The 143,464-nt window shown below is 45.3% G+C and overlaps 4 protein-coding genes across 15 annotated transcripts in view; 3 read left to right on the top strand and 1 right to left on the bottom strand.

Moving 5' to 3' along the window:
• Window positions 1-36,594: 36,594 nt before the first annotated feature.
• Window positions 36,595-39,398, top strand: HYI (hydroxypyruvate isomerase (putative)). 2 transcript variants are annotated; one of them, XM_003415348.4, is made up of 8 exons: window positions 36,595-36,807; window positions 36,896-37,007; window positions 38,168-38,282; window positions 38,474-38,552; window positions 38,640-38,689; window positions 38,800-38,869; window positions 38,974-39,108; window positions 39,243-39,398. In XM_003415348.4, the coding sequence occupies exons 1-8, from the start codon at window positions 36,618-36,620 to the stop codon at window positions 39,314-39,316; spliced, it is 825 nt and encodes a 274-aa protein (XP_003415396.2). In that variant the 5' UTR covers window positions 36,595-36,617; the 3' UTR covers window positions 39,317-39,398. The 2 variants fall into 2 exon arrangements, with proteins under 2 accessions (XP_003415396.2, XP_010593588.2); XM_010595286.3 differs by having other exon boundaries at window positions 38,974-39,398.
• Window positions 39,385-117,120, bottom strand: SZT2 (SZT2 subunit of KICSTOR complex). 11 transcript variants are annotated; one of them, XM_064281833.1, is made up of 74 exons: window positions 117,001-117,071; window positions 116,123-116,301; window positions 114,687-114,781; window positions 96,964-97,089; window positions 96,503-96,676; window positions 96,033-96,203; window positions 91,689-91,820; window positions 90,784-90,925; window positions 90,282-90,388; window positions 85,748-85,958; window positions 85,369-85,539; window positions 84,695-84,929; window positions 84,360-84,489; window positions 80,098-80,240; window positions 79,680-79,832; window positions 79,425-79,539; window positions 79,001-79,218; window positions 78,687-78,902; window positions 78,211-78,289; window positions 77,884-77,978; window positions 77,439-77,607; window positions 77,117-77,231; window positions 76,899-77,012; window positions 76,514-76,684; window positions 76,268-76,362; window positions 75,939-76,062; window positions 75,667-75,831; window positions 75,369-75,573; window positions 74,961-75,076; window positions 74,579-74,825; window positions 73,509-73,650; window positions 73,268-73,360; window positions 73,031-73,109; window positions 72,635-72,928; window positions 72,326-72,467; window positions 72,029-72,136; window positions 71,878-71,941; window positions 71,475-71,660; window positions 70,948-71,115; window positions 70,770-70,857; window positions 70,608-70,679; window positions 70,219-70,420; window positions 58,566-58,665; window positions 57,696-57,825; window positions 55,782-55,934; window positions 55,588-55,690; window positions 55,389-55,494; window positions 55,192-55,303; window positions 54,360-54,478; window positions 54,085-54,249; window positions 53,711-53,795; window positions 53,380-53,544; window positions 53,098-53,265; window positions 51,289-51,422; window positions 50,677-50,843; window positions 50,444-50,541; window positions 50,229-50,361; window positions 49,935-50,068; window positions 49,705-49,805; window positions 49,456-49,632; window positions 48,990-49,257; window positions 48,810-48,889; window positions 48,588-48,713; window positions 48,264-48,463; window positions 46,827-46,917; window positions 46,521-46,601; window positions 46,363-46,437; window positions 43,624-43,837; window positions 42,884-43,037; window positions 42,618-42,740; window positions 42,097-42,502; window positions 41,857-41,973; window positions 40,422-40,490; window positions 39,385-40,276 (listed from the first exon to the last, which is right to left on the bottom strand). In XM_064281833.1, the coding sequence occupies exons 2-74, from the start codon at window positions 116,136-116,138 to the stop codon at window positions 40,133-40,135; spliced, it is 10,386 nt and encodes a 3,461-aa protein (XP_064137903.1). In that variant the 5' UTR covers window positions 116,139-116,301; window positions 117,001-117,071; the 3' UTR covers window positions 39,385-40,132. The 11 variants fall into 11 exon arrangements, 9 of the variants coding, with proteins under 9 accessions (XP_064137903.1, XP_064137904.1, XP_064137906.1 ...); XM_064281834.1 differs by having other exon boundaries at window positions 49,935-50,065; XM_064281836.1 differs by lacking the exon at window positions 96,503-96,676 and having other exon boundaries at window positions 117,001-117,072.
• Window position 117,121: 1 nt separating this feature from the next.
• Window positions 117,122-124,075, top strand: MED8 (mediator complex subunit 8). The gene is made up of 7 exons (XM_064281842.1): window positions 117,122-117,235; window positions 119,134-119,252; window positions 119,919-120,063; window positions 120,552-120,692; window positions 121,259-121,340; window positions 121,716-121,964; window positions 122,865-124,075. Exons 1-7 carry the CDS (start codon window positions 117,230-117,232, stop codon window positions 122,927-122,929), a joined length of 807 nt encoding a protein of 268 aa, XP_064137912.1. The 5' UTR covers window positions 117,122-117,229; the 3' UTR covers window positions 122,930-124,075.
• Window positions 124,076-142,203: 18,128 nt separating this feature from the next.
• ELOVL1 (ELOVL fatty acid elongase 1) overlaps window positions 142,204-143,464 on the top strand; it is a 4,968-nt gene continuing 3,707 nt past the window's right edge. The window contains exon 1 of the mRNA XM_010595282.2: window positions 142,204-142,313. The gene's annotated coding sequence lies outside the window, so the exon portion shown is untranslated. The remainder of the gene's footprint in view (window positions 142,314-143,464) is intronic.

Below are 143,464 nucleotides of genomic sequence, written 5' to 3'. Positions count from 1 at the left end.
TGACTGGAAATGAGCATGAGTGTTCTTTTTGGGATGATAAAAATGTTTTAAAATTAGATTGTGACAGTAGGTGTACAACTCTGTAAGTTCACTAAAAATCACTGAACTGTACACTAAAAAAAAAAAAAAAGACAGTAAGTTAGGAAAGAGTTAAATGGAACTGAAGTGATATTAGTATCCAAGGGTATACATGGTAGACCAAACCAAAACCAAACCCATTGCCGCCAGGTCGGTTCCAACTCATAGCGACCCTATAGGACAGAGTAGAACTGCCCTATAGGGTTTCCAAGGAGTGCCTGGTGGATTCGAACTGCCAACCTTTTTGGTTAGCAGTGGTAGCTCTTAACCACTACACCACCAGGGTTTCCACACATGACAGAGGTAGCCTGTAAATTTACTGAGCTTCCTTACAGCCAAAATAAAAAAGGAAGCATAACTGATTATGTAATTTGTAGTGTCCTTAAGGCTAAAAACAAATTAAAACTAAACTAACTAGTTGTTCAGGAACAGTCTTGCCTTTTCAGCTCCTTTGATGTGAGAAAAATTTTCTTGATGAGAAGACAATATATGAACTAGTGAACATCCTGGACACTATCCCTACCAAACCAAAAAAAACAAACCTGTTGCCGTCGAGTTGATTCTGACTCATAGCAACCCTGTAGGACAGAGTAGAACTGCCCCATAGAGTTTCCAAGGGGTGCCTGGTGGATTCGAACTACCGACCTTTTGGTTAGCAGTTGTAGCACCTAACTACTATGCAACCAGTGTTTCCGGACACTATCCCTATAAAAATAGCCAATATAATTTTGAACTTTCTTTGAGTTTCTTACAATGTCCCTCATGATCATTGGTGGAATTAGGCTGGAGTTGTACTGCCTAATAGGGTAGCCACTAGCTATATGTGACTATTTAAATTAAAATTAATTTGAGTTAAATAAAATCAGAAATTTAGTTCTTCATTCACCTTAGCTGCATTACGAGTGCTCAATAAACACCTGTGGCTAGTGGCTGCCATACTGGACAGTGCAGATAGAGAACATTTCCATCATTGCCGAAATTTCTACTGGGCAGCAATGGGATATAAGGTAGTTAAGTAAAAACAAACGAAAGTTTGGAGTTTGGGATGTCGGTGAAAGAGTGATGTTGTCCCAACCTTGGCAGGGGCAGAGTCTTTTACTCTTTTACAACTTTATACTTTGAGGACTGGGACAGAAAGGTGGGTTGGGAGCAGGGGTAGAATTTTAATTTAAAAAGCAGAAAAAGGTTTCCCATAGATATGCTTCAGCTTTTTCAAACTTCTGGTTGAAAGTGGTGGAATAAACTGAGACCCACCAGGGCACACTTGTGGAAAAATATTTGGTTAGCTTAGTTATTTAGCTAATGACTGGGTTTTTGTTCTGCAAAGTGCAATTTGGCTGGCTCCTGTTTTGCTGAGTGGTATATTCAGGCTGGCAGGAGTTTGATATTCAAAACAGAGAGGGCCTAGAGCCAGGCTGGCTGGGAGAGGCTGGTGGTGGGGAGTGAGGAGAGAAGCAGGAGGGTGTGGCAGCTGACTTGGGAAAAGTGTGGAAAGAGCAGGGGGTTCTGCTGTGCAAAGGATGATGTCACTGTTTTCTCCAGCTCTCCAAGAAACCTTCCATCATTTTGGCAGCAGGGTTTTATTTGGGGGGATTTCCTGGTGTGTAGAGATTGACTGCATGCTAAGCAAATAATCCGTGAAGCTGGACTACATGAAGACAACAGCATCAGGATTGAAGGAAGACTCTTTAACAACTTGCAATGGACAGATGACTCCAACTTGTTTGCTGAAAGCAAAGAGGACTTGAAGCACTTACTGATGAAGATCAAAGACCACAGCCTTCAGTATGGATTACACCTCAACATAAAGATAACAAAAGTCTTCACAACTGGGCCAATAAGCAACATCATGATGAACAAAGAAAAAATTGAAGTTGTCAAGGATTTCATTTTACTTGGATCCACAATCAACACCTATGGAAGCAGCAGTCAAGAAATCAAAAGACTCATTGCATTGGATAAATCTGCTGCAAAGGACCTCTTTAAAGTGTTAAAAAGCAAAGATGTCACTTGAGAACTAAGGTGTGCCTGGCCCAAGCCATGATATTTTCAATTGCCTCGTATGCATGTGAAAGCTGGGCAATGAATAAAGAAGACCGAAGAAGAATTGGTGCCTTTGAATTATGGTGTTGGTGAAGAATATTGAATATACTGTGGACTGCCAGAAGAACGAACAAGTCTGTCTTGGAAGAAGTACAGCCAGAGTTCTCCTTGGAAGCCAGGATGATGAGACTTCCTCTCACTTACTTTGGACATGTTGTCAGGAGGGAACAGTCCCTGGAGAAGGATATCATACTTGGTAAGGTAGAGGGTCAGCGAAAAAGAGGAAAACCCTCAAAGGGATGGATTGACACAGTGGCTGCAACAATGGGCTCAAACACAGCAGATTGTGAGGATGGTATGGGACCGGGCAGTGTTTCATTCTGTTGTACATAGTGTCACTATGAGTCAGAAACAACTCAATGGCACCTAACAACAACATTAGAGATTGACTTCAAGCCCTGCGTAGGATGCCTGAATCAGTGGCTCAAGAAGATCCAGTCACGTGGGTTAAAAGCTGGGCCTCGTCTAGATTTTCTTTTTAAGGTGTGGCACCCAGCTGCATTTTGGATTAAATTGTTCTTCTCCAACTCCAGAGTACACCCTTACAATGACTGCCAACTTTCGTAGATTTATGGCACAAAGAAATGAATATTGAACAGGTCTGAGATGTGATGGAATTTGGAATACTATCTCAAAGTCAGGAGAAATTGTGGCAATCACCATGAGATAGAAATGATGACTGTGGTAGTACAAGGTCCCTCTAAGCCATATCTGCCTTCCTGAAGCATGGGGCATACAAAGGCCAGAGTGACAAAAGGGCAAAAGGGCATGTGGCCAAGTGACTACTTAGTCACGTGAGGTGCACTAGCTGGAAATCAAACCCGGTTCTCCTGCATGGAAGATGAGAATTCTACCACTGAGCTACCAATGCCTTAGGACTCATACTAGGTCCTTCTATGAAAAAAACTCCTTATCAACACATTTCTGGATCTTGTGTGGGAATTCTATGAACTACACCTTCCAAAACTTGGGGAATGACTTCAGGATAGGTTTGTGTCCTCATTGGGCCTTCCGTGAGGTGGATTCAGGCTAGGATCTCCATTCATCCCTGGTCCCATACACTTCCACTCTAATCAGTGGACCACGGTGGCATCTTGGAGCTCTAGGAATCAGCATTAGCGGACAGCCAGTGTCCAAGGATCTCTAGAATGTCTGGGGTAGCCACAGTTCCTGAAAAAGTGGTGGCGTGGTGGTTAAGAGCTATGGCAGCTAATCAAAAGGTTGGCAGTTCAAATCTCCTTGGAAACTCTATGGGGCAGTTCTATTCTGTCCTATAGGGTCGCTATGAGTCAGAATTGACTCGAGGGCAATGGGTTTGGGTTTTTTATTCAGAACAAGGGGATCAGTTAATCTGTGCTCCTGTACTGCCTCTGCTCTGCACCAAGCCTTCCACTCCCTCAGCACTCCCCCTTAGAAGGTATGTTAGTCAGACTTCTTTCCATTGTGCCTGGCAGAAAAAGGGCAATGTGTTGATTTACATAAATGAAAAGTCCATGGTGTAGAAGATTTTTAATTCTGCATTGTGTTTTTAATGTGAATCTACTATAACCAATATTTGTTTTTCTTGTGTAGTTTATGCAAGGAGGAAAAACTTACAAATACTTTTCCCTAGTCCCGAGAAACTATACCATTCTTATATTGCTGACTGGGTTAAATAAAACAAGAAAACCGAAGTCATACTCAGTGAGTTAAATATTACAAGGTTGATGTAAAGTTCAATTTCCTATAATGAACATACAATAGTAAATACAATTTTCTACAATAAACAAGCATCATAGTCTCAAGGTTAAGGGTTATAAAACAATAAGCCATTATAGTTAGAGTAGAATGTTATAGAGGAGCTTCTTGCATACAAACTACTCAATATCATAATGACAAGACATAAAACAAGAATACATTTAATTTGAAATAAAATCTTAACTCCATATGGCTGGTATTCTGTCTTTCTCTCTTTCCCTCTCTTCTTTTGTATCTTTCAACTTGTTTCTAACAGTTGTCACAAAAAAATCCTGTCCAGCCTAATGCTTTGCATTCTTAAAAAGTTGTGTGTCCATGACTGCTCATTCTCTCAAGATCCTTTATTTATTGCTATTGAAACTTCTGGTTTCCACTATAATTTTAAACAAAGATAAAATGAAGGGTTGGGGACTTACATTATTTTATTTCCTCAAAGGGTAGATATTCAGAAATGGCTGGTCCAAGGGCTCAAAAGATGGTCATTAAAGTTGACTCTTTCCTCCTCAAAGTTATCTTTCTCTGTCTCATTTCAGCTTATTCTCTGGTTCACATTGCATCCTGGCCTCATTCTCTTCTATTATAGAAGTATTTCTATATGAAAATGGCCATGGGCAATTCCAGCTTGCAATCCCAGAATAAGAGAACATTTTCTGATATAAAAGTCCCAGAAAAGATTCTGATTGCCCCAACTTGGTCATGTGCCTATCCATGAACCAATCATTATGGCTAGAGAAATGAAATAGTCTGATTTGCAGCCTGTGTCACATACCTGGAAACCCTGGTGGCATAGTGGTTAAGAGCTACGGCTGCTAACCAAAAGGTCAGCAGTTCAGTTCTACCAGGCTCTCCTTGGAAACTCTATGGGGGAATTCTACTCTGTCCTATAGGGTCGCTATGAGTCAGAATCAACTTGACAACAACAGGTTTGGTGTTTTTTTGGTTTTGGTCACATACCTCTACCTTTGGGTACAGAGGTGGGAGTGACTGGGGATCAGTGCTACCTAAACCACATGGAATGAGGAGGTATGGTTCCCTAATGGAAGAGACGCAAGGCAGACAAACAACCTTGGTTAGGAGAATGTGAAAGGTAATGTTATAATGGGTCAATGGAGATAATAAAATTGTGACATTTGTTCATCAAAGCCCATCTAGAGTTTTTAATACTGAAGTAGATTATCGAGAATACATTTAAGGTTAGTGAAGTATACGTGTAGGTGTAGAGATTGTTGAGACACCACATACTTTGTTATGTATATTTTCACCACAATAAATTTTTTCAAAAAGAATGTATTTAAGGAATGTGAGTGTGGAGAACCCTCACTTATGTTCTTACCAGCGCTGAGTTCGTTATTATGAAGTATGCTGGCTAGAGGCTTCAATGGACTGTAATTCCTGCGTTACTATCTTTTTCTCTGAAGGTACAGATGCTATGTTACAAAGCTCTCGTTCTCAGGTCACCAAGACTATCTTTAATGAGGGCATGTAGGCCATTTGGAATGGCAAAGGAGCCTGGAAAAGAGACTTGGCTGACAGCCTGGGGGAACCTTCAGAAGTTGTCCTTACAACCTTAAATTATATAACCCCAATCTACCTCCCCTGCCCCAGATGGAGTGGGGAGTTGGCAAAGAGCTTTTCTAGGAAAGTGTCAAGCTCTGGTTGATGGTGAAGGGGAAGAAATGGGTCTTCATGGCAGGGAAGGTATGAAACTTCTTTTATAGCATGAATGTCCTGCTCTAGAAATGACAGAATCACCACTAATTATTGGGTATTGCACAGGATTCTGTGTGCTTTATAAATGGACCGTGGGAGCAGTTGGTACTATTCCAAAAAGACTGCCCCCTCCGCCGGCACTGAGGTTCATGCATGATGATTTCCAGCCTTGGGGAGTGAACAGATGCTGGGGCTAATTAGGGCCTGGTTCCTCTGGCCCAAGATGGCAGAGGACGTCCAAATAAAATGTAACACCTGCGCCCAGTGCATTCCATGGACAACGTAGCTCTCCAACCAGCCTCACTGAGATGACTCAGCGTGGCGTGCTCTTAGGAATGCCATGCCTTGTTTGCTGTCTTCTGAAGCTGGACAGTCAAAATCCGGATGGCATGCTTCCTTCCCATGTCCAAGGATAAACCACCAGGGACCAAGCAGCGTCTTCTAGGGAGAAGTTCTACCCAGTTTATGAGTTTTCTGTCTGTATGTTCTCACCAAGAAAGAGATTTTGAGAATCATTTTACCAGGAGAATTTCCACTGACAAAGCTAGAACCAGTCTCCAAAGGGGCACCCAACTCAAGGATTGAACAGAACTTTATTAAACATGCTTGGAATGCTCTGTGGAGATCAGAGAGGACAGTGGGGCTGGTACAAGGATGCTTAATGCATGCAATACCCTGGGAACAATGCTGCTGACTGCACTCTCTCATCTTGCTGGTTGGGCTTTAGCCATGGCCGCTTGTTGATCTCTGTTTTGGCTTGACAACAAGGGATGATCTTACACAGTATGCTACCAAGCTGAAGAATAAATTCCAGGTGGCTTGTAGGTTGGTCACCGTGGCGGCTTGATATAACAGTGCACAGAAAACGAAAGCAGAGCTTGTGAAGCAGACATGCGTTGTTTTGGCCTGCAGAAGCCATTTATCCTTCTGGTGATCACACTCCAATTTGCACTTGGAGATCCACAACTCAGCCACTCTCAGTCTATGCAGTGTAGGGGGCAGGGCTGTAGGGTACTGGCAACAATTGTTAAGCAAGAGAGAAAGATAGATTCCTGATGATCCTGTTTAATGCCAGGGGTTGGCAAACTTTTTCTGTAAAGGCCACATAGTATTTTCAGCTTTGTGGGTCATATGGTCTCTGTCACAACTACTCAAATCTCCTGTTGTAGAGTGGAAGCAGTCATAGACAATTTGAAAATGAATGAGCATGGTTGGTTTCCAATAAAGCTTTATTTACAAAAAGAGGTGGTGGGCCAACCTCTTGTTTAAGCAGCTGGATCCAGATGAGCCTGAAGCTAACTGCTCTTGTGACTTTTTTTTCTTTTTTTAATTAGTAAGGTTTTATTATACATTATGTATTAACTTCTCTGCATCATTATTGCCTCTGTATTTTAATTTCAAAAATAGGGGGAAAAACCCTCTTGTAGAGATTAAGGACAATGTTAAGACATCCTCTTCAGAGCATGGTGTTATGCTCAACTATATGAAAATCTTATATTCTTGAGGAAATATAGATCCTTCTTCCCCTGCCCTTCTGCCTTTTCAGTTAATGAACCAATAAATTCCCTGTTTTACTTAAAGCAGCTAGAACTGGTATCCTTTTCAATGCAACTGAAAGATTTCTCACTAATTCACCCAGGTACAGAGCCAGGGCTGCAGACTGGAGACTGGGTTTTACAATGGATTTGGTTGTCCCAGGTAGGCAGGTGATAGATTAGCACTGATAAGGGCCATGTCCGATAAGGACCTGTTCAGGATCCCTGACAGTTTATAACTTGCAGGTGGAGGCCAGGACAGTTAAGATGGTGTATCCAAACAATCTTCCACCCAAAGGAGAGCCAGAGGGGTAGGAATCCACCTGTCTGAAGACACTGACCATAACTCCCATGACCAACTGAACAGGAAATGCCCCAAGTGAGGCCAAAGATAAGCCAGTCCTTTCTGTTGGTGAGGAGTAGGTAGGAGGTGGATGGTGAGGAGGAGGATGGGGGTGGGGTTGACTGGTGATTTTTTGGAGTAGGAGCCCAGTGATCACTGGACCCTAGGTCAGAGTAAGACACCCACACCTGTCCATGGGGCCAACCTTGGAGACATGGGGACATGAGAGGCCCCCCTCACAACACTTAACATGTGGATAGAAGAGTCCCGTTCCCCGCTCCATGGCATCCAGATGTGCTGGTCCATTTGCCTTCAGGTCCATTTCTGATCTTCTCCTGCTCATTGTATCTCAGGGGATGGCCCTTCAGATTACATTTCCCAGCCTCCCTTGCAAACTGCTTTCTAGGTAGGTTTGGTCAATGGGAGGCACTTGTAGAATACTGAGGGCCAGAAGAAAGAGAAGCTTCCCTGCTTTGGGCAGTGTCCCTGACAGTGTCTATGTCCCATACTTGGTTCCAGCTCCCACTGGCACCACTCCCCTTGGGGTCTCAACTCCCCCCAGGCAGCCAGCTCCTGCGCTCTGGGAACATCCTCTCAACCATTTGTCTTTCCAGCCCTGGAAGTGGCAGTTACTTCCTGCTATTCCTAATCTCTGGGTTGCCTCAAATTCTGCTGTTTGCTCTTTTGCCTCTTCTAAAACCTGTATAACTAGTTCCCTGTATTGAACTACCTGGCATGGGTCTGCTTTCCTGATTGGATTCTGACTGATATACTGGACAATGTGTCGGAAGGCAAGAAGGAAGAAAAGAGTACCATGAAGGGAGGGGTGAGTACCTCCTAACATGGGGGTGGTGGGTGGAAAGCATGGGTGCTAAAGCCTAGGGACAAGTTTCAGCGCCCCATGTGGACACAGGGAAATCTACCAGTCACTCAGTTGAAGGATTATGGGATGGTCCTGCCCAGGACAGACACTCCCACCTGTTAGAGACTGCCTGCTCTGTGGGGCATACAGGCCCTTGCTACTTTCCATGTAGAAGGAATTCTATGGCTCTTTATGAGGAAAAAGAAAAACTGCAGCCTCAAAGACATACAATTTCTTAAGAGGTTGAACCTTTTCATGGAGAGGAGAGCAGTTGGGAGTAGGTCTGGGGCCCAGTTCTGTTTTACCTGCTGATTGAGTAGGTGCCAGGGGATGGGCTATAGAGCAAGCAAGGGCTAGAACGTGCCAGAGAAGTGTGACAGAGTGGCAGGCCTCAGGTATTCAGAGTTTACATTAAGGAATGATTGTACAGAGACTCTAGCTGACCAGGCCTTGCTCTGCTCATATCCCCTTGGCTCATATTTGTACACCAGCTCCCCGAGTACCTTCACTCCCAACAGCCTGCACTCACGTCTCTTTGTCAGAGACCGAATCAGACTCCTGGAACCCATTTTAAGTAAATGTGTGGAAGGTGCCAGTGCCTGGGAATTTACATAGGGTGGGGACAGCTTTAACCAGTGTCTGAGGTGGGGTGGGGTCCTGATCAGGACAATTCTGAGGGGTCACCTATACCATCCTGAAGCCTCCTGCGGAATGGAGGCAAAGTTACCCTCCATGGGGCTCTGCTCAATATCCCACCTTGCTTGGCCCCCTTCTTTCCTGTCCCCCTTCCCCACTTCCCTCCTAGTTTTTCCTGGGAACACTTCTTTTTTTTATTCCTTTTTTTTTTTGTTAATTGTTGTTGAAAATACACACAGCAAAACATACACCAATTTGACAAATTCTACATGTACAACTCAGTGATGTCCATTATGTTCTTCAAGTTGTGCGACTGTTCTCATCCTCCTTTTCCCAATGGTTCCTTCCCCATTAACATAAACTCATTGCCTCCTAAGCTTACTATCTGACTTTTCCAGTTGCTGTTGTCAATTTGATCCTGGGAACACTTCTTAAATCACTGGCACTCAAATCCTCCTTTCAAGGTTTGCTTCTGAGGAACGAGCCCAAGTCAGACTCCCACCTGTCAAAGCTATTGCTTCTCCAGCTCTGTGGGATCACAGCTCTGGGACAAGGGTAGACAAGGAGACAAGGCGCAGCTTCCTGCATTTGAGTTTGTGACCCCAGATCACTAGGAGCAGGGGAGGTGTTCTCAGCGTATGTGTGGCTCCGGAAGCTGTTGGGGTGAAACATTTGAACCTGAAATGGCTGAAGCCAGTCGGTGTAAGAAATATTTAGCCAGGTTTTCCTGAACAATCTTAGGCCCTCCGGAATCTAGAAGGGCCACCTGCCTTCCAGTTCTTAGTAAAGGGGGAAAGAGAGAGGCAACCAGTCACCCCAAATCAGGGTTGGAACCAGAGGCCGCAGGACAAACTTGGAGGACTAAAGTAAATCATATTGTTAACAGGCAAGGCCCCAGGAAAGGTAGAGCCCTAATCAGAAGACCCTTCAGTCTGCCCCAGCCAGATGCACTCCCTAGTTTGTCTGTGGGGTGACAAGTTTGGCCCATTGGGATAGCTGAGTCTCCTGGCATTCCTAGGCTCCAGCAAGGGCCAGTCTCCAAAACAACCCGGAGCAGCCCAGAGTTCTGTAGCATGAAACTCTCCCTCTCTCCTGCCATGCAAACGTGTATGGATCATGGCAATGAAGAGCATCTTATGGTAGACTCTACCTGTGGAGAAGAGCTTGGTGAGCCCCACCTTTCTCCTGGAAAGACTGAAGCAGGCAAAGCAGCCACCTCAGGGGGCATCCTTTTAAGGAGAAGGAGTAGAGACATGGAATAGTAGGCTTGGAAGGAGCACTAGGAGCCCAGGCAGACGGTTCAGCCTGCTGGCTTCGTTCCTGGTGAGTCCCTCCATAGCAGTCAGACTTCCCATTGTGGCCCTGAGAGTTGTAGCCTCTACACTGAACCAGCAAATTCTGACGGCATTGCACACACAGCAAAGGGGGCTTCAGTCTGTGCCTGACCTCTCAACACAGCCAGATGTCCAGCTCCCACTCCAGATGCATAGCTAGCTTCTCAAAACACGAAACTGGCCTGGGGGCTCTCCGCACTAACCTGATCTTCAGGTGCAGATTACAAAGGGGCAAGTTGGTTTAATTGAGTCTGTAGCACCTCTCCACTGGAGCATTACTGTGGGGCAGAGTCCCCCAAAGTATGAAAAGTCATCTGAGGTCATCTTCTTCAAAAGGTAGCTTGGGGTATAACCAAAGATTTTGATGACTACTGAGGATCCCTGTGGGCTGGGCTGGGGTCAAGGAGAGGCCCTGTGGGGAGAGAGTACCTGAAAAGCTAGGGTGGGGCTGGAAAGAATATTCGTAAGCAAAGTCCCTGGGTGGTACAAATAGCTAATGCCCTTGGCTGCTAACTAAAAGGCTGGAGGTTCTAGTCTACCCAGAGGCACCTTGGAAGAAAAGGCTAGTGATCTAATACTGAAAAACCAGCCATTGAAACTCTATGAGGCACAGTCCTACTCTGACACACATAGGGTTGCCTGAGTCAGAACCAACACAAAGGCAACTTTTTTTTTTTTTTTTTTTTAAGCAAAGCTTTAGAGATGAAGGCAAGGATGGGAGAGAGGGTGGGGGGCACGGTGGGGGTTGGGCCAGAAGAAACTCCAGAACACAAGCAAATAGCACACCCATTTCTCTTTGCTGAAGACCACAAGTATTTCCCAAGCAGGAGAAGGTGGTAAGATGAACCAAGGCCTCCCAGGGAATGTTGGATGAGTCTTTGGTGGCTTCAGTTTGGCTAAGATGATGAGATTTTACACTGATTTTGAGAGAGTGTAGGGGAGGAGCCTGCAGCCCCCATGAAAAGAGAGGACAAGGAAGAAACGTTGGAGAGAGAGAGGGAGGATGTGGCAACTGCAATGGCAGGAGGAACTTGGAGCAAGGAGCTTGCAGGGAGCATTACAGCAGCTCTGTCATCTCACAAAACCCTCAGTAAAATTCACATTATCCATCACTGGTTTTGGAGTTGGAATTCTGTTTATTTGGGATGCAGCAACATGCAGAGACTGGCCTCAAGGCTGTCAGAGGGGGAGCAGGCGCAGCCCGGTGTGGCCCACTTACACACAGGCAACACGATAAGCCAGGGAAATTCAGAGAAGGTTCAAGTGGTGACGTGAGAGAGGCCACCTGTGCTCGGAATCCAAATGAAGACCTCCTCTGTTTCTGCTCCTCTGTTTTCCAGGACAAACATGACCCCATGCAGTCTAAGAGAGGATAGTTAGTATGGAAGACTGTCTTTGAGAGTCAGGGAGGCTCCCAGTTCTCATCTAGCAGTGGTGGAGAGTGAGGCTGTGTTGCTTTGGTGGCCAACTTCAGCCAGCCAGGTCCTGGCTGCAGCCTAGGCTGGAACAAGACCTGCCCAGCCTGGGGGATGTCCTAGAGGCACATGCCCGGAAAAAAGGGGGTTGGGGAGCCCACAGTGCCTGTCTTGAACTTCATCTTAGGCCCATAAGTGCCAGCCCTTCAGAGCTACAGGGGCTTCAGGAGAGGGAAAAAAAAGGACTCAGTGAGGCCCCGGGAAAAGCAGTAGCCTTGAGCAAGTGACAAGGAATCCTGGGTGGTGCAAATGGCTAAGTATTTGACTACTAACCGAAAGGTTGGTGGTTCTAACCTGCCTAGAGGTGCCTCAGAAGAAAGAGCTGGTGATTTACTTCTGAAAGGCCCCAGCCTTGAAAACCCTATGGAGCACAACTCTACTCTGCAAAACATGGGCTCACCATGTGTTAAAATCAACTCAACTGCAGCTGTTCGTTTTTACTGTTTTTTTTTTTTTTAATGGTTGAGCAAGTGACAATGGACATTGTTGAGTGGAGTGGAGGAGAGGCCCTCTCTCCAAGTCTATGTGAGCCTGTCACTGCTAGGGCTGTCCATCTCCGGGGCTCACATTTTGGGGAGAAGAAATGTCTAGGTGTGGTACTTGCGAGGGGAGCAGGTAGAGAATCCAAATTACAGCCGCTGTTCGGACCCCAGGGTCCGTGGGTAGCACATACGATTGGCTCTTGACTGCTAACCTAAAGGCTGGTGGTTCAAACCCACCCGGCAGCTCTGTGGAAGAAAGGCTTGGCAATCTGCTTCCATAAAGATTATAGCCAAGAAAACCCTATGGAGTTCAGTTCTACTCCCGTAACACATGGGCTTTCCATGAGTTGGAATTGACTCGATGGGGACAGTTTTTTTTTTTTTTTCTTTTAATTGGGACCCCAGCAGTATCAAAGGCTGATAAGCCTGGCAAAACTTAGGTCATACATCTCTACTGTGGGTCTGTTAATAAGGCGAGTAAAATAGCTCTGAACAGAAAGATAGTCCCTCTTGTTGCTGACTTCTACAGAACTCCTAGACCCGTGGTTCTCAACTCTATCACACCCAACACATATTTCTAACAAATATATTGCAGCATCTCCTTTACTATCCTGAAATATGTGCATAGATGGTTTTACCTATTATATACCTAAGGTCCCTGGGTGATGCAAACAATTCGTTCTTGGCTACTAAACGAGAGGTTGGTGGTTCGAGTCCACCCAGCAGCACCACAGAAGAAAGACCTGGCATCCTAGTTCTATAATATTATAGCTATTGAGAACCCTATGGAGTGTAGATCTACTCTGAAACACATGCAGTGCCATGAGTTGGAATCAACTTGGTTGCAATAGGTTTTATTATATAGGTAGTTTCAAATGACCAAAGTGTTCAAACGTCCAAAATGTTCAAATAAGGCCCTAACAGTAATATAAAGGGGAAATAAAGGGTAAGTGACATAGGCTAATGCATTGGTATGTTGTTGTTAGGTGCTGCTGAGTTGGTTTCGACTCGTAGTGACCCTATATACAACAGAACGAAACACTGCCTGGTCCTGCCCCATCCTCACAATTGCTATGTTTGAGCCCATTATTGCAGCCACTGTGTTATTTCATCTCTTTGAAGGTCTTCCTTTCTTTCGATACCCCCTCTACTTTACCAAGCCTGATGTCTTTTTCCAGGGATTGGCCCTCCCGATAACATGTCCAAAGTAAGTGGGATGAAGTTTTGTCATCCTTGCTTCTAAGGAACATTCTGGCTGTACTTCTTCCAAGACAGATTTGTTCGCTCTTCTGGCAGTTCATGATATATTCAATATTCTTTGCTAGTATGTAAATGCTCTGGCATGACTGCACTGCAGACATAGTGAGAGGTCAGATGCTTGTATGTGAATGTAGAATCACTGTGAACACCGCAGCAACAAACACAGACCGAGACACTGTTGTGCTGGCATCTTGGTACCTCAAGAGGCTTTGCTGTCAGGGGTTTTCCAAAAGGGTAACAACTCTTGAAAAAGTTCTAAGCAAAACAAAATCCATCTTCCCTGGATTTACACTGTATTTGTAATCTTCTGGAGGGGTTGTTCATAAGGGCAGTGAAGTCAGTCAGGAAACTGGCAGAACTCGGGGCTAGGGGAGTATTGAGCACAGATTCATGTTTAGAAATTTTGTGGGAGCATTTTTTGGTTGTCACAATGATTTAGGGGTGTCATTGGCAGTTGGCGAGCAGGGGCCAGGGATGCTGGTTGCTCTGCATCCTCAGGACAGTCTCCCACAGCAAAGAATTATCCTATGTCCTGCCTGACTTGGTGGTGCCCCATCGGACTCTCATGAAAGCTAATAATCTAATTATAATTATTGGAACCTAAACTTTAGGTTTTATATCCAAACAGTGTGCACTGCCCTCAGAACAAGGTGACCCTGGGAGATGTAGCCTCTCCACTGAGCCAGCAAATGCTGACGGCATTGCACGTACAACAAGGGGGGCCTCAGCCTGTGCCTGATCTTTCAACACAGCCAGGGAGCTGAACATCTGGGCAGCCCCACTCCAGGTACATAGCTAGCTCCTCAACACACAAAACTGAACTGGGGGCTCTACCTACCAACCCGATCTTCAGGCACGGACTAGAAAGGGGCAGGATGATCTAATTGAGTCTACAGCACCTCTCCATCGGAGCATTACTGTGAAGCAGAGTCCCCCAAAGTAGGAAAAACTATCTGAGGTCATCTTCCTCAAAAAGTAGATTTGTGAAAAGCAGGCGTGAGGTTCCCTGGAGTCCTCTATTGCCTAGCCTCAGCATGAGGACAGCCCCTCCAGGGAAGAACTACTGATGCGGAGACAAGAAAGAGAGACAGAGAGGAAGCAAGAGATGCAAAAAGCTTTGGCTGCAGAAAGTAAAGAATGCAAGAAAGCCCATCATGCAATAATGGGGCAGGTATTGCATATGTGTCCTAGTAGCACATTTCATATGCTGTTCTTTTGGGAAATACCTTCTAAACTCCTGGCCAATCATAGCGCCCCATTCTCTCAGGTGCAATGATGGGGCCAGGGGAAGCAGGCGACCTGAGCTGAACCAGTCACTAGTTGTCTGGGCCCTGCATGCAGATGCTGAGAGAAAGCAATGTTCTTTTCTTGGTGTTGCTAAGCTGAGACATGTGAATCTGGAACTGTCAGCACCCATCTCCCCCGCAACATGGGGGAAGCCCATCCAGAGCTGGGAAGGATAAGATCAGCACACAGAGGGAAGCAGAGGGAACCCTGCTGGCAGTGAGCTAGACTCTGGACCTAGCCGAGGATGATGCTGGAGCCACCCATGGACTTCTCAGTTAAGTGAGCTGATAAATCTACCCCCCTTCTGTTTTCTGCTTTAGCTAGTTTGAGATGGATTGACTTTTACAAATATCATTAATTCATTCATCAAATACCTATTGAGTATCTATTATATACCAGGCATTGTCTTACATCCTAGAGCTACAAGAGAAAACTAGTGAATTTCATCCCTGTCCTCAGAGCTCACCATTTTGTGGTGGGAGACAGAATAAAAACAATTCCACAATTAATTAGTTTAAGTAGTAGTTCTAAGACCTGCTATGGCAAGACTTTGTCTCACATACCTTGGCCATGTTATCAGGAGAGACCAGTTCCTGGAGAAGGACATCATGCTTGGTAAAGTAGAGGGTCAGCGAAAAAGAGGAAGACTCTCAATGAAATGGATTGACACAGTGGCTGCAACTATGGGCTCGAGCATAACAACGATTGTGAGGATGGCGCAGGGACGGGCAGTGTTTCTTCCGTTGTACATAAGGTTGCTAGGAGTTGGAACTGACTCAGTGGCACCTAAGAACAACAACAACGAGACATGTTTTGGAGGAATACTCTAGAATTAAGCTCCATGATGGCAGGGGGCCTTGGTCTCTTCTGTTCCCTGACGTATCCCCAGTGCCTAGAACAGTGCCAAGCATATAGTAGACACTCAATACATGCTTGTTGAAAAAATAAAAGACCAAGTCCAGGAGGCTATTACTGTTGTGCGCTGTTGAGTCGATTCCAGCTCATAGAGACCCTGTAGGACAGAATAGAACCATCCCATAGGATTTCCAAGGCTGTGATGTTTATGGAAGCAGATTGTCACATCTGTCTCCTATGGAGCAGCTGATGGGCTTGAACTACCAATCTGTCAGTTAGCAGCCGAGTGCTTAACCACCGCACCACGAGGGCTCCTTCCAGGGGCTATAATAGGATGTAAAAAGGGTGGGAATGGGGGAGTCAGGGAAAGTTTCCCTGAGGATACAATATTTAAGCTGAAAATACAGACGAGTTGGACAGGAGAAGGCAGAGGGAGCATGAAGTGTGAAGTTCCAAGAGGGCAGGAGGAAGCATGGTCTATATGAATGGGTAAGAGGAGGCCAGTGGGGCAGAAGCTTAGGGAGCAAGGGGTGGGGGCACTCACCAAAGGCCGCAATGGCTACGCCAAGGATTTTGCATTATATTCTGAGAACAGTGGGAAGCTAATCTTCATGGTAGTGAACAAAACAGTCAGTGTCGTTGCCCTTAGGGGTCATAAATGGAGGTAGAGAATGAAAAGGGCAGGTGTGAGGGAAGCACTGAGTGCAAGCAGAGACTAGTTTGAAGGCTGCTGCATTCACCCTGGTGAGAGATGATGGAATGGAGGGGCATAGCCAAGAGATATTTATCATCATTACAATTCAAAGAACAGCAGTAATATTTAACTACTCAATAGAAAATGATTTCCTGAGCTGAAAAATTATTGGGTAACTATGCCAATGAATTCTAGGAAAAATTAATAAAGAACTATATACTAGGATAAAAAAAAATATATCCCGGTAATTAAAAATTTTTTTCTAAGACAAATGAAAAATGTTACCTGAATCCATACATCCAATCAGGTTAAGCCTAAAACCAGATGCCATCAGTCCTGACTCATGGCAGCCCCACGTATTGCAGAGTAGAACTGTGATCCACTGAGCTTTCAAGTTGTGACCTTTCAGAAGCAGATGTGTAGGGCCTTTCTTCCAAGGCACCCCTCAAAAAACCCACCTCTAATCAGGTTCAAATCTCCAACCTTTCAGTTAGTAGTTGAGCACATAACCATTTGTGCCACCTAGGGAGCTTTTAAATTGGGATAACAAGGGGAAATAATTTTAGGCTGGTCTTAGGCTTTGCCTTGGCATTTCTAAACGCCAGAAGATAGGGAGCAATGGTTATACGGTTTCGAGTAAAAAATATTGTAAGGCAATAATTCTTTACCCAACAAGTTGTCATTCATGTGCAAAGACAACAGAAATATATTCTAGATTTACTGAAACGGATGTAGAAAATGTTCCACTCATGTGTTCTCCTTAAGTAAAAAACTCAAAGATATACTTCGGCTGCTCAAGAGTTGAACTAAAATTAAGAACTTGAAAATGGGAACATTATAATATAAAAGGCTGGCTACAAGCATTAAAACCAACTGAATATATTGAAAAATTGAATAACAAATATATTCTTTAAAAAAAGATGTGTAATGTATTGATGGCAATGGGTTTAACGTATAATGCAAGTTGGATTTATAAACCCATAGGAAATTTTTAAAGGGTGAGTGAGGAGAGTTCAAGGCAGGTAAAAGTACACTAGAATCTTCATTTGACATAAAGTAAGGGAATTAGAAGATATAGATTGTTCTTGACTTTCATAATCAGAAAAATGGAGGTTTAAGAAAGTGTTTGGTAAAAGTAAAAGTCGATCACTAGTAAAATTAAAAACAGAATTACTACATTTTGAGTCACGGGTATGACAAAAAAAACCCAGAACATTCTCTATGGCAAAAAGCAGAAAATAAAGGATTCCTAAGTAATGGAGATGCAATGTGAAAAAATAGTTTAAAAAATAATCTGGTACTAAGATCTCAAGTAACTTAATAAAACAAGAGAAATGAGGAATGAGGAGTGGAGTTCAAGTGTATTAACGATTTTATATTGTATGGGGGGAGGTTATGAATTGATTTGATTCTAGGCATTGATGGAAAATTTTATGTTTCAATATTTAACAAAATATGCAAGGACAAACATCGGTAGCATAGAAACAGAATGCAGAACTTCCAAACCACAGAAGGAACAAAGAAATGCTATCAATCCTCAAAAGGCAAGAAGGGGAAAAAGAAGCCAGAAACCATGGTCAATAGAAATATAGAATAAAAACAGTAGGCATAAATCCAAATACATCAGTAATCACAATAAACCATTATTGGCAAGTGATATAATGATCTCCATAGGAAAGAAATGATAATCAACTACAAAACTGTTAAAATAAAGAAACATATTCAGGAAGAATGCCAGAAATAGGACCAACATACAAAAATCGATAGCTTTCCTATTTGTCCATAGTAATCAATTAACAACAACAACTTCCAAATACCTAGGAATAAACCTCAAACAATCTGTGCAAGATAAAGAAATGACAAACTATCCAATAGAAGAATAAGCAAACGTTATGAACAACCAGGTCACAGAAAAAGAAAAATGGCCAATAAACGTAAAAAACATGTTCAACCTAACAAGTAATCAGAGATATGGAAATTGAAACAACATTAATATCAAAAGTGAAAAATGATTCTTAATATTTTATTCTCATAAGAATAAAAATCAGTAAAGCATTTTTGTAGGGCAATTTGGGAATGCTTTAAATTTAAATGCATGTGCCTTTTGATCCAGCAGTTCTGCTTTCAAGAATCCTTTCTACAAAAACATTTGCACTCATGCCAAGATATTGATTGCAGAAAATTTATAATAATAAAAAAGGAAGGAAACAAATATCCCAAAGTAGAGGAACATTTAATTAAATTATGATACAAGTGTAAGAGTGGCAAGAAGTTGACCCTCGATGGATTCAATATTTTGCCTTGAAACAAACCTTCCTTCAGGGAAGGATAACTTTAGCGATATCCATTATTTATGGTAGTGTATGTTGCATAGGCCTACCTTGCCCTGTGAGAATGGTAAAATGGAGCCTTTTGTGGTTTCATAAAAGCAGAATTCTTACATACACACATGCTACAGAGGGTTGGTCTTTGAGGAGAAGGTAGCCTGATTTGCATCAGAAGCCTAGAGCCTCCTGGGAGGAAATAGATGGAAATCTTAGCCCCTCTTATATGAGATTTGAAGTTAGAGAGACTTGATCAAGTAAAGCAGTTGAGATCTGACCTAGGCATGCTGGCAGGAAGAATACCAGTGTTTGCAATGAGGAGATCACCACTAATGAAAGTAAAGTCTGGGCTTAACAGGAAAGCTGTGTCTTTAGGCCAGAATATCTCTGCATTGTATTGTGTTTTAGGAAATAACAGCTCTGCTGGAACTCCACTATAACCAAAGAAAGACCAAGGCCAAAAAGACCATCACTGGAGCAGAAAAATATTCATTGGACTGTGGAGGTCAGGGTTCAACAAGAACACCATGTGGTATCAACTAAATAAAATAATACTAGGCTGAATGGAATCAAACTGATCCACTTCCATGGAGCGCCATGTAGAGATAGATAACCATGGTGGCCTACAGAGCTTGGTGTTACTTGGTACTCTATAGTTCTTCGAACTCATCTCCTTGTACTGCTTCTTCATTACTATGCAGGAAGAGAAGGCTAAGGAAAATTTGTAAACTGTTCAGCTGAGTGTTAAAGGTGTGCCCCAGGATGAACACAAAGCTCCTCGGCAAAGACTAAGAGATTTATTCATTTCATGTGTTTAAGGAAATCTCTATCCAATCATTAGCTGACCCTAAGCTAACCAAGTAGAGGTGTCAGTGGTCAGACATGGCAAAGAATATAGATTTTCCAGAATTAGTTAAAAAAAAAAAAAAAAACACTAAACAAACAAACAACAATACCTACACTAAGAAGCAACAACAAATCCTGGGAGGATGAATAATCTGATTTCCAGAGTTGGCACATTAGAGGATTTAAAATGTCCAGCTTTCAGCAGCAACAACAGAAAAAGCCATGAGATATGAAAAGAAATAAGTATGGTCCACACACGGGGAAAAAAGCAATCATAAAAACTGTCCCCAAGGAAGCCCAGGCTTTGGACTTAATAGACAAAGACTTTAAATCAGCTATTTTAAATATGCAGCCCTGCTGGCACAGTGGTTAAGAGCTTAGCTGCTAATCAAAATGTTGGCAATTCAAATCCACCAGCTACTCCTTGGAAACCCTATGGAGCAGTTCTACTCTGTCCTATAGGGTCACTATGAGTCGGAGTCAACTTGATGGCAATGGTTTGGGTTTTTTTTTTTTTTTGCTATTTTAAATATGTTCAAAAGCTAAAGGAAACCTCTCTACAGAACAAAAGGAAAGTACAAGAGCAATGTTTTACTAAATAGAGAATATCGATAGAAATTATCAAAAAAGAACCAAATAGAAAGTCTGGAGTTTAAAAGTGCTATAACTGAAAGAAAAAATTCACTAGGGGGGCCCAGCGGAAGATTTGAGCTGACAGAAGAAATAATAAATGAACTTGAAGATAGATCCAAAATACATGAAGGAAAAACTGACAATTAGACAACAGATCCGCAAGAAAATAGAAAAATTAAACAACACTATAAACCAATTTGATCTAACAGATATCTATAGAACACATCACTCAAAAACAGCAGAATATGCATTCATTTCAAGCACACGTGGAATATTCTTCAGAACAGACCATATGTTAGGCCATAAAACAAGTCTCCATAAATTTAAAGAATTCGAATAGTACAATGTATGCTCTTTAACCACAGTGGAATGAAATTAGAAATCAGGAAGGGAAGGAAATGAAAGAATTCACAAGTATGTGGAAATTAAACAGCAGACTCCCAAATAGATCAAAGAAGATATCACAAGAGAAATTAGAAATACTTTGAGATGAATGAAAATGCAGCATACCAAACTTGAGGCAAACAGCAAAAGCAGTACTCAAAGGGAAAATTACAGCTGTAAATGCCTACATTAAGGTCTCAGATCAAACCCTAACCTTGCACCTTAACAAACTAGAAAGAGCAAAATAAACCCAAAGTAGGGAGAATGAAGGGAATAATAAGGATTAGAGCAGAAACAAGCAAGATAGAGAAGAGAAACAACAAAGAAAATCAGCCAAACCCAAAGTTGGTTTTTTGAAAAGATAAACAAAATTAACAAAGCTTTAGCCAGACAGACCAAGAAAAAAGTAAAGAAGATTCCAATTATTAAATCAGTAGTGAAAGAGGGGACATTACTACTGACCTAATAGAAATAAAAAGGATTATAATACTATCAACAACTATATGCCAAAGAATTAGATAATCTAGATGAAATGGAGGAATTCATGGAAAGACACAAACTACTGAAAGTGAATAAAAAATAGATAAACTCAATAAACATATAAGAGATTGAACAAACTACCCACAAAGAAAAGCCCAGGATCAGATGGCTTCACTGGTGAATTCTACCAAATGTTTTAAGAAGAATTAACATTGTTCCTTTTATTTTCTTCCAAAAAATGGAAGAAGAGGGAACACTTCTTAACTCATTGTACTGAACCCAAACCAAACCCATTGCCATTGAGTCTATTCCGACTCACAGCGACCAGAGTAGAACTGCCCTAAGGGGTGGCTGGTAGATTTGAACTGCCAACGTTTTGGTTAGTGGTCAAATTCTTTACCGATGTGCCACCAGGGCTCCTAACTCATTATATGAGGCCAATATTACTATGATACCAAAACAAAACAAAGACATCACAACAAAAGAAAACTACTGACCAATATCCCTTATGGATATAGATGCAAAAATTCTCAACAAAATACTAGTAAACTGAATCCAGCCACATATAATGAGGATTCTACACCATGACCAAGTGGAGTTTATCTCAGGAATGCAATTTATTTCATAGATAAACAAGGTTGGCTCAACAAACAAAAACAATCATTGTAATACACAATATTAGTAGAATAAACGGGGGACAGCGGTGGTTCAACTGCAGAATTCTCAACCTCCATGTGGGAGACATGGGTTGGATTCCCAACTGATGTACCTCAGTGCATTGTCTTAAAAACTGTTGTTTCATTTATTTTGTCTTTTTTATTGGTTTGTTTCAGATGAAAAGGTAAATCTGGTCCATGTTATTCCATTTCGGCTACAAGCATAAGTGTGGCCGTAATAACATTAGACAAAGCAGACTTTAAGACAAGGAGTATTATCACAGGTTAAGACAACATTTGTCTTAGTTTCCTAGGGCTGCCATAACAAATACCAAAAAGTGGGTGGCTTTAAAGATCAGAAATTTATTTTCTCACAGTTTTGGAGGCTAGAAGTCCGAAATCATTGGGAAGGCTGTAGTCTTTCTCTGTCCGCTCTAAAGGAAGATCTTTCCCATCTCTTTCAGCTTCTGTAACTCTGGACTTTTTTTTTTTTTTTTTGTACTTTAGATGAAGGTTTATGGAACAAACTAGTTTCTCATCAAACAGTTAGTACACACATTGTTCCATGACATTGGTTAACAACACCATGACTTGTCAACACTCTCCCTTCTCAACCTGGGTTCCCTATTACCAGCTCTCTGTTCTGCTTTCCAGTCCCTGCCCCAGGGTTGGTGTACCCCTTTAGTCTTGTTTTGTTCCATGGGCCTGTTCAATATTTTGCTGAGGGGTGAACCTCAGGAGTGACCACCTCATTACCGAGCTGAGAGGGTGTCCGGGGGCCATACTCCCAGGGTTTCTCCAGTCTCGGTCAGGCCAGCAAGTCTGGTCTTTCCTTTTGAGTTAGAATTTTGTTCTACAGTTTTCTCCACCTCCGTCCAGGACCCTCTATTTTGATCCCTGTCAGAGTAGTCAGTGGTAGTAGCCAGGTACCAGCTAGTTTTACTGGACTTGGTCTGGTGGAGGCTGTGGTAGATGTGGTCCATTACCTCTAGACATTTCTTGACATTCCTTGCCTTGTAGATAAATCCTCACATGCTGTCTTCCACCTGTATGGGACTCTCTGTGTCTGTTGTTCTCTTTTGTAAAATGCCTCTCAGAAGGCATTAGGATTAGGAGTCACCCTACTCCAGATGACTGTTAACTGATAACATCTGCAAAGAGAAACCCTATTTCCCCAAACAAGATCACATTCATAGCTACAGAGGTTAGAAATTCAACATACCTTTTTGGGGACACAATTCAATTCATAACATCATTTCATAATGATAAAAAGATCATTTACTCAAGGGAGAGGGTGTTGAAATCTCCAATGATTGTGGTTTTGACTAGTTCTTCATTTAGTTCTGTCATTTTTTTGCTTTATGTACTTGGAGAATTTGCTATTAGGTAATTTATAAAACAAGTACACTAAAAGTATTAAGGATATAAAAAATTTGAACAACACTATCAACCAAACTGACCTAATTGACATTTATAGAACACTCTATCCAACAGCTTCAGAATATACTCCCTTTTCAAGTGGTCAAAGAATATTTACCAAGATAGACCAAAAAACCCAAACCAGACACATTGTCGTGGAGTCAATTCTGATTCATAGCAACCCTATAGGACAAAGTAGAATTGTCCCATAGGGTTTCCAAAGAGTGGCTGGTGGATTTAAACTGCTGACCTTTTGGTGAGAAGCTGTAGCTCTTAACCACTTCGCCACCAGGGCTCCAAGACAGACCATGTATATTGGGCAATAAAATAAGTCTTAATAAATTTCAAAGGATTGAATCACAGAGTATGTTCTCTGACCACAATAATATTAAATTAGAAACAAATTTTAAAAACTAGAAAATTGCCAAATATTTGGATTTTAAACACGACACTTCTAAGTAACCTGTGGATCGAATAAGAAATCACAAAAGGGATATTAGAAAATCTTTTAATTGAATGATAATAAAAACATAATATATCAAAATTAGGGGATGCAACTAAATCAAGGCTTAAAGGGAAATTTATATTTTTAAATGCTAAAATTAGAAAATAAGAAAGTTTTAAAATTGATTATGTAAGCTTCCACCTTAAGAAGCTAGAAAAAGAAAAGCAAATTAAATTCAAAGTAAGCAGGATAAAGGAAATAATAAAGATAAGAGCAGGAATGAATGAAAGAGAAAGTAGACAAAGAGAAAAATCCACAAAACCCAAAGCAATAAAAAGAAGAAACTATTGATCTATGCGATAACCTAAACTGACTCTTAAAAATATATTAAGTGAAAGAAGCCAGACCAAAAGAGTACATACTACATGATTCTATGGCTCTAGACCATGACTCTCCAGCCAAATCTGTACCAAAGCTTATTTTTTGCATGGCCCTTGAGCTAAGAATGGAGTATGATGGCGCAGTGGTTAAGAGCTTAGCTGCTAACCAAAAGGTTGGCAGTTCGAATCCATCAGCTGCTCTTTGGAAACCCTATGGGATAGTTCTATTCTGTCCTATATGGTCACTCTGAGTTGGAATCCACTCAATGGCAACGGGTTTGAGCTAAGAATGGTTTTTACATTTTTAAAGGGTTATAGAAGAAGAAAGAAGAGGAGGGTAAAAAGAAGTGACAGAAGCCACATGTGATTTGCAAAGCCTATATATATATATATATATATTATATTTACCATCTGGCCCTTTCCAGAAAAGATGGCCAATGTCTGATCCAGACAAAACTAAGCTATGGTGATAAAAATCAAAACGGTGGTTATCTCTGGGTGTAGGGGTTCAGGATGACTGGAATGGGGCACCAGGGAACTTTCTTATGTGATGGAAATGTTCAATATTTTGATTGTGGTGACTACTTGGATGTATAAAACAAAACAAACAAAAAAAAAACCTAGTGCCGTTGAGTCAATTCCGACTCATAGCAACCCTGCGGAATGCTTGTCAAAATCATTGAACTAAGTACTTAAAATCTGAGCATTTTATTTTACATAAATTTCACCTTCATAGAAGAACAAGGAGGTCTTTTTCTTTTTTCATTAGTTGCATTCACTGATTAAAGTAAAAAAAGTAAGAGAACTACCTTTAAAAATATGTTTTAACTTTTTTTTCCATATCTTTCCTTCTAAGTGGGACAGGTATTTTGAATAAAGAATTTGACTCTGGAAGTCTTCCTTGATGTTTGTAGATTGATTGAGAGCTAATCAAATAAAAAACAGTATTTATGGGGTTTCAGGAATTATTGTTTTCTTGAGATTGTACTTCCCAAGTAACAATTTAACATAACTGAAAATATAAATTTATGCTATGAAACTGCAAGAGACGTCTTCATTCTAATGTCTGTCTGTCTGTATGTGCGTGGGGCTGAGCAGTGTATAACTCACTCCACTTATACTAAAATTTATGAAAAACTCTTGGAAAATTGTTTGCAACGTATTCTGTTTTCACTCCTTTGGCATGAATTTAGCTGGTATTAAGTTGATTTGGTCTCTAAATTAAGGTGGGATATACTCAAGGTTGTACTCTGGCTCTCTCGGATTTGTTTTCATTTTCTTCAGCTTCAGCCTGAACTTGCATACGAGCAATTGATGGTCTGTTGCTCAGTCAGCCCCTGGCCTTGTCCTGACTGACGATGTTGAGCTTCTCCATCGTCTCTTTCCACAGATGTAGTCGATTTGATTCCTGTGTATTCCATCTGACGAGGTCCACAGTATAGTCGCCGTTTGTTATATTCCCTTTCCATGTCTCTTCTCACTTTTACCCAGTTCGCTATGAGTCGGAATGGACTCGATGGCAACGGGTTTGTTTTTTTTGTTTTTTCTTTGAAGAACGCTGGTGGTAGTAATGCTTTAGGTTTTAGGAGGGATTATGCTGGTTTGGGAGTCCCTGAGTGGTGCAGACAGCTAATGCATTTGGCTGTTAGGTGAAAGGTTGGTGGCTTGAACCCACCAGCTGCTCTGTGGGAGAAAGATGTGGCAGCCCGCTTCTGTAAAGATTACAGCCTTGGAAACCCTGTGGGGCAGTTCTGCACTGTCCTATAGGGTTGCTATGAGTCATAATCAACTCAGCAGCATGGGATATGTGCTAGATTGGGGGTCCCTGGGTATTGCAAACGGTTAACATACTTGACTGCTAACCCAAAGGTTGGAGGGTCGAGTCCATCCAGAGGCACCTTAGAAGAAAGGTTTGGCAGTCTACTTACAAAAAATCAACCGCTGAAAACCCTGTGGAGCGCAGTTCTACTCTGACACACATGGTATCACCATGAGGTAGAATCAACGCGATGGCAACTAGTGGTAGTGGTGGGTGCTGGAGTGAGATTGCCCCATGGTAAAATGGTAGCTGACAGGGCTTTGTGCAACCCCTTTGATGAGGACATGAGTTTTTCACTTAGGTGAGGGATAAGAGAGAGGAAAGGGGTGAATCGTGTCAGATATATTTTATTTGTTCCTCCAGATCTCCTACCCTCCTGCTCTCTGCCCATGTTGATTATATCAATGAGTTTTCTTGCCCTCTGGCTCTGGTTGGTTTATCTAGTGATGACGCCTAGTAGATTAGAGGGGGAAAGGAGAGTAATGTCAGGATATTTATTTATCAGGTGTCCTCTCAGCATGGTTGCCTCAAGCTGACTCTTTCACCTGAGGGCTACTGTTCCTCTGAGGGCCACCGTCTCTGCATGACCTTCCCCTTCTGGCTTTCAGTAACCACTCCTTCCCGCCACCCTTCCAGGTCTAGGAGCGGTAACTAGTACTAGGTTATTGCACTATCCCATATATCACTCTTACACCTTGCCCACACCATCATAAATAGTCCCTTTATTAAATCTCCTGAATTATCCTTATTTGAGTGTGCCATCTGCTTTCTGTTTGGGCTCTGACTGATACAAGAACCTATTAGGAGATAGACACAGGAGCGCGGCAGATGGAGATAAAAATATTATGTTTATTAGTACCAAAACTGATACTGGACAATATGGTTTAGGTCTGCTAGGCAAGAAGGTTTGTTACTATTTCACCCTTGAGGTCAACGGGCTTACCCAGTCAGAGCCAGTGGTAGCCTGAAAGGGCTTGCCCCTGTAAATTTCTAACGTGGAGGGGCAGGTAGGACATGTGCTTTTCACAGAGAAGATGAGGCCGAGGTGAGCATTGTGGCTCCTTTTTGCCACATTACCAACCAGCTGAGTCCCTTCCTTGCCCCTGGGGAAGACTGAGAGGGCGAGGCAGGAGGCCAGGAGCCTTACTTAGCCTGGCACAGTCCGCTCCACAGGGAAACAGGAAGCTGGCAGAAAGGAGGCACCCCACCAAAGGTTTGAACAGCAATCGATACTTTAAATACATTCAAAAGATAAGCAAAAACAGCCAGAGACTGTTTATATCCAGCATTTCTATAAGGAACACCTACAAACTGATTAAATAAAATGCTGAGAACCAATTGAAAAAAAGTACACAAGGCCTAGAAATAATTCACGGAAGAGAGAATATTAATGGCCAACAAATACCTGGAAAGATGTTCCACCTCAGTAATAATCAAGAACTTGATTTTTAAATATTTTTGCCCCTCCAGACTGGTAAAAACTTTAAAGACTGGTATTATCGAATGTTGGAGAAGGTGTACAGAGATAGGTCTTTCCACGGGCTGTTAGTAAGAATGTAAATTGATACAGCCTTTTGAAGAACAATTTAGCAGTGAGTTAAAACTTCAAATGTGCATATCCTTTAACCCAGCGAATTCACTTCTAGGGATATGTTGTTGTTGTTGTTGTTAGGTGCCCTTGAGTCAGTACTGCCTCAGAGTGACCCTATGTACAACAGAACAAAACGCTGCCCAGTCCTGCACCATCCTCACAGTCGTTGTTATGTTTGAGCCCATTCGCTGCAACCACTGTGTCAGTCCATCTCATTGAGGGTATTCCTCTCTTTTGCTGACCCTCTTCTTTACCAAACATGTTGGTAAATCTCTTTCACCAGGGATTAGTCCCTCCTCCGGATAGCATGTCCAAATTAAATGAGACGAAGTCTCACCATCCTCACTTCTAAGGAGCATTTTGGCTGTGCTTCTTCCAAGACACATTTGTTTGTTCTTATGGCAGTACATGGTATATTCAATATTCTTTGCCATCACCATGATTCAAAAGCATCAATCCTTCTTAAGTCTTCCTTATTCGCTGCCAAGCCTTTGCATGCATACGAGGTGATTGAAAACACCATGGCCTGGGTCAGGCGCACCTTAGTCCTGAAAGTGACCTCCTTGCTTTTTAACACAAAAGAAATCTTTGGCAGCAGATTTGCCCAATGCAATGCATTGTTTAATTTCTTGACTGCTCCGTCCATGGGCATTGATTGTGGATCCAAGTAAAACGAAATTCTTGACACTTCAATATTTTCTCCATTTATCATGATGCTGCTCATTGGCACAGTTGTGAGGATTTTTGTTTTCTTATGGTGAGGTGTAATCCATACTGAAGATTGCAGTCTTTGATCTTCATCTGTAAGTGCTTCAAGTCCTCTTCATTTTTGGGGCTATACACTGGAGAAAAAAAGGCATATATGAAGATGTTTATTGCTTGTGATAGTGAAGAATTGGAAGCAATCTTGTTGTTCATTAATAGGGGAAATGATAAAATCTTCATATTTTAGAATATTTTAGAATACAACTCATTTAAAAGAATGGCCAAAGAAAGGGAGAGAGAACAATAAAGTAGATAGATTATATACATTTTTTTTCCCAAGGGCAGGCTTCCTTAATATATTGCTAAGTGGTAAAAACCAGTTGCGAAAAATACGTACATAACATCATAGGTAGAATTCATGGATGTAAAAATTAAACAAGTGAAGGATAGAATTCTGTAGTCAAGGTTACTTGAATTTTTCAAAATTATAAGTTTAAAAAATTTATATTTTACATCTGTACCCTTTGAGCCATACATACAGTAAATTGTTTAGCTGAGTTTAATTCACACATGGACGGGTATGCAACTGGTTAACATTCCAGAATGCCAAGAGCTTTCCTGGGTTGCTAACAGTATGTATATGTAAAGGAGGAGCAGCAAAATGGTTTCTGGATGTGATCCAACCACCCAGTAGTAATTACAGAAACTAAAGACAGAGGGCCAGTTATAGGAATCTCCTTTTTTAAGATAAGGCTATATAACATGGAACAGCAAACATTATATCATTCTAAGAATATAGGTGATCACTCATGTGAGCACAAATTTTGTAAAGTGATTCAATACTGTTGAGTATAATTTTTTTATAATGATGTTATTATTCAATGTATTGTGTGTAAGAATATCAACGTTCAAATATTCTGTTTAAGGTAAAATGATTCTGTTTAAATGTGCTGAAATTTCAGTTGCAGAGTCCTAATGTAGATGTTCCATGGACAGTCTTCTAAGACATACTTGAATATGATAGAAACCTCTGAAATAAAAAATTTTACCCAAGATTTAGTTTCTTTTTGACACTATTACAAGCTATTGTGAATCCGTGTGGTATGGGCTATTACTGGTAAAATTGAATAAAGTAGGAAAGTTAAATTCAGAAGCTTTAGAATGCATGCTCAATGGCTCAAAAACATAATAATAGAGTGAACACTTGAATGTTTGAATGTTGATATTCTTAAATCTAGACAGCTGTAACTGATCACGTGGTTGGGTGTGAGAATATATAATAAGATTTGGAATCTGATTTGAACATACTGTATCCCACTAAAAAAAAAAAAAAAACCCACTGCCATCAAGTCAATTTTGACTCACAGCGACCCTATAGGACAGAATAGAACTGCTACATAGAGTTTCCAAGGAGTGCCTGGTGGATTCAAACTGCCGACATTTTGGTTCGCAGCCATAGCACTTAACAACTACGCCACCAGGGTTTCCAACATACTGTATAGATGAGAGAAAAAGACTGGTAGCTCAAATGAAAAGTCAACAGAAATGAAGATGCTGTGGTATTAGAACAACATGGGGAAGTGCTTAATGAAGACTTGATGAAATAAAAAACATCAACATAAACTCATGACTTTAAAAGACAAAGATTCCCTCTTAGACATTCAAATCCATAAGTTGTTGTGGAGTCACCCAGCCTACCACTACAAGTTATATGTTGTTATTGTTGTTGTTGGGTGCCATTGATTCGATTCCAACTCATAGTGACCCCATACGACAAAGTAAAATTGCTCCGTTGGATTTCCTAAGCTGTAATTGCTGATGTCAGATGGATCCTGGCTGAAAGCAGAGAATACTGGAAAGATGTTTACCTGTGTTTTATTGACTATGCAAAGGCATTCAACTGTGTGGATCATAATAAATTATGGATAACATTTTGAAGAATGGGAATTCCGGAGCGCTTAATTGTGCCCATGAGGAACCTGTACATAGATCAAGAAGCAGTCGTTTGAACAGAACAAGGGGATACTGTGTGCTTTAAAGTTAGGAAAGGTGTGCATCAGCGTTGTAACCTTTCACCGTACCTATTCAATCTGTATGCTGAGCAAATAATCCGAGAAGCTGAACTATATGAAGAACAGGGCATCAAGATTGGAGGAAGACTCGTTAACACCCTGCATTATGCAGATGACACAACCTTGCTTGCTGAAGGTGAAGAGGACTTACGGATGAAGATCTAAGACTATAGTCTTCAGTATGGATTACATCTCAACGTAAAGAAAACAAAAATCTTCACAATGGGACCAATAAGCAACATCATGATAAAGAGGGAAAATATTTAAGTTGTCAAGGATTTCATTTTACTTGGATCCACAATCAACACCCATGGAAGCGGCAGTCAAGAAATCAAAAGACACATTGCATTGGGCAAATAGGCCGCAAAAGACCTCTTTAAAGTGTTACTAAGGTGCGCCTGAGCTAACCATGGTGTTTTCTTTCTTTTTTTCTCAAATAATTTTTATTGTGCTTTAAGTGAAAGTTTACAAATCAAGTCAGTCTGTCACGTATAAGCTTATATACACCTTACTGCATACTCCCATTTACTCTCCCCCAATAAGTCGGCCCGCTCCCTTCTTCTAGTCTCTCCTTTCATGACAATTTTGCCAGTTTCTAACCCTCTCTACCCTCCTATCTCCCCTCCAGACAGGAGATGCCAACACAGTCTCAAGTGTCCACCTGATACAAGTAGCTCACTCTTCATCGGCATCTCTCTCCAACCCATTGTCCAGGCCCTTCCATGTCTGATGAGTTGTCTTCGGGAATGGTTCCTGTCCTGGGCCAACAGAAGGTTTGGGGACCATGACCGCCGGGATTCTTCTAGTCTCAGTCAGACCATTAAGTCTGGTCTTTTTATGAGAATTTGGGGTCTGCATCCCACTGTTCTCCTGCTCCCTCAGACCATGGTGTTTTCAATTGCCTCGTATGCACCTGAAAGCTGGACAATGAAAGGGAAGACTGAGGAAGAACTGACATTCTTGAATTGTGGTGCTGGAGAAGGATATTGAATATACCATGGACTGCCAAAAGAGAAAAAAATCTGTCTTAGAAGAAGTACAGCCAAAATGCTCCTTAGAAGCAAGGATGGTGAGACTATGTCTCACATACTTTGGACATATTATCAGGAGGGATCAGTCCCTGGAGAAGGACATCAGGCTTGGTAAAGTAGAGGGCCAGCGAAAAATAGGAAGACCCTCAACAAAGTGGATTGACACAGTGGCTACAACTGTGGGTTCAAGCATAACAGTGATTGTGAGGATGGTGCAGGGCTGGGCAGTGTTCTGTTCTGTTGTACACAGCGTCCTATGAGTCAGAACTGCCTCGATAGCACCTAACAACAACAACAATCTTTACAGAAGCAGATCACCAGGTCTTTCCCCGTGGAGCCGCTGAGTGGGATCAAAACACCAACCTTTCGATTAACAGCCAAGTGCTTGATTGTTGTGCCACACATTATATAAAATTATATAAATTCATTAAATGACATAAATACATAGCCCCAGTGCCCAAGGTTCAGGTCCTTAAATTGCTTTTTACCAAGAGAACCAGGAATTGCCTGAAAGGTGTGCAATGCTGGATCTTCAGATGGGAAAAGCAAGTTAGTTTCTGGAAAGAGTTAAGATGAAGCAAGAAGGCAAGTCTGGTTGATTCCCTTACAGAGGGTCCAAGTGCTGCCTCTCTTTTTGTTTTTCTTTGCCGTTTCTCTTTGTACCTTAGCTGTACTCTCTCTGGCTGACAGTATCCATGAGGTATGGCTCAATTAGAAAAGAGGAAACGGATGTTGGGTAGGCAACCTACAATGGCTGTAACAGGTACTGTGATTGGTCCAGCTTGGGTCAGGTGCCCACTCATTATCCAATCACAGTGATCAGGGAAAGAATCATGGAAGAAGATGGCAGCACCCATTCATACCTTAAGGTAAAGAAGTGGTGAAAGTGATAATAGTTTCCCTAAAGAAGGGAACTGTATACCAAAGAAAGAGATTCTGTTTTATCTATTGCTGCTAACAAATTGCCCCAAGATTCAGTGCCTTAAAACAACAAACATTAATATCCAGTGTTTCTGTGGGTCAGGAATTCAGGTACAGCTTAGTCAAGTGCCTCTGGCTCAAGGTCTCTCAGAAGACTGCAATCAAGGTGTTGGCCAGGGCACAATCATCTCAAAGTTCAACTAGGGGAAGATCTGCTTCCAAGCTCGCTCAGGTGACTATTGGCAGGCCTGAGGTCCTAGCTGGCTGTTGGCCAGAGACACCAGTTCCTTGACATGTGGGTCTTTCCAGAGGGCAACACCCAATATGGCTTTGGTTTTCCTCAGAGCAAGTGAGTGAAAGAGCGAGAGAGAGAGTAAGGAATACAGAAGCCACCATCTTTTTGTAACCCAATCTCTGAAGTGATATTGCGTCACTGTTGCCATATCCTACTGGTCAGAAGTGAGTCACTAGGTCAGGCCCACACTCATGGGGATGTGAATACAAGGAGGTGGAGATCATTGGGGATAATCTTACAGGCTGCCTACCACAGGTTTTGAGCAGATAATGCAGGTAATCTCCAACATAATGACATATTTGAGTTTGAGTTGCAACGAACCACACTTACGACTATCCTTTTTTTTTGGTATATCTTATGGTCAGTAACATGTACTCCATATAATGTTGCAGTGTGTAGTTTGCTGATGTCATCATATCTAAAAGTTTATATGTAATGTTTCTAACCCCCGAAGACAAATAAAGATACAATTTATAAAGTTACTGATAACAAAAGGCAATAATAATGAAAACTAAAAAAAAAAAAGAGTAAGGTATTTGACTTACATTGGAACTAACTTACGATGGAGTTGTCAGAACGAAACCCCGTTGTAAGTTGGGACTACCTGTACAATAAAAGACCACTATATTTAGCAGGGTTGCTATGAATTGGAATAGACTTGATGGCAATGGGTTTGGGTTTTATACTTAGCAGGAGGAGCTCTGGTGGTGCGGTGTTTAAGCACTCAGCTGCAAATAGAAAGGTTGGAAGTTCAAGCCCACCAGCCACTCCAGGGGAGAAAGATGTGGCAATCAGCTTCCATAAAGATTTAGTCTTGGAAACCCTGTGGTGCAGTTCTACTCTCTCCTATAGGGTCGCTATGAGTTGGATTTGACTCAAAGGCAATGGTTTAAAAAAATTTTTTTTTTTTTTTTGTGCTTAGCAGTGATAAGTTGAGTTTAAAAAGCAGCAGTTATAGTCCATTATATGAGAATGTGAGAATGTTAATATAAAATGTGCTAACAGGTGGTAGTAATGCATACAGAGGGTTTTAAAAATTTGTTTTTATTAAATATGAAAGATACAAAATATTTGTGAAATATATGTAAGATATAAAGACTAGTGATAAAATGAACATACATAACCACACCACTTGGTGCAAGAGAAAGGCGATGACCATTATCTTGAAAGTTTCCAATGCCATTCCCTTCCTGCCTCCTCCAGAGGTCATCATCACCTTGAATTTTGTGACCCTTATTCACTTTCTTTCCTTCATAGTTTTTTTAAAAAATTGTTTATTATTATTGTACTTTAGCTGAAAGTTTACAGCTCGTTAATTTCTCATTCAAAAATTCATACACATATCTTCTTTATAGTTTTACAGTAGTTGTTTATATCCCTAGACAAGATACCCTTTGGTTTTTCCTGCTCCTGACCTTTATATAAATGGACTTATACCGTATATATTCCTCTGTGACTTGCTTCTTCCACTCCAGATTATGTTTGAGATTTATCCATTTGATGTGTTCATGCTGATGTTTTCAATTTGACCCAAACCTCACCAAGCTCTCCATACATTGCTCTAATACAAGAGCAATTTGTTTCACCAGCTTTCTCTTGCATACAACATGGTATGACGACTCATTTATATAGATATTGATGGACATTTGGGTTAGTTTCATATTGTTGCTATCTATATAAACAGTGCCGCTGTGAGCACCACTGACCATATCTCCTGGTACCCTTGTACAAAAGTTTCTCCAGGGAATATATCTGAGGAAATAATTGCTGGATCAAAGGTTTGTAAGTGTTCAGCTTTGAGAGATAATGCCGAATTGTTTTTCCCAGTGGTTGTAGTGATTTACACTCTTATCGGCAGTGAATAAATGTTCCAGTTGTTCTCAATCCTATTCAATATTCGATATTGTATGACTTTTTAATTTTTGCCAGACTGGAATGTATAAACCGGAATTTCATTGAGGTTTTAACTTGCATTTACAACATGAATTTTTAATAATTGTTTGTCACATTGGAAAGTGCTATTTGGTGATCAAATGAGAGCCTGAACTCTGTACTCTAAATTTTAGCCATCATCTATTTGTAAACCCTGGTGGTGTAGTGCTTAAGAGGTATGGCTGCTGACCAAAAGGCTGGCAGTTTGAATCCACCAGGTGCTCCTTGGGAACTCTATGGGGCAGTTCTGCCCTGTCCTCTAGGGTCACTATGAGTCAGAATTGACTCGAGGGCAACCAATTCCGTTATGTAACTATTTACAAATCACTGTTGTCCTAATTAATCTTCGGAACTGTGTGAATTCTTTGGTTAAAAGTTAATTGCAAAGAAAATCAAGAATTGTAATGATAAATTAGTTTAAAGACTATCTTGCAACATGATAGAAAGTACAGACAGTCAAGTGGTAGATAAATGGCATAGTGCCTTTTACGTATTTATTTTAATACATTATGTGAAAGTGTTGTAAGGGAATTAAGGGGAAAAGTGAGTTTATCTACCATCTAGTTTATATACCATCTCTGCTGCCCTAAAGTGCATAGAAGAAAATGGCTGAACCATTGGTGGCTGGATGAATTTTGTTCCTGGTACAGACCCCAGCTGGTGGGAGTGCTTTTAAATAAAGTCTCAAGTAGAATTTGCATATTCAGATTTACAATGAAGTGTTAATAAAGGGATTACTTCCATTAGATGATTAAATATGCCACTCACTATTGTATTGTGAACACGCTGAAATTGGGATTAAAATGTTAAATTTGGTGAGTCCAGGTTTTGATTGGACTATACCCAAGAAATACATTCCAAGGCAAGCCGAAGTTCCAAGTATAAAAAAAAAAAAAAATTTTTTTTTTTTTTTTAATAAAGCCAGCTGCAAATGGGCAAAACATCAGTTGGTCAGTATTAGCTGGTAGAAATCTGCTCTTGGAGGCAGAGCTGAAGAAATGTAAGTGGTAGCACTTGGACTAACTAGGGACCAGCCTGGAGCCCAGGTGCCTGAGTAGGCCTGACTTGGGATGGAGGGCAATGGTGACAGTACGAACAGTGGAAGCTGGGAGTTCCCAACATTGCATTTGAGCTTCCCTTTGTCAAAGGTAGCACAGAAAATGAATCAAGATGATTTCTACTTGTATATTGTTGGAGTATAAACTGTTATATTTTTGAAAAGCAATTTAGCATTGTCATGAACTTAAAAATGCTCCTATCTTTTGGCTACATAATTCCACCCCTAGGAATTTGCCCTGTTAGTTGGGTTTTTGTAAAAAACCAGTTGCCACCGAGTCACCCCGACTCATGACAATCCCATGTGTGTCAGAATAAAACTGTACTCCATAGGTTTTCCAAGGGCCAGTGTTCAGAATGGACTGGACAGCACGGGGTTCCCGGGGTGGAACGCCGCGCAGTGGGTGAATGCAACGACTTTGAAGAACACTGAAGAACATGGAGAAATGCTCACAAAATAAATACTATTAGGTGGAAAATATAAAACTACACATATAGAATTATCAGAATTGTGTAATCATTTTTTTTTTTTAAATCTGTCAGGGAAAGTTAATGAGTTAGTGGTGCGACAACTGGTGGTTTTCGTTTTTTTCTTTATTCAGTCATACAGCTTTGAAATGTTTCATAATTAACAGATACAATTTTTATAACTAGAAAAAATACTAAGTATTATCCGTTAAAGACCACAGTCCTTAATTTTCTACTGGGCCCTCAGGGCCGGGTGAGTTCTCCTTGTGTCTCCTCCCCTGCAAACGCGGGCGCAGCAGCCTCCCCCACCTCCCGCGGACCACCCCGGACCCTTCTCCCGGAGCTGCCCCTCTCGCCCACGCTGGGGCCTAGGCGCTCGGGTCCTTTCGCCTTTCCCTGCCCTTCTCAGTCCCCATCTTGAACAAAATTCACTTTTCGGGACTGACCTAGGTTTTTACAACACATTATTTTCCTAACCCAAAAGCAATAGACGTTGATGCTGAAAGCCAGCTGAGAAAGCTCTCGCCCCGTTTCCTCCGGGCCCCAGCTTCTCTCCCCCGCTTGCAGCCCCTCGCCGGCCGGCTCGCGGCCCACGTCCCTCTGGGCTCCCAGGGGGCTCACGGCGCCGGGCCGCTCCCGGCTCCCCGCGGGGCTGCAGCGCTCTGCTCGGCGCGACCCGCCGCCCGCCGCCTGCCGCCTTCCGCCTTCCGGTCCGCAGGGACTCAGCCCCGCCCCGCGCGCCTCCCGGACTCTGTCCCCAGGCCCGGCCATGGCTCCGTTGCGCTTCTCGGCGAACCTGTCATGGTTGTTCCCCGAGCTTCCCGGCCTCCCCGCGCGGCTCAGGGCCGCGAGCAGCGCGGGCTTCGAGGCCGCCGAGGTGGCCTTCCCGTACGCGGAGCCGCCGGCGCGCGCGGTGCGGGAGGCGGGATTGCGGCTGGTGCTGATCAACACGCCCCCGGGTGCGCCGGTGGGTCCGGCCTGGGGTCGTGCGGGCTGGGGAAGGGGCATGACGCCCGAGCCCGGGGCTGAGGCTTGTTCTCTCCGCAGGAGACCAAGAGAAAGGGGAAATGGGCCTGGGGGCCGTACCCGGGAGGCAGGCGGCCTTCCGAGAGGGGCTGGAACAAGCTGTGCTCTATGCCAAGGCCCTGGACTGCCCCAGGTACCCTCGTCTTTCCTCCTCCCCCTGCTCTCAATCTTGCCCTGTCTACTCCTCTATGACCCGGCTGCAGGTTCGGGGTCAGGGAGCGGAGACCACCAGGCCTGAGAGGCTTAGGAGTGAGCACACTGCCCCTCCTCTTCCCCTCCAGTCCTGGCCCTTTTAAAATTGCTTCTTGAATTTCTTTTTTGTCCTGTGACCTTTGGCCACCCACTCATGCCCATCCCATGCTGGCCGTCCAGTCTGATGAGGGAAATGGCAAAGTAAATATACTGAATGATCTTGGACGGTGTCACTTCAAGAGGCCATGGGAGCAGAGTAGGCACCTAGCCCTGACTGGATCAGAGAAAGCTTCTAACAAGCAGTGATGCTAGAACTGGGTCTTGAAAGAGTGGGTGTTTGCTTGATGGCCAGAAGGTAAAGAGCATTCTAGGCTGAGGGTGCAATGGCCAGAGGCAAGAGGCAGCTTGGTGTGTTCACCAACTTCAGCTGTGTTCAGCAGTTAGTTATTGAAGCTGGAGATGTAGCCTGTTACCCCTGAGTGGGCCTGGGATATACCTGCATGAAGTTTGGATGTGGCTGAGAAAGATCAGATGGTGATGGGAGGAGGAAGGTTCAAAGTGGGGTGTCAAATCCTGCAGAGGCCTAGTGGGCTGAGAAGGAACTGGCGACAAGGGGGACATTACTGGTGAGTGGTAGGAGCAGAGGACAGATGGGAAGGGGCTAAGAAACAGATGTGAGGAAGTAGGCAGGCAGCAGGGAATACCTGAGAAGGGTAAGGGTCAAAATAATTTTTTGAAGGTGAAAACCTGAGCATGTTATAGGCTGAGAAGGCGCAGGCTAATACAGGGAGGTTGAAAGGACAGGAGGGGCTAGGTGATGGACTGAGGGCTCTGAGGAAGGAGGGATGGACCCAGAGCCCAGATGGTTTACCCTCAGAAAGCATCTGGGAAAGGCGTGGCTCAGGCTGACACAGGTGTCCGAGGGGAACTGGGATGTTGAGCAATGTAGCCCGGGGGTGTGGACTGAAGCCCTGGGGAGATGAGTGTGACTGGCACAGGCAGGATGCCCCAGAAGGGTGCACACAGGAACCCAGGAGATGAAGGCCTCTCCTCTGCCTCAGAACGAACCCCACAGTCCCTCCAGTCCCATCTTCCCCACAGGATTCACCTGATGGCTGGCCGTGTACCCCAGGGGGCTGATCGAACAGCTGTCAGGAGTGAAATGGAGGCAGTTTTTCTGGAGAACCTGAGGCATGCAGCTGGGGTTTTGGCTCAGGTGAGACAGGTGAAAACACAGACGTGTATACCTGCATAAATGTGTCTGGGTGCGTGCGCGTGGGGAGGTTCACAGTGGAGTGAGCAGATGAGGCATAAGGCTGAGCACTGGCCCAGGTGAGGGCCCTGACCAGTGACTGAGGAAAACCTGGTGAGGAGGAGCTTTATTCACAGCATCCACCACGGTGCTAGGAGAACCTCGTGGGACTGCTGGAGCCCATTAACACTCGCATCACTGACCCCCGGTACTTCCTGGATACCCCCCAGCAGGGTAGGACCCCCAGCCCTGTGCCACCTCTTGCACCCTTTCATCTGTGGTCTCCTGGGTCTCACAGCCTCTTCCTCCTTTCTCCCTCAGTGGCAGCCATCTTACAGAAGGTTGGAAGACCCAACCTCAAGTTACAAATGGTAAGTGGAAGAAAGAGTGCTTCTCAGAAGGCCCATATTCTCCAAATCTAGGGACCATCAAAGAATGGTGGGGGCCTGAGGGGTCTCTGACTATAGTATTCTCTTCCCAGGACATATTCCACTGGCAGATCATGGATGGGAACCTGACAGGAAACATCCGGGAGTTCCTGCCCATTGTTGGTGAGAGGGGCCCCTTTCTCTGCTGTGCTGCATTCTATGCCCTCCCACATCTGTCCTTAGGCCACAGCAGGCCTGGGCTCACATCTGTCCGTTATCTGTCCCAGGACATGTGCAGGTGGCACAGGTCCCAGGCCGGGGGGAACCTGACAGCCCTGGAGAGCTGAACTTCCCCTACCTATTCGAGCTGCTGGAAGATGAAGGCTACAAAGGCTTTGTGGGCTGCGAGTACCGGCCCCAAGGTGAGGGGTCAGGTGAGGGGTGGCATGAGGCTCCAGGCTTGGCCCCGGCGAAGGGGCACTTAAGGGACAGTTATTGGATAGGGGCTGTTTTTCTCCTCCTGGGTTGAGATGCTGCTGCCTCCCTCTCCCGACAGGAGACACCATAGAGGGCTTGAGGTGGCTACGTTTGTACTGGGACAGGCAGGGCCGTCCACAGGCTGGCCACTGAGGTCCTGTACACCACCCACAAGCCTCTGGGACAGCGGGCATCCTGTGTCTCCTCTGAATTAAAGACAACCTGCTGAACATTTTCACATGTGCTTTTTTTTTTTTAATGTATTTAGTGGTGGGAGGGTGGGGACACACAGTGTCTAACCCTTCAGCTTCTCTGGCCTGCTTCCCTCCTGCTAAAAAAGGACATATAGCTCATGCTCAAGTCTGGCAGTCTGTGCCAGTGTTGCTGTGGAGATGGGAGAATTTCTGAGCCTACCTCCTCATTTACAGATGAGAAACCAAAGGTCTGAGAGCAAAGGGACTTGCCCATGGTCACAGGTGCTCAAAGGAAGAGCTGGGACTGGAACCTAGATATCTCTGCTTAGCAGCAATGTCCAGCAGTGATGTCTAAGTAGGAAATAAAGACCAGAGGGTTGGGGCCGGGGGAGACAGAGCAGTCCAAGACCTGGAGGCAGGATTCAGGGTGACTGCTTGCCATCTGGTGTGAAGAATTCCTGGGACCCCACCAGGTGGGCAGGACAGAGGAGCTCCCTTCTGGAAGGGCCTAGGGTCCAGAGAGGAGATGGGCACCTGAGGGAGTTGACCTGACTCCCTGGAGCCCTGGGCTGATCGATGGATGTGAGTGTTTGGGGAGAGCAGCCTCTGCTTCTGGGCTGGGGCAGCAGACCCTTGAGACATATCCACAAAGCCTTTGGTGTCACTCCATGTTCGGGCGTCCTGGGGCCCAGAGCAGGGCTGCTCAGTCCTGCCTCAAGTGGGCAATTTCATAGACCATGATTCAAGGAACAGGGCCATTCGGTGGCCCACTCCCTCAGAGGAGGCGGGTCCAGAGGGTGAAACAGGCTGTGTTGATGACAGATTCCAGGTGGTGGTAGGTGGACACCAGCTGGGCAGGGGGGCTCTCGCTGTCCTGGGGCTGTACTGGGAAGGGTTCTCGGAAAACCACCGTCAGAGACTGTGGGGAACATGGGTAGGGGTGCAGTGGTGAGAGGAGGGCATAGGTGGGGACAGGAAACAGGGCTTAGAAGGCTCTGGGGTGGAGCATGTGGGGAACAGTCTCACACCAGGCTGACACAAAGCCCCCTACCCCTTGTTCTCACCGTCTTTCCCAAGTGGGAATCCAGAAATACTAGCACAAAACAGTCAGTGAACTTCTGATTCAGCACAACCTACAGTGAAAGACAATATGAGATGGGGAATGAGGTTTGTCTTACCCTAGGAGGCACAGATCCTTTAGTGCATCCTGGAAATGGGGGCCCGTCCAAAGGTCCGCTTCCATCACCGCACCTGACCCCACATGTACTCCAAGGCTACTCAGGACCTTGTCTCCAAATGAACATCTCAGTCCTCATGCTCATTAGCTGCCCGGACGGCCTGTGTGCGCCTCATCAGAGCAAGGGGGTAACACTTGATTGGAAGGCTACTGAGGTTGTCCATCTCGAGGCCCTACACCAAGCCTAGCACACTGAAGCCAACCAGTGGATGAGAATTCTCTACCCTTGACACAAGCCCTCTTTGCCTCCTGTACTGTTTTGGGTCTCTCATCTCCCTGACTTCTCCCGGGACTGGGACTCCACTCCCAAGGCTTCAATTACCACCTGTTCACATAGATGCTGCCTAGATCTCTCTCAGTGCCATTCCCAATGTCCATATATACCTTCTAGACAGCATTCCCAGAAGGTCCTCAGGGACCTCAGACTCGACTTGCCTCAAGCTGAACTCATCACCTACCCTCCCCAAACCCATTCCTGCTCAGTGTTCCCACCCACACAATCAGCCCCATCTGCTCACACCCACCTGCACCACTGTAGCCTCCTCCTAACTGATCTCAGCCTCTTTGGATGACCCTGAAACTAACCTGCCCCATAAACACTATATCAAGGGACTCCTTACCACGGCCCAGCTCCTCCTTTCTCTAAGTCTTCTCTTGACAAGCTTCCTCTCCTAGACCACAGCTCTTGTTGGGCCCATCTCTTTAGTGTCTGTAACTCCTGTGCTTGTACCCACCACCACTCTTAGGATAGTGTTTCTCAAACTTTAATGTGCATACAAATCATCTGAGGGCCTTCCTAAAATGCAGATTCTGACTTGACAGATATGGAGTGTGGCCTGCGTGTGCATTTCAGCAAGCTCCCGTGTGATGCCGATGCTGTTGGCGCGAGGAACATGCTTTGGGTAACAAAGGTCCTTTCTGGAACTGCAGCCTCCGAGACCAACTGCAGATGGGTTCTGAGTGCACCTCTGGTTCTAGACCTTGACCGTCAGGATCTCTAGCCAGTCTTTGTTTTGGGCGAGCCTTTGAGGGCAGGGCTCTAAGTCCTTCTCTTAAACACCCCACAGCTCAGTGAGTCACATTTGTGGCTCAGTGCTGGGGGCGGGGGTTTACATGTATCTGTGCAGCCCCGTTCCATCCAGGCTCCCTCCAGAACACAGCTTGTTTGGTTAGGCTGGGGATCCTTGAGGGGGACATCTAGCTTCTCTTTCATGAGGATTTTTACCATGTCTCTCTTTTCAGAGGGAGTCAGGGGGTCTTACCAGGTATTGAGTTCCCAAGTCTGGGCTCTGGAAATGGCGACAGCTCTGGGGAAAGCGGCTTAGGAGAACCTTGATCAGGCTCTGGTACCAGGAGACTGTCATGGACAGGAAGCAGTCCTACAGGAAGATCCACAGGCCTGGATCTGCTGCCTCAGAGCTACCTCTGAGACCTTCCACCCTGGCTGCCTCTGAAATTCCCAGCAACCATCCCAGTCCCATCTGGAGCCCACAGCCCCTTACCAGCTGGGGGTCAATGTCCCCAATGGATTTGGCATGGACTGCTCCTAGGAGCTCCTCCAGCTCTGCCAGAGCCAGGCGCCCCCCTAGCCGCAGCCGATCAGGCCCTGGTGGCTCCAGCAAGAAGAGGCGCTTCCAGAGCGTGTCCCGACGGCAGTGCCCTCCGGCCAGCCGCACCAGCTGAGCCAGCCGCGCCCGGGCGACACCCACCTCTGCAGCCAGGGGTGGGAACAGGGGAGCTGGCCCAGGAGCCAAACCAACCCCTGAGGTCTCCCCAGGGCTACCAGCTGAGCTCCCTAGAATCTCTGGCTCGGGGGGCAGCCTGGGTGGCTTCCGGAACCGGCGCATGTCAGCAGTGAGTCTGGGGAACAGCTCTCGTTGGCTGGTGAGCACCACAAAGAACTGCAGCCTGTGGGGGAGGTGGACAGGAGTGTGGTGGTCACAGTGGGAGTCACACAGGGCAAGAGGTGGCAGTAGCGGGGAGGATGGGTAATGGGCATGTTCAAGGTGGGGGATCTGCTGACCGCAGAACATGTCGCTCAGCCTCTCCTTGCTCCTCAAAGGGTGCAGCACAGTGACAGACAAGCAGAGACACATCAAAGTCATCCTGGTGACGAAGTCCCTCAGAGTCCAGGTAGGAGCCAGAGCTGGGTGGTAGAGGTGGGAGAGATGTCAACCCTGAGGTTCCAAGGAAATAGTCCCACCTCTTCTGCCCAAGAAAACATGGGTCTCCTAACTCCAAGTATGGCTCAGACCTCAGCTCTACCTGAGTGCATGCTGGGTGCCTTACCTGTGCCATGCTGACACCAGGGCGTATTCATTATGTTCTGGGCCCCCTGGCCGGGCCATACGCAATGGCTTCATGTGGTAGGAGCTAGCATGGTCAGCCACGTAGTTGTAAAGCTGGTGGGCAGCAATGAGTGGTGTGGGGAGCTCCAATGTCCCTGAGGGGCAGGTTATAGGAGACAAGAGACACTAAGCCTGAGACAGACACACTGATCTGGTTGGGAGTGGGGGTGGGGGATGAGAGTCGCTAATGCTCTGATTGGCAGGCAGATGGGTTCTGCTTTCCAGAGGGAGCTCCTGAGTTCCTATGGAACATGGATAGACAGTGGCTCAGAACAGAGGGCAGGGTACATATGACACAGGAGCCGCACTGATACAGAAGGTGAAGAACTTAAGACAAAGAGACATGGGGACAGGGTACAAGTACTATGAGGCAATTAATAGTACAGAACAGGTGATGCAGAGACTAGGTCCTGCCCCGGGAAGTGCACACACTGGTCCTGGCTTAGAAATACCTTGCGGCCTGTTCTTTTTCTGGCTCACTGGCTTGCCCTTAGGCACCAAAAAAAAAAAAACAAAAAATCTGTTGCTGTTGATTCTAACTCCTAGCGACCCTACATGACAGAGGAGAACTGCCCAATAGAATTTCCAAGGAGCACCTAGTGGATTCAAGCTGCCGACCTTTTGGTTAGCAGCTGTAGCTCTTAACCACTGTGCCAGCAGGGTCTCCCCTTGGGTACCGACCTTGGTAAATATGGTTGCGGCCAAAGTGGGGTCCGTCAGGGTGGTGGGCCAGGAAATGTCGCAGGAAGGTGGTAAGGTGGTAGCCGTGCCGAAGGACCAGGTGGGTGCCCAGCACGTGTTGGTGTACCAGGCGCAGGTGGAAGTCATAGCTGAATGAGTGCACGTGCATCAGGTCACGCACCTTGTCACACTCCTCTGTGAACAGCATGGACAGCTGGAGAGGTGGCAACAGGGGAACAAGGGACTGGGTTAAGGCACAGGCTGCCTAACACCCCCCCTCCTTCCACGGGAGAAGGAAGCTCAACAGATTCACCCTGTTGCTGTGAGCCAGTGGAACCCCCTCCTCTGCCAGAATAGTTTTCTGGGAAGCCCTCTCCATTATATCCTCACTCTTTTATACTGCACTGTAACTGCTTATGTGAAACAGTGACCATCTTGAGGGCAGAGACTGGCGTTTTTACTCTATACCTGATTCCACTAGAGGCTGGCACAGATCCATTGATGCAACAACTATCCGTTGAGTGCCTGCTGTGCACCTACCAGGTACTGTTCTGTGTGCTGGGCATACAATGGCAAACAGAAATTGAATCCCTGCCCTCAAGGAGCTTACATTCTAGTAGTGGGGAGACAGACAGGAAACACTGGACAGAGTCAATGAGTAAATGATATAGCATGTTCGAAGATGGCATTAGTGGAAACTCAAGTAGCAGAGTAGGGTAAGTGCCACGGCAGGGAGTGTGTGTGTGTAATTAGTTACTACTGAAAAGCTTTTCCTGGCCCCTTCCCATGTCTCCAGCTTCATTTTCTCATCAGAGGACTTGCTTTCCCTGAGTACGTCACATATTCTCTCCTCAACATTTTCATACCTGCTGTTCTCTTTGCCTGGAATGCTGCTCTCCCTGACCTCTACCCAGACTTATTTTGTTTTGCTTTTTTGTTGTAAAAATATATACCACATAACATTTGTCCATTCAGCATTTTTCATGTGTACAATTTAATGATATCAATTACATTAATCATGCTGTGCAACCATCACCAATAGTCATTGCCATATTTTCCATCACCAGAAATGGAGACTCAGTGCTCCCAGCTCACTCCTAAAGCTCCACCTGGGACCTCCTGCCAAGGCCAGGCCAGGGCAGCCCTCCTCTGTTTGTGAATGAATGAACGAATCATCGATGGAGAGGAAAAGAAGGGCAGAGACAGGGAGCTAGTGCTTCTCTTGATTGAAACCATTACTGACTGGAGGTTGCCATATGGATCTGTGGTGCTGGAATGGCAGAAACTACCCGGCCACTCCCTTGGGGGCACTAGGGAGTTATTAGGAAGGGAAATAAATGGCTGTAGAAGAAGTGATAGCCGAGGTGTCAGACTAGCTGTGTGATCTTGGGTAAGTCAGTCTCTCTGTGCTTCAGTCTTCTCATCTACGATGGAGATAATGTCAAGGTCTTCATAAAGTTAGAGGCAGTGTGATAAACTAAAATAAACAAGGGTGAGTCTCAGAATCACTAAGACTTAGATTTCAACCCCAATATTGCCACTGATTAGCTGTGTGCCCTGGGATAAATTACTTAACCTCCATGAACCTCAGTTTCCTTATCTGTAGAGTGGGAGTAAAACTTTTCTGCTTAGTATGTATTTGCTTAATAAACAACGGTAATACTGAAACAATTTAGGAATCTAAGTAAGATTAGAGAGTAGATAAATAGGGTCAGAGAGAGCCAAGCTGGATGGAGATCGGGGGCACAGAAGGACTTCAAGAGGCTCACAGGATAATGGAGGGTGATCCTTTCCTCTAATATTCCAGGGAAATGTGAGCGTACCTGCCCATCAATAGCTCCTTATGAGCGCTGTGGCCCTAAACATGAAGTCACCATGCTTTGGGTCACATCATCCTGTGATGAGTGGACCAGGGAGCCACACACCCAAGTCAAGGGCTACCATCCATAGGCTGGATATGAACTGTCCAGATTTGAGAGCTCTACCCAGTGAAGAAGCGTCTGCACTAGAGAAGACTGACCCAATCACATCCTGATCTCTCAGAAACTAAATGTCAGGCGCAAAGAAGGCACAGGCCCTGGCAGGACATTCCTGGCAACCTGAAGGAGTGAAACTAATTCAAAGTACAAAGGGCTTCAGATTGCTATCTCACTGGATCCTCTGACTTACTCTGGGCACTCCTGAGTGCTTGACCCTCATGGGGTACAGAGGACCTGCCCTTGAGGGAGACTGACAGGGACACAAATAATGACTAAGTGCCAGAGATACCCTGTGTGGGTGGGAACTTTGGTCCTCATTCTAAGTGTTAGTGACTATACTAACAACGCCAATCTTCCCAAGCTCTAGATTAGGCCAGCACCAACATATTCATGTGCCAGATTACCCACTTTGCTCAAATGTCCTCACTCTCAGGCTACCCGTGGTTACGGACCAACCACAGCATCAGGCTCTTGTCACTGCTAGAATGACTAAAGGCAGACTAGCCGCTGTGCTGGACTGCCCTGTGCCTCCAGTGCTGTGGACTGCCCATAGGGTCAGAGTGTTGGTTGGTCCAGTCAGGGCACCAGAATGACTACTGACCTGCTTAGTTCACAGCACTAGATCAATCACTGGGCCAGGCCACTCACTGCAGTACTCTTACTACCCACCCAGATGGGCCATGGGGCATCACTGTGCCTAAGCCTTGTCCAATCCCGTATTCCCGTCTTCTGTCCCCACTACAGCCTCCCCAACACATACCTGAGAGTTGACAGCTTGTCCCATGGGGATTCGGGAACATTCCAGAGCAAACTGTTTGACACAGAAGTAACAGCCCTGGAGAGAGAGTGAAGATGGGCTCAGGAAGGTAAGAGATAGGCAGGTCTGGCTCTCCCTACTCAGTGCTCCCTCCTGCTTACCTGGAAAGCCAGTTCCATGAGGATAATGCCACCGGGCAATGCCCGCTGCAGGTGGTAGGTGGTGACTGCAAAGCCAGTGCTCTGGAGAAAGGAAAAAGAACTGGGGCTCGGGGGCAAGGGGTTGGGGCTCACCAGCCTCAAGACAGTAGGGCAGGGGTCCTTTGGGCCACTGACTTCAATGGTGTCACTCTGGGATCAATCTCCCTTCATCACTCAGGTCACTGACCTCGGCCTTGGGGAAATAATTCAGGGTCAGCAGCATTGGGGTCTTGGGGCATTGCTGATTTCACTATGGCAGCGAGTTACCTTGGGGCTCCCATCGGTCTTGGTTTTAGAGCAGGAGAAAGAGCCTCGGCCTTCTGTTCCAAGGATAGCCATGGCCCGCAGCCGGCTGGTGCTATGGAAGAGGAAGGGGAACGAGAAGATTAGGCAGGCCAGTGGGGTGAAGGATACGACCATCAGACCCAGAATCCATTTTACATGGGCTTGTTTTGCAGGACAGGAAATAGGCCCAGAAAAGGACCTGCTTGGGGTCCCAGTGGCAAAGCTGGGCCCAGAGACTAAGTTAGACTGTAGGGCAGGGCTCTCTCCTAGCGCTTGTTGCTCTGAAAGGAAGTGTGGGCAACGCTCAGTGGGAGGCGGAGTCCAATCCTCTTTCCCACTAGTGAGAGGATTGGGATAGGGCAGGAGAGACTGCTGTGAATACTGGTAGATGCCCAAAGGGGACAGAGAAATCTGTATATAGTAGGGTAGAGATCTGATGTATTTCTGAGATTTAACTAGGAAAATTCAAGGAGATGCTTGATGCCATAGATAGGCATCTTCCTACAAGAGGGAGAAATGGTTCCGTTTTGATTGGGGAATGGCAGCTGCAGCATTTCATAGGTAAGGCGAGAAGAAAGGCAGGGAAGATACTGTGAAAAAAAAACAAAACAGAAAGGCCAGTGTGGGGGGAGCTGTAAACACCAGACCTCTCGTTGGAGGTCAAAGGCTCTGGCGGGAAGACATGTCCCGTTTACTCCCAGCAGGAAATCAGTTTAAGATTTAACTAGTGATTGGTGACAGTTACAGATTAGTGAGGAAGGAGGGCTTAAACTGCGTCTTTAAATTCTGCTTTAGAAACATATTTTTTAACCCAGTGTCCTTCATTTTAAAAAGGAATTCAAAGTTTTAGGAAGAGCAGCTGAATGGAAACTACATAAACTCAATTCTCTCTGAGACCCTGACAGCTGAGAACTGGCTATGAAGAACAGCCAGCTGAGTGAGTGAACATGACCTGGACCTATACAGGCCAAAGCACAGTGAGGTGAGGAGGACTGGTCGTTGGTAACAAAAGGGTTTCCTCGGGCCAGGAACCATATGCAATCTCAGGAAAGGTCAGTGGGATGATTAGGGCAGGAATCATTAAGGCCCAGGTCCAAAAGCTTAGGAGCATGTTAAGAGATTCCTGTGTGTGGTTGTATAAAGCACGTTAACATATAAGATGTAAGTGGGCATGAGCTTTGTGAGAATGTGCGTGGTTCTATGCACGGATGTGGATGTGAGCTCCACAGATGCCTGAGGTTTGTAGGACACACATCAGGGCTGTGTGGAAATGTACAAGATCCTCATGTATATATGCTGGTCTGGTGAGATGAACGAGGCCCAAGCTGTCAAGAGACCTGTATGAACAAAGGCGGGGCCTGTGGGGGTCTCACCTGCAGTGAGGACAAATGAGAAAAAGGGAAGGAGGGGCTGTCTCACCTGCGGGCAGGTGAGGGGGGCCGCAGTGGTACCAGCACAAAGCCTATGCTCTGCAGATACTGCACGTATTGCTGCAGGAAAGCCAAGCTTAGCTCCTTCAGCCATGGCTCCTCACGGGCTCCTGGCAGAGGCACATCAGAGGATTCACAGCCTGGGAGTGCCTCTCGGCTCCCAGATCCCGAGTCAGGGCGATGGCGCCGCTGGAGGAGTGGAAATTAAGGTAGGCTCTACCTGCTGTCAACCACCTCACTGGGGGGGGAGGAGTAGAGGTCACTGCAGGCTCAAGGGAGATCCCATGGGGAAATCTGGAGTCTTGGGCCTCACCTGCCCCTCAGGGGGCCCAGAAGTCTCTGGGGGCCCATGTATCCAGGCAGCTGGGTCAAAGAGCAGGGCTGTTGCACAGTAATGCACCAGGCGGGATGACTGCTTCAGGGTCTCCAGCTCCCCCGCCTGGGGATATGGGGCAGTGAGCACCAGGGCAGTGGCCAAGGGTCACAGGATCCTCATATTGGCTGCGGGAGAGGGTCACATCTCAGGCTCACTCACACTGATGGGCATGCTGGCCGGGGCAGAACGCTGCTGCCAGGTTACAAACAGGTTCTCCATCTTCATCTGGCGCTCCAGCTCTGGGGGTTGGAGATATCAGTAGTAGCCGCAGTAGCTGCTATCGCTTTCCCTCCCAGACGCCACAGATTCCCCCTCCCCCTGCCCAAGCCAGTGCCCCACCTCTGCGCTCTGTCATCTTGATATCCAGGAACTGTTGCCCGTGGTAGGTGACGGGATCAGGGAGTCTGGGCACAAGGCTGAGTGTGGAGCTGGGGCGGGCAGCCGTAATATCCCTCAAAGCCTCATCGAAGGGGAATGTGTCCAGGGGAAGGGGGCCGCCACCACGTGAGGACCCACTCAGCCGGCCCTGCTCGCGGCTCAGTGGGGGACTTGCACACCGGATAAGGGTCTCTGCTTCCATGGTCGGCAGTAGGAATGGGTTTGGCTCCTGAGAGAGATGGAGCCTGACAATGGGTTCCCCACAGCCTTTGCCCTGGGACCTTCTCATCCCATGGCTTCTCCTCTAAGACTCCCATCCCACTACTTCTGTGCTCAGTCTGTCCCCTCTCCCGTTTCCAAGCTGGTGTTTCCTTTAACTGACCCCTTGGTGGCCAGAGCTAGAGGAGGGAGCCAGAGCAACAGGCACCTTTTCATCTCGCACTGGGAAGTCCAACTGGCCATAATGGTGGAAGAGTCCAAGCTTCTGGCTGAGCAGGCAGAAGATGAGATGGGCCCGAGCATTCTGCCACTGCACAAGGCGAACCAGTGCTCGGCCCAATGCTGCCCCCAGGTCTGGAGCCCAGTTGTAGGTCAGCAGCTGCAGCTGGAGTTTAGGGGTCAGGGTCAGTGAGATTATGGAGCTCCTTTTCCCCACCAGCCCCTGGCCCACACGTACCTTCTTGTCTACGACCTCCAGAAGCAAGAGCCTCTGCCGGGGAGCACTCTGCCCTGAGCTCCCATCACCTCCTGGTTCGAAGCGCTGCATGGCTTTGGCAGCTACAGGGCAGGAAAGGGGAAAAACGGGGGCCTGGAGGCAGATTGTCCTAGATCCCACCCACCCCTGCAGGGTCAGAGACCACCCCACTAATCCCTCTGAACCCACCCTCCATAAGGTCATGCCCTCACCCTGTTGAGTTGGTCTCCTCCACTGCAAGAAGTTCCTTCCCAGAAGCAGTACATGCCGCTCTGCCGCTGGACGGGGAGCTGGGCCCAGCTGCCCAGGTGAACAAGGACTGAAGATCTCTGATTCTGAACCCCTACTGGGAGGGAGAGGCATACAGAAAGCAGACCATCCATGGCCCCATCCCCTGGTCCAGCCTCCACATCTCCTAGCTCAGCCTCCATGGGTTTGGCTTCCTATAGGCCCAGGTTTGAGGAAGTCTGGAAGTCCCCTTCAATCCCATGCAATCTCAAACTCACAAATGCTGCTCAAAGACTCGGACACAGGTGTCTCCAGCCATCGAGGTGACCAAAGTGGTAAACTCAGACAGGATGGATGGAAGGAGGAACCGGGACACCATGTGGGTGGAGCTCCTGGATACTGAGGCACACCCTGAAAGGCAGGCAGAGATGGGGCTGAGGGGTGGACGCCAGGGCAGGGGTTGAAGGATAGGAGAGGAGGGCTGGGGACTCACCAATCTGAACCATAAACACCATCCAGCGCTGACTGACGTGAGCAAACACAGGATGCAGGGTCCCCACCTCACCCTCTTCTAGCTGAGTCACCCGGCGTCTAAAGACATAGCAGGAGTAAGGCCACCACACGTCCACACATGACATGCATGATATTCAAGCCACCACCGCCCACCTGGGATTTCATACCCATACGCTCCCATGACACAACAGGCCCCCAGCCCCCAACACACACCTTTGCCTCTGGGCTCCAGAATCTGGTCCTGGTGCCCGCTCAGATCCACCGGGAGTCCGAACATTCTCAGTTTTGTGACGCCTCCGGCCCCGAGTGTCTTCTGGCCGATCCAGGACAATGTCATCAGTTGTTTTGGGGGAACCCAAATCCCCACATTCTGTTTTACTCTGGGGGCAATGTAGTGAATGAGAAGGGGCTATTGAGAAGGGGTAGAAGATGGAGGCATCGTGGAACAGTAATAAGAGCTTGGAGGACTGGAGGCCTGGGTTTTAGTCCTAGCTTCCCTGAAGGCTGACAGAGCAGCCATGGGCAGGTTACTTAACTTTCCTGAGCCTCATCTTCCTCACTGGGTAAAGCCCTACTTAACTTGCAGGCTTCGACAAGAAAAATGGAAGTGAATGCATTTAGTAAGCTGAGGTGCTCTCTCCATCAGAGTCTGCCATGTTCTGCAAGCTCTGGTCTAAGGACACCGTAGTTTTATATATAAGGAGATCTGTGGTAAGGCCTGGAGGGAGTGGGGGGTGGGGAGGGTGGTGGGGGTGGAGGGAGAGTAAAGGGGAGCTAAGAGGCAGGCAAGAAGGTAGATGCCAGCTTCACCACCTCTCCCATTACCAGCATATCCCAGAAGCTGCGCCGGCCAGCTTTGCTGGGTGGAGTCACAGGCTCCCCAGGGACAGGGGCAGGGGGAAAGATGCTAGCTCGGCCAGCAGTGCTCTTGGTTTCCAACGATCCACTCCTGAGACTTCCTGTGGACACCAGACATTACAGACTCAGGTCATTCACTGCCCATCAATCCCACTCCAGACAACCTAGCCCAAGACTGACATGAGAGATACTTGCCACATACTCTGTTACTGAATGACAATATATGCAACTGATAGTGTGTCTGTGTTTGTATGATGTGAGTTCCTGATGATATATCACTCTCTACATGAGTGACCAACTGCATGTGTGTATTTCTGCTAGTGATAAGCATAGTGAAGCTAATGGACAATTGTGAATGTTTATTTCTGATAAGGCCTTTTATAGGGAGGGTGGATGGAAGTGAGATCTGAGTCAGAAGGGAAGAGGCTTCAACAGTCCAGGAGAATGAAAGAGAAAACTGGGGTCTCGTTGAGGTTCCTCAATGGAATAGGAAGAAGTCAGCAGGTGCAGGGGGCTATGCCAGAAGCAAGCAAGCAGGAGGCGGAAAGCAGACTCTGATCGTGGGCCTCACGGAGGTATGCCACAACTTACCCCTCTCAATTCTATGGCAAGAGCCAATCAAGAAAGAAGGTGGAGCTTCTTTCCTGTGGTCCCAGCACCCTAAAGGGCCTCTGGTCACCCTGGACTGCAACACCTGATGGACTCTCAGCTCCTCCAGATCAAAGACTGAGACGTATTCATTTCTGTGACCCCAGTGCCTGATACAGACATAGGCTGCTTGATAATTACAAGCATTTGATGAACAAAAATGAGAGAAGTAGGACTAGGACCCAGAGCCAGGAAGGCCGTTTGAAGTGTGGGTGTTTCGGTGGAAGGAAGGCATGGAGGGGACAGCAGAGATGTATCTTGCTGTGGGTGTATTTCAGGTGAACACCCTCCTGAAGGCCCCCCGGGGTCAGATTAGGAGAAGCACCATTCTCACATGGGAATTACCCTTTACTTCTTCCTCCTCTCACACACAATAAGTGGCTGAGTCCTATCAATTCTATCCTCAAAGAGTCTCTCAGGTATACCCTTCCTCCTGCATTCCCACTGCCCCTGCCCTAGTTCAGGACCCATAATTTCTCACCTGGACTATTGGAACAGACTGCTCACAAGGCTTCTTCCCGCTAGTCTTTCCCTATCCAATCCAGCTTCTCTCTCTCCCCCAGGAGTTGGAGTGGTCTTTCAATCACCCCCCAAAAAAACCAAACCCATTGCCATCGAGGGGATTCCAACTCCTAGCAGCCCAATAGGATAGAGCAGAACTGCCCCCATAGGGTTTCCAAGGAGCGCCTGGTGGATTTGAACTGCTGAGCTTTTGGTTAGCAGCTAAACACTTAACCACTACGCCACCAGGGTTCCCCTTTCAATCACATATTTGGCCACATCACTATCCTGCTTAATACCTTTCGAAGACTCCCCTATTCTTAGGATAACAATCAAGACCCCTAGTGTGGCCTACCAGGCCAGCCTGACACCTGACCCCCTTGGCCTCTTCACTTTCAGTTTGTCGTACCCTGTCCCACATTACACACTAGTCACAATGGGCTACTGCCCACTTCTGGGCCTATTGTCTTGAAGGCCCTTTCCCCATAAACCTCTTGCCACTTATGCTCTTATAGACCTTGGCTCAAGGGTTCCTCCTCTTGAAGCCTTCCCTGAACCCCACCTTCACCTGCTACACTGTCTAGCCTGGATTTCGTCCTTCTCTGGACCCTGGGGGGCCCTCTGTACCTGGGGGGGTATCCTCTGTACATAGTGAAGCTGGCAGCAGCCGCAGCTCCATGACAGCATCAGCCAGAGCCTGGCGAGCTGCTCCTCGGAGCCTTTCCTCCAGCTGCACAATACTGATGTTTCCCTTTTCCCACACATCCAACCGGAGTCGCAGGGCCCCCTTCTGAGCTAGAGGAAAGAATGGGGGTTACCTGAGGGTGCCCCTAGATCCCACCCTTCTCATCACCCCCACCCCTCACAGTCTTAACTGAACACCCCATCCTCTGACGCAAGCTGCCTTACCTGAAGAACTGTCCAGCATGACTGGGCAGCGTGTGACCTGGGTTAGCTGCTCAAATTCCTCCTCTTGCAGTGGGTCTGGGGGCTCAGGAGAAGTGGGGGGCCATGAAGCCAGTGAGATAGGGGTCCCTCCCTCATCTACAAAGGCTAGAGTGATGCAGGCGACACCTGCGTAGACAAAATCCATAGGAAGGCTCAGCCCCAGGACTTCAATCCCTCCCTCCCCATCCTCCTCAGCTGCAAGGCTGGGAGAGTGGGAGGGGCCCTCTCAGTCATCAGGTAGGAAGACTTTCCCACACCTGGTAGTGCCATGGGCCTGGGCCTTATTCTGTACCTTTGCCCCCAGTGCCCTGTCCACCAGGCTTGTTATACAAATAGATGTCCAAGTCGGGGAGGCCGCCCTGTGGTGGGAGTGGATGCTGGAAAGAGAACGGCCACAGAGTACTAAGATCAGGCAGATGAACGACAACCAAAAAAATCAAGGGATGGGGAAGCTTTTATGGTGTGTGCGTCCACAGTAGGGAATGGGGTACAGGTAATATGGCAGCACAGGAAAACCAGGTGTGTGGGACATGGGTGTATACAAGTCCTTGGGCAGAGGTGCATATATGGGGGTATCTGTAGGCAACAGTGACAGTAAGGGGCTGTGTCAGGGGGGAAGCAGGCACCAGTGCACATGGCTATGGGGAAAGGTGAGTAAAAGCTCACTTGGAAGTGGTTCCGGCTGTTGCTGTCTGTATACTTAGGAGAATGCAGGAAGATGAGCAGGTTCTGCCGCAGGTACCAGGCCAGGGCAGGAAGCCAGGGCCTACAGCAGAGGGGGAGGGCCAGATGCAGCACCTCAGAGGGGAGGCTTCCGGGGGGCTGGATGAACTGCAGAGAACGGGAAAAGGAAGTCAGAGCTGAATGCCGGGATTCTAGCCTAGACTGTCCCTAGCACCTGTGGCCAAGCCTTGGATGCTGGGGTCTGGAGGGTAGCTTACCTCCACATCAGCTGGTGTCAGCTTGCAGTTCCGAACAAGCATGACTGTGATGACATCCAGTGTGGCCTCATCCAGGCGCCGACGCAGAACCCGCACTAGTTCGTCTGTGATCTCGGGACCTTGACACAGCCATGGTGGGAAGACACTGGCAAAGGACCTAGCTACCACCTCCAACAGCCCTTAAATTCCAGCCTCAAGCTCCCCCGCCCCCATATACTAATGTAGCATTAGGAGTGCGGGCTTTAGAGGCAGCCGGCACAATGTTCTAGTCCTGATGACCTACTCACTGTGTGACTGTGGATAAGCGAATTTTACCCTCAAAGCCTCAGTGCCTTTGTCCATAAAAGGGGAATAAGTATCTACCGCATAGGTTTGTTAAAAGAGAAGTTATGTAACAGTCTTAGCTCAAAGCCTGATGCACATTAAGTGAGCCATAAATATTAGCTGCAAAACCCAACTGTCTACTGGATACCACAGGCTTAACATACGCAATACTGAACCCAGCATCTTCACTCCAAGTACACTCCTGGTACCAGGTGAGTGTGACCACCATCTAGCCACACAGTCACCCAGGCTAGACACCCAGGTGCCTAAATTAATGGCCCGTCCTCCCCAAGGTGCATTTCAATCAGCTACAAGTTCTACCCCTAAACATACATCCCAGGAGTCTGTCCTTTCCCCTCAGCTCCCGCTTCAAAAGAGCCCAGAGCACAGCATGAACTAGAGAAGGGGGCCTAAGGCAGAGTAGTAAGAAGGCTCTTAGAGAAGCTGCCAGAGGATTCTGGAACCTCACCTGGTCACCCCCATATACCCTCGTACTGGCAGTCCTTACCTGCCTGCCCTACACCATGCACCAGCAGCTGGATGTGTCTGTCCACTTGGCCCACTGGACGAGCAGCATCTGAACTGCGGCTAGAAGTCATATCCAGGGGAGAACGAGGACCCTACAGGGAAAACATGGTCAGGATCCACTCCTAGGAGCAAAGTATGAGGGAAGCAGGGGGCCATGAGGGAGGGAGTGATACATGCCGAGGCCTCCTCAGGGTAGATGGGCTCCTGGCTCCGGGACAGGGCAAGAGAGGGGGGCCCAGCATCTCCTTCCCATGGCCGGTCACTGCAGGACGTCTCTAGCAGCCTGTGAGAGAGCGGCAAGGTCTTTGTATATGCTTCCTCCCATGCCATCCTTGACTCCTGCTTTCTTTACCCAACCCTCTGATGACCGACATACCGAAGATAGTATACAGCCTGCGTCGCACGCTCCTGATAGACGAACATATTTTTCCGGTTCACCACAGAGAAGGCATTGAGCACAGAGCGCAGGGCCTGAATGGCTGCAGGAGTACCGGGGGCTCAGGAAGCTCCCTTTTCCTCATTCCCCCAAGAGCCCAATCCACCTGCTCTCTCTTCATGCCAATCACATACCCCGAGAAACCCCCATACTGGGCCCCATCTTGAGGCGTGAATGGACTCGGATCACGGTTCCCCACACAACGTCACAGGAGAAATGTCCAGGGACAAACTGCATTGTGGCTGCTAGGTACCCTCGGGGTGCACAGCTCTCATCAGCAGCATAATCTGGGGGAAGGGAGAGTAGGAATCAAAAACAGGACTCCCAGCCCTCTGCCCTCCAGCCTCCTCACCTGTACACTGGCCCACTTGTCCACACTCCTCCAGCCTCCTCACCTGTATGCTGGCCTACTCGTCCACACTCCTCCAGCCTCCTCACCTGTATGCTGGCCCACTCGTCTGCACTCCCCCAGCCTCCTCACCTGTACGCTGGCCCACTCATCCACACTCCCCCAGCCTCCTCATCCTGTCTACTACTCTGCAGGGCAAAGATTATCATTTGGATCACAAGACAGGGCCAGGACTTAGAGGTATGGCCTTTAGAAGACAGGGTCATAGCACAAAGGTTTTCAGAACTATCTCAAGGAGACTTGGAAAAGGAGCAAAGAAGGGGAGTCAGGAATGCTAAGTGTGAGAAAATCCTGAAGGCCGTGCCATGAGATTCTGACCCTGTTGTAACCCATGTCTGTAGCACTATTAAACCATCTCTGTCCTGAGCTGGTTGGTCACACACATCAGGAGGAGAAGACTGAGTTCTGTGCCTTGGAGGACAGCTATCCCAAAGAACAACGGGTGGTGTGGGGGTATACAAAAGCCGATGGCCATAGGCCAGTGCCTTGTTCTACCTTTCCCAGGTTTCCAGGTTGACAAGGAACCTTCCAATACATCAGAGGTGGCAATCTGGTTTCCAAGAGAAGGTGTGAGCAGCCTACAGGGACACCCAGGAGGCTGCAGAGTTTCTGTGCCATGATGGCATGCTGGTTGCTAAGGGTTTCAGGGAAACCATATGGAGAGGCTAAAATGAGGAAGGGCTGTGCCTGTGTTCTGACTGCTCTCACATCTCAGGCTGCTGGAAGTCATTTTGAAGTAAAAGTGCTTGGCTGTCCAAGCTCATCTTCAATTTGCAGAAGATGCCTTCGAAACCATGGGAAGGCCACTAATTAGAGGGACTCTGCTCTGATATGGAGAACATCCCAGGACATGCTGAGAGAGGCACTCTCCTGGAAATGTGAAAAACGTTCAGGTACAGACTTGCTAAGAATGTTAAAAATAAGGAGTGGTCTGATTTTAATTTTAAACCAGAGGGAAACTGCAAAGGAATGACATGATTTACCTTTTCTTTTGTGAGTTTGAGGTGAGAGGTCATCAGGTGTAAGAGAAAAAAGGAGTAGAAAGGTTGAGACTTCAATTACCATTCTCATGCTTCCTTATCATGACCAGAAATCCCAAAGGGGTCCTGTGCTTGTCTGATGGGATAGCCAAGCAGAGGGCAAGCCTTTCTGCAGGACCTCAGTTCATCCCCTCCAGTGCCCTCTGATACCCTGCCCTTTCAATGATCTCTTCTCTCCTGTATTCTTCAACCTCTCCCTGTCTCCTGGCTCTTTCCCTGAGGAACATAAACATGCTGAAATCTCTACATATCTTAAAACTCCTTCCTCACCCCCACATCTCCCTCTAGTTATAGCCATATCTATTTTCTCTTTCTCTTCACTGCCAAGCTACCCGAGACATCAGTAATTCTCTGATCCAGCTATCTATCATCCTTTCACTTTTCAGTTTCATTTGGTTTCTATTTCCATCTCTCCAGAGACTACTTTTACTAAAGTCACTGACGAACTTGCAACAGCCCAATCTAGTGTTCCTTTTCTGTTCTTATCCTCCTCATTCTTGAGGTGCTACTTGGCACAGATGACTTTGCTCCAGCTTCTCACCAAAGTACTCGATGAGAAAAAGGGCAGAGGCACCCTCGGCTACAGGGTGGGGTCTTACCATCACTGGGCAGTGGCACCCTCTGACGGGAATGGAAGGGGGTCTCGCTGCGCCACAGATCTTCTTCACTCTCAGCCACCAGAAGAGAGTTACACACATGACTGTCATGTAGGTCCTGAAGAAGCAGTCGCTAGGGGAAGGAGGAGTAAGGCATCAGGGAACTAAAATATTCCCTCGTAAACTGGTGGTGGTGGTCAGGGGTTAGCAAAGGCTAGAAAGAACACCCATCATCACTGGAGGTCAGAGGTCACAGTTACAGAGCTCAGGGCTCTGAGAACCCCGGTTAGGAACATTTGCCCCTCCTCTTTGCCAGAATCTGCTCCCCATCTTTCTGTTTCAGCTTAAAAATCACTTCTTCAGGAAGCCTTCCCTGATGCCTCATTTGGTCAGATCCCTGATATATCCTCTCATAATAGTTTCTACTTTTCCTTTGTAGAATTCTTCACAATTGCAGTTGAAATACTTTGTGTAATTCAGTTGTTCAGTAACTCTCTCTCACTTTACATAAGCTCCACAGAGTCACAGTTTCCCCCTGTTTTGCTCACTTTTATATCTCTAAGGTTAGCACAGTGCCTGGCACAAAACAAATAGCTGCCGTTACTGGGGCAATGAGAAGGAACATATCATAGTTACTGGGAGAGCATGAGAGTAACCCACTGTAACTGGCAGTGGGCTGTGGAGAATTCCCAGTTTGCAGGGAATTTGGGGAATAATAGAGCATCCAAGTATCTGGGGTCAGAGAAAACATCCCATAGTTGTTGCTGAGTCTGTGATGGACCCACAGCCTCTGAAGGTCAAGTTCCTGAAACTCCTTCCTCATCTGGGCTAAATCTCCCTACTCAGAGAGCCCTGTCCCTGGTTGCCCCTTACCTGGTTGACCTCCCTGCAGATCTCCCCAACTCGCCTCACCAGGAGCTGCTGCAGGTGGCGACACTCTGCGCCTGGCCCTCCATCCTCCCGTATCATGCTCCTAGGGAAGAAGGATGGATCAGTGCAGAGGGGGCTGTATGTGTCAGGATGGGGCTGGGGGAGGTCATAGAAGCTGGGAGCAAGAGAAATCATAAAAAGGAAGTAGGATTAGTCAAAGGGAAGTAAACCTGATGGGAACTGGGAAAAATGGAATTCTCAAGAGTAATTCTGGAAGCCTAGCTCCATGTTTGCTTCACCAGCTCTCATGTGGGTACCACACCGAGGCGTCCATCACTCAGCTTGCCTCTTCTTTATTCTCAAATCTTCATTATCAGAATGGTGGGCCTCCCTACCCTCAATACGTACTCCCTGAATGTGATTAGAGAAGCAGTATTTAACCAGATGCCTAGTGGAGCAGTGGTTAAGCATTTAGCTGCTAACCAAAAGGTCAGTGGTTTGAATCCACCACCTGCTCTTTGGAAACCCATGGGGGCAGTTCTACTCTGTCCTACAGGGTCGCTTTGAGTTGGAAACAACTTGACGGCAATGGGATTGTTTTGGCTTTTTATGTCTGACTACTGGCTCTGCCTACTTAATAACTGTGACCTTGGGCGAGTATTTAACTTAACTGTGCTTCAGTTTCTTCATCCATACAATGAGGAGAATAATACTTCATAGAGTTGCTGTGTGGATCAAACGAACTGATCCATCTAAAACACTCAGAACAAAGCCTGCTGCACAGTAAGCACTTGTTAAATGTTACTATTACTCCTAATTTTCATATAACAACTTCTGAAGCTGCTCTGAACTGTAGATGCTCTTAATGCTTAGCTAGGAGCCAAAATTCCCATCAGCTTCTCAACTCCATTCAGAAAGTAGATAGTGCCATGTTTTGGTGTAAGTAGTGGGACATGTGTCTGTCAGTTTGTCATATTGTGGGGGCTTGCATGTTGCTGTGAAGCTGGAAGCTATGCCACTGGTATTCAAATACCAGCAGGGCCCCCCGGCAGACAGGTTTCAGCTGAGCTTCCAGACTAAGACAGCCTACGAAGAAGGACCCGGCAGTCTTCTTCTGAAAAGATTTAACCAGTGAAAACCTTATGAATAGCAGCGGAACATTGTTTGATACAGTGCCAGAAGATGAGCCCTTCAGGTTGAAAGGCACTCAAAAGACAATTGGGAAGAGCCGCCTCCTTAAAGTAGAATCGACCTTAACGACATGGATGGGGTCAAGCTTTCGGGACCTTCATTTGCTGATGTGGTAAGATTCAAAATAAGAGGGAACAGCTGAAAACATCCATTAACAATCAGAAGCTGGAAGGTACGTACGAATCTAAGAAAATTGGAAGTTGTCAAAAATGAAATGGAGCGCATAAACATTGATATCCTAGGCATTAGTGAGCTGAAATGGACTGGTACTGGCCATTTTGAATTGGACAATCATATGGCCTACTATGCTGGGAATGACAACTTGAAGATGAATGGCGTTGCATTCATCATCAAAAAGAACATTTCAAGATCTATCCTGAAGTACAGCGCTGTCAGTGATAAGATAATATCCATATGCCTATAAGGAAGACCAGTTAATATGTCTATTATTCACATTTATGCACCAATCACTAAGGCCGAAGATGAAGAAATTGAAGATTCTTACCAACTTCTGCAGTCTGAAATTGATCGAACATGCAACCAGGATGCACTGATAATTACTGGAGATTGGAATGCCAAGTTGGAAACAAAGAAGGATCAGTAGTTGGAAAATATGGTCTTGGTGAGAGAAATGGTCCAGAGACTGCATGATAGAATTATGTTAAGACCAATGAATTTTTCATCGCAGACACCTTTTTTTACCAACATAAACAGTGACTATACATGTGGACCTCACCACATGGGACACACAGGAATCAAACTGACTACATCTGTGGGAATAGACAATGGGGAAAGCTCAACGTTGTCAGTCAGAACAAGGCCGGGGCCGACTGTGGCAGAACAGACCATCAATTGCTTATATGCAAGTTCAAGCTGAAACTGAAGAAAACTAAAACAAGTCAGCGAGAGCCAAAGTACGACCTTCAGTATATCCCAAATGAATTTAGAAACCATCTCAAGCATAGATTTGACACGCTGAATACTAATGACTGAAGACCAGATGAGTTGTGGAATGACATCAAGGACATCATAAACGAAGAAAGAGGTAGAGACGGGGCCGAGATGGCAAAGCAGTCAGATGTTTCCAGAAAAAACAAGTGAATTAATTATATACGACAATCTAGGAGCCCTGAACATCAAAGGCAAAGTTGAGGAATCGGACTGAGCTGCACGGGGAGGGAGAGAAGGTTCAGAAACAGTGAGGAGATGCCAGACCTGACCTGGCGGGACCTGGCACCGTGCAGCCCAGGGTCGACTGGCGCCAGTGGTGAGGCAAACAGTGGTGTTTGGGACGTGTTTTCCACATTGGGAGAGACCAAGCGGCGGAGAGTCTACACATGCCTCCAAAATCGGCGAAAAGTAGCGCTCAATCGGCAAAAGATAAGTCCATGTGTCTAACCTACTGCATGGATCAAAAAATACCCCTTTGGGAAAAACCTCTATCCCACTTACTTGCCCCTTCCCGCTCTGCGCTGGGTTCAAGCTGGCTTCAGAGAGTGCCACATCCCCTGGGCTGGAAGTAGGAACTGTCACGTGCCCTGAGCCATTCTCCCAGCCTTGGAGAGGGAACAAATTAACAAACAGAGAAAAAATAATCTGCTGCCTCCCTTAAGCCAGGAACTCAGGGCAGGAATAAAAGGTCCATGGACTTTGAATACCTTTCACCCCTGCATAGACCTGTATGGGCCAATTTCAACAGCGTATGCCCTCGTTAGCCCAGTACAACAGGGTATATACCTGAAGTCTAACTTCAACTGTTTCAGCTATATGGTAGAGAGGCAGATTTGTGAAATTTGACACTGCTTTGCCTATTAAGCAGAGTCCTTACCTACCCACATCAGGGGCCTGAGGACTGGTGGCTCCACCCATGCCACCTAGCCACCCACGAAAGGGGTCCAAGAATAAGTGGTGCCTTCTAGTCCTTATAGCCAACAGCACTGGGTGCCCATAGTCCAGCTGCAAAAACCACCCACTTACGCACCCTAGGGAACAGGGACACGCTTTCCTTACAGACACTCGGGGGTAGATGTTAGCCCACCGCCTTGCTCAGCATGGCCTCCTACTTCAGCCAGACACCTGTGCCTACACCAAACACCCCTGCTCCTCTAGGACTGTAGGTGAGAGCCTGTACCACACACTTGATGACCAACTACCTAGACACCTAAGCTGAATCCATGTAAGAAAAATAAATGGACTCCTGAGCTCACATACCTAGTAACAGCTCTAACCACCTGATGACAGGACGTTAGAGCTTCAAAGGCACCAAGAGTCAAACTAGCTCACACGAGTAGCCTACTTGGGCATATCAAAACAAAACAAGAAGCTAGGACACAGTAAGCAAACATAAAACAAATACACACAATAACTTATTGATGGCTCAGAGACAACAGTCAATATCAAATCACATAAAGAGGCAGACCATGATGGCTTCAGCAAGCTCCCAAAACAAAGAATCAAGAAATCTTCCAGATGAAGAGAATTTTCTGGAACTACTGGAGGCAGAATACAAAAAGTTAATATACAGATCTCTTCAAGAGATCAGGCAAAATGCAGAATAAGCCAAGCAGCACACAGACAAAGCAATAGAGGAATTTAAAAAGATTATAGAAGAGCATAATGACAAATTTAATAGGCTGCAAGAATCCATAGAGAGACAGCAAACAGAAATCCATATTAACAATAAAATTTCAGAATTAGACAACTTAATAAAAAGTCATAGGAGCAGCATTGAGGCAATGGAAGTCAGAATTAGTGACACTGAAGATAAAGCACTTGACACCAACATATTTGAGAAAAAATCAGATAAAAGAATTAAAAAAAAAAAAAGAAGAAACCCTAAGAATTATGTGGGGCTCTATCTGGAGTACCAGAACAAGGGGGATAACAGAAAATACAGACAGAATTGTTGAAGACTTGTTGGCAGAAAATTTCCCTGATATCGTGAAAGATGAGAAGGTATCTATTCAGGGTGCTTATCAAACCCCATGCAAGGTAGATCCCAAAAGAAATTCCAGGACATATTATAATCAAACTTGCCAAAACTAAAGACAGAGAGACTACTTTAAGAGCAGCTAGGGGTAAACAAAGTCACCTACAAAGCAGATTCAACAAGACTAGGCTTGGACTACTCGGTAGAAACCATGCAGGCAATGGGATGACATATATAAAGTCTTAAAGAAAAAAAAACTGCCAGCCAAGAATTATAGATCCGCAAAACTGTCTCTCAAATATGATGGAGAAATTAGGACATTTCCAGGTACACAGAAGTTTAGGGAATTTGCAAAAACCAAACCAAAATTACAAGAAATACTACAAGGAGTACTCCAGTTATAAAATCAATAACATCAGATAACACCCCAAAACTAGAACACAGGACAGAGCAACCAGGTATCAACCAAGACAGGGAAATCACAAAAATAAATCAAAGCTAAAACTCTCAAAACAGGGAAACAGAGACATCAATATGTAAAAGATGACATTAAAACAAAAAAGAGGGACTAAAAAACATAGTCATAGATCTTTCACATGGAGAGGAAGTCAAGGCGATATAAAGAAATAAAAGATTGGTTTAAACTTAGAAAAACGGGTAAATATTAAGGTAACCACAAAGGAAACTAACAATCCTACACATCAAAACAAAAAACAAGAAAAACATAAAGACTCAGCAAACAAAATCAACAACAATGAAAAACAGGAAAAGAAAATATATAAAGAAAAACAACTCAGCACAGAAATTAAGTGGAACAAAAAAACTCTCAACAACACAAAAAGGGCATCAAAATGACAGCACTAAACTCATATCTATCAATAATTACACTGAATGTAAATGGACTAAATGCACCATTAAAGAGACAGAGAGTGGCAGAATGGATAAAAAAACACAATCCGTCTATATGCGGCCTACAAGAGACACACCTTATACTTAAAGACATGAACAAACTAAAACTCAAAGGATCGAAGAAAATATATCAAGTAAACAACAATCAAAAAAGAGCAGGAATGGCAATATTAATTTCTGACAAAATAGACTTTAAAGTTAAATCCACCACAAAGGATAAGGAAGGACACTATATAATGATTAATGGGTCAATATACCAGGAGGAATATAACCATATTAAATATGTATGCACCCAAAGAAAGGGCTCCAAAACAAACTCTAACAGCACTGAAAAGAGAGATAGACACCACCACAATAATAGTAGGAGGCTTCAACACACCACTTTAAGTGAAGGACAAAACATCCAGAAAGAACCTCAATAAAGACACAAACCCAAAACCCACTGTCATTGAGTCGATTCCAACTCATAGCGACCCTATAGGACAGAGTAGAACTGCCCCATAGAGTTTCCAAGAAGCGCCTGGTGGATTTCAACTGCCGACCTCTTGGTTAGCAGCTATAGCACTTAACCACTATGCCACCAGGGTTTCCCAATAAAGACACAGAAGATCTAAATGCCACAATCAACCAACTTGACCTCACAGATATATACAGAACACCCCACCCAACAGCAGCCAAGTATACATTCTTTTCTAACGCACATGGAACATTCCCCAGAATAGCAAGCCTTAAGAGAATACAAAACATCAAAATATTACAAAGCGTCTTTTCTAACCATGAAGTCATAAAAGTAGAAATCAATAACGGAAAAGGAAAGGAAAAAAAAATCAAACACATGAAAACTGAACAACACCTTACTCAAAAACTATTGGGTTACAGAAGAAATTAAGGATGGAATAAAGAAACTCATAGAATCAAATGAGAATGAAAACACTTCCAACCAGAACCTTTGGAACACAGAAAAAGCAGTGTTCAAAGGTCAATTTATAGCAATAAACGCACACATCCAAAAAGTAGGGCCAAAATCAAAGAATTATTCCCACAACTTGAACAAATAGAAAGAAAGCAGCAAAAGAAGGCCTCAGGCACCGGAAGAAAGCAAATAATAAAAATTAGAGCAAAATAAAATGAAATAGAGAACAGAAAAACAATTGAAAGAGTTACTAAGACCAAAAGCTGGTTCTTTGAAAAGAACAAAATCAACAAACCATTGGCCAAACTGACAAAAGAAAAACAGGAGAAGAAGCAAATAACCTGAATAAGAAATAAAATGGGCGATATCACGACAGACCCAACTGAAATTAAAAAAATCATAACAGAATACTATGACAAATTGTACTCTAACAAATTTGAAAACCTAGAGGAAATGGACAAATTTCTGGAAACACACTACCTATCTAAATGAACACAAACAGAGGTAGAACAACTAAATAAATGTATAATGAAAGAAGAGATTCAAAAGGTAATTAAAAAACTCCCAACACAAAAAAGCACTGGCCCTGATGGCTTCACTGGAGAATTCTACCAAACTTTCAGAGAAGAGTTAACATCACTACTACTAAAGGTATTTCAGAGCACAGAAAAAGGAATGGACACTCCCAAACTCATTCTAGGAAGCCAGCATAACCTTGATACCAAAACCAGGTAAAGACACCACAAAAAAAGGAAAATTACACACCAATATCCCTCATGAACTTAGATAGAAAAATCCTCAACAAAATTCTAGCCAATAGAATTCAATAACATATCATTCACCATGACCAAGTGGGACTCATACCATGTATGTAGGGATGGTTTAATGTTGGAAAAACAATCCATGTAATCCCCATCACATAAATAAAGACAAGAACCACATGATGTTATCAATTGATGGAGAAAAGGCATTTGACAAAGTCCAACACCCATTCATAATAAAAACTCTCAGCAAAATAGTAACAGAAGGGAAATTCCTCAACATAATAAAGGGCATTTATACAAAGCCAACAGCCAACATCATCCCAGATGGAGAAAAGTCTGAAAGCATTCCCCTTGAGAACAGGAACCAGACAAGGATGCCCTTTATCAACACTCTCATTCAACATCGTGCTGGAGGTCCTAGCCAGGGTAATTCGGCTAGAAAAAGAAATAAAAATAAATAAATAAATAAATAAAGAGCATTCAAATGGATAAGGAAGAAGTAAAAGTATCTCTTGGTATGATCTTATACACAGAAAATCCTAAAGAATCCTCAAGGAAACTACTGGAACTAATGGAAGAGTTCAGCAAAGTATCAGGATATAAGATAAACATACAGAAATCAGTTGGATTCCTCTACATCAACAAAGAGAACGTTGATGAGGAAATCACCAAATCAATATCATTTACAATAGCCCCTAAGAAGATAAAATACTTAGGAATAAATCTAACCAGAGAAGTAAAAGACCTATATAAAGAAAGCTACAAGACACTACTGCAAGAAACCAAAAGAGACCTAGGTAAGTGGAAAAACATACCTTGCTCATGGATAGAAAGACTCAACATTGTGAAAATATCTATTCTACCCAAAACAATATATAGATACACAGCATTCCTGATCCAAACTCCAATGGCATTTTTTAATAAGATGGAGAAACAAATCAAGTTCATATGGAAAGGGAAGAAGCCCCAGATAAGTAAACTATTACTGAAAAAGAACAAAGTGGAGGCCTCAAGCTATCTGATTTTGTAACCCATTATATGGCCACAGTAGTCAAAACAGCCTGGTACTGGTACAACAACAGATACATGGAGCAATGGAATAGAATTGAGAATCCAGACATAAATTCATCTGCCTATGAGCAGCTAATATTTGGAAAAGGCCCAAAATTCGTTAAATGGGGAAAAGACCAAAACTTGTTGCCGAGTCAATTCCGACTCATAGTGATCCTATAGGTCAGTGCAGAACTCCCAACCTTTTGGTTAGCAGCCATAGCACTTAACCATTATGCAACCAGGGTTTCCAGGGAAAAGACAGTCTCTTTAAAAAATGGTGCTGGGCAACTGGACTAAACCAAAAGCAGTTTCCTGAATAAAATGAATGCTTCGAAGGCAACAGTAGCAGGGGCAGGGGTCTGGGGACCATGGTTTCAGGGGACATCTAGGTGAATTGGCATCATAAGATCTATTAAGAAAACATTCTGCATCCCACTTTGGTGAGTGGCATCCGGGGTCTTAAACATTAGGAAGCAGCCATCTAAGATGCATCAATTGGTCTCAATCCACCTGGAACAAAGGAGAATGAAGAACACCAAAAGACACAAGATAATTATGAGCCCAAGAGGCAGAAAGGGCCATATAAATCATGGACTGTATCAGCCTCAGAAGAGAAGAACTAGATGGTGCCTGGCAACAACTGATGACTGCCCTGACAGGGAACACAACAGAGAATCTCTGATGGAGCAGGAGAGCAGTGGGATGCAGACCTCAAATTCTCGTAAAAAGATCAGACTTAATGGTCTGAGACTAGAAGGACCCTGGCTTTCAAGGTCCCCCTAGACCTTCTGTAAGCCCAAGACTGGTACCATTTTTTGCAAAGCCAACTTTTCAGACAGGGATTGCACTGGAGTATAAGATAGAAAATGATACTGGTGAGGAGTGAGCTTCTTGGATCAAGTAGACACATAAGACTATGTGGGCAACTCTTGTCTGGAGGCGAGATGAGAAGGCAGAGGGGGATGGAAGCTGGCTGAATGGACATGGGGAATACAGGGTGGAGAGGAGGAGTATGCTGTCTCATTCGGGGGAGAGCAACTAGGAGTACATTGCAAGGTGTATATAAATTGTTGTATGAGAGACTGACCTGATTTGGAAACTTTCACTTAAAGCACAATTAAAAAAATGGTGCTGGCATAACTGGATATCCACCTGAAGAAAAATGAAACAAGACCCATGCTTCACACCATGCACAAAAACTAATTCAAAATGGATCAAAGACCTAAATATAAAATCTAAAGTGATAAATATCAAGGAAGAAAAAACAGGGACAAGGCTAGGATCCCTAATACATCGCATAAACAGTATTCAAAATATTACTAACAATGCAAAAATACCAGAAGAGATACTAGATAACTCGGAGCTCCTAAAAATCTAACATTTATGCTCATCCAAAGATTTCACGAAATGAGTAAAAAGACAACCTACAGACTAGGAAAAAAATTTTGGCTACGACAAATCCGATTACTGTCTAATCTCTAAAGTCTCTAAGATACTGCAAAACCTCGACAACAAAAAGACAAATAACCTAATTAAAAAATGGGCAAAGAATATGAACAGGCAGTTCACCAAAGAAAACATTCAGGTGGCTAACAGATACATTGCGGAAATGCAAATCAAAACCGCAATGAGATACCATCTCACCCTAACAAGGCTGGCATTAATCCAATAAACACAAGATAATAAATGTTGGAGAGGTTATGGAGAGACTGGAACACTTATACACTGCTGGTGGGAAAGTAAAATGGTACAAACACTTTGGAAATTGATTTGGCGGTTCCTTAGAAATAGAACTACCACATGATCCAGCAATCCCACTCCTTGGAATATATCCTAGGGAAATAAGAGTCCTCACACGAACAGATATATCCACACTCATGTTCACTGCAGCACTGTTTACAAAAACGAACAGATGGGAACAACCTAGGTGCCCAGCAACAGATCAATGGATGAACAAATTATGGTATATTCACACAATGGAATACTACACAATGGCAAAGAACAATGATGAATCCGTGAACCATAACAAGGATGAATCTGGAAGGTATTATGCTGAGTGAAATTAGTCAGTTGCAAAAGGACAAATATTGTATGAGACCAATATTATAAGAACTCAGGAAAAAGTTTAAATACAAAAGAAAACATTATTTGATAGTTACCAGGGTGGGGAGGGAGGCAGAGGGGTATTTACTAATTAGATGGTAGACAAGAATTATTTTAGGTGACAGTAAGGACAACACACAATACAGGGGAAATCAGCACAAGTGGACTAAACCAAAAGCTAAGAAGTTTCCTGAATACAATCAAATACTTCAAGGGACACAGTAGCGGGGGCAGGGGCCTGGGGACCACAGTTTCGGGGGACATCTAGGCCAACTGGCATAACAAAGTATATTAAGAAAATGTTCTGCATCCCACTTTGGTGAGGGGCATCTGGGGTCTTAAAAGCTAGCAAGCAGCCATCTAAGATGCCTCAATTGGTCTGAACCCACCTGGAGCAAAGGAGAAGAACACCAAAGACAGAAGGAAATATGAGTCCAAGAGACAGAAAGGGCCACGTAAGCCAGAGACTCCATCAGCCCAAGACCAGAAGAACTAGATGGTACCTGGCTACCAGCAACGACTGCCCGGACAGGGAACACAACAGAGAATCCCTGATGGAGCAGGAGAAAAGTGGGATGCAGGCCTCAAATTCTAGTGAAAAGATCAGACTTAATGGTCCGACTGAGGCTGGAGGAACCCCAGAAGTCATGGCCCCAGGACTCTCTGTTAGCCCCAAACCAAAACCATTCCTGAAGCCAAGTCTTTAGTCAAAGATTAGACTGGACTATAAGACATAAAATGATACGCGTGAGGAGTATGCTTCTTAGTTCAAGTAGACACATGAGACTATCTGGGCGGTTCCTGTCTGGAGGCGAGATGAGAAGGCGGAGGGGAGAGGAGCTCATTGAAAGGACATGAGAAATACAGGGTGCTTTCACATTGTAGGGAGAGCAACTATGGTCACATAGCAGTGTGAGTCTAAGTTTTTGTGTGAGAAACTGACTTGAATTGTAAACTTTCACTTAAAGCACAATAAAAATAAAGAAAGAAAACAAAAATCTTCACAACTGGACCAGTAAGCAACATGATGATAAATGCAGAAAAGACTGAAGTTGTCAAGGATTTCATTTTTACTTGGATCCACAATTAACACCCATGGAAGCAGCAGTCAAGAAATCAAAAGACACATTGCATTGGACAAATGGGTTGCAGAAGACCTCCTGAAAGTGTTGAAAAGCAAAGATGTCACCTTGAAGACCAAGGTGCGCCTGACCCACGCCATGGTGTTTTCAATTGCCTCCTATGCATGTGACGGCTGGACCATGAATAAAGAAGACTGGAGAAGAATTGATGCTTTTGAAATGTGGTGTTAGAGAATGATACTGAATATGCCACGGACTACCAAAAGAACAAATCTTTCTTGGAAGAAGTGCAGTGAGAACGCTCCTTAGAAGCAAGGATGGTGAGACTATGTCTCACATACTTTGGGCATGTTGTCAGGTGGGATCAATTCCTGGAGAAGGACATCATGCTTGGCAGTGTAGAGGGTCAGCGAAAATCAGTCAATGAGATGGCCTGACACAGTAGCTGCAACAATGGGCTTAAGCATAACAATGATTGTGAGGATGGTGCAGGACCAGGCAGTGTTTCATTTTGTTGCATGTAGGGTCGCTATGAGTTGGAACCGACTCGATGGCACATAACAACATCGACAATATTGGGAAATGATCTGGTGCTCCCAACCTCAGAATATAAGTCAGATCCCCATACAAATTCTCAGTTTTTAATAACACTGAAGACGGGTGTTGTGGAAACAGGTAGAAGAAGTTAATGCCAGGCCTGGCTTCTACTTACCGTGCATGTGCGTATATTTCTACACGATCCTGCAGCACCCGGATGATGAGCCAAAAGTCAGGCAGGCAGGGTCCAGGGAGGCCTGAGAGCGAAGGCTGTGGAGGTGCTGGCCCAGGTGGAGTTCGCAATGTAAAGGGCGCCTTCTCACCGAGGGTCTCAGAGGGACCCTCACTGTCTGAGCCACTGCTGCCACCATCATAACCTGCGCCAAAGGTGCTGAAGTTCAGCCCCGCCCCTAGCTGAGTCTGGCCCACATGAGCCTCCAAGTGCATCAGGCTTGATGGTCCCTCCTCCAGATTGGTCAGTTTACCTCCTGCCCAGACCTTTCCCTACACAGCCCGAAGTCTCCTCCCCACCGGCTTGGATCCCCCACCCCTCCCCGAGCTTACCTAGGTGGTCTGAGTCCACACTGCCCTGACTGGACATGAGGCTTAGTCCCCGGCTGGGCCCAGGCTGGCTCCCTGGAGAGAGAAGGGAAATGCCTGGGGCTGCTCTCAATCCATGGAAGCTGGTCCTGACCCCTAGACTTTGCCCTTCAAGTTCTCTCTTACCTCCCTGTGGCAGGCTGGACAGGCTGATGAGGGGAGGGCCCTCAGAATCCTCTGGGGAGCCAGGGGCTTGGGGGCTGGCTGTCAGGGCCTATGGAGCAGAAGCCAGAACTGAGGTACAGGCCCCAAAATACCCACAACCACCTACCTCCATTCCCAGGTCAGTCCAGGAAAGACTCACCTCCCCTTCGATGCCTTCAGCCCTGTCTTCATGGCTGTGCCAAGCCCAGGCTGTTGGAGGGGGCTCCCCAGGGGACCCACCTGGCTGTTGGCCAGCTGCCACAAAGAAGAAGCCACTGTCAAGGTCCTCAAGAAGAACATGGCCAGGAAGGTGGAGGCGGCGGAACTCCTGGAGAGCAGAAGTCAAGATCACAGTTTCAGCAGGGGCAGCCCTCCACACACACGGTGCCCGCACACGTCATTAAACCCTCACAACTATCTGGTAAAGCAGATGCTGCTACCATTCCCACTGCTCAGGTAAGGAGCTTCAGGAAAGGCTCAGTAACTGCCTAAGCTTACACAGGCCCAGCGACAAGGTTAGAAACTGGGTCTCATTCCACTGAGCTGGGCTGCCAGGCATAGGGGCTGAGGAGGTGAGCAGGAAGATTAATTCTATGGACTCAAACACAGAGTCTTCCAGACATGTGCCCGGAGTTCAGGGAAGGATGGGTACCAAGGTGTTCATGGAGTGTTCTGAAGGCAGCTTACCTCCTTGAACTGTGTGAGGGAACGTTCTGGCCCAAATACAAAACTCAGTGGCAAAGTTTGGCGAAGGCAGGTGGACCGTCCAGGAGAGCTATGGATGTGGGCAGCTACGCAGTGCAGGGTAGAACTCTGGGGGATGCCTGCTCTGCGGAGTGCTGCCACCATCTCATCCTTCAGCAACCAGCGGATCTAGAGTCAGAGGGCAATCCAGGAAGCGGCAAAAGGCAGAGGATGTAGGAGAGCACCCTCAGGGAGGACACTCCCTTGCTTACCTCATTGCTTACCTCACTATCAGACTAGAAGATACTTTGCCTTACAGACTAGGGGAGGCCTCAATTCAATCACAGAATCACTTAGATGATAGAAAGGGTATCAGGTACAGTGTTGGGGGTGGGGAGGGTCTCACCTCACTCATGGTGGTCTCAATGGCCAGCCTGTGGGGTGTGGCCAGGTTGGACAGTCCTGGGTGCCTTATCGGGAGAAAGGTTTAGATACTGGTTTTCAGAAAACGAAACTAAGGGAAAGCAAGAAGCTCTGAGATGGATATAAGGAAGTACCTCTCTCCTCCTGGAGGTGGCAGTGGGGGCCCCAGGCCATCATCTGATCTTAAAGATGATGGTTGCCCTGGGGATCGTGGGAATGAAGCACTGCTCTCAGACGTTGACCTGAACAGGGTGGGAGCAAAAATCAAAAGTCAGCTGTTACTATGCTCCCAGGGCCTCATCATTCCCTTCTTGGAATCCTCACGGTCTTCTTGGTCCCCAAATGCCCTACATTTCTTTAATGGTCCCCTCAACCCAGTAAGGTCCCAGATCACCAACCCTGCCCCCCCACAATCAAACTTGCTGCCATACCGGTGGTGCTGAGGGTCCGAGGCTGGGGGAAGTTCCACTTCTAGGGGCAAGGTCAGGACAAAGACATCCAGCGTGACACTGAGGTCTCTCAGGGGAACTCGGCCTCTAATGGGGGCACCCTCCAGGCTGGACAGCACTTGGCCTGGGAGAGGAGAAAAGCTGAGGGTTGCTGGGAGCCCCGGGGCCAGCACAGATTCCCAGTTCTGAGTTCTAAAGAGTGACACCCCTAGGTACGCCCCTACCACCAGATAGGCAGGCAGGCTGTGCTGAGACCTCTGACCCTCCCCTGGGCACCCCCAAGCCCCTTACTCAGGCAGGTGGGCAGGCTGCAGACAGGTACTGAGCTGTGCTGCCCACGCAGCCGCATGGAACACGTGAGGTGCAGGAAGAGTGGTGGCAGGTCATGCATGAGGCTCTCTGGCCCAGTGGGCGAGTCACCCCCTAGGATACTGAAGGAGTCTTCATCAGGGTTGACAGTGTCTGCGTCAGACAGCGAGGCGGAGTCCAGCCCAGCAGGCCCCAGGTCTGGTTCTCGGCTCTCACGGTACTCTACCTCCAGCTCTGGGTCACTCTCAGTGACCACACAGCAGGTAGATGTGTCTCCTAGTGATGTACATCGTGTGGTCAATGAGAGGGGTCAGCAGTAGAACCCCTGAACCCTGGATTGAAACAGGCTACCCCACCTCTATCCCCATGCCCACACACCTTCTTCGCCTATCAACTCAGCCTCTGAAAACTCCAGGTCACTGACTTTTCTGTCTACTGTGTCCCGAGGGCCCTCATCCTGGCAAAAAAAATAGAGACAGCTTAACTCAAGGCAGGACAAGCCACTCCCAGGCCTCAAGGAACCAGAACCAGGATTTAAGCGGATTCGGATGGGCTGAGTCGGGCCACTGGGGTAGAGAGTGGGAGTATGGGGGAGGTAAGGAAGAAAACACGCACCTCTCGCCTACTGGATGGAGGGCAATAGAAGAAGTAGTGAGGATTGGAGGGCACTGTTTGGAAGTGGAGACGACTAATCTCCAGGAACTTCTCCTGTGTGGGTGTCAGAAGGAGGCTATGTCAGCCAGGCTCAGGGCAGGACAGTACCCCTGCCCCAGAACAGCACACCTACACACCCCAGCTCAGAAGAGAGGAGCCTCCTTGCATAAGGCAGGACTCTGCTCTCTCCCTAGCATCCCACCTGGATGAGGCTATGAAGGGCATCATGTGCCTGTCCTCTGAGCTGGCAGACATCTGTCAGAGAGATCTCCGGGCCAGGGTCTAGATGGCCAGGGACACGAGTGCTCTGGAACTCAGGCTCGCTTAAGTCCTCGGTCTCTATGCTGATTGACAAGAGGGGAGGGTGTTGGAACTTAAGAACCACCAAGTCCCAGAGGAGCCTACTTCCAACTGGGGAGCTGCCCACACCTGCTGGTGTCTCTAAGAAGGATGCTCGGCACACACCACAGGAGGTAACAGAGGCAGGGGGAACCAACCCACACATCCGGCTCTAACCTCCACATTTCTTAATGCCTAGACATTTCTGTGAAACAGAGCAACGAGTCAGCATAACTTCTATTTTTGGACTTGGACCGCTGGTTGGAGGGTGATATTGTTTATCGTGAATGAAGAACACAGGCAGGGAAGCAAGGTTTGATGGGAAGAACACGTGTTCATTTTGGAGGCACATAGATGGGAGGTGTCTAGAGCTCTGGAGAGGGATCTGGGCTGGAGTTTCAATCTGGGAGTCATCAGCATACCCATTTCTCTGTTTCCCCAATGTTAATACATTGCCGATGTTAGACAAGTTACCTGTCTGCCTGCTTGCTTTCTCCCTTCCTCCCTCCACTCCTCCCTTTAACAGGGATGCGTGGAACTCCTAAGGTGAGCTGGGGGCTCAGTAGTAAGCAAAGCACACATAGTTCTTTGCCCCTATGAAACTCACAAATTGGTGGGGGATTGCTGCTATTGTATGAATGTTCCTGGAACAAGGATCTACTTTCACTGTTGGCAACCTAGAACTCCTTAACTCAACCCAGCTCAACTTCACACTGAGACAGGAGAGGACAGAAGACCTGGGAGGCAGACTGTTACCCATGCAAGTGGGACAAAAAAGCCCAGGTGGGAGCCAGGAAGTCAGTGACAAGGCATTACTGCTTCTCTGGTGCTTCGGTACTACCTTGTACTGCTATTTCCCTGGATTGGAAGGTGACTGGTTATAGGGGCTTTGTCTGTGTGATCCTTAGTACATCATTCAAGTACAATCCTAACCTGGACTCAGAAGCTAGGACAGCTCGCTCCCGAGGCTCAGGGCCCTCCTCGATGCTGCTGCTGAAGGGCCCAGGGCTGAGAGGACCAGGGCTTGGCGGTGCATGAGGCAAACCACAAGTGTGGCCACACAGTGTGAGCAGAAAGTGGGTGATGTCTACTTCTTGCAGTAGCTCCTCACAGGCATCCACTGCTGTCAGTAAGTCCTGGGAGGTCACACTCTGTGCTTGTTGCAAGTTGCGGAACAGCCCTGACAGAGGTGAAAGGGGCCACCAGGATCAAGCTCTGGAACAGCCTCTCTAGTCTCCGTATCTATAATCCCTCTATCTCTTTACTCTAAGCCCCACTCCTCCCTGCAGCTCCCTCTTGTGGTCTTCCTGCTCACCACGGACGTAGCATCGCTGTGCATGCTCCTGCAGCAAGGCACAATGGTTGGCTGCCTCCTTGTACCTGGGCTCCATCCAGGCTGAGGATGGGGAAGAGTGGTCGAGGAATTGAGTCCTAGACATGAGAGGAAAAACAGAGCCTGGTCAACTCCCTTAGCCGATAGCTCAGACACATCATCACCCACACTCAGCTGAATCGTCTATGAACCCTTACCAAATACATTCATGGGCCAACAAGTTCAACAGATTTGCCTACACATGGTCAGCAGTGTTGGCAAGACATGGCTAAGAAGCTGAGTTCCCGCTGCTGACAGTCAACCTGCCGCTCATGCCCACGAGCGTATAACTGAGCCTTGGCTGGGAGCTATGGTTAAGGGTCAACATAGGTCAATATTGAGGGCACTCACCGGAAGATGAGGTCTCGAGGTACCTGAGGGGGCTGCATGCCAACCATTTGCTCCCTCAGTGCCTCCAGCGAACAGCTATAGATGTAGACAGGACATCGGGTCCGGGGTCCATCTGCACCCTCGGTTTGGGGAGCCTGACGCCCAGTATAAGCCTGTAAGTCCCGACAGAGGGGTGGACTCAGCTCGTCTTGATTCTGGGCATTGTCTGTGGGCAAGAGGTGTCATATGGTCTCAAACCCTCCATTTACTCCCCACTCCCACTCCTGCTGCACTGACTTCAAAGAGTCAGCAGCCTTACCACCGGCTGGGGTTACACTGAGGATGGGAACCTGGGGCTTCATAGTCTTCACCCCAGTTCCTTCCAGATCTTTGAGGCTGGGGGCCCCACTCCAATCCCCAAACTTAGGCTTTGTCTCTTCTAGAGATGGTCCCTCTAAGCCATAGGCAGCCAGACGCCGGACATCTGAAGAAGAAAAGAGAGACATAAATCAGAGCGGTCTGGAGGGCCAGTGAGGAACTTTTAAGGGCTTGTAACTGAGGCGGTTAGTAAGAAAGGACGGTGATTGATACCTGAGAAGGCAGCTGGGAGAAAACTCAGAAATACATGCTGGGGGGTCACAAGTCTTGCATAGCAGCGCCACTGAACGGGCTGGGTAGGGATGAGAGGCTTGAGAGTTTCAGGAGGACCTACACTCTGTAAGAGAGAAACAGAAAATCAGAGCCATCGATAAGGGAACATCCAACCCCCACAACCTTAGTTACACCTTGAAAGATCCAGGACAAAGGAAAATGACAAGAGACATTTAGAATCAAGGGTGATGGAAAGTTGGGGCATGAATACAGGGTGATTGGAAGAAGGTCGGTATGAAAAGGGCTCCAGGAGAAGAGCCAGTGCTGACCATGTTGATAAGAGTTAAGTCTCCAGTGGCCGGGGTGCTACTGACTGCTTGATCCTTCAGGACCCCATGGCCCTCCATCGGTAGTTCCTCTGGACCTACAATGTACAATGGAGATAGAAATGGTAGCTGAGGGCAGGGCCAGAAGAGAGGCAGGGCAAAACCCAAAGGCAGAAACTACCGTGGGGCGGGGGAAAAGGGCTGGGCCAGAGCCTAACATTAGAAAAGAGGTGGGGTGTTCAAGCTCACCTGAACCATGGCAGGTCCGCCGCAGCACCTCACTTAAGAAGGCAGCCTGGTCAGCAGTGGTCAGTGGTATCTCCCGATCACTCAGCTCCTGCCCCAGGCAGCTGTGCAGCAGGCACAGCACCATGTCGTTGGCGGGACAGGGCCCCTCGGCGAGAGGGACGCCCTCTGGCTCTGCCCGACACACACTCTGCTCAGCACCAAGAGCCTCCTGCTGCCCGCTGCCCCCAGCTCAGCCCTGACCAGCAAAGCCTCTCCTTCGGCCTCACAGCTTCCTCCTGTCCCACTGCTCACTTGTTCATTTGCTGACTCATCTGCTTTCTATTCTAACTGTCCCAGGCTTGCTGGCCCATTCAGTGTGAGGTTAGTGGGTACAAAGTTTGTCTACCTCGTGAAAGCAGAAGGAAGAACATCTGGAGTTGCTGGCACTGTGGCAACAATCCCATCAGGTCAAAATGGAAGGGGATCTCATAAACGCAGGTGTCTCCTCCCTGGTCCAATTCTAGGAGGGAGGGAAAGAAGCAAAGACATATAGTGAGACCTGGCTAAACTGCCTGTACCTAGCCACTTCCCTGCTCCACCCAGTGGGCCACCTTCCCCACTGACCATCAGAGACCCTTGGCTCTTGGGGCAGAGGACTCCATTCCTTGCTCTGGCACAGCTGTATCAGGTACTCAAAGCTCAGCATGGAGCCTATGCAGGCAGCATCCCGTGGGTGGAGCTAAGGGGTGAACATCGGAGGTCAGGAGGTCAGCCCCACCTAGCCCAGAGTGCCCCAGCCCCCAGCTTCAGGGAAGCCCAGGCAGTCACAGACATTCAGAATAGAGATTCAGAGGGACAAGGATACCCACAGGCTGCGTGTGGTACTCCACGGGAGAAGGCACCCAAACCTGGTAAAGGGTAAGGGTAGTATTCTGTAATCACTCACAGCCTGGGGGATCTCACGGTATGTCAAGTCCTGGAGGTGCTTCCAGCTTTCCGGGCCAGGTCCCACACGCCCACACTGTGGCTCCACCCAGACTTCTGTGACCAGATTGAGCTCTGAGTCTCCCTCCAGAGCCTCCACCTCCACATCGTTGTCATCGTCTGTTGAGAAACTAAAGGAGGAAAGCGTCTGAGCCCAGAGAAGAACAGAGTTCAGTCCAGAACCTCAGGGCCAGGGAGTGCCCCATGAAGGATGGGAAGGGGGCAAGCAGAGAGGAGAGCCACATGGTGCCATAATCTGCCTGATGAAGCATCTAAAAACTGCCACTACTCCCAACTCTGGGATCAAGATAATCTCAGGATATGGGAGATGGAATTTAGGGTAAGAGGGACAGTGGGGAGGAAGGGGAATCTGGAAAGGCAAGTCTTAGGAAGGGGTCAGGTCTAACCTGTCTTTGGTGGAGGTAGAGTGTGGGGGGAAAAGGATGTATTGAACAACACATGTGTGTTTCTCTTCAGCTGCAGCCTGCCCAGGTGGCTCATTCTGTGGGTAAGATGGAGATCTTGGGCAAACTCCAGCCAATGCAGAGATCTGGCCAGACCTTGCCCTAGCCCGTAAGACTTTAATCCCCTTGCCACATTGTCCTGTGGCTGGCCTCTGGCCACACAGGCCCTGTGACACAGATTATCCAGCAGTTCCAACTCAGTTCAGAGGTGAGTGTCCCTGGGATTATCACAGACCTTAGTGGGGAGGTGTCAGAAGGAAGGGCATATACCTGAATTGGAAGCTCCAGGACCATGTTGATGATTCCTTCCCCACTGCAGGCGAAGTGGAACCCTTCAGACAGACGAACTCTGAAGCACCATAAAGGCAGGGGCAGAGATGGGATGGGATGGGGGGAAGGAGAGACCCACTCAGAGTACAGCCTCGCCTTCATCCCCTGCTTACATACCCACCTCCCAGCAACCAGCCTAGTCTTCTGGTGGCCCTCCTCAGACCATTGGCTCCTCAAAATGTAACAGGTTCAATGAGTACCAGAGGCCCAAACAAATAAACTAGGTGGTGAGCAGAGGGGCAGGCAGTAGCACGCACTGCTCTGTGTTGGGTACTTTGCACAACAGCAGCAGCAAAGAGAAGGAGGCTCAGAGAGGGGAAGGAAGAGTCTTGGTTAGGCTTTCTGCCAATGCCCAAACCCAGAGTCTACACCCTCTCTCCCTATCCCAAGTTGCCTGGCAGGCTCAGGTGACGTACTCAGTGAGGATGGAAAGTAGCTGGGCGATGGCGCTGAGGGGCAGTGCAGGGGCCAGCCCTGACGGGACACTCCAGACCCAGCGCTGATGATAGAGGTAGCGGGACAGTGATGCTAGGCTGGAAGAGGCTGAGCGGCCCGACACCAAGGGCAGTGGTCCTGGTGGCTCCAGTGTCAGCAAGAAAGGTGCCCGGTAGTCCAGGGGTAGCTTCTCATACCTGGGAAACGTGGGCAACTCGCGAGTTGATTTGTAGTCATATCCAGCTAAGCCATACCCCTCTACCCTCCTGGGCCCCATCCCACCCTCTCTACCAACCTGATTAGTAGCTTGTCCAGTGGCTTATGCAGGACCACAAGGCAGGGCCGGTCAGACAGGGCCTGCTGCGGTCCCAGCATGGGGGGTGACTTAGAGGGAGAGTTGCCCCCACCAATGCCCCCGAGCCCTTTTCGTTTCACCTTGGGTGTTGGCTCCTTGCTTTGTACTCGGTGGGGGAAACGTAATTGCAGGATCTCTTCCCTCAAGTCTGACACGATCTGTGAGGAAGATGGGATCAGATTCTCCTACTCCTATCTCCTACATGGTCTGGGAGAAGGGGCCCACAGACAAGGTGAGACTTCTCTCCTCCAAGTTTTATTTGGTCTGGGGGCTTCTCTTTCTACTAGACTTGACCCTGCAGGGTTTGTGGAGAGGAGGCTAGTCTACACTCCTTGGTCTAGAAGTCAGTTGAGGTCCAGCTCACCTTGTGTCGGGCCTGTGCTGCTGTGCCAATTGGAAAACCCAAGCGAAGAACCATGCATGGCGCCTTGGAAATGATGCGGACCATGTAGAAGGAGGAAGGGGGCTGGTCTGGGGCACTGGGGAGAAACAGGAGTCAGTAAGCATCCCTAGCTTAAGAGTTCATGGGTTTAGGAGGAAGTAGGGGTGGTGTGGGGTTAGAGGAAGAGGAACAAGATGAGGTAGTGGGGGAAGAGTGAGGGGTCATCACTTTGCCCACCTGGAAAGCAGCTTGACATAAGAATAGCCCTCCACTAGCACAAAGCTGCTCCAGTCCCGAAGCAGGGAGGTCAGTGAGGAGTGGGAAATCCTGCACTGGATAGTGCTGTAGCGTCCATTGCTGCCCGGGGTGTGCAAGTGCTTGGGGATTGGTCTGGGAAGACGGGGTACAGGTTGAGGTCAGACATTTCCAGCCCCAATCTTGGCAGCAAATACACTGCTAGCTGCCTCTTCCAGGCCCTGCCTGAGGCTATGGGGGCTGATAAGCAGGAAGACTAGGAAAGGACCATAGTTTTCCCTTGGCCAAGATTAGCAAGGGCTTATCTGCTGTTATGTTTTTTCCTGCTTCCCTTCTCATCAGTCCTTGTGCCCTCACTCCTGCTCCTCTATCCCAACTATGGCCGGAGGAGGATACTCACGTATCGTGCTCCAGGATGAGCACCAGGCGATGCATGTGCAGCCAGCGCTGCCATGAATTAGCATCCATGGACAGCACTGGCTTCCAGTAGGCAGCAAACTGGGCATGGGATGAGTCGGAACCACTGTGCTGAAGGGAGAGCACCTGAGAACAGGAACAAGAGCCTTATAGCAGCATTCATGGAATACCAGGGCACAACCTCCAAAAAGCACACAGAACCTCACGCAGACTCAGATTAGGGGGTCACAGAAGGCCGTGCTTTAGGGCTGAAGGAACCTACAGCCCAGCCTGGGACAGAGGCAAAAAGCTGCCTCTGGTATGAAGGCTAGGTTAGGATGACTGAGTGCAGGGACAGACTGTACAAAAAAACCACTGCCGTTGAGTCGATTTCTACTCATAGCGACCTTATAGGACAGAGCAGAACTGCCCCACAGGGTTTCCAAGGAGCAGCTGGTGAATTCGAACTGCTGACCTTTTGGTTCACAGCAGTAGCTCTTAACCACTGTGCCTCCAGGGCTCCTGTATCGTTGACTTTGGAGGAAAACCTGCTCAGTGATAGCAGAACCTCATGCCACCACACACTAGCATGTTTTTGTGGTGTTGTCAGGTGCTGTCAAGTCCGTTCTGACTCATAGTGACCCTATATACCACAGAACGAAATACAGCCCGGTTCTGAGCCATGCTCACAATCATTGTTATGCTTGAGCCCATTTTTGCAGTCATTATGTCAATCCATCTTGTTGAGGGTCTTCCTCTTTTTCGCTGACCCTCTACTTTACCATGATGCCCTTCTCCAGGAACTGATCCTTCCTGACAACATGTTCAAAGTATGTAAGATGCAATCTCACCATCCTTGCTTCTAAGGAGCATTCTGGTTGTACTTCTTCCCAGACAGATTTGTTTGTCCTTTTAGAAGTCCATGGTATATTCAATATTCTTCTCCAGTATCACAATTCAAAGGCATCGATTCTTCTTCGGTCTTCCTTATTCACTGTCTAGCTTTCGCATGCATCTGATACAAATGAAAATACCATGGCATGGGTCAGGTGCACATTAGTCTACAAGGTGACATCTTTGCTTTTCAATACTTTAAAGAGGTCTTTTGCAGCAGGTGTGCCCAATGAAATGTGTCTTGATTTCTTGACTGCTGCTTCCATGGGTATTGATTGTGGATCCAAGAAAAATGAAATCCTTAACTACTTCAGTCTTTTCCCTGTTTATCCAAGAAAAATGAAATCCTTAACAACTTCAGTCTTTTCCCTGTTTATTGTGATGTTGCTTATTGGTCTAGTTGTGAGGATTTTTGTTTTCTTTATGTTGAGGTGTAATCCACACTGAAGGCTACGCTCTTTGATCTTCATCAGTAAGTGCTTCAAGTCCTCTTCACTTTTCAGCAAGCAAGTTTCTGTCATCTGCATAATGCAGGTTGTTAATGAGTCTTCCTCCAATCCTGACGCCCCTGTTCTTCTTCATATAGTCCAGTTTCTCGGATTATTTGCTCAGCATACAGACTGAATGGATATGGTGAAAGGATACAACTCTGATGCACACCTTTCCTTGTTAAACCACACAGTATATCCTTGTTCTGTCCAAACAACTGCCTCTTGATCTACACACAGGTTCGTCATAAGCACAATTAAGTGTTCCAGAATTCCCACTCTTCGCAATGTTATCCATAATTTGTTGTGATCCACACAGCTGAGTATCTTTGCACAGTCAATAAAACACAGGTAAACATCTTTCTGGTATTCTCTGCTTTCAGCCAGGATCCATCTGACATCAGCAATGATATCCCGAGTTCCACATCCCCTTCTGAATCTGGCCTGATTTTCTGGCAGTTTCCTGTCGATATACTGCTGCAGTTGCTTTTGAATGATCTTCAGCAAAATTTTACTTGCGTGTGATATTAATGATATTGTTCAATAATTTCCACATTCAGTTGGATCACCTTTCTTGGTAACAGGCACAAATATGGCTCTCTTCTAGTCGGTTGGCCAGGCAGCTGTCTTCCAAATTTCTTGGCACACATGAGTGAGTACTTCCAGTGTTGCATCTGTTTGTTGAAACATCTCAATTGATATTCCGTCAATTCCTAGAGCCTTGTTTTTCACCACTGCCTTCAGCGCAGCCTGGATTTCTTTCAGTACCATGGGTTCCTGATCACGTGCTACCTCTTGAAATGGTTGAATGTCGACCAATTCTTTTTGATACAATGACTGTGTATTCCTTCCATCTTCTTTTGATGCTTCCTGCATTGTTTAATTTTTTCCCCATAGAATCCTTCACTACTGCAACTCGAGGCTTGAATTTTTTCTTCAGTTCTTTCAGCCAGCTTGAGAAATACCAAGTGTGTTCTTCCCTTTTGTTTTCTATCTCTAGCTCTTTGCGCGTGTCATTATATTACTTTATCTTCTCAAGCCACACTTTGAAATCTTCTGTTCAGTTTTTTTACTTCATCATTTCTTCCTTTTGCTTTAGCTGCTCAATATCCAAGAGCAAGTCTCAGAGTCTCTTCTGACATCCATTTTGGTCTTTTCTTTCTTTCCTGTCTCTTTAATGAACACTTGCTTTCTTCATGTATGATGTCCTTGATGTCATTCCACATCTCGTCTGGCTTTCAGTCATTATCTATTCTTGGCTCTTGTGGACTTGTTCTAATTTTCTTCAGTTTCAATTTGAACTTGCATATGAGCAACTGATGGTCTGGTCTGTTCTTCAGTCAGCCCCCGGCCTTGTTCTGATGGATGATATTGAGCTTTTCCAACATCTCTTTCCACAGATGTAGTCGACTTGATTCCTATGCATTCCCTCTGGTGAGGTACATGTGTACAGTTGCTGTTTGTATTGGTGAAAAAAGGTATTTGCAGTGAAGAAGTTATTGGTCTTGCAAAATTCTATCATGCAAGGCATCATTTCTATCACCAAGGCCATATTTTCCAACTACTGATCCTTCTTTGTTTCCAACTTTCACGTTCCAACCATGAGTAATAATCAATGCATCCTGAATGCATGTTTCATCAATTTCAGACTGCAAAAGCTGGTAAAAATCTTCAATTTCTTCATCTTTGGCCTTAGTGGTTGGTGTATAAGTTTGAATAACAGTTGTATTAACTGGTCTTCCTTGTAGGTGTATGGATATTATCCTATCACTGACAGCGTTGTACTTCAGGATAGATCTTGAAATGTTCTTTTTGACGATGAATGCAACGCCATTCCTCTTCAAGTTGTCATTCCTGGCATAGTAGAAAATATGATCGCCCAATTCAAAACAGCGAATTCCAGTCCGTTTCAGCTCACTAATGCCTAGGATATCAATGTTTACGCATTCCATTTCATTTTTGTCAATTTCTAGTTTTCCTAGACTCATACTTCATACGTTCCACGTTCCTATTATTAATGGATGTTTCCTCCATGTGTCTGTCAGTTTGTCGTACTGTGGGGGCTTGCGTGTTGCTGCGATGCTGGAAGCTAGGCCACCAGTATTCGGATACCAGCAGGGTCCCCCATGGCAGAAAGGTTTCAGCTGAGCTTTCAAACCAAGACAGACTAGGAAGAAGGACCTGGCAGTCTATTTCTGAAAAGAATTAGCCAGTGAAACCTTATGAATAGCAGCGGAACACTGTCTGATATAGAGCCAGAAGATGGGCTCCCCAGGTTGGAAGGTACTCAAAAGATGACTGGGGAAGAGCTGCCTCCTCAAAGGAGAGTTGACCTTAATGATGTGGACGGAGTCAAGCTTTCGGGACCTTCATTTGCTGATGTGGCGCGACTCAAAGTGAGAAGAAACAAAGGAACAGCATACTAGCATAAGCCACCTTATGTCAGTGCTAGGCTGACAGCCGTAGACTGAGTGTAAGGAAAACACAGGACGAAGAGAAGCTATGGTCTTCAGGGAGTACACAGTCTACATGGCTGGTGGCTGGCAAATGGTGAAGGTGGTGGTGGGGGAGGCCAGAGTGTGTCAAGTGAACACGGGGTAAGAGGATTCACGGTCTGCTGGGATACCATCACCCAGGTATTCTTTAAGTTTTTACCTCTGATACCTGTGGTCTGCTGAGGATAGCCTCTCTCTACAGCTCCTTCTCCCCTGGGGGCCTAGGAGCAGGGAGGAGATATGGTCTCAAGGCTAACACTTAGGATTCTGGTTTGGGTGCCTCAGACTCTGGAGGGAAGGAAATAGAAGGTGGTTCTAGAATCCAGATGCTGTGCCAATCCAGGTCTGTGTAGGAAGAAATGGGGACAAAGAGCATCAGAGCCACTCACCGGGGTAGTGGAGCCAGGAGGGATGTAGAAGAGTGGCACTCCACTTTTGGTGCTGTCAGGAAGCGTGAAATGTTCTGGGACAGAGGAGAAGGACTGAAGGTGGGCTAGCATCTGGTCTGTCTGGTTAATGCTGTAGAACAAAGATCAACCCTGAGTCACAATGGACTTTGGCAGGTTCACAGAAGGGGAGCCTCAGTCTGCTTGGGCCTCAGAGAATCATGGGCCCCTGGATACAGCCTGGTGCTCTGAGTGACTCTTCTCAGCACCCACCTTCACAAATCTGTTCCTCCAAACAACCAACAGGGCATTACTCAATGAGTGGTGACCTCACTCACCTCTGCAGTGTGTTCCAGAAGCGCCGGATAACGTGGGTGCGATACAACGAGCGAATGGGTTGCCTTAGAGCACAGGACACATCATGCAGAATGTCATAGCCACCTTCCATTGTCACTTCCACCCGTGTTCCTCGAGGGCCCTCGGGCTCCAGAGGCCAGGGTGCCATAGCCACATACTCAATGCGCATGTTGTGTTTCCACAGCAGCACCAGCTTTACCTCTAGCTGGGAGCCTCCTTGAGGGGAACCAAGAGGGGTGCTTAGGGGAAGAAGGCACAGGACTCCACGCCTGGGTCCTATCTGAAACCTCCACCTACCCCATGGCACTCTAACTTGGCCAAAGGTTCCAAGCATGGTTCCATATATTACAGGACCAGGGCCTGCTAACTGACACGAACAAAAGTGTGAAGGAGTTATCTGAAAACAGAACACCATACTACCCACAGCTGATTCACCTTGGGCAAGGAGGAGATGGAACTGGGAGGCCAAATGCTGGGGGGCGGAGGTGGGGGGGAGGCAACTAAAAAACTGACTTGTCTCATATGGTAAGCAGGGCCTTTCACAGACATTCTTTCCCACGTGGTCCATTTGTGCCTTTGCTTTGTTCAGCAGGTTCTCCCACACACTAATTCTTAGTGACTTCTGAGATACACAGCAGGGCCTAGAGACCCTTACCTTTGGCCAGCGTGACCTCTCGAACACTGTAGCCCTCTCGAAGCCGCACGGACACAGTGCTGACCAAGTCGGCTGGCACCTCCTTCTCAGTGTGCTTCTTCCGGCGCAGGGCCAAGGCAGGGTTGCTGCTTGCGGAGACCAGGTGCTCATTAAACAGGCGGTGCTGAGAGCCTAGAAGACAAGTGAGGATGGGAAAAGAGAAAGTAGTTATTTGTCAGCTGATAGATATATAGGAGGGGAATATACTGAAATCATGGGAAAGAACAGTGACAAAGTGATCAGTCCCAGTTATACCTTCAGTCCTCCAGGGACCCAAATTCCTAGCCAATTCCTGCATAATCTCCCTTCCATCCCACATCCAACCCATCCTGCCTCTCACCACAGTAATATTCAGGGTTCAGTGCTTCCCCACTGCGGAGGAAGGAGTAGAGGAGGAATGCCCGGTGGTAGACGGTTGGACCCAGGTTGCCTGGCTCGGGCTCGGGACAGGTGGACAGGTAGGAGCCAAATGTTGCCATTGCGATGAACTTCATTAATTCCACATTGGGCACATGGCCAAAACTGCAGTCATAAGAGTAAACTCCTCCTACCTGAAAAAAGTGAGCAATTGGGAGACGTAGCTCCAAGAGAGGTATAGGAGAAGGAAGCAGATAGGAGAGAGACTGGGCTGTGTGGCTGCTCCCATCCCCTGGACCACAGGGAGGGAAGCGGGCCAGTGTTCTAGCTACAGACCACTGCTCTGCAACTTTCCTTCCTTGAGCCCTTCTGTCTGAAGCCCATTCCATTTGGCCATACCATTCTCTGCCCTTCTTCCTCAATACCAAGTATCAATCCTCCCCATTCACTACAGATTTTGGCAACTATTCACTGGCTTCCTGTCATCACCCTGAGAGGCTTTAGTGTCTCTTTAACAAAGTTCTTCACAAGCTTTAGTGTCCATATAAAACATTTCGGGATTTTGCTAAAAACCAGTAGGTCTGGGGTAGGGCATGGGATTCCATTTACTATGAAGCTCTCTGGTGATGCCAATGCTGCTGGTCCTGTGAACCACACTTTGAGTACGAAGACTCTAGGTCAGGATTCAGCAACTCATATACAGCCTATAGCTCAAATTTAGCCCATCACCTATTTTCATAAATAAAGTTTTCTCGGAACACAGCCACACCATTGATGTCTAAGGCTGCATTCCCGCAACAACAGGAGGGTTGAGTAGTTGTATGGCTACAAAGCTTAAAATATTTACTATCTGTCCCTTTATAGAAAAAGTTTGCCAACTCCTGTTACAGATAATTTATCCAACTCCCTGACCTCAGGTCCTTAAACCTCGTCTCCAGTAACTTTATCCAACTCACCTGCTCACTGGTTATCCCTGAACTACTTATGTAATCTCTGCAATCTCAAATAGCCACATCCTACAGATTACACAGAGTTTATCCCTTTAGCTTCCTTTCACCTCCTATGCTGCTTTTTGACCTCACTGTGATTGCCAGTTCTTGGACCTCTCTGTTTTCTCTAAAATCTATCCTCATTCTTCTGACAAAACTCCTTTCTCAACCTAGCCTAAGCTTGAGGTTCAAGTAACTCAATAAACATTATTCCCGACACCCTGTCCTCCTAACTTTTTTTTGCTTCCACCTCAAAATCCGAACTAGGATCACAATGCCTATATATGTTGTTATGGATTGAACTGTGTTCCCAAAAAATACGTGTTGTAAATTCTAATCCCTATACTTGTGGATGTAATTCCATTTAGGAATAGGATTTTTTTATGTTGATGAGGTTGTATCAGTATAGGGTATGTGGTAAGCTAATCACCTTTGAGATACAAAATGAGCAGTTTAGGCACAGAGAAGCAAGCAGAGATGGGGGAAGATAGATGCCAAGCCATGTGAAAATTAGCAAGGAACTGAGGAACAGGAACTGAAGAGAGACAAGGACCTTCCCCCAGAGCCAAAAGGGAAAGCCTTCTTGTAGAGCTGGCACTGTGAATTCAGACTTCTAACCTCCTAAACTATGAGAAAAAAAAATGTTTGTTAAAGCCACCCACTTGTGGTATTTCTGTTACAGCAACACTAGATTACTAGGACCCCTGGCTGGTGGAGCCAAAATGGAGAAAACTGAACAGCTGTGCAGGTTGGCACCACATCAAAACATATGAGACTCTACAGCCCAAAGGTAGAAACGACCCAGGCGTTGCTTTCCAACAAATGAATGGATAAAGTACGTGTCGCATACATACAATGTAACATTATTCAGCCATAAAGAGAAATGAAGTACTGATACATGCTATGACACGGATGAACCTTGAAAACATGCTGAGTGAAGTAAGTCCGGCACGAAAGGATATGTTGCATGATCCCACTTATGTGAAATATTTAAAATAGGCAATTGCATTGTGACAAAAGTTTACCAGTGATTACTCGGGCTGGGGGGAGGGAGAAAGGGGAGTTATTGCTGAAGGGGTACTGAGTTTCTGGCTGGGGTGACGAAAAACTTTCGGAAGTGGATGGTGGTGATGGTAGCACAACATGGTAAATGTAAATAACGCCACTAGATTGTACACTTAAAAATGGTTAAAATGGCAAACTTTTTTGGGTATATATATTTTACCACGGTAAAAAGCAAAACAAAACAAAATGATATGACGACACCCAACCCAGCTGTCTTTCAGGGCTCTCCTCAGTACTGCTCCAATTTCCTGACTCTGGCCTCCCTCCTGCACAGGACTCATCTTCACCTGCTACTTCAGAGAGAAACCAGAGGGCCTTGGCAGAATTTACCTACATCTTCACTTCTATTCGAGTGAGAAAGATGTGCTAGTCTACTTCTGTAAAGATTACAGCCTTGGAAACCCTCTGGGGCAGTTCTACTCTGTCCTATAGGGTCGCTATGAGTTGGAATCAGCTCTACGGCAATGGGTTTGGTCACTTCTATCCTTCTGGTCTCAGAGAAAGAAATGGATACTCTCCTGCTCCAAGACAGTCCCTCAATCTCTTTTCTTGAGCTAATATCCTCTGTCAATTTAGGAATGTCACCCCATCAGGCATCCTTTTTCTTTCCTTTAATTTCAAACTCTGCTTCACCATGGCTCCTTAGAAATATGCTTAGTCTTTAGCTTAAAAACAAAACAAAATAAAACACCTCTTCCCCCACCCTGGATTTCCCTTTGGCTACCATTCTCTCTGTCACTCCCCACTTGATCTTAACAGTCAAATTTCTCATGTCAACGCTTATCTCTCCTTTTTTCTCTTCTATCCACTGTAGTCATTTCCCTTACCACCTCTTTACTGAAATGGCTCTGAAAAAGATCCCCTCGAGACCTCCTTATCACCAAATCCAAAGGGTACTTTTCACTCCTCTGTTTACTTGACTTTCTGCTGCATTTTAAACTGGTTCTTGTGTGATTGCTGTCATTCTTTGCTGGGGCCTCTTCCTAGGGAAGACCTTTAAACAATGTTTCCTGAGGCTCTTCTGGGACCGTCTTCTCCTAAATCTCTCTCTCATCTAGTGTTCTCTCCTGAGTAATCCGATCTGTATATCCAACTGCTAAATGCTACTAACTGCAGTCATTTATTAAGTAGTTATGTGCTACACTTGGTACTTTAAACCGATGAGGTAGGTACTATTATAATCTCCATTTATAAATGAATCCAGCCTGGGGTTGAAGTGATTTGCCCAATGTCACACAACTAATAAGTGGAGCCAGGATCCATACTAACGATGTCTAATTCCAAAGGTGATGTTCTTAACCGCTATACTATGTTGACCCACAGGTGTCTCAAACAAAATTCACAGACCTGAATTCATCACTGTCTTCTCCCCACTCCGCCCCAACTGCTTCTCTTCCTGTTTGATCTGCCTGCTACCCGGTCATCACTGAAGTCAGAAACCTGGAGACATCCTTAACTCTTCTTTCTCCCTCACCCCAATATCTCGTTGATGTTGTTAGTTTAGTTGCTGTTCAGTTGATTCCGACTCACGTCAACCCCATGTGTGCGGAGAAGAAGTGCTCCATAGGATTTTCAAGGCTGTGACCTCGTGGAAGCAGATAACCAGGCCTGTCTTCTGAGGCACCACCAATTTGGTTCAAATCAGCAATCTTTCAGTTAGTAGTCAAACGCTTAACCATTTGCACCAGTTCATGTTGATGCTACCTCTTTATTTCCTCAATCCTATCACCTTCTCTCTTAATTATTTATTTCAATAATTTAATTAGAGAGATGATGGGATTCAGAAAATGAACAGGTAGAGTCAATATGAATATTTAATCCCCTTCATTTTAGCCCTGATACTCTCTCACCTGTACTACTGCAATTAATAGCCTCCCCTCCTGCCCTCTGCCCAGCAGCAAGCATGACCTTTATAAAATGTAAACTCAATTGGTGACTCTTTTTCTATATATCTGCATCACTCACAGAGATTTAGGCTCAAATTCCTTAGCACAGCAGAACCAGTTTTTCATGCTCTGGTGTCTGCCTACCCCTTCAGCCGCGTTTCCCATAGCTCTACAGTCCTGCCCTGCGGTCCATTCATCCAAGTTAGCTGCAGTTCCTTGAACACACCTTTTCCCCCCTTTGCTTAAGCTAGTATGAGCTAGGTTTTCTGACCCTTGCAACCAAAACAACCATGACTTATCTAATGAGGGAGGTAGGACTGGAAGTGTCAGATTTCAAATTCTATGTCCTTTTTTAGTATAATATGCTATCTCCCAAATCCTAAGGCAAGAGGACAAGATGCTGAATCCTCTCCCATCACTACTGCCACCTACCCTGTTTGAGACATGACACTTTTCTTCTACGTAAGTATGTTACTGGTCTTACCTGGGAAGTCATCACCTGTAAAAAAAGGAACCAGCCATATCCAACTTTGTGAAATACCATACTCCTCTCTCCTTCTTCCTAGAAAGTCCTTACCTGTACAAAGGAACAAGCCACAGTGCCACTGCGAAGCTGGTTCAGCAGTGTCTCACAGACAGCAACATCAGGGACGCTGGTCACCCCATCTGTGATCACAATGATACCTAGAGCAGGAAACACCAGACTCAGCACCAGAGACACCGAACAGCTCAAAGTCACAGGGAGGTACCCAATGGAAAGGGCCCTGAAGGCCTCAATGTCCTCCATCAATGTTTTTTATAAACCTCAAAAATCTTTCCTTTGCTCCTGCTTCCTCCTCTTGCATGTCAGATCATAACCTCCCGCCACCCCCAGGAAGGTCCTGGTGGTTGTCAGAGATGCGGGTACTTGAGATTTGCACTAATACAGACTTATATTTTACAAATAAGAAAACAGAGCCTCCTTTCTGGGGCTCACTGATCCCCTGGAACCTTCTATCTTTGTTGACACTCTGCCCTTCTTAAATCCTCCCATTTCCCCAATCCCACCAATGCTCCTAGAGACCTCACCCTCCACTGACCTGCACTAGAGTTGGAGGGCAGCAACTGCAGTGCCAAGATGCCCTGACGAATCATACTGACCAGCCCAACATCTGCTGTCACCATGGAGATTCCCACCTTCCGGCCCACGGGCTCTGCTGAGTCTGGAGACTGATCCTCTGCCTGGCCCATGTTATAGAAAAGACAGAGTAGGACAGATGGCATTGCTGCCCCATCCACAGCAAAACCAGAATTTACAGCACAGCACTACCCAGGCCAGACAAGCCTAATCCTGTAAGGATCCCAAGGAGAATCTTCCCATCTCCCTACCATGCAGCTGAGTCCCGACTCCACTTCCTCCCCCAGTGCATGCTCAGATACTGAACTTCAGATGGGAACTTAATCCACCAACAGATGAAGCATCAGATTGTACTAAAGTGGGGATTCTCCACCTTTTCCCAATAAGAGCCCATTTTCATATTTTCTCATTACCACTATGAAAAGTTTATTTATCCATTACATTACTATTCATCAGACACACAGAACTGCCATTTGCTCAGCTACTTCTGGGGTATCCAAAAGGAATGACAATGGCTTTCCAATGAACCCAGGCAGCTTTAACCCTGACTGAACAAAATGCTAACTAGAAATCAAAGCAACTCATGACCGTCTTTGCAGAGCCATTGGGAGAGATGATCCAGGACTGAAAAACACAAGCAAAATGGCTTTCACATTTTCTCCCAGCAAGAATTTCTGTTTATGTGCATGTATCGGAGTCCTTACCCAAAAGGAACCTGCTGTGTGTACTCTCTAGCACTGCTATCCTTGGCTTTTAGCCCTTTTCTCCCCTCCTTTCCATCGCACTTGGCTCGTTCCTCCTCTCTGCCCTCTGTCCTTAGCTGTTCCTGTTTCTATGTGGTCTCTGCCCGTTTTCTCTCCCACATACCTGGCTCTGGGGATCATACTGCTGCTGCAGCATAGTGGCCACCTTATCCTCAAAGAGGCAGAGCTGCTCATATACCTGCTGCAGGAACACCTCCCACTGGGAAGGGTCCAAAAGACAGCCCTGTACCAGCACCTAGGAAGCATGAGGAAAAGATTGAGATGTGAAGGTCAGGGAAGAACTGGACATTACTCCTCTGGTCTCTATCTCTTCTCCATAGCTCTACCTAGGTGATCCTGACTTCTCAGCCAACCAGGATCTAAGGTCTGGTACCTTCATAGCCAGTTCTCTCCTTATCGGACATATACTCCATCAAGGCTCAGCCAGGTACACTGCATCCCTGCTCAGGGCCCCCAGTCATTAGTCACCTTAATCTAGGTCACAACCTTCCTCTGCTTATAGTCCTCCACACTGGGCTTCCCCAATCCTCCGCATGGGGGCACCATCACATCTTCCAGGTTCTTCCATCTTTTATTATGATTCACGCTTTAGTCTTTTGGATTCCTAAGCATATTGTACACAGAAGCTGTCTGGACTTCTTTCTTTTTTATGCTCTAAAATTCTTTTCTTATTCCCCAAATTCTCCTTCTTTCCCTTTACCCTCGGAAACCCTGGTGGCGTAGAAGATTGGCGGCTCTAACTCCTTGGAAACCCTGTGGGGCAGTTCTACGAGTTAGAATTGACTCAATGGCAATGGGTCTGTTTTTTTTTTTTTATTTGGTTTCCCTTTACCCTCAGCAGATAACTCCCAACCCCCTCTTCATAAAGAAAGCCAGTCAAAAGGAACTTCACTCTAATCTTGAGGGTGTACTATTCTCCAACCCACTGAAAACTGCCCCCTAGGTTTAAAACACCAATGTTTTTATGGTTCCAATCCACCAGGCGCTCCCTGGAAACTCTATGGGGCAGTTGTTCTAAGTCCTGTAGGATCGCTATGAGTCAGAATCGACTCGACAGCAAGGGGTTTGGTTTGGTTTTGGTTCAGGCTCTGAAAAAAAAAATTCTCCCTCTTCCTACTCTTTTCCCCCAAAGCTAATCTCTCCATCTAAACTTGTACCTTTACTCTCTTTTCACTCTCTTGTCATACGCTCCTTTCCTTCTTTTTCAAACATAAATAAGTGCTCCCATCCTAAAAGTTTTTACACAAGCCTGGCAGACCCTGTGGTGCCCCTTGAAATCTCTCCCCCATTCCCCTCAGATTCCTACAACTTGTCTCATTGCTCACTTCTTCCCCCAACCCCTGCCTCACAGCGGAACGACTGCTCCATCACTTCTTTTTCAGAACTGTATTGGTCTGATTGTGAGAAAACAAAAAGAAGAGTAGTAGGAACTAGGAGCTAAAAAAAAAATGAGAAAGATATTCACAGCTGTATTGTTTAGAACAGTAAAAATTAGGAAAATCCAAGTGTCCAACAATAAGGGTTTGGCTAAATATACCATGATTACAGGTGTATGACCAAATATTAAGTAGTCATTAAAAACCATGTTTGCAAAGTATATTTAGTAACAGATAAAAAATGCCCATATTATAGATACATAAAAAGCAGGGCGTAAAACTGTGTGTATCCGAGCCTGATGTTTTTCTCTCTCTTTCTTTTTGGATGGAGGAATGGTAATGAGGGAGGATTAACACAACTCATAAGACAGGAAGGAAATTCCATAAAACATTAACAATAGTTATCTCTGGGTGGTGCATTACGGGTGAGCTTTGTTTTTTCCCTTATATTTTTAGATATTTTTCAAAATCTCCTTCAACGACATGTAGTACAAATATGATTTGATTTTTTTTTTTTTTTTTTAAGACCTGCAGGACACACCTTGAGGCAGCTATAGAGAAAATGAGGAGGCAGACTCAGGGCTGACAAGTGGCCCTGGGGCTTAACAGACAGTCCTCTCCTCCTCCACAGCTGCTGTCCTTGCTGGGGCCTCATCCTCTCTCCCATGCTGTAATAATCTTCTGCCTGTTCTCCCTATATCCAGATTTGGTCCCTCAATCTATCTTCCCTAATGACCACAAACGAACAAGATCTTCTAGTGTACAAATCTGATCACGTTGTTGCTCATTTAAAACCATAAATGGTTCTCTACAACCTATAGCTAATAATTTTAATAGATAACATCTGTGTGTTTTCTATGTGGGAGGCACTCTTCTAAGTCCTAGACAGGTACTAAATCAATTACAGGTACTGTTACTATACCCATTTTGGCAAAAAGAGAGATCCACAAAGAGGTTAAATAACTTGCCTAAGGGCACATACCCAGTAAATAATACAGCCAGTATGCAGACATAGACAATGTGATTCTAGAGCCAATGCTCTTAACCACTGCACTAAACTTCCCTATAGGAGAAATGATAGCACCTAGCACGTATTCTGTATGTTTCTAAGATAAAATTCTACACGATAGCACAGCATTCAAGTCCTTCCATAATTTGGTCCCCACTTTCTCTCTCAGGTCTCTTTCTACCACCAGCCTCTCCCCACATTCAGACTTTATCAAAACTGAGTAACATGTAGTTCCCTAAACCCCCTGGATTGAGAGCAGTTGCACAGCTCCATGCCTTGGCCTTTGCTGGTCCCTCCACCTGGAATGCCCATTTCCCCGTCTTTGAATGGTTACCCTCAATTCTTTCTTCAAGACTCAGTTTAAATGCCTCTTCACCTGAAAGCCTTCCCTGTCACTGCTCTATCGTTCGTTGGGTGCTCCCTCTCAGGGACTCCCATAACACTGAGTCATAACTTATTAGTGTCCTTATCACATTCAACTGAAATTACCTCCTTCAGTATCTGTCTTCACCACTCAACTCTCAACTCCACCTGTCAGACAAGGATAGTGTCTGATTCATCTGTATCTCCTGGACCTACCCCAGGCCTGGCACAGGTCAGGCTTCAGTGAGTGTTTGCCATCCTGAACAAAAGTTTGAGTGATTATCCAATTCCCATGCTTTCCCTGCCTTGACTACAGTTCCTGCAGAGCCCAGCCTCTGTCTAGGGATGGAGCTCACAACCAGCAGTCCTTAATAGCTGCATTAGGGAGAGTACTTTAAACTAGGTGGAGGGCTAGCAGTCTCTGCCCTGCAATCCAGGCATGCTCCAATTGTGTTGTATATTTCAGACCCTCAGATAGTGTTCCTGGCATTCCCCATCTCTCAAAGCCAGTTTGATAGCTGAGGTGACAATGTAGCCATCAGGGACAGTGCTAGGGAAAGCCCCTACCAATGAGTTGAGGGTAGTTAATAGCCAAAACCAAACCAAACCCACTGCCATCGAGTTGATTCCGACTCATAGCGACCCTATTGGACAGAGTTAGAACCGCTCCACAGAGTTTCCAAGGAGCGCCTCTTGGATTCGAACTGCTGACCTTTTGTGTTTAGCAGCTGTAGCATTTAACCACTACACCAGCAGGCTTCCATAAGAACTCAAAGGCTTAAACACAGAAGAAAACATTCTTTGACGGTTACGAGGTAGAGAGGGAGGGAGAGCGGAATTCACTAAATAGTAGACAAGAATTATCTTAGGTGAAGGGAAAGACAACACACAATACAGGGAAAGTCAATACAACTGGACTAAACCAAAAGCTAAGAAGTTTCCTGAACACAACCAAACACTCTGAGGGACAGAGTAGCAGGGGCGGGGGTCTGGAGACCATGGTTTCAGGGGACATGTAGGTCAAATGGCATGACAAAGTTTATCAGGAAAATGTTCTGTGATCCACTTTGGTGAGTGGCATCTGGGTCTTAATTGGGCCAATGCTTATCTAAGTCGAAAACAGATATTCCAGTCACAGACTTGGCCACTTTTCAAGAGGAATGTCTTGTGATAGCCTGCTTGGGTGCTGGATAAGGCCTGTAATTATCTGGGTGGTCAGAATTATACCCGGCAGTCCACAAGGCCCTCAGAAAAAAGAACCATTTCTGTCCTTGGAAGAAATTATGTTTGCAGGTATTTGTTATATTTCAAAATATAAAACTATTTCAAAAGACCCTCTCTTGGGGTTAGCACCAGGAGTTAGGATACCAGTAAACCACCTTATAGAAAAAGAGGAGGAGGGAAGAACAGAGAAAACAGATATCCAGTAGCCAGAACCAGAGGACTTACAGGAGGAATGAAAGAGGCATTTGTCCAATCAATGCCAATTGACCTAAAGTCGACGGGGAAGGCTCTGTGGGACCTGAGGAATTGGTTCTTCTTGAGATGAGGAAGACCCATGGAGATGAGGAAATAGGTTCAAGGAGTCAGCAGAACTGGGGACTTTGGGCATGAACATTAGAGACAGGGTTCAGGACTTGGTCAGTGGGCTATCATAAATTAGGTCTGAGGGCACAAACTTGGAGAGAGGATACAGTACCTGGTGGGACTGCAGGCCAATGATTGAGGAATAGGCCTGGATAGTTACATAGATCTCAGGCTGGAAGTCGATGCAAGATCCAGGCACTCGGAAGGGCCGAAGCAGCCCACCTAGGCAGCGGGAGAGGGCATGGAAAACTTCATCGAACAAGATCTCCCCTGTGGAATCATCCTGAGGACAATGCAAAGAAAGATCTCTCAAGGGTGAACAAAGGCAGCCCTAAGCAGATGGTAGGAAGAAGAAGCTCCCATGGGTCAGTGAAACCCTTATGCTCATGTCACCCCCAAACACAGTGCCCTAGATGGGACAAGGTTTGTCTTTAAATACCCACCATTCCTTTATACACCTGTCTCCTCCCCACAGTGGTAGGCTGGGATGACTTTTCACCTCCCCTAGACCTCTCCCTCCCTTCTTTACCCTCTACGCCAGCCTTTCTTCCCACTGCTCCCACCCCCATCCCAGCCCCTCACCACAATGCCAGTAGAGGGGCTAAGGTCCAGCTCAATGACAAATCGATACTGCCAAGCCAGGAAGGTGACCCGGGTGGAAGGAACAAGGAGGAATGGCCTTGGGACCACTGGTTCATCTGGCTGCCACCCAGGAGGCAGGACACTGAGGACTTCCAACTCCTGCTCAGACTGAAGCTGACAATTAGGATGGGGAGAAAAGAAGAGTCAGGGAAGAGTCATCCATTTCTTCCCAGGACCTGAATTCTATATGCAAAATGACACACCACTGGCCCAGTCTCCTGGAACCCAACCACACACTCTTCCCCTACTACTTGGAAAAATTATCAAATAAAATTTCCCCCAACGGAATCATCTTGTGGGCAAAGTCACTTGCATCTCCCAGACTCAGACCCCTCAGTTAGTCTCCTCTCCTGTTTCCAGAAACCTCTAGCCCCTATATCCTGCATGTCTCTTGGCCTCACCAGCAGCTCCTGGGGGGTGGCCTGCACAGTTTGATGCAGGTGATTGAGGAACCAAGCCAGGCGAACATTTCGGGAGATTCGGTAATCCTTTTTCATCAACAGAAACACCTGCCCAGCTTCTTCTACCTGGGGACAAAGAGACATTAATAAATCTATAAAAATTCACTGAGTTCCAAATATATAAAGATCACTGTACAAGTAACTTGTCCAGGGAGCTTACAACCTGTAAGCGGGAGGCAAGGCAGCAGAGGTGAAAAGTTCACCCCACCCCTACGCAAGGCGTTCCCTTGGATTCAATTCTCAATCTCTGCACCCGTTCCCCCTACGTAAGTCTCTGTATAGATGAAGTGACCTTTCCACGTTATCCACGAATGTTTGTGTGAATTTCTTTTCTAAGCTATAAGCTCCTTGAGGGCAGGAATTATGTCTTGTTCTATTTTTGTGTCCCTGTGCTTGGCATGTTTCTTAATAGAGTAGACACTCAGTAAGTCTCTGATACATTGGGTGAATGCCAGATTCCAAAAAGTTTCTTCCGGTAAGCCATGACCACAGCAGGCACTAAACAATTTTCACTGAGAGAATGGCAAGCCTCCCCAACACCTCGAAATCAAACTTCTGAGAGTCACAATCTACTACCTACCCGCTCAGCTGTCAACACTCTAGTTATTTGCCTCCACCGCCTCACAGGCAGTCAGTTCACTAATGTTCTAACAAGCATCAGTTCCCTTGCCCACGTCCTTGTCCTTCCACTACACAAGCACTGACAAATCTTGACTTGGGATGAATTCAACATTCTTCCTTATCCACATATATATTATGGTGGCTGCACCTCGACCTAAAGAAGCTTGTCACCTTGCCAGTGGTGCCAACTCTAGTAGGCCTTTACCAGTTCGTTTACTTCTCCCTTGTCAGCAGCATTTCCTATTCCTCACAGGTTTTCAATCTCTCAACCTCCTCACTCCCACCAGATAAATTTCCCTACTGTTTCACAGAGGAAATAAGGATCAATTGGTCTGAACTCCCCCAATGTCTCTGCTTTTGGCCTCCTAAATAATCCTTATCTATAAAATTCTCCACTTCCTTACTCTTGTCTCAAGAGACAGCGAGAAGTGGTGGCAAGCACGGCAGAGTCCAGTGGCAGAGAAACGTCATCAGCAGAACCAGGAAGATTTCATTATACACAAATTCCAAGTTTCTCTCCCATGTTTCTGACTAGTGAGGAAAAAGAAGTCAGGATGCAAGGACTGAAGAGAGTGTAGTAGATGAGAAGAGAAGTCAATGACTGCCTACTGAGAAATGTGGTGTTGAAAGGAAGGGAAGAGTTTCCCCGCCAAATGGGGAAATACGCACAGGAGATTGCAAATGCTGTGGAAAACCAATAATGAAAGGTGCCTGATGTCAGAGAAGAGTGTGGAGAGCAGACATGCCGCAGCTAAAGACCTAGAAAAATCCTTCTTCTCCAAGACAGAAAAAAGGATAAAAAGATATAGAAACAAATACCGGGAAATGGCAGGGATAATAGCAGAAGGCAAGAAGAGGGAAAGAACTCGTATTTATCGAGCACCTCAACAGATTCAATAGTACAGTGCAGAGGTTAAGTGCAAGTTTCAGATTCAGACAGCCTGGTTCTGAAGCCCCAATTCTGCCACTTATAAGCTGTGAATCTTGGGAAAGGTTTAACCTCTTTAAGCCTTGATGTCCTCATTTGTAAAATGGAGGTAATAATACCAATCAAATAATGATGTTATGTGGATTAAGCGAAATCATGCATATGATGTGCTCAGCACAGTGCCTGAGTGAACTGATTTTATGTGGCCATTCTAGCCATGGTCTTGTAATTCCTATGAAATGATTGGGTGGGACTATGCAAATAAGGTGCAGGGAACACTTGCAGGGGTTGTTTTTGTTGTTAGGTGCCCTCGAGTGGACTCTGACTCATAGTGACCCTGCGCACAACAAAATGAAACACTGCCTGGTCCTGCGCCATCCTCAAAATCCTTGTTATGCTTGAGCCCACTGTTGCAGCCACTTTGTCAATCCATCTTGTTGAGGGTCTTCCTCTTTTTCGATAGCCCCCTACTTTACCAAGCATGATATCCTTCTCCAGGAACTGATCCCTCCTGATAACATGTCCAAAGTATGTGAGACGAAGTCTCATCATCCTTGCTTCTAAGGGGCATTCTGGTTGTACTTCCTCCCAAGACAGATTTGTTCGTTCTTTTGGCAGTCCGTGGTATAGTCGATATTCTTCCCCAACACCATAATTCAAAGGCATCATTTCTTCTTCATTCTTTCTTATTCATTGTCCAGCTTTCCCATGCATATGAGGTGATTACAAACATCATGGCTTGGGTTAGGCATATCTTAGTCTTCAAGGTGATATCTTTGCTTTTTAACACTTTAAAGAGGTCTTTTGCAGGATTGCCCAATGCAATCCATGTTTTGATTTCTTGACTGCTGCTGCCATGGATGTTGATTGTGGATCCAAGTAAAATGAAATCCTTGACAACTTCAATCTTTTCTCTGTTTATCATGATGTTGCTTACTCGTCCAGCTGTGAGGATTTTTGTTTTCTTTATGTTGAGGTGTAATCCACACTGAAAGCTTTGATCTTCACTTTCAGCAAGCAAGGTTGTTTCATCTGCCTATCACAGGTTGTTGATGAGTCTTCTTCCAATCCTGATACTGAGTTCTTCTTCATATGGCCCAGTTTATCGGATTATTTGCTCAGCATACAGACTGAATAAGTATGGTGAAACGATACAACCCTGATGCACACCTTTCCTGGCTTTAAGCCATGCAGTATCACCTTGTTCTGTTCTAATGACTGCCTCTTGATCTATTTACAATTTCCTCATGAACAGAATAAGGTGTTCCAGAATTCCCATCCTTCTCAATGTTATCTATAGTTTCTTATGATCTATACAGTTGAATGCTTTTGCACAGTCAATATTTTTCTGGTATTCTCTGCTTTCAGCCAAGACCCACCTGACATCCAGTGATATCTCATTCCACATCCTCTTTTAAATACAGCTTGAATTTCTGGCAGTTCCCTGTCGATGTACTGCTGCAGCCACTTTTTACTTGCGTGTGATGTTAATGATATTGTTCGATAATTTCTGCGTTTGGTTGCATCACCTTTCTTTGGAATAGGCATAAATATGGATCTCTTCCATTTGGCTGCCAGGTAGCTGTCTTCCAAATTTCTTGGCATAGATGAGTAAGCACCTCCAGCACTGCATCCAATTGTTGAAACATCTCAATTGGTATTCCGTCAATTCCTGGAGCTTTGTTTTTTGCCAGTGGCTTCAATGCAGCTTGAACTTCTTCCTTCAGTACCAGGCATTCTTGATCATTATGCCACCTCCCAAGATGGCTGAACGTTGCCAATTGTTTTTGGTACAGCGACTCTGTGTATTCCTTCCATATTCTTTTGATGCTTCCTACGTTGTTCAGTATTTTGTCCATAGAATCCTTCACGATTGCAATTTGAAGCTTGAATTTTTACTTCAGTTCTTTCAGCTTGGGAAATGCCCAGCGTGTTCTTCCCTTTTGATTTTCTATCTCCAGGCCTTTGCACGTCATTTTAATACTTTACTTTGTCTTCTTGAGCCACCCTTTGAAATCTTCTGTTCAGCTCTTTTACTTCACCATTTTTTCCTTTTGCTTTGGCTACTTGATGTTCAAGAGAAAGTTTCAGAGTCTCTTCTGACATCCATTTTGGTCTTTTCTTTCTTTCCTCTCTTTTTAATGTCCTCTTGCTTTCTTCATGTATGATATTCTTGATGTCATTCCACAACTCATCTGGTCTTCAGTCACTAGTGTTCAATGCATCAAATCTCTTCCTGAGATGGTCTCTAAATGCAAGTACGATACACTCAAGGTTGTACTTTGGCTCTCATGGACTTGTTCTAATTTTCTTTGGCTTCAACTTGAACTTGCATATGAGTAATGTGATGGTCTGTTTCACAGTTGGCCCCTGGCCTCGTTCACTGATGATATCGAGATTTCTATCGTTCTTTTTCCACAAGTGTAGTCGATTTGATTCCTGTGTATTCTATCCACCAAGGTCCATATGTACAGTCACTGTTTATGTTGTTGAAAAAAGGTATCCGCAATGAAGAAATCTTTGGTCTTGCACAATTCTACTACGCAATATCCAGCATCATTTCTATCACCAAGGCCATATTTTCCAAGTACTGATCCTTCTTCTTTGTTTCCAACTTTTACACTCCAGTCACCAAAACCAAAACCCAAACTTGTTGCTGTCAAGTTGATTCGGACCCCTAATGACTCTATAGGTCAGAACAGAACTGCTCCGTGGGGTTTCCAAGGAGTGGCTGGTGGATTCGAATTGCCAGTCTCTTGGTTAGCAGCTGAGCTCTTAACCACTGCACCACCAGGACTCTGCCACTACCCTAAAATCGTTTTACGATCACCAGTAATTATCAATGCATGCTGACTGCATGTTCGATTCAATTTCAGGCTCCAGAAGCCGGTAAAAATCTTCAATTTCTTTATCTTTGGGCTTTGTGGCTGGTGCGTAAATCAATAATAGTCATGTTAACTGGTCTTCCTCATAGGTGTATGGATATTATCCTATCACTGACAGCGCTGTACTTCAGGATAGATCTTGAAAATTCTTTTTGACGATGAATGCAACACCATTCCTCCTCAATGTCATTTCCAGCATAGTAGACCATATGACTGTCTGATTTTTTAAAATCGTCAATTCCAGTCCATTTCAGCTCAGTAACGCCTAGAATATCAATGTTCGTATGTTCCATTTCATTTTTGACGATTTCCAATTTTCCTAGATTCATACTTTGTACATTCCATATTCCGATTAGTAATGGATGTTTGCAGCTGTTTTTTCTCATTTTGAGTCATGCCACATCAGCAAATGAAGGTCCTGAAAGCTTTACTCCACCCACGTCATTAAGATCGAATCTACTTTGAGGAGGCAGCTCTTCCCCAGTTGTATCCTGAGTGCCTTTCAACCTGAGGGGCTCATCTTTCAGTACTATATCACTGTCAGTTTGTCATTACGGTGGGGCTTGCGTGTTGCTGTAATGCTGGAAACTATGCTACTGGTATTCAAATACCAGCAGGGTCACCCGTGGTGGACAGGTTTCAGCTAAGCTTCCAGACTAAGACTAGGAAGGAGGACCTGACGGTCTGCTTCTCAAAAAAATTAGCCCATGAAAACCATATGAATAGCAGGGGAACACTGTCTTGCAGGGGTAGGACTATTCAAAGAATAGTCCTATGGCCCACCAAGGGGGTTGATCCATTTTGCCATCACTAGGCTTGAACAGTAACACTGGAGACGGTGCAAGATGGCGAGATGTGATGGCAAGCACAGCAGAGTCCAGCACCAAAGAAATGGTGGCAACAGAACCAGGAGACCAGTACAAGAAGGCATGGTGGGCTTCTCGGCCCACGCAGGGAGAAGTGGCTATAATAGACATGCTGAACCACAGAGCGAGAGCTGACCATCTTCTGGCAGGAGGCTTGCTGGCGAAGTGGGGTGCTACAGGCACTTATTGGTGGAGCTAAACAAAAGAGCTGTAATACTTGCCCAAGCAGGGCAGAGGCCTGCCTGCGGGCACAGCCGAGAAGCTCTACCAATCAAAGAACTGTATCCTGAGATGTCCCTGTTACTTCCAAGGTGATCCTGATCCTGAACTGTAACCTGTTACTTCCCTAACACACTCTACAATTTTGAGTATGATCTATAAGTTCTGTATGGGCACTGCAACAAATTATTGAACCCAGCAGAGAAGCAGAGAGTGCCCTGGGAGCGACAGCTGGTAAAAAGGTTGGAGAGTGGAGGTATGCCTGACCTTTACTTCATGGGAATCAGCTTTGGGCTAATGCTGATCTTGATTATTCTCCTTGCTCATGCAGTTAGAGGACCTCTGACACTATGCCATATTTACGGCTTGGCATTTAGTAACAACGTAAGTTAAACATTATAGATTATTACCAGGAGCTGTACTAGGCTCTTTTTACAAGTACACTCATTCAGTCTTTACAACAAAACACTTAACAGGAGAAGAAAATTGAAGCCCATAAAGGTTAAGTGACTTAACATAGAGCATTTAGAGTCAGAAGCCAAAACCAGGCCCGATAAGCTTCAAGGCCCGGCTATGGAGAGTGATGAATGGATGAAACTGGGGCTTGAGAAGAGATTTAAAGTGGTCGCAAGAAGGAGCATAACAGGGTAATAATAATAAGTGGAAAAGATGCTTTGACATAATCAGAAAGACAAAAAGGAAATTTAAACCATTGATATGATTCAGTATTATTTTGTACTGTCTCTACCCCACCTAAAATCACACTCTGGGAAATACTGTTGTTGTTGTGTGCTGTGGAGTTGATTCCAACTCGTAACAACTCTACAGGCCAGGGTGGAAATGCGCCACAGGGTTTCCTCGGCTGTAAGTCTTTACAGGAGCAGATTGCCAGGTCTTTTCTCCTATGGAGCTGCTAGCAGATTTGAATCATCAGTCTTTTGATTAGCAGCCAAGCACTCAACCATTGTGCCACCAGGGCTCCTCTGGGAAATATTATACTGCTTTCCTACAGGTAAGCTAGGCCCTGGCTATGATTTTAGATTATATCCTGGAAGTAGAGTCCAATTACTGAAGGTTTTTCATACAACAGTAATAGGGCATTTGTAAAAGATCCTTTTGGCTACCATATGATTCACAAAGACCCCCTAAAGACCAGGGGGGATACTTGGTGGCCTAGATCGGAGCTACTCAAATAAAGCAGTCATTCTGCAAATTGTTCGAGAGTGTTCCACGATGAGATAAGGAGTTGTGCTACAGGGTAAAACAACTACCACCTTTCATTGAGAAAGTCTTGTTATAAAAAAAAGTCAGCTGAACTAAACAGTGAGATTAGTGATGTAGCAGCATTTCAAGGGATCTTTGGGAGATAGAAGAGACAAGATCTCTGGTGATCAACTGGAAGCAAGGACATGGAAAGAAAGCAACAGAGAAAAAGGGGCCAAGGATGACTAAGGTAGCATCAGAAACCACTAAGTTGCAGAAAGGCTTCTAAGTTAGTTAGAAAAATTAGATAGTTATTTAGTATCATTTCTAACCACCAATCCGTTCCCTCAAAGGTCACATCAAATTGTATATCCTTACTGCTGAGCCCTTAAAAAAGAAAACGGTCTATTTATCGGCCAAGAAGGAAACAGAAGCAATTACTTGCCCCCTTTCCCTGATTCTTGGTCTGAGGGTAGGATACCCTCATAAACCAGGCAACTGTTCCTTCAGGATGAACTTAGCTGGTGCGGGTCTGATATTAACGGCCTCTCCTCTCAGTGAGTTGACTAGGCTAGATCCCCGCCAAGGTTCTCATCTAAAAAAGAATGGGAGGTGGCTCAGAGTATAATGAGAATAGAAAGGATATCCCAATTTAACAGTCTGTTCTGTTCATCACTCTATCCCCAGAGCCTAGTGCAATGTCTGGACCATAAGGATGCTCAATAAAAATTTACTGAATAAATGAATTCACTGTACCTTCTGACCAAAGCATACTTGATATTTAAAATGAATCATAATCAATACACCTCTTCTCAAGGTGAGATCTTAACACTAGTCTTGTTATTATTTTCCCTTTGTTCTTCTTCAGTACTTAGTCTTTTTTTCACTCCCAAATGCCAGCCTGTTTCAGCTATGCAAGGAAAAACTAAGTAAAGGAGTTTTGGCTCATACTGGGCCAGAGTTCAAAGGGAAGGAGAAACATGTCCATAGGCCAGCATTATAAGGACAGAGTTGGGGCCACTTGGTTACCCTATCTTCTAGAACTAAAATCTTGGCGATTCTGGGTTTAATAAGTGAACTTTTCATGCTGTCCTGCACTATGTGCTTCTCTTAGCAGTCTATACCTTTTCCTTTTAACATCCATCTTCTTAAAGTTTGTCTTCCCTACAAGACTAGGAGCTCCAAGATGGCAGGGGCCGTGTCTACATATCATTCCCTGCTACATCCCTAGTACTTAGCACATTGCCGAGACTTATTAGGTGTTCAAATAATATTTGTTGAGTGAATGTATGAATGAGGGAAATTAGTCTCACAAGCTATATTCTCTTCTGTTTCCAACTATGTATTTAATTTCTTATCTGTGGTTTCTAATATTTTTTGTTCAAAAGTTTCCATCCTTCTTCATCAACTTTATGAAAAGCTAGCCTATTCTACTGTTTGGATTTTTCCTTTGCTTCCATGGAAGATGTTTTCCCTAGTTGTATGCTCCTTACCTTCTTTTTACTGTTTCCAGGGTCCTGGGGAGTGGGGTTTCTATTCGGTTTGTTTTAGAAGAATTATGTTATAGAAAGAGTGATTTGATAATTGAGAGACTCTGGGCTGGAGCTTCAGTTTCCTCTTTTATAAAACACCACCACCTATCCAGATAACATGTGAAAATGCTTAATAAAGTTGAATGTGCTATATGAACACACATATTAGTAATAACAAGTTATTATTATGTTTACTTTCCTTCTTTGAGTCTGGAAGAAGTCCTGCATGGCCATGCACTTCAGCTTTTTGTGCTCATCATCATTTAGCTGGCATAGTGGGAAACTTCCTCATACTGAGCCAGAATCTGTTTTCTTAATATCTTGGCCCATTCTTGATATCTGTTCTCTTGAAAACATCTAATCTATTTTTGGTTTTACCTTCTAAGGCCACATAGGAAAAGTTTGGCCCTCTATTAAAGTAGGGCTTAGCAAACACGCTAAGACTGCTCTATGTCCCAAGTCTTCTGTTCTTCAGAATAAACATCTCTAGATTCTTTAACCATGTTTCAAGTTTCCTCATTATCTTATGTCTTAGACTATGTGCCTAGGAATAAATTCTGGCTCTCAATTATCAACTCAAAATGTGGGAGCCAGAATGCAATACAACACCTCAGGTAAGGGCACAGATTCTATCACCTTTTGGAAAGTGCTGTGACACTGCTGACTTGGGGAAACTTGCATGACTTTCTCACTTTTGCTGCTAAGGCACATCCCCTATCCTGTACTCATATGTAACTCTATGTTTTTGGACACATAAATTACTCCATTGTCATAAATCTAGTCCATTAATCTATTGTGGAGCTTAGCCTGGTATTCTGTCTTCCACTAAATCTCTTCTCAGCTTCATTTCCATCTTTATTTCCTTGCTAATTTGATCATCATGTCATCAAGTCCTCATCCAAGTCTAACAACGACAAAGGCCAGGTGAGGATGCATTCATTTAGTAAACAAATTTACAAAAAGCCTGGTACATGCTAGGCACTGGGCTAGATTCTAAGGATATAACAGAAAACAAAAACAGGCAATTCCTGCCTATAGTCTATAATGAAGGACAAAACATATTAAACAAATAATGATTCCAATTACTGTATTACAAGCTGAGTAAATTCTCCAAACTTATGTTTGGTACGTGTAACAAAATATATGACGGCATGTAACAAAGCAATCTGACCCAGGCTAGGGTTTTAGGAGAAAAGTGATACTGAAGGTTGAGCAAGGTTTGCTAGGTATGGAGGGAAAGGTGGTAAACCAGACGGAGGCTGTAGATACTGTGCTATCAAAAAACTTTCTTCAGAGTGTTAGTTAGTAGTCCACTTAATTCCACTATTGCACAGCTTCCATTTCTCCACCTTGTCTCAAAGGTTATTTTGAATAATAAACTGACCCTCCAAAGCTAAACTGAAGTCTAGATCATCAATCAGTTCGTAGAGAACCCATCTTCTAGAAATTGGGAACATTTGCCTACCTTGAGTTTTCTAGCTACGGTCCCCCCATATATGATGCTTTAAAGTTCAACAACTAAAATTTTAAAACATAATCTCTAAATACCCTCCCTATTTAAGATGCAATTTACTTGAACCAGAAGACTTAAGAACTAATTTTAATGGTGTTTCTCAAGGTATGATCCAAGTGCTGGCTGCATCAGAATCATCTGAGGTGCTTATTAAAATGCAGATTCCTGGGCACCACCCCAGACCAATCAGAGCTGATGGGGCTCAGGAATCTGCATTTTAACAAACTCCCCAAGTGATTCTCCCTATGAATGTTTCAGGATCAACTTCATAAGGATGTTGCTGCAAGTAAACAGGAAAGTCAGAACAATGATAGAGGAAGCCTATCATTCGTCAGGGCATTTATTGAGCCCTACATACCATTTATACCAAGATGAATAAAACATTATTTTATTGCCCATCTCATTAATTTGTTGTTTTTGCATTTGTCCCTTTGTGATTAAGGTCTGAAATACATTTTGAGTTTTTTCCAACCCATGTGCTGTTTTCTGGTAAAAAGACTCCCATGAAATAATGTAGATTTTTCCCTTGAATTATCTGAAATCTCTTTAGCACTGTACTTATGCCCAAGTCCTGAATCTCTAGTATGGCCTTAACCTGAATCCTCTCTTCCAGCTTCATCTCTCACTGCTTCCCCTCAGCGTGCACTCCTAGTGCCAGGGACTAGGATCAAACACTGGTTCTGCTGCTTATCGCCTATATGACCTTCATCAAGTTCCTCAAACTCGAGGAGGCGGAGCCAAGATGGCAGAATAAACAGACGCTTCCGGCAAGCCCTCTTTACAACAGACACAAAAAAACAAGTGAAACGAATGTATTTATGACAAGCTAGGAGCACTGAGCATCAAAGGCATGCTTAGAAAATGAACTGAGGGGCAGAAGAAGGAAGAGACGGTTCAGGAGCACAGAGGAATACTGGACCTGAATCGCGGGAAGCCCTCAGGCACCATTCCTGGAAGTGGCGGCAGCGGGCTGGTACTAGTGTTCAGCTACAGTTTCCTCAGGGAGAAGCAGCCAGCCATACAACCTACTCACACCTCCGGACCCAGAGAAGAATGGCACTCTCAGCAAAAGCTAAGTACTTAAGTATATTTTATCGTACCCTCACAGCCCCAAGCCAGCTTCAGCGGCTGAATTCCCTGGGCCTGATATAGGACCTGTTGAGCGCCTAGAGCCATCCTCCCAGCCTTGGAGAAGGAAAAAAATTTGCAATTGGGGGAAAAGATAATTTGCCAGCTCCACTAACTGGGGGAGCTTAGGACAGAAGTGGCTCCTGTGCAAGCATAAACGGTCCGTGGGCTTTAAGTACCTTTCCCTTCTGCATGGACCTTTGGGGGCCTATTTCAGGAGAATAGGCCCTTGTTGGCATACTCCAACTGCTTCAGCTGTGCGGCAGAGAGTAGGGTGTTTGATGTTTGACATTACTTTGCCTATTAAACAGGGTCCTCACCTATCCACATCAGGGGCCTAAGGACTGGTAGCTCCACTCAGGTCACCCAGCCACCTGCAACAGGGGTCCAAGGATAACTGGTACCTCCTATTCCTTACAACCAAAAACACTGGGTACCCATGGTCCCTCTGCAGAACCCAGCCACCTGTATGTTCCCGGGATCAGGGACACGCTTTCCTCAGAGACATGTGGGGGACGATTCTCAGCTCTCTGCCTTGTTCAGAGTGTGACCCCCTGCTGCAACCAGATACCGGTACCCATATCAATCACCCCTGCCCCTCTAAGACTGTAGGACAGAGCCTGTACCACACACTTGATGATCAGCTACCTGGACACCTGAGCTGAATTCATACAAGAAAAGTGAATGGACTCCTAGACTGATATACCTGATAACAGCTCTAGCCATCTGGGGACAGGAAGTCAGAGCTCCAAAGGTGAAAATAATCAAGCTAGCTCAGTCAAGCAACCCATTTGGGCATATCAAAACAAGACAAAGCAATAAGCTATGACATAGTAAGCAGACATAAAATAAACTAATACAATAACTTATAGATGGCTCGGAGACAACAGTCAATATCAAGTCACATAAAAAAACAGACCGCGATTGCTTCAACAAGCTCTCAAAACAAAGAATCCAGGGATCTTCTAGATGAAAGTGTATTCCTGGAACTACCAGAGGCAGGATACAAAAGATTAATACACAGAACCGTTCAAGACATCAGGAAGGAAATGAGGCAATACGCAGAACGAGCCAAGGAACACACAGATAAAGCAATTGAAGAAATAAAAAAGATTATTCAGGAACATAATGAAAAATTTAATAAGCTTGAAAAATTCATAGACAGACAGCAATCAGAAATTCAGAAGATTAACAATAAAACTACAGAAGTAGACAACTCAACAGAAAGTCAGAGGAGCAGAATTGAGCAAGTGGAAGGCAGAATTTCTGAACTTGAAGATAAATCAGTTGGCACTAACATATTTGAAGAAAAATCAGATAAGAGAATTTTAAAAAATGAAGAAACCTTAAGAATCATGTGGGACTCTATCAAGAGAAATAACTTACGAGTGATTGGAGTACCAGGACAGGGAGTTACAGAAAATACAGAGAGAACTGTTGAAGATTTGTTGGCAGAAAGCTTCCCCCTGATATTGTGAAAGATGACAAGATATCTATCCGAGACGCTCATCGAACTCCACATAAGGTAGATGTTAAAAGGAAGTCACCAAGACATATTATAATCACACTTGGCAAAAGCAAAGATAAAGAGAGAATTTTAAGAGCAGCTAGGGATAAATGAAAAGTCATCTACAAAGAAGAGCCAATAAGAATAAGCTTGGACTACTTGGCAGAAGCGATGCAGGCAAGAAGGCAATGGGATGACTTATTTAAAAAATTGCCAGCCAAGAATCATATATCCAGCAAAACTGTCTCTTAAATATGAAGGTGAAATTAGGCCCTCTCCAGATAAACAGAAATTTAGGAAATTCATAAAAACCAAACCAAAACTACAAGAAATACAAAAGGGAGTTCTTTGGTTAGAAAATCAATAATATGAGGTATCAACCCAAGATTAGAACACTGGGCAGAGCAATCAGAAGTCAACCCAGACAGGGAAATCAAAAAAAAAAAAAAAAAAAAGCTCGAAACATGGTAACAGCGATGTTATCACGTAACAGAAGACAATATTAAAACAATAAAGAGGGACTAAGAAATGTAGTCATAAATCTTCCATATGGAAAGGAAGATAAGGCAGTACAAAGAAATAAAATTTAGGTTTAAATTTAGAAAAATAGGGGTATATAATAAAGCAACCACGAAGCAGACAAACTATCCTGCACATCAAAATAAAATGTAAGAAAAAAATAGACTCAGCAGAAACAAAATCAACAACAATGAATATGAGGAAAAGACAATATACAAAGACAATCTACTCAGCACATAAAATTAAGTGGGAAAAAGAAACTCTCAACAACACACAAAAAAAGGCATCAAAATGATAGCACTAAATTCATACCTATCCATAATTACTCTGAATATAAATGAACTAAATGCACCAATAAAGAGACAGAGAGTGGCAGAATGCATTAAAAAACACGATCCGTCTATATGCTGCCTACAAGAGACACACCTTAGAGACACAAACAAGCTAAAACTCAAAGGATGGAAAAAAATATATCAAACAAACAACAATCAAAAAAGAGCAGGAGTGGCAATATTAATTTCTGACAAAATAGACTTTAAAGTTAAATCCATCATAAAGGATAGGAAAGGACACTATACAATGATTAAAGGGACAATATACCAAGAAGATATAACCATATTAAATATTTATGCACCCAACGACAGGGCTGTGAGATACATAAAAGAAACTATCAGCATTGAAAAGTGAGATAGACAGTTCCACAAAAATAGTAGGAGACTTCAACATACCACTTTTGGTGAAGGACAGGACATCTAGAAGGAAGCTCAATAAAGACACAGAAGATCTAAATCCCACAATAAACCAACTTGACCTCATAGACATATGCAGAACACTCTACCCAAAAGCAACCAAGAACACTTTCTCTTTTAGTGCACATGGAACATTCTCTAGAATAGACCACATACTAGGTCACAGAGGAATAGAAAACACTGAAATATTACAATGCATCTTCTCTGACCATAAGGCCATAAAAGTAGAAATCAGTAACAGAAAAAGCAGGGAAAAGAAATCAAACACTTGGAAACTGAACAATACCCTGCTCAAAAAAGACTGGATTACAGAATATATTAAAGATGGAATAAAGAAATTTATAGAATCCAATGAGAATGAAAACACTTCCTATCAGAAGCTTTGGGACACAGCAAAAGCAGTGCTCAGAGGCCAATTCATATCAATAAAAGCACACATCCAAAAAGAAGAAAGGGCCCAAATCAAAGAATTATCCCTACAACTTGAACAAATAGAAAAACAGCAACAAAAGAAACCCTCAGGCACCAGAAAAAAACAAACAGTGAAAATTAGAGCAGAACTAAATGAAAGAGAGAACAGAAAAAGAATTGAAAGAATTAACAAGACCAAAAGCTGGTTCTTTGAAAAAAATCAACAAAATTGATAAACCACTGGGCAAACTGACAAAAGAAAAACAGGAGAGGAAGCAAATAACCTGAATAAGAAATGAGATGGGCGATATTACAACAGACCCAACTGAAATTCAAAGATTACTATTAAAAATTGTACTCTAATCAATTTAAAAACCTAGAAGAAATGGACGAACTCCTAAAAACACACTACTTATCTAAACTAACACAAACAGAGGTAGAACAACTAAGAAGACCCATAACAAAAGAAGAGATTGGAAAGGTCATTGAAAAACTCCCATCAAAAAAAAGCCCTGGAGTTCTACCAAACTTTCAGAGAAGAGTTAATACCACTACTACTAAAGGTATTTCAGAGCATAGAAAAGGACGGAATACTCCCAAACTCATTCTATGAAGCCAGCATAACCCTGATGCCAACACCAGGTAAAGAGACCACACACACACAAAAATTACAAACCTATATCCCTCATGAACTTAGGTGCAAAAATCCTCAACAACATTCTAGCCAATAGAATTCAACAACATATCAAAAAAAATAATTCCCCATGACCAAGTGGGATTCATACTAGGTATGCAGGGGTGGTTCAATATCAGAAAAACGATTAATGTAATCCACCACATAATTAAAACAAAAGACAGGAATCACACGATTTTATCAGTTGATGCAGAAAAGCTATTTGACAAAGTTCAACACCCACTCATGATAAAAACTCTCAGCAAAATAGGAACAGAAGGAAAATTCCTCAACATAATAAAGTGCATTTATACAATGCCAACAGCCAACATCGCCTTCAATGTAGAAAGCCTGAAAGCATTCCCCTTGAGATCAGGAACCAGAAAGGATGCCCTTTATCACCCCTCTTATTGAACATGGTGCTAGAGGTCCTAGCCAGAGAAATTAGGCTAGATAAAGAAATAAAGGGCATCCAGATCGGCAAGAAAGAAGTAAAATTATCTCTATTCACAGATGACTTGATCTTATACACAGAAAATCCTAAGGAATCCTCAAGAAAACTACTGAAACTAATAAAAGAGTTCCGCAGAGTATCGGGATACAAGATAAACATACAAAAATCAGTTAGATTCCTCTACACCAACAAAAAGAACATTGAAGAGGAAATCACTAAATCAATACCATTTACAGTAGCACCCAAGAAGATAGACCACTTAGGAATAAACATTACCAGAAATGTAAAAGACTTATACAAAGAAAACTACAAAACACTTCTACAAGAGACCTACATAAGCGGAAAAACATACCTTGCTCATGGACAGGAAGACTTAACATTATAAAAATGTCTGTCTTACCAAAAGCAATCTACAGATTTAATGCAATTCCGACCCAAATTCCAAGGACATTCTTTAATGAGATGGAGAAAGAAATCACCAACTTCATATGGGAGGGAAAGTAAAGCATTACTGAAAAAGAAGAACAAAGGGGAGGCCTCACTCTACCTGATTTTAGAACCTATTATACCACCACAGTGGTCAAAACAGCCTGGTACTGGTACAACAACAGATACATAGACCAATGGAAGAGAATTGAGAATCCAGACATAAATTCATCCACATATGAGCAGTTGATAATTGACAAAGGCCCTAAAACAGTTAAATGGGGAAAAGACAATCTTCTTAACAAATGGTGCTGGCATAACTGGATATCCATCTGCAAAAAAATGAAACAAGACCCATACCTCACACCATGCACAAAAACGAGCTCGAAATGGATCAAAGACCTAAATATAAAATCTCAAACAATAAAGATCATAGAAGAAAAATTAGGGACAATGTTAGGAGCCCTAATACACAGCATAAACAGTATATAAAACATTACTAACAATGTAGAAGAAAATCTAGATAACTGGGAGCTCCTAACCAAACAGCTATGGTCATCCAAAGACTTCACCAAAAGAGTAAAAAGATTACCTACAGAATGGGAAAAAGTTTTTAGCTATGACATTTCCGATCAGCACCTGATCTCTAAAATCTACACGACACTGCAAAAACTCAACTACAAAAAGACAAATAACCCAATTAAAAAATGGGCAAAAGATATGAACAGGCACTTCACTAAAGAAGACATTCAGGTAGCTAACAGATACATGAGGAAATGTTCACGATCATTAGCCATTAGAGAAATGCAAATCAAAACTACAATGAGATTTTATCTCACTCCAACAAGGCTGGCATTATTCCAAAAAACACAAAACAATAAATGTTAGAGAGGTTGTGGAGAGACTGGAACACTTACACACCGCTGGTGGGAATGTAAAATGGTACAACCACTTTGGAAATCAATTTGGTGCTTCCTTAAAAAGCTAGAAACAAAACTACCATACAACCCAGCAATCCAACTCCTTGGAATATATCCTAGAGAAATAAAAGCCTTTACACGAACAGATATATGCACACCCATGTTCATTGCAGCACTGTTTATGATAGCAAAAAGACGGAAGCAACCAAGGTGTCTGCCCATCAACGATGAATGGATAAAGAAACTATGGTATATTCGCACAATGGAATACTATGCATCGATAAAGAACAGTGAGGAATCTGTGAAACATTTCATAACGTGGAGGAACCTGGAAGGCATTATGCTGAGTAAAATCAGTCAGATGCAAAAGGACAAATATTGTATAAGACCACTATTATAAGATCTTGAGAAATAGTTTAAACTGAGAAGAACACATTCTTTTGTGGTTATGAGAGGGGGAGGGAGGGAGGGTGGGAGAGGGTTATTTACTGATTAGATGGTAGATAAGAACTACTTTAGGTGAAAGGAAGGACAACACTCAATACAGGGAAGGTCAGCTCAACTGGACTGGACCAAAAGCAAAGAAGTTTCCTGAATAAACTGAATGCTTCAAAGGTCATTGGAGCAAGGGCGAGGGTTTAGAGACTATGGCTTCAGGGGGCATCTAAGTCAATTGGCAAAACAAATTCTATTAAGAAAACATTCTGCATCCTACTTTGAAGTGTGGTGTCTGGGGTCTTAAATGCTAACAAGTGGCCATCTAAGATGCATCAATTGGTCTCAACCCACCAGGATCAAAGGAGATGAAGAACACCAAGGTCACAAGATAATTATGAGCCCAAGAGACAGAAAGGGCTACATGAACTAGAGACTTGCATCATGCTGAGACCAGAAGAATTAGATTGTGCCTGGCCACAACCGTTAATTGCCCTGACAGGGAGCACAACAGAGAACCCCTGAGGGAGCAGGAAGACAGTGGGATGCAGACCCCAAATTCTCATAAAAAGACCAGACTTAATGGTCTGACTGAGACTAGAAGAATCCCAGCGGTCATGGTCCCCAAACCTTCTGTTGGCTCAGGACAGAAAACATTCCCAAAGACAACTTACCAGACATGGATTGGACTGGACAATGGGTTGGAAAGAGATGCTGATGAGGAGTGAGCTACTTGTATCAGGTGGACACTTGAGACTGTTGGCATCTCCTGTCCAGAGGGGAGATGGGAGGGTAGAGAGGGTCAGAAACTGGCAAAAGGTCACGAAAGGAGAGTCTGGAAGGAGGGAGCGGGCTGACTCAATAGGGGGAGAGTAAATGGGAGTATGTAGTAAGGTGTACATAAGTTTACACGTGAGAGACTGACTTGATTTGTAAACTTTCACTTAAAGCACAATAAAAAAAAAAAAAAAAAGGTATATTTCCTCACAGTTTCCCCTCATTCTAATCTATGACGAATTGTACCCCTAACTGCTTCAGGGTCTTTCTCAGTATTGGTATTTCTATTCCACCAACCTTGTATGCCTGTAGGGCACACAACATATTTGATCTTCGATCTCACCACACCAAGTACCAACAAATTATTGTTATGCTACGCTATGATTATTTATGCTATAAATCTTATGGTTGAGAAGACTTTTAATATCTCTGTGCCTTGGCCCTCCCAATTGAAAAATGGGCATAATAATACTATCTAGGTCATAGGGTTTGTTACCAGAATAAGGTTCTTGCCTCTCACTGGTCAAGAATGAGCAGGTAAGGCACCCAGTTTTCCAGACAAGCAAAGCTTTATTGAAGAAGCTTGCAAGGGGGAGGAGGTGGGCCTAGAGCAAAGCTTACCCCAATCTCGCAGAACAAAAGATGGGCTGAGTTTTTTAAAGTTCTTGGGAGGGAAAAGATTCCTGTCTATTCATAGACACGGGGGGGGGGGTGGGGGGGGTGGGGGGTGGGGGAGGTTATGTTAAGTAAGGTGCTCATGCAGCAGCTTTCCAAGATGGCTCCCGTCCTGGAGGCCTCTGGGATTCATAGTAGGGCTTATTACGGGGTTTCGTGCCTGCGCAGTCTCCTGCTCCCCGGGTTCAATTCCCTGGCTAGGGCTGTAGCCCCTCACTGCCCCTGGTGGAAGGTCACACAGCGGCCACAGGTGGATGCTCTGCGCATATTCCTAGGTCTGATTTTCTCCAGCTGCTTCTGAAAGGCTATTTTTAGATACCCTGTCCCATTGTTCTGGGCAATGGCTTTGTTTCTATGCCCTGGCCTCTTTCTTGTTATTTGGTTTGCAGATTTGGGGGCCCCTCTGTACTAAGTCTCTAGGTTCCACACTCAACCCCATATTCTCTTCCTGATTGTATAGTCTATTTCTCTTTTACTTGCTTCTCCTCTAATCACAGCAGTCTCTTCAGTATTTCTCAAACAGGCACCCTCCGATCTCAGGGCCTTTGCTCCCTGTCTTAGGTTGAGAGGATTAACTAACGTCTTTAAAGTGCTTAGAATAGTGCCAGGCATGCCCTAAGTATTCTGTAATAACGACTACTATTTATATCATACACACCTGACACTCTTTTCATCTACGAAGCATATTCTTTTGTAATACTGGGCACTTCTTCTAGTGGTAGTATTCTTTTCATATTGCAGAGGATGTATGCTCAAGTCTTCTAAAATTCCTCTACTCCCCATCTGAGTATCACTTGAACAAGGTACTTAATGCCTCTCCTTTCTCAGCTTCCTTATCTGTAGATGAGAATGGATATTGCCACCTTCCCTGCACGTTTGAATGCCACAGCCTATATAGTTTCTTGTGTGGTCCTTAACACCTAATGGATACCTCATATACATGTTCTGGTTTAATACACGTGGTTCTCACAATACACGGTAAGTAGGTACTTAATTAAGAAAATTACAGGATCAAAGAAGTTAAGGCTTGTCCGAGGTTGCACAGGTAGCTAAAAGGCAGGGTCGATACTGGAATGAGGTCTCATTCCGAGTCAAATGTTCTTTCACGCAAACCAGAATCGCCTTTCCAAAAAGCATGAGTGCTAGAACTAAATTTATGCTTCTGATGGCATTCCAATGCTTAGAGAAATGCTGAAGTCGGCCTACTGCCATTTTGCCCACTGAAACAGCAACCGAACACCAAGATCCAGGCTTTGATAACACCACTATTAGGACAAAGAATCCTGAAAGCGCTAGAGTCGGCGAAATGGATGAAACTTCACTAAACAAAAACAAAGCGAAAAATTTCTGCTCTAGCTCCCGGGTGAAACTTCGGACCGCGGAGAGATTAGGTTTTCAAGCCTCTGGGGCTGGGCCGGTCCCTGCCAAGGCTACACAGCCCGGCCGCTCTCAGGCCCGTTGCAGGCCTCAGCCGAGCCTGCCCGCCGGAACCACCCTCCGATCCCGAGGCCCACACTGCGGCCGCCCGCCCCTCACCTCCGGCTCCGGGCGCTCCGAAGCCATCACAGCCCTCCGGCGCAAGCTGGGGCCGGGAGGCGGTTCCACCCTTGACCTCTGACCCAGCTACCTCGGCACCCGAAAGGAACCGGAAGTGGGTGGGAGGGCCGAGTGCGAGTTTTCTGATTGGTGGAAGCGGCTATTCCAGAGCCGCTCGCTAACTTGGGAACCGGAAGTGGAAGTCATTCCCGCCACCGGTGCCACCGCAATGCAGGTGAGAATCAGCTTGGGCATGTTGACTGCCGACGAGCTTCCGGTACCCGCACGGAGAGTGAACTGGCCCAGGAGGAGCTGGGGCTGAGACGATGGGTTAGAGCCCGCGGATGACTGGGAAGGGAACGCAAGGCCGGCCGAAGAGAGGGTGCCGTTGATGAGATGTTGCGGCGGGGCCCATTTGACAGGAGAGACTGTGGCTAAATCGGAAGGAAGTAGCCCTGATTTGGGTGTGGGAAGGATTAGGTTGTAATATGAGGAGCCTGAGATGCAGTCCATGGAACACTTCTCTAGCAAGTGAGCGATTGGCTTAGGCCCCCGGCCTAGGAGGCTGTTGGATGTAGAGATTTTGTGATCTCTTGGAGAGAGGCCTGAGGGGTGAAGGAATTATGTGACCACTGAGACCGAAAGCTAAACTGTTTATATCATTAGGCCGTGGGTAGAACCCATGGTTAAAGCTCGCGTCAGGCACATTAGCGAGTTTGCAAGACGGTTTTACATCATTCTTCCCGGTCTGTGGCCCATAGCTGTTAAAGGTGAAACAATAAAGTAAAACAGGAGCCCATAAATGGGGAGGAAATGCTTTCCGGACCCCAAACATTTCAAATTGTCTAGTGCTTAGACCCAGACCCAGTGCCGTCGAGTCGATTCCGACTCAGTGCATTTTTTAAATTTTCATTTATCACTTAGGTTCTTCTTTCTGCCGGTCTCTCGGTAAATGTATATAGGTCGACTGAGCTTGTGAAAGAATCACAAGGATATTGGCATAGAGATAAACAAAATAAATGCAAATTAATTCTGTGAGGAGGAGCTCAGAAACATCAAACGTCGTGGGTAGAGGAAGAGTTTGGGGAAGGGGGGAGGGCAGGAATGGTATTCAGAGAAAGCTGCACGTGTAGGTAGATTTCCCAGAGATTGTGTCATTGGCAAGAATAGCCAGGCTCACAAAGTAGGTTCGAGGACAGAGGAAGCTGGGGTACATGTGCTGCAGAGGTTCACAAAAGATAACGCACGCAGCCATTAGTTTTAGTAAAAATTTCTTAATGAGGAAGAATGTGGCACAGTGGTTAAGCACTTGGCTGCTAACCAAAATGTCAACGGTTCAAACTCACCAGCTGCTTCTTGGGAGAAAGATGTGGCAATCTGCTTCTGCAAAAAATTTACAGCCTTGGTTACCCTATGGGGCAGTTCTCTTCTGTCCTACAGGGTCACTATGAGTTGGAATCGACCTGACAGCAGTGGGCTTGGGTTTGGTTTTGGTAATACAAAGAAAGGAGCCGTGGTGGCACAACAGTTAAGTGCTCAGCTCTTAACCGAAAGGTTGGCGGTTCGTACCCACCCAGCGGCTCTGCAGAAAAAATACCTGGCAATCTGCTTCTGTAAGAATTACAGCCAAGAAAATCCTATGAGGCAGTTCTTCTCTGTCACATGGGGTCACTTTGAGCCAGAATCTACTCGAGGGCACCCAACAACAACAATACAAAAAAATCAGGCCTGGAGTAGGTGGTGATGAGAGGAAGGAATCAGCTGGTTGGAGGAACTGAGGTCTGTGAACCAGTTGAAAAGTTTAGGGTTGATGCTGTCTGTAACCCAAATGCCAAGCCTGGCTCTCCTATGCCAGTGAGATCCAATGTTACCTGACAGGTATTACACACTGTCCTCCTTGGTTTTTCAACCTTCCTTTCCAGTGGTGTAGTTGTTAAGAGCTACGACTGCGAACCCAAAGGTCGGCAGTTCAAATCCACCAGGAGCTTCTTGGAAACTCTATGGGACAGTTCTACTCTGTCCTGTAGAGTTGCTGAGTCCGAGTTGACTCGACGGCAATGGTTTTTTTTGTTTGTTTCTTTGTGTGTCATATTCACATCCACCTGGGTAACCAACCTGTTCCTATTGGTGCAGAGGGAGGAGAAGCAACTTGAGGCATCATTAGATGCACTGCTGAGTCAAGCAGCTGATTTGAAGAACTCACTGGGGAGTTTCATTTATAAGCTGGAGAACGAGTATGACCGGCTGACCTGGTAAGGGTTGTGTGAACAAGCTGGGGAGGGCTCTTTGCATGGAGGGACAGGCCTCCTGGCAGGTAGGACGTCTCCAGTGATGTAACCACTTACCAGCTTGCAAACAGCTTTTGATTTGGAAAGAGCTGGGTTTCTTAACATTTAACACATAGAGTTTGGCTTTGGCCCTCAGTGGCAAAAGCAGAGAAATGCCTAGTTTCCCAGCCTAGGTTCTTTTTAGCTTCTGATTCCTACTTTTTTTACTCTTCTGATGAGGAGGTCCTGTCTCAGCCTATTCACATCAGCTCTATTCATGTTGGATCTGTTGCCACAAATGTGGCTGAGTCTTTAGGTTCAGCCTATTCTAGGAGTGTGAATCCTGCTTCTAGACTGGAAAAGAGGCTTTTACCCAGTTGCTGAGTTTTAATGATAACAGTGGAGCTGTGGTTCCTATTTTACCTCTGTTCCTCCCTCCATTCAAACAATGAACAGCCCTTTTCCTACGTCTGTGATAGAAACTGAAAGTGTGCCCCTCTTTCCTAATCCTGCAATCCCCATGAGTCACTCTGGCCAGTCATCGCTGTCTTTTGGGGGTGAGTCTGGGTATTCATAGTCTGAAGGAGGCTACTTTACTGGTAACCACCCCAGAAGAGGGTGGAATGTTCTGACACCTTCTTACCCCCCCAGGCCCTCTGTCCTGGACAGCTTTGCCTTGCTCTCTGGACAGATGAACACTCTGAACAAGGTCTTGAAGCATGAAAAGACACCACTGTTCCGTAACCAGGTTATCATCCCTCTGGTGTTGTCCCCAGACCGAGATGAAGATCTCATGGTAAGACGAGGAGAGGGTACAACATGGTTAAGGGCCTAGAGCATAATTGTTGATTAATTATTCTAGAAGTCCCAAATATGGAGTAGTGAGTGGTAGTAAGAAGTGAGGGTCTACATTTTGGAGGTCTTGCTTTTTGTCTTTCTGGGGTTGGGGGAGCCACTCCCAAATACGGTTGTAGTAACCTGAGGCCTATGTCACCAAGACAAAGACCTTTTCGCTCCAATGCCTATCTTTAACAGAAAGTCAGTTCTTTTGTGACTTTGCCTATTTTAGTCTTTGATTAAAATGTAACAAGGAGGAAAGGTTTAATTTGCCTTTTAGTCTGGTAGAGGTAGCATGTGAGGAGATAGAAATAAAGGATGGAATGGAAGGGGCAATGTCCTAGGAAGGTAGAAATTGTAAGTCTCAGGTTGTATTTTCCCTGAAAATGTACATTATCCTGCGGAAGCGACTATATATCAGCCAGTAGGAAAATCTGTGTGTTGCAGCGACAGACTGAAGGTCGAGTACCTGTTTTCAGCCATGAGGTAGTCCCTGACCATCTGAGAACCAAGCCTGATCCTGAAGTTGAAGAGCAGGAGAAGCAACTGACGACGGATGCTGCCCGGATTGGTGCTGATGTAGCCCAGGTTGGACAGAGTCACTACCGTGTTCCCCTCAATTCCGGAGTCCCTGCATGAGAAGCTAGGCAGTACCATTTCTGTCTAGCAGGGATGGGCAATTGGTTACTCCTAAGTCTGTTGGGGAGCCCTGGTGGTGCAGTAGTTAAGAGCTCGGCTGGTAACCAAAAAGTTGGCAGTTCAGATCCTCCAGCTGTTCCTTGGAGACCCTGTGGGACAGCTCTACGCTGCCCTAGAGGGTTGCTATGAGTTGGAATAGACTCGATGGCAGTGGATTTTTTTTAAGTCTGTCCTAGGGTTTGTGTGTTGCTGTGATGCCGAACAAATTTCAGCAGAGCTTCCAAATTAAGACAGACTAGGAAGAAAGACCTGGTGATCTAATTCCAAAAATCAGCCAGTGAAAACCCTTTGGGTCACAGTGGTTCGATACGATTGTTCATGGAGTTGCTGTGAGTCAGGAGACGATTCCACAACCGCTAGCAATAACACGCTGCTCCTAGAAGACCACAAGGAAGAAACTTCCCCACAATCATTTCTTACTTGCTCTAATTTCTGTATAAATTTGTGTGTTACAGAAGCAGATCCAGAGCTTGAATAAAATGTGCTCAAACCTTCTGGAAAAAATCGGCAAAGAGGAACGAGAATCAGAGAGTGGAGGTATGAAGAGGTTGGTGGCAAAATGGAGAGGGAGCAAGGAATAAGATCACTGAAGTAGGAATGATTGTCTTATTAGTAGGGAAATGAGGACACGAGAATGAGCTACATAGGAAAGGGTTCACATCCATTTTGTTAGCCTTTCGTGTTTAAGGCCAGCACTGGAACAGGTGGAAGAAATGGGCAAAATGAGAAGGGACAATTCTGAGATAGGCTTGGGGGTCCTTTGGCTCTGCCTCTGTCTCTGGGTTGCCAGGGAGTTTAGATGCTGCTGAAGGCAGAACCCCAAGCCTTGGCACTCACACTAGTCTTCTAGCTGCTGGGTCCAGTCCAGGGCCAAAAGCCTACTTGATGGTCCTCACTTGCCTTTTTCTTCAGGTCTCCGGCAGAACAAGCAGACCTTTAATCCTGCAGACACCAATGCCTTGGTGGCAGCTGTTGCCTTTGGAAAAGGGCTATCTAATTGGAGACCCTCAGGCAACAGTGGTCCTGGTCAGCCAGGCCAGCCAGGAGCTGGGACAATCCTTGCAGGAGCCTCGGGATTACAGCAGGTGCAGATGGCAGGAGCTCCAAGCCAGCAGCAGTCAATGCTTAGTGGGGTGCAGATGGCCCAGGCAGGTCAACCAGGTAAGGTGGTAGGGATTGAAATATAGCTGACCTGGATCTGGGAAGTGAGAATAAGCTGTCTTATCTGGGCCCCTAGTATCCCCAGACCTGGAGATTTTCCCCTCTTCTCCTTTCGACCATGACCCAGAAAACAATTTTCATGAGTAAAATCTCATTTTGAGACTGTAGTAGGCACCAGAGAATGAGGAAGAACTTTGAGTAGCAGAAATTGCTCTTCTCTTTCTACCTCCATCTCAGACTTCTGTCTCAGCTATCTTTCTGCCCTGTTTTCTTTGAATATGAGGTGTGTTGTCAGTGTTTTTTCTTAGATACAGAAACCAGTGGTCAAACCCTAAGACCATTTGGTAGGTGCGTCAGGAATTGACAAGCAAATAAGTTTCCCAGTCCTATGTGTATTCACTTCTCTGCATTCTGTCCCTCCTGCTTTTGGGTTCCTCCCTTCTCTCCTCCTCACTTTTAGTAATTGTGAGAACAACCTAGAGTTGTTCAGATGCAATCAGCCAGAAGAGTTATTTCTTCCAAGCTGTCTAGGAAAACGGACAATTGAAGTAAGAGAGAATATAGTACTCTTTTGCCTGTGACATTAAATGGGGGGTGGAGGGTGTCACACAGCTTTAGCTCTTCCTTCCAGGGATAGATTAGCAGGAGGCTCTGCTAGAGCATGTTCTGACCCCTCCCACTGTTCCTCCGTACCACCACCTTCTTCCTGGACACCTTGAGGGAGAGATCTGGGGGAGGAACCACACCTCTGTTGGCTGAACTACATGCCACCCAGGGTCAGGTACTACAGAGGTTCTGAGAAGGTAGAAGAATGGGTAGAAGGGGATCTGAGAGACCACATTACTGATTTATCCTGAAGGCCTGCCTTGCTTCAGATGTCTTTCTCCTTGTTTTTTTTAGGGAAAATGCCAAGTGGAATAAAAACCAACATCAAGTCAGCTTCAATGCATCCCTACCAGCGGTGAGTGTGGCTGGAAACCTCCATACCCACGTGCTTTTTGCAGAGCTGGGCAGGGAAATTACCTTTTGCCCAACACTGGTATGGACAGGTACCATAAAAAGAATATGGGCTTTTGGCAACAGACAAACCCCATCTCTACCACTGACTAGCTGTTTGACTTTGAGCAAGTGACCTAATTTTTCTGAACCCGTTTTCTCATCTGTAATGTGGGGGTGGTAACACCTACCTCATGATTGTTGTGAGGACTTAAGTGAGACAATGAATGTAAAACACTTAGCACGGTACGTGAAATAATGAGTATTCCAATAAACGATAGTTTCTGCAGCTACTTCTCCCCACAGCCCTCCACAATCCTTGATCCAGGACTTAAACTGATCTGATACTGCTTCATGCCAGGGTGAGCTGATGGACACAAGACCTTGGATCTCTCAGTTGTATTTGAAAGCCTGTACTTACTGTGTGCTGCCAGAAACTGTAGCAGCCTCTATATTGAGAGACACACTGTGTCTGCAGGCCACTCCTGGCCATCCTTCTATACTTCAAGCAAAGAGGCTTCTGGGATGGGACAAGCTGTCTACCTGCAGCCCTGGTGAAGCTTGGGCGTGCTCTATTCTCCATCCTCTGAGGAGCCCAGTCACCCCTTACCTGGCAAGTAGTCACAGAGTCCTCTATCTTTTACCACCTCCACCCCACCCCAACCCCTGTGCACATGAAGGAAGATTCTGAGGGGCCATTAAGTGGGTTTCCTCAGGAAATGGCCCTACCAGGCAGTGCTCTGGGAGAAAGGGTCATGTTCTTCGCACATGAAAAAGCCCCTTCTTCCCCTGGACTTGTCCTTATTTTGGGGGAAGGTGGCAATTGCAGTTCAGACTTTCTCATCAGGATCTAGTTTTTCTCATAACAGAGCCTAGTTCCTGGACTTTAACCAGGATGGTTTTCTTCTATTCCACTGAGCCTATCGCTCAAATAAGAGCCGGATATATTGTGGGAGGGGGCAGCCCCCAGTACCTTTGCCTGCTCTTATAAAGTTGAAGAACAAAGTGAGTTTGGATATCCAGCTTACACTGCAACCTCCTTTGTGGACAACGACTAGAGTTGAGGCAGCAGAAGCGGACCAAAAGATTTCTCTGAATAAATTGATGGGCAGTGACTCAGGGTTGTCTGACAGCAATTTATGAGAGGGCTGTATAAGGATCAGGAACAATTTCAAGGGAGCTGCAAGGCAATTCTAATTTGCCCCCTATAAAAACTTTTCTTAGCTTTAGTTAAATTTGATCTGAAGGTCCTGAGACTTCCTTCTGCTCGTGCCTCCCAGCTGCCTTTTTTCTGATCTGGTCTCCCACCACACACGAGTACTTGGCTAGCATTTGTTGCCAGGCAGAATTCCACCAGCCTGGGGCAGCAAAGGACTGGACAAGTGGTTCCAGATGTCCTGCCCGTTCTGTTCTATCGAGATGAGGAGTGGTGTCCACAAAGCTCACTGACCAGCACGGGACACAACAGCACAGGGAGTCCTCCGAGTCAAGGGCAGTCCTTTCCCCTGCATAAAACTGCTCTCCTCCTTCATTAGCACACCCAAGCGTTCTTCATCTTGTCACCTGTTCTTCTCCACTGGCAATGTCAAAGCCAGTTATGTTGCATAGGGTTCCAACTGCTGCTCTAAAACCCCCTGGAGCATCTTTTGGTGTCCTTTACTCCACCAAAAGATTTCCTCCTTTTGAGTGGCACTGATGCCAAGTTTCTTTGTTGTTCTAGGCTAACACTCACTTATATCCTGCTCAGCAGGACCTTACCTGCATCTTCGCCCCTTAAGTAGGTACTCCTTGACTGAGGAGGCATCCACACTTGTGTATTCCTCACTCTGGGAGCACATGTTCTTATTTCCATCCCCGTCTCCAAAAAAAAAAAAATAAATCCTGTGGGTTATACAAACCTCTGTAGCATCTCCCGCTTTGGAGCCCATACAACCCAGTAAATGTCTCACTATGTAGCTCCCATCCCTGACACAGTCATCACACTCATTGATAGGATGGCTTTTTCTCAGGAGGGAATATATATGGAGCTCCCTTTGAAAAGGGGGATATGACCTGCTTATTTGCTCAGATTTAGGATTTGCAAAAGATGACTCCCCACTCTGGTGGTGTTCCTCTGACTGGCCTGTTTTGCCTGAGAATTGTGTTTTCTCCTGTCCTTGGGGCCCTGGGGAAAGAGATTAAGCCGTTGCTTCCCAGGTTAGTGTCTAGAATGGAGAAAAAAGCAGCAGTTGTGCAGGACCTCAAGATTTTGCTACAGTCCAGAGTTCATCCTGCTGAAGGTGGAGGCTTACTGAGCTGGGAATTGGTGTCAGCATAATTGCTATTGCCTAGGATTTCTCCCTCTCCAGCTCAACCTTTAGGCTGGGATTCAGTCATTGCTCAAGTCTCGCTTTTGGTAATTGCTCCAATCACCCCATCCTCCTCTCTCTCTGGTGTCTCTTGCTATCCTTATACCTAGCCGGCTCACCTCACACTGTATTTTCTTGGGAAATAGCCAAGATAGGTAGGTAGTAGCCAAGTGCTCCTCTGGACTTCATAATGGCTTCTGGGGTGGGGTTGACATTAAGACTGAACTGGAGGACATGTATTGTGCATCTCTGGTCCTGCTGCCGAGGGGAAGAAGCTGAACTTTGCAGGAATGCCCCAGTGCAGGGCTGGTCCCTTTTCCCACCCCCTTTCGACCTCCCCCAGGCAGCTGGAAACAACCTCTCCCTTTGTCTGAGTTTCTTATGGAGAATAATCCTCCGTATGGACAATGTATTCTCTGTGCCCTGTGGACACAAGAGCTGTGTGAGCTGATCCCAGCACCAGGCAGGACGGAGGCTGAATCCTTCCAAACGCCCACTCTGGGTCAGCTCCTGATTACTATCCAGAGAAACCGCTAAAACAAAAAACCAAACCCTTGCTGTTGATTCCAGCTCATAGTGACCCTATAGGACAGAGTAGAACTGCCCCATAGGGTTTCCAAGGAGTGGCTGGTGGATTCAAAATGCCAACCTTCTTATTTGTAGCCAAAATCTTAATCACTGCGCCACTGCATTTCTTTACATCTGCCTTTTCTGAAAATCACAGGATAAAAGTAATTGTGGAGCGTCCGTTTTATTTGAGGGTTGTTGTTGTTAGGTGCCGTCAAGTCGATTCCGACTCATAGGAACCCTGTGCACAACAGAACGAAACACTGTCTGGTCCTGTGCCATACCCATGATCATTGTTGTGGTTGAGCCCATTTGTTGCACCCACTGTGTCAATCCATCTTGTTGAGGGTCTTCCTCTTTTTTGTTGACCCTGTGCTTTACCAAGCATGATGTCCTTCTCCAGGGACTGATCTCTCCTGACAATGTGTCCAAAGTATGTGAAACGTAGCCGCCTCACCATCTTTGCTTCTAAGGAGCATTCTGGTTGTACTGGGTAAGTATTTTAAAAGGATGAAAAATTAGCATGTGTGCATTATTAAGAAAAAATAGACTTCAAAGAATTTCCTAGTCTGAAGTAAGTCCCTTCAGACTAAGCTGCCAGATTCTTGGGGATATTTATTCACTCTTTTCTACCATTACATTCACTTTATTGGAAAAGTTTGCAAAACAGCTCAAATTCCTTGAAAAGGCAAGTAAGATTCTGTGTGATTTGTCCCCTGCTGCCTGTTCCCGCTGCCTTCTGTGTTCTCTGACCACCTACTCTCTTTGCAAGCCATACAAACTGCTTGTAGTTTCCTGAGTATATCCAGCCATTTCAAGCTTCCATTCCTTTATTCCCACTGTTCTCTCTGCACAGAATACTTTTCTCCATCTTTCTGTCTGATGAATACACAATCATCTTTCAAAATTCAGTTCACAGGTCAGCCCTATACAAAGCTTTCCAACAAACCATTCTGTCTGCAGTGTCACTTCTGCCAGGTACCGTTAATTACCTCTTTACCTTCCACATTTGTACTTTGTACAGACTTATTCTGGTTTCTCGTATACTTTATTGTTGCCCAAGTTCAGGCACGGTAGTGTCAGGGTTTGAATCCCAGCCCTTCTATCTGAAAGCTGTGTGATCTTTGGCAAGATCATGTATGTGTGTGGTATGGTATAGCATCTGGCCCATTGTAAATACTCTGAATGGTAGCTGCTGCTATTATTACTACTATTAATTATTTGACTTTGGAGAGGTAGTATATTGTAGCATTTTGGTTAAAAAAGGAGGTTCTAGTGCCAGACTGCCTGGGTTCAAATCCTAGCTGTACCATTTACTAGCTGTGTGGCCTTGGACAAGTTAGTGTACCTCTCTGTGCCTCAGTTTTCTCATCCCCGGGGATAATAATAGTGCCTGCTTCATAGGGTTGATGTGAGGATTAAATGCGTTAATGCATATAAATTGCTTAGAATAGTGCTGGCAGTAGTAAACGAACACCAAACCAAACCCGTTGCTGTCAGGTTGATTCTGACTCGTGGCAGCCCCATGGGTGTCAGAGCAGAGCTGTGTTCCCTGGAGTTTACAATTGCTCACTCATCGAAAGTAGGCCACCAGGTCTTTTTTCTGAGGCACCTCTCTCTGGGTAGACTCAAATTACCAACCATTTGGTTAACAGCCAAGTGCTTAACTGTTTGTACCACCCAGAAGCTCAATAAATAATAGCTAGAAACCCTGGTTGCGTAATGGTTAAGTGCTACAGCTGCTAACCAAAAGGTTGGCAGTTCAAATCTACCAGGTGCTCCTTGGAAACTTTATGGGGCAGTTCTACTCTGTATTACAGGGTCTCTATGAGTTGGAATCGACTCAGTGACAATGGGTTTGTATTTCTTTAGTTCCAGGATGGAGTCTAGAATATTTGCTCTCAGTAATAATTGGCTTAAATAAATGATTGGCTGATCCCTCTAAATAGAGAGAGCCTCTTCCTCTGTAGTTCTTTTGTGCTCATGTCATAGTGCTGGGCCTCAGGAGACACCTTTTGTACAAATTCCGCCCCCCCACCCCACACCGTGTACCTTCTTAGCACCTAGTGCAGAGGAGGCAATCGAATTTTTTTAAATTGGATTGCCTATGTGATAAATCAATTTTGAATCTAGTTTTGTGATTTAGCCTTGTCCCACTTAATTGTCACCTATGCTCTTCCACTAAACCTCAGTTTGGTCTCAAATTGCACCGTTTTTATGAGAGCAAATAACAGCTGCTTTCCCTTTGAAATGTATCTCTTTAAACTGTACCTCTTCCGTATCCAAACCAACCAAAAATTCTGGTCCACAGTTTTCCTACATTCTGTACCTAAAAACGGTCTTTTACCACTTGTTGATTTTTATCTGTGTACTTGTGATCAGTTCTCTCCTTGTCTGTATGTGCTTGCTAGGCCTGGGCTCAGGTCTTCATGCATGGCTGTGTATAATTCACTGGGTATCACAAACCCAGGCTCCCTGGTCCCATGCTTACTTCTCTTCCCTCCACACTCAGTCTGTCAGACCTTGTTCTGTCACAGCATACTCCACCATTATTGCCATATCACATGCCAATCCCAGCTGTAGCCACAAGGAAATTCCTGGGGGTCAGATGCTGTCTCCCACCTCCATGGCTTACACGTGCTCTGTCCTCAGGATGTCCATCCTCTCTTCCTGCTCCAGCTGCCTTGTTTACCTGCTGAACAGTTCATCCTTCCAGCTCAAGTGTCCCCTACTCCTGTGAAGTCTTTACTACTGCCTGCCCTCCGGTGACCATTTAACTGTACCTCTCCTGTACCCTGTACGTACCTCTATTACCATGTCTATAATTTTCCTGAAGTTTGTTTATTTACATGCCTGTATCCCCCGCTAGGCTGTGCGCTTCTGAGGGCCAGGTCTCTGTCGCAGCCATCTGTTTCCCAGCACTTACTGTAGTGCTTGGCAGAGAATATGCCCATTAAGTGTGTGTTGAATAAAATGAAATGACTTTCACATTCCTTAGCCCACAACTCTCTTCCTTCATTAAGCAGACGACCTCAAATGCTCTCAGGTTTCTCCATCTCCATCTCTTCTCAGTCCTCATTATCTTCTGACTCTGTAGCATTTGACCTGTCAACCCCTGAGCCTAGCCTCCAGCTGAACTGTCCTCTTGTTTTTTTTCTTTGGTGCTCCTCTTTCTGGCTTTTTCAAATTTGTTGCCTTCTCTTATACCTTTTCCTCTCCCAAATCTCTAAATATTGGTGTTTCCCAAAAATCTGAAGTCACATCACACAAGTTCAAATTCTGGCCTGGACACTTATCCATTGTGTAACCTTTGGCAAATCACTTCCAAGAACCTCAGTTTCCACCTCTGTAAAATGGGATTATAGTACGAACCTTAAACTCAGCATGTTTAAAATTAAATTTAAACCTTTCAGTAGCTCTTAATTTTCTATAGGATAAAGTCCAAGCTTTTTAAAATGGCATGCAGAGCCCTTCACACACATAGTTAATGCTCAAATGGTAACTGTTCTCTTTTTCTATTCTTTCCTTACCAATCTTGTTTTAATCTCATGGTATGTTAGGCTGTTTTGATTGCAACATGTTACAATTAAACTAGTTTTAAAAAAAGGGGAATCATTTGTATTGGGTAATGTGGATAGGAAGTTAAAGACTTTACACGTGGCTCAGGGGCTCAAATGTTGTCTGGGCTGTCTGTTTCTAGGTGTCTCTGTATCGTTTATAGCTCACCTCATGAGAGAAGTCTGATCTCACTTGGATTAGGTGCCATTAGGAGCTTGGATTTGTGGGGGCGAGGAGGAAGAACACCATGACTAAGGGGCCAGTGGAGTGGGAGAGGAATTCCTCAAAGGAAGTAAAAGCAGGAGGATGGCATCATCTGAGTACAACCAAAACTGGAGCTACCACAGTCCACTTCGTGTGGCTTCACCTCTGTGAAGACAATCCTCAAATTTTTTTGTCTTCAGCTCTGTCCTTTTCCCTAAACTTAACAGTACTGTGTTTCAGACTGCCTGCTGAATGTACCCTCTCATCTCAAACTCCTGATGTCCCAAACTACATTCCTTCTTTCCATCCTGCTTCACCTGAGTTATTTGTCTTGACAACTTCGCTGTCAATTCTGGATCCTCTCCCTCTTCCCCCTTTTTTTCACTCCCTTTGCCCTGGGGAAGGCCTTCATTGTGTCATACTTGTGCCTATGTGCCTTACAATAATATACAGGTAGTCCCTGACTTACACTGTATTTGAGTTACGATGAGCCGAACTTAAGACTGTTGTTTTTTGCTTTGCATCGTATTATCAGTAATATGTACTATATACAGTGTTGCAGCATGTAATTTGCTAATGTTATCATTCTCAGATGTTCACTTGCAGTTGTTCAATGTTATGATTTACTGTTCAAAACACTGCCATATAGCATGCTGTGGCCTGGTCTGCAATGAAGCTGGTGTTGGGAGTCCTAATGGAAAGTTGGGCAGTGTTCAACTCTAATGACTTACAACAACTGAACTGCGCACGTACCCGACAGTCATTATGACTCCAACTTCATTGTTACGACACTGACGCCAACTTCATCGTAGACATGGTCTGTAATGTGATCTTATTCAGTGTTCGGTACCATGAGAAGCATCGTTTGTTAATCTGAAGCCAAGTTGTTCAAGTTTGTTACACTGTAACAACTGCACTGTTTATACCCTCAGTAATATGTCTAGCAAAAGAAGTCGTGCCACTGTAAGTTCTAATCCAAAAAAGAAGGCGAGGAAGGCTCTAGACATGGATATAAAGATGAAGATCATTAAGGCCTATGATAATGGAAAGAAAGTTGGCACAATAGCATGTGAGGAAGGACTGTCTTGTTCGACTCGTTTAGACAGTCATTAAGGATAAGAATAGAATTTGGGAGGCAGTTGAAGGAGCGATTGGCATAAAACTGACAGTTTTAACAAAGAAGGGGCAAGGGCCAATCTAGGAGATAGAGAAGCTGCTGATGATTTGAATAGAAGACCAAACCCAAAAGAGGATCCCTATGAGTTTACTGACAATTCTAGTGAAAGCACGTGGCCTTTTTGAAAACTTGACGGAACAGGAAGGAGAAGACTATTGCAAGTATTTTCATTGCAGCAAGGGCTGGTTTCATAATGTGCATGTAAGTGGAGAAGGAGGAAGCACCAATGTTGAAGCTGTTGAAAATTCAAGGGTGGGCTGGACAAGATAATACAAGATGAAGAATATCTACCAGAACAGATTTTCAACATGGACAAAACCCAGGCTTGTTTTGGAAAAGGATGCCGGAACAGACCTATATTTACAAAGAGGCGAAGTCAGTGCCTGGTTTCAACACATTTAAAAACAGAATCAGCAAAGGATATGAACTGGTACTTCACCAAAGAAGACATTCAGGCTGCAATCAGATACATGAGGAAATGCTCAGGATCATTAGCCATTAGAAAAATGCAAATCAAAACTACAATGAGATACCATCTCACCCCAACAAGGCTAGCGTTAATCCAAAAAACACAAAATAATAAACATTGGAGAGGTTGTGGAGAGACTGGAACACTTATACAATGCTAGTGGGAACGTAAAATGGTACAAACACTTTGGAAATTGATTTGTCATTTCCTCAAAAAGCTAGAAATAGAAGTACCCTGCGATCCAGCAACCCCACTCCTTGTACATATCCTAGAGGAATAAGAGCCATCACACGAATAGATACATGCATACCCATTTTCATTGCAGCACTGTTCACAATAGCAAAAAGATGGAAATAACCCAGGTGCCCATCATTGGATGAATAGATAAACAAATTATGGTATATCCACACAGTGGAATACTACACAATGATAAAGAACAATGGTGAGTCCTCGAAACATCTCGTAACCTGGATGAATCTGGAGGGCATTATGCTGAGCCAAATTAGTCTCAAAAGGACAAAAATTGTATGAGACCACTATTATAAGAACTCAAAAAAAAGTTAAAAGAGAAGAAAACACTGCTTGATGGTTCCGAGGGGAGGGAGGGAGGAAAGGAAATCACTAGATAGTGGACAAGAATTTATCTTGGGTGAAGGGAAGGACAGCACAGTCTTCAAGACAGTGTTGACTGAAACACCTGTCTAATGTATGTAATCAAACTCTCACCTTATTAAAATCCAAACCAAACCTGTTGCCGCCGAGTTGATTCCAACTCATAGCAGCCTTATAGGACAGAGTAGAACTGCCCCATAGGGTTTCCAAGGAGCACCTGGTGGATTCGAACTGCCAACTTTTGGTTAGCAGCCATAGCTCTTAACCACTGTGCCACCAGGGTTTCCCTCACCCTGTCACTGTGCAGAAATTGTGTATCTTAAAGGAACTATGTTCTCAGGGGATCGACCTCATGGCTCAGACTCCGTTTTGTTTTAGACTCCACTTCTGCTTCTGAGAAAGTGACCCATGACTGTTAATAGGCAAACTAAGGAGAGGCAGTTTGCCCTTGGGAATAGACTAAAATTTAAAGAGATTAACTGAAGACCTGCAACAGAAGAGGTCCACCCTGTATTATCTCGCTAATCCTGAATTCTCTAATGGAAACTTTGTTACATGTAAATTTTTCTATATTTTCTGTTTTCTGTAGATAAACTTAGTGTGCTCCTTATGGATATATATTTTTGTGTGGTGGATCCAACTATACTAGTTAGATGATCCCTTTCCAACTGACAGTGAATTTACGTGGGCAGTCTCTTGTTTAGATTCCTGATGAATGCATGGGCAATGCACTTTGGAAACTTTAGGATTATCTTTAGATATTCATAGTAATAATTCTAGTAAATATTGGAAAGGTAATGTTAAATTGTTATACACTGTAAAATGAAAGTCAGAAGAAAACTCATTGGTCCAACACTCAGGGTATGGTTGGTAGCTTTAATTCCTACTTATGGTATAGGTGAATTGGAGAAATCTTTAAGAAATTTATCAATCGCTATGGGACTAATAGCAGATGAAGTTGCTAATGGGATGGAAACACAATAGCGATATCTGATCTCATAAGCCACCTTGACATGGGATAACAGAATCGCCTTAGATTTTTTATTAGCCCGAGAAAGTGTAGTCTGTGCTACAGAATTTAGACAGCAATCTACTTGGTTACACACAGTAACACTGTCTTTCAAACACCAGATTTATTTTTGTTGGTTACCATCATGAATAAGTACATGGGCTAGATCACTACTGGCAAGGAATAGTAATATTCTTAGTCTGCATTCTGATAGTATTAGGCATAATAAAATTTATCTTCTTTTACCTTACACACCTAAAAGGCAAAAGAATGCCTCAGGCTAAAATGTTTTTGCACACTGAGTCTGCTTATAATGCTATTGATGAGAACGTTGCTCCTACTTAAGATCCTGGTGAAGAACCAGATGGTAACTGGTGGAAAAGTTTAAAGAGCCTGCAATGGCCTCCATTTAGGAGCCTGACTGAGTTCAGGTATTGATCATCCATGTGTTATCTCCAATCTCTGATCAACAGGAAGGAATGATTTAGGAAATAATATTGAAATCATTATTCCCTGTCTTTGAACATAGAGAATGTGACCCAGTTGGAACTGGGTTCACAAGGACTCACAATGACCCATCGACTGGGCCCTGAAGTATAAAGACAATAGCTAGGATAACCTTGGAAAATATCTTTTAGGGAACCTTTCACTTAAGCCAATCAAACAGAACACAGAAGACTTTCTACTCTTTCTGTTAGCATTTAGTGAATAGAAAATTTGTTGGACCAATGAAGACCCTCTTGACTGTTACTGAAACCTGTACCAATGATTCTTAAGGAAGACAATTCAAAATGTAGGATCACAGTTTCTAGCCAATCTGAAAAGGTAAAACTTTCAGTGGTTTTGCCCATTTGTAATGTTAATATATACTGATGACTGTAACTCCTTGGACTCGGGCAGACATGGCTGTGGCAGTATGCTTGTCCAGTTTCCCATTCTTGCCTATTCTGTAATATTCTTTGGACACAGGCAGACATGGGTATAGCAGCATGCTTGTCCGTTTTCCCACTTTTGCTTATTCTATAATATTTCCTTTGACTCAGGCAGACATGGCTCTGGGAGCATGGTTTTCTGTTTCCTACTTTTGCCTTTTTGAATATATGCCAAATAAAACTTTCTTTTTGCTGTAAAAAGAAAAATGGAGATCAGAACTACAATGAGATGCCATCTCACCCTGACGTTACTGGCACTAACCAAAAAAACAGCAAATAACAAGTGTTGGAGAGGTCGCAGGGAGATTGGAACTCTTAATGCACTGCTGGTGGAATGTAAAATGGTACAACCACTATGGAAAATGGTATGACCTCTCCTTCACAAGCTAGAAATAGAAATACCATAGGTTTCAGCAATCCCTCCTAGGAATATATTCTAGAGAAGTAAGAGCTGTCACACAAATAGACATATGCACACCCATGTTCTTTGCAGCATTGTTCACAGTAGCAAAAAGATGGAAACAACCTAAGTGCCCATCAACAGATGAATAGACAAATTTTGGTACATACACACAATGGAATACTATGCAACAATAAAGAACAATGATGAATCCGAGAAACATCTCACAACATGGATGAATCTGGAGGCATTATGCTGAGTGAAATAGGTCAGTCACAAAAGGACAAATATTGTATGAGACCACTATTATAAAAATTCAAGGAAAGGTATACAACAGAACAAAACAATCTTTGATGGTTACAAGGGAAGGGAAGTGTGGGGAAGGGAAGTGTTAACTTTGGTGAAGGGAAAGACAACACATTATAGCGGAAGTCAGCACAACCAAGATAAAGTCATAGAAGCTTCCTAGACACATCCAAACACCTTGAGGGACCAAGTTACTGGGGCTGAGGGCTGGGGAACATCTAGGTCAATTGGCACAACACAGCTCACAAAGAAAATGTTCTACATTCCACTTTAGTGGGTAGCATCTGGGGTCTTAAAAGCTTGCGAGTGACCATCCAAGATACATCTATTGGTCCTATCTCATCTGGAGCAAGGAGAATGAAGGAAACCAAAGACACAAGGAATGAACCACAGTCTTGACCAGCTTGAGCCCAGAAGAACTAGATGGTGCCCAGCTACTACCACCAGTGGCTCTGACAGGGATCACAGTAGAGGATCCCAGACAGAGTGGGAGAAAAATATAGAATAAAATTCAAATTCACACAAAAAAGACCAGACTTACTGGTCTGACAGTGTCTGGAGGAAGCCCTGAGACTGTGGCCCCTACCTAAACACTCTGCTAACCCAACAGAAGCCATTCCTGAAGTCCAGCTTTCAGCCAAAGATTAGACAGGCCTATAAAACAAACAGTAACACGTGAGGAACGTCCTTATTCAATCATGTATACGAGACCATATGGATAACAGCTGCCCAAAAGCAAAGACAAGAAGGCAGGAAGGGACAGGAAAACGGGACGAAGGGACATGGGGAGACTGGGGTGGAAGTGGGGAGAGTGCTGACACATTGCAGGGCTTGCAACCAATGTCACAAAAAAACTTTGTATATAAATTTTTTGAATGAGAAACCAATGTGCCCTGTAAGCTTTCACCTAAAGCACAGTTTGAAAAAAAAAAAAAAAAGATGTGAGGTGTTGTATCTACCTTCAACACGATGCCTGTGATTGAGCCTGTGGATCAAGATGCAGTCGCTACCTACAGACTGTTTGCTCAGGCAGTAGCTGTAACAGATGGAGGTACTGTAGCATTATGCGACTTCTGGAAGAATTACAATATTCTTCAGTGTATCTGGAACATCGCACCTTCTGGGAGGAAGTTACATGCATGCAGAGGATTTGGAAAAAAATTGCTTACTAATGTGAACATGCTCAAAGCATTTGATCAGAATAACATGATAAAAGAGATTAGTGGAAAAATCGTCCATATGGCAAGAATGCGGAATTTAAAACTTGCTGTCACCAATGTGTAATAGCTCATAGATCATGAAGAAGGGGAATTAACAGATCAGGACTTAGTGGATTTTAAAGAGTGAAAAAGTGCTGAAGAAGAAAGAAAGAATGAGTAAGAGGAAGGAGAGAAGTTGTCAAATTTTTACAATGAAAGGATTAGCTGAAATTTTTTCTAAACTAAATCAGGGGCTTTGGTTGCTTGACAACATGGACCTGAATACCGATAGCTTTTCTAAAGTTGATAGATTCGGGAAGCAGTGAAATGTTACTGCAAAATGTATATATATATATATAAGAAAAAAAAAGGACTACACAGACAACTCACAAATTTTCTGACAAGATACGCTATCCTCATGCCCAGGGATAGTCCAGAGCGTCCAGAACCTTCCACAAGTGGAGTTTTTAGTGTAACTGACAAAATGCCAACGTTGTTCAATTCGTCTTCAACGTTGGAGTAAAATTTATGATTTGTGTTTTTTTTTTTATGTATGCATGCATTAAAGTATATCTGTGAGTCTATATGTAATGTTTCCAACTCCCAAAGACAAAAATCAGGTCTATAAAGATACTAATAATAAAAAGCAATAATAATGAAAACTTAAAAAAAAGAGGTATTCGACTTAACGTCAGACTGACAAGACAGTCGTCAGAACAGAACCCTGTCATAAGTCGGGGACTGCCTGTACCTTGCTGTTACCAGGTTTGTCTTTTTAAAGCTCAGCAGGGATCATACGAACCCGCTACTCAGCAACATCTCAATAAAAACTAAACTCATTCTATTATCCACATACCTCCATGATTTGAAGCTAATGAACTCCTTTCATTCACCATATCCTTTACCAAATGGAATCACTTGTAATTCTCAACCCGAGTCCTATGCTTACACACAACCATTCCTTTGTGTATGCTTTTTCCTCAAACTGAAACACCTCTCTTCTACCATACTTGCTCTGTGACCTTGAGTAAATCTGTCAACTTCTCTGACTCCATTTTTTTAATCTGTTAAGATGTTGAACCATAAAAGCATATAGAAAGCAGCTGGCACCATGCTTGCCAAAGTATTGAATAGTAGACTCCTTTTTCTCTTTCCCCTTTTTAGTTCTTGTTATCCCTCTTCTGGATCTTGCTAACTGTCTTTCCTCTATCCGGCTTCCACTCCTGGTTTGTTCCCTAACCAAAAGCCTATACTTTTCTCTGTCCAGCCTACAGTGAATGGAAAGCATAGCTCTTCCTGCAGGTTCTGTCACACCTCCCTCCCCCTTCCAGAGTGTCTTTAGTTCAGCTCAGTGACCCCTGAATGAGATCTATATTGTGTTGGCACTGGCTACCCACGGATGGATCAGACCTAGTTCCTTACCTCTCAGGGGTCTAGACAAACCCTCAAATCTGGAAGATATGAAGAGTGTTTTATGCAGTCTCCCTTCCCAGCCAGATGTCTTTCCAGCCCCAGTTCCTTCAGCTAAAGCCCCAGGCTGCTTAGGAAGAGGGCACCAGCTGGCAGAGGCCCAGGGACATGCAGAATGATTAACTGGCAAACCCTTTACACTCCTCTTTGCTCTCCTGTCCTCAGTGGCTCAACCTTCCCTTCAACTCCTCAGTGTGAGTACTTTGTGAGTACCCTTTGACCTTTTTAGGATGGGGAAAGAGAAGCTTGACAGCCCCCAAGTGCTTGCTTCCATCCCCACCTTACCCTATCTTACACCCTCAGATCCTATTATTCTTTAGCTGATTTCCCTGGGTCTCCTGTACTCTATTCCTGCCACTGCCTCAATCATTCACATTCATACAGGCACACGTTTTCCCATTTTTTTCTCACTGCCTTTCCTCCTTCTCCAACCTCACTCCATTTAATTTTCCTGCTGAAACATATAAAGCCTTAAACAATCACAGGAATAGAGTTGTTAAGGTTCATATAGGTGATGATTTTCAGGCTAAATCACTGGTTTATCTTTTGGGGAAAGATGGAGGAGGGCTCCTCAGAAAGCAATGAATGAAGAGTGAGTCAGACAGGGTGGGACCGGGAAATCGTCACCTCACTTCCCATTAGTTAGGAAGGCTCTGTGAAAGGGTGGAATTTTAACTAGCCGTTGGGCTGAGAGCTCTTTCCCCACCACAGCTGGCCTTCATCCTTATCAAGACTGTGAGATCCTTGACCTCTTGTTTCTCCAGTTTTATCAGCCTGCCCTGGCTTTACTTTTCTTCCTATTCAGCGTAGGTGCTAGTCTCCTTCACTGAGCCCTGTAACCTTGACGCCTTCCACTTAGCTTCCCTGCAGATATAAACAGTTCCCTTTCAGCTTTCTTAACTCCTCACTAGAAGTCCCTGGGTGGCGTGTAAACAGTTAACACACTCAGCTACTAAGCAGAAGGTTGGAGGCTCGAGTTTACCCAGAGGAGCCTCAGAAGACAGACCTGATGATCTACTTCCAAAAAATCAGCCATTGAACAATATATGGAGCACAGTTCTACTCTGACACACATGGGGTCACAGTGAGTTGGAATCAACTTGACAGCAACTGGTTTGCCTCCTGGCTACTAAGCTCTGCTGAAGAACACCACACAGGCTTCTAAACTAGTGCCACTTTTCCTGGTCTTGACCCCAGCAGGACCTTCCTTTCCGCCTACCAAGCCTTCCCAGCACCCCTTCATCAGCTGCTCTAGACTTTACCACTTCCTTAAAACTCCTTATCCTACCATTCCCCCTCATTTGCAGCAATGACCTTCTAATTAAAGGGAAAAAATAGCCTCCTTTAGGTGAAAACTCCCTCAATTTCCTCCCAACCCACTGACAAACTTACCTCTTCTGTACTTTTCACTCTATGAGGTATTCTCATCAGCCAAAGATGAAATCCTCCATGTGTATACTGGATTCCGTTCCGTCCTGCAACTTCACCCTCTCCTCTGTTGACTTCTTCTATATAGCATGTAAATGTGCTCAAGCCTTTTCCCATTAAAAACAACCATTAGAATCAATCTGGAGGTAAGATCCAGGCATTAATATTTTAAATGCTCCCTGGGTGATTCTAGTGTGTAGCCAGGGCTGAGGAATACAGAGTAAATCCAAACTTCTCACCATGGCATATAGGCTCTCTGTAAACTAACTCCTGCCTCCATTTCCTGCCCTTACCCCTATGCCCTCTGAGCTGGACTCACACCAAATTACCTAGAGCTCCCCAAACCTACCACACTCTCACTCTTGTGCCTTCACACACACTCTTCCCTCTTCCTAGAATGCCTTTCCCTGCCTTCTATAAAATGTCCTTTAATGCTCAGCTTTGGTGTTCCAAGAATGTGAGGCCTTCCAAGAATTATCCCTCGCCCAAAGCTTTTGTTAAGGTGCTCCCCTCCGTGCTTTCATAACACTGGGTTTTTCTTTGTGGGAACACTCACCACACTCTACTGTAATTGTTAGTTTATATGCCTGTGTTCTCCACTAGATTGTGAATATTTTGCAGAAACCCAGGGCCATGGAGATGCCATTAGGTGGGACTTGGGCCTAAGTGTTCTAACTCAGATATTTGAAGATATTTTCTCCCAGGACCAGGACAAGAACTGAGCAAAGTGAGTCTTTGAGCATGTTCATTGTATTTTTAATATTTAGTGAGGGCTAGCTATGGTCAGCTTACCAGTGTGGTCCAGATGAATAAACAGATAATTGAAGTTCACTGTCACTGCTCTGATTGGCCTCCGGGCATTATTATCATCTACAGCACTCCATTTTGTCTGTCTCTAATGGACTCTCCTGGTGGACACTTAATCCAAAACCTCTCAGTGGTGCTCCTCAGAACAGTGCTTTGCACATAGTATGCGTTTAGGATATACTTGTTAAGTGAATGTTTGTGAATGTACATACAAGTATAAACCTTAAAATCTAAGCCGCTTCCCCACCTTGTCTATTAAATGCTGAGACAGAAACAGTGCTAGGGGAACTCTTTGCATGGGTTAATTCCCTTAATCTGCACAACAATCCTATGAGCTAGGTACGGTTTTATTCTCATTTTATAGAGGTTCTGCAGTTTACATAATAGTACACAGGTACTAACTGGAAGACTTAAGCTCAGGTCTGTGGAGTCTGGCTTGACTCCAAAGCCACTAGCGTATACCAGGAATACATCAGGCTGTCAGTAAACATGTACTGAATCAATGAATACTGCCACCCCAAGGAAAGTATAAAAGGCTTTTGAATTCTTGTCCTTCCCACTTGGCCTTGGATTCTTGTAAGTACCTTGACCTCTCTTTCCTTTCTCTCTTTGTCCCATGTCCTCTAACGTGCACTCAGCAAACATTTTTGGAGGGTCACCTGAGTATCAGGCAATGTGCTAGGTATTAGAGATATAAACCAAACCGGTTGGCATGGAGTTGATGCCAACTCATGGCCACCCCATGTGTGTAGAGTAGAACAACTGCATGGGTTTTCAAGGCTGTTACCTTTCGGAAGCAGATCACCAAACCTTTCTTCTGAGGAGCCTCTGGGTGGGTTCAAACTGCCAACCATTTGGTTAGTAGTCAGCGCTTAATGCTTAACCATTTGCACCATCCAGACACTCCTGCTAGAGGTATAGATATGACTGGAACATGGCCCCTGCTAAGAGGTGCTTATAGTTGGGGGATGCAGCTAAGCAGATAATTGCTTTAAAGTGAGATTGTGGGAGCAAGATGAGGGATTGATTTAGTGACTGGGAGAGCTGGTTGTACCTTGTGCTGGGCCAGGGGTCAAGGCTTGGGGGTGAAGAGAGGTTGTGAAAGATGCTGACATCCTTGGGGATCAGTTAAAGCACAGGGTATAGCTTGGGAGAGTGACACAGGTTGAGGGGAGAGGCTAGGGCCCAGATCATGTAGCGCTTTAGTGTACAAAGCTAAGAAGTTTAAACTTTTTGAATAGTTGACTTTTCCTCCTCATTTCCTTTCAAGGGCAGGTACTAAAGGGCAGGGTACAGTCATACCTGTACCCTGCCTCTGGCCTCTTACCTAAAATCTAGGACTAAATTTCCATGAAGCTACTACATCTCATCCTTTACAAAACATTATTTCCCCCAAGCCACCCCCCTTCCGAATTCCCTTATTCTATCCACATTTACACCATCTAATCCTAAAAGCAGTTATTGAATCACTATGCAAAGCACTTTTCCAGGTGCCGTTGGGGAATCAGAGTTCATATCACTAAAACCTAATCTCTGCCCTCAATAATTCAACCTATTTTTTTTTTTTATTTGGTGGGGGCGGGGGAGGGCGGGAGCGGAGGGGGAGCACAGGAAGCCAGATATATAACCTATTGTGTGTGTGTTCCAGTCATCTTGAAGAAATAGCCACATTGTCAACCCCATCAATTTCCAGACCTGTTATCTCTCACCTGGTCTCCCCACAATACCGTCAACACACTGGCTGCCGGAGTAAGGTGATTCAGCTAGACTAAAAACCCCATGCGTGCAGGGACAACTTCTGACTTGTTTGTTAATGTGTCACAAGAACTTAACACAGTCTTGCACATAGTAGGTGGTCAATAAATATTTGATGAATGAATAATAGAAGCTTGATTTGTTCCCTCCTTAAAAATCTTCACTTTTTCTCCTCTGCTTTTAAAATCAAATTGGAACTATCCCATTTGGCCTGTAAGACCTACTACCTTCAGTCACAGCCAACTCCCTGCCCCCCCCCCCATTTCTTTCCCCCCACTTCGAAGGCCAGTTTAAAACGAGTCAATCCCAACTCACAGTGACCCTTTAGGACAGAGTAGAACTGCCCCATAGGGTTTCCAAGGAACAGCTGGTGGACTTGAGCTACCAACCTTTTGGTTAGCAGCCGAGCTCTTAATCACTAGGCCACCAGGCCCCTTGTATTCTTCCATCTCCATTGATAGGCTCATCCAGGTTTATAGGCTCTTAGAGAAGGCTTCCTTGCCCAGCTGCTCCCTCCCACTGAGACATCCCTGCCACCCCAAGTCAGCCCTTAGCACACATACTGCCTCCTGCCCACCCCTCTAGTCTCACCCCACTAGTGAGTGAGCTCTTTGGGGGAAGGTCCGAGGCCTGGACCTTTTCCTAGAGTCCCAGGCTGGGCCTGCCACAAACAGAAGTTGTGTTCGTCATATTGGTGGAGCCATCACCGGAGGGCCCAGCATGAGGCCATTCAGGGGCTGAATGTCAGGAAGAAGCGGTGTGCAACTCTGGCGGGCGGGCCGAAGTGGCCTGACCAAGGCGGGCTGAAATGACAAGGGAAGGGGTGGGGAGTCAGAGCTGGGTGTGCTTCCTGCCCCGGAATCAGGAGGCCCGCCCCTGCTCCCGCCTCTCCCGCTGAGCAAAGCTGAGCCCAGCCGGTGCTGGACAGCCCCTCCTGCCTCCGGCTGGCGGCCCAATCAGCAGGCGCCCCCCACCCGGCCCGCCCCCTCCCCCTCGGGTGACAGAAAGTCGGCCCAGCAGATGAGGAAGTGGCAGGCAAGCTGGTCCTGGGTAGTTCTCTCTGGCACTGCTCCCTCCGAGCTCTCCACGACAGCCCGCCTGGTCCACCACTGGTGAGTCTGGACCTTCCACGGGCTCTCCACGTGCCAGGGTCCTCTGGCTAGCTAGCCCAACCAGGCCCTGCCCTGCCCTGCCCAGGCTGTGGGCGAGGCTGTTCCTGGGAAAAGTGGGTGGGAGGTCCCAGCTCGCTGGGGCTGGGCCTCTCCAGCAACCTCCCCTCGTCCCCCCCCACCCCCCTATTTCTTAAACGTAGGTCTTCCTCCGCCCCCTCCTAGTCTTGCCCCTCTCCGCCTCTATCTCCTCCCTTTTCTCTTCTCCTTTCCCCTCCCCCTTCCTTTGCCATTCTCCTTTTTCCTTCCATTCCTCTTAAATGGAGGAAGGAATGGGCTGAATTCCCCTACCGGGACACACCCAGATCTCCCTCAGGCTTGGAAAGAAGGTCCTTCCCAGAAACCATGAGCTACTCTTGACTTCCATAGTGCATGCGTGTATGTGTGTGTGTGGGGTGGGAGTGAGCTTGGGGGTGGTGGTTGAGAGAGATAACATGCTGGCCAGCCCAGGAGTGTCAGAGAGGGACTGTGTGTTAGAGCACATGCCTAAACCTGGTTGGCCCTACCACAGAATAAGGCAACAAAAATCTGTGAATGAATGAATGAATGATTGCCTTCCATGGAAAGAGTGACCAAGGGCAGGTGTGTGTCTGCATATAATGTGGGCGATTTTATGTTCATTCACCTCTACATGGTCTGTATGAGTTTATGTATGTGACCACATAGATCTGTGACTCACATACACGTGAGTAAACCTGCATGTGTAACTTCAAGTGGGTGTGGGCCTGAGGGTGCACAGTTGCACATGGTAATGTGGGACCTGTGAAACAAGTCACCTGCCTGAGCGAGTCAGTGTGTTGCCAATGTGTCTGTAGTTAGGCGCAGGGACCTGTGAAGCAGTCACCTGCCTGAGCGAGTCAGTGTGTTTTGCCAGTGTGACTGTAGCTAGGAGCAGGTGTCAATATAAGAAAGCCTGCTTGTCAAAATCCATGGGCGTTTGTATGGGTCATGTGTGAGAGGGAGTTGTTGCCAGCAGGAGGTATGTGAGCTCTGTGTGTACAAGTGCATCCTGGCTGTTGGTGAGTTGTTTTGGGAGTGGAGAGTTGTGTGAGAAAGGGTGTGTATGTGTGTGAAGAACTTGGAGCCTGAGCATG

Source organism: Loxodonta africana, chromosome 3 (assembly GCF_030014295.1).
Source record: "Loxodonta africana isolate mLoxAfr1 chromosome 3, mLoxAfr1.hap2, whole genome shotgun sequence".
In the NCBI taxonomy this organism is placed as follows: Eukaryota; Metazoa; Chordata; class Mammalia; order Proboscidea; family Elephantidae; genus Loxodonta; species Loxodonta africana.
Note: the sequence above shows the minus strand (reverse complement) of the source record. Positions and strands in the feature narration are given on the sequence as shown.

Bases quoted from the DNA above. Each gene is read 5' to 3' on its own strand.
- HYI (XM_010595286.3), top strand. From the start codon at position 36,618: ATGGCTCCGTTGCGCTTCTCGGCGAACCTGTCATGGTTGTTCCCCGAG. The intron at 37,008-38,167 runs GTACCCTCGTCT...TCTTCCCCACAG, and splicing joins AAGGCCCTGGACTGCCCCAG to GATTCACCTGATGGCTGGCC. The intron at 38,690-38,799 runs GTAAGTGGAAGA...TTCTCTTCCCAG, and splicing joins CCAACCTCAAGTTACAAATG to GACATATTCCACTGGCAGAT.
- SZT2 (XM_064281833.1), bottom strand. The intron at 78,290-78,686 runs GTACGTCACCTG...ATGGTGCTTCAG, and splicing joins CTACTTTCCATCCTCACTGA to AGTTCGTCTGTCTGAAGGGT. The intron at 71,661-71,877 runs GTGAGACCCTCC...CTCTGACTCTAG, and splicing joins TTGAGACCACCATGAGTGAG to ATCCGCTGGTTGCTGAAGGA.
- MED8 (XM_064281842.1), top strand. The intron at 120,064-120,551 runs GTAAGACGAGGA...TGTGTGTTGCAG, and splicing joins ACCGAGATGAAGATCTCATG to CGACAGACTGAAGGTCGAGT. The intron at 121,965-122,864 runs GTAAGGTGGTAG...TGTTTTTTTTAG, and splicing joins GGCCCAGGCAGGTCAACCAG to GGAAAATGCCAAGTGGAATA.